At 45.1% G+C, this 144,179-nt stretch overlaps 1 protein-coding gene and 1 pseudogene across 2 annotated transcripts; one reads left to right on the top strand and one right to left on the bottom strand.

Moving 5' to 3' along the window:
* The first annotated feature begins 17,646 nt into the window (after nt 1–17,646).
* On the top strand, nt 17,647–33,966 carry LOC133628516 (ETS translocation variant 4-like). 2 transcript variants are annotated; one of them, XM_062016780.1, is made up of 11 exons: nt 17,647–17,724; nt 17,912–17,959; nt 20,135–20,188; nt 24,583–24,709; nt 25,335–25,475; nt 25,868–26,109; nt 30,145–30,219; nt 30,313–30,381; nt 31,022–31,191; nt 32,176–32,277; nt 32,903–33,966. In XM_062016780.1, exons 1-11 carry the CDS (start codon nt 17,667–17,669, stop codon nt 33,122–33,124), a joined length of 1,308 nt encoding a protein of 435 aa, XP_061872764.1. In that variant the 5' UTR covers nt 17,647–17,666; the 3' UTR covers nt 33,125–33,966. The 2 variants fall into 2 exon arrangements, with proteins under 2 accessions (XP_061872764.1, XP_061872766.1); XM_062016782.1 differs by lacking the exons at nt 17,647–17,724; nt 17,912–17,959; nt 20,135–20,188; nt 24,583–24,709 and having other exon boundaries at nt 25,409–25,475; nt 25,920–26,109.
* Nucleotides 33,967–47,940: 13,974 nt separating this feature from the next.
* Nucleotides 47,941–62,695, bottom strand: LOC133628491 (ATP-dependent RNA helicase DHX8-like; annotated as a pseudogene).
* Nucleotides 62,696–144,179: the final 81,484 nt, after the last annotated feature.

Here is a 144,179-nt window from a genome sequence, read left to right on the forward strand (position 1 = left end):
CTGAACTGCTCCTTCTATCTTCCTGCAACAACACTAGCTCAGATACTCCTTCATGACAAATTTCTCATCAATGTATTCTTTTTTATATGCTTCACATCAGGTTTTAGATATGTTATAGGATCAGTCTGATACATGAGAAGGAAAGAAGGACAAGAGTGATTCTTTGGCTGCTGGCTGCAAAAGTGGAACTTCTCTCCTAACTGAACAATAACTGCTCATCATCTCTGCCAGAAAGAGAAGAGCAGAGCAAAGGCAGATGTGTGCAGCTCTAGGAAATGTCTGGAAGGGTTCAAAAAGGGATAAAAGTGATGTCAGACACCACAGTGGAGGTGAAGGAAAAGAATCTCCACAAAGGGTTTTTGCAAATAGAAAGTAAAAGGAGAAAGAATTCCAAAATATACTCTTAGACATAAGACTGTTTTAGCTTAAACATTTCCAGCATATGTTGGATATATATGTATCCAATACTCTGTCCTATGCACTCTGCCAATAAAATGACACCAAGTGTAAAATAAGGCTTCTCATTTAAAACAACCAGCAGTATGGACTGGTGTCAGGCTACCTGCTGCCTTCAAGTGGCCTTAGCAATAAAGAAGGAACGAAATAACTAGAAATAAATAGAAATAAAGTTCTTTAAAGCATCACCTTAAAAAAGACATCTGTTAAAAAGAGAATGAAATCATGAGATGAGAAGTTGTCTGTCTCAGGGAAACATTTTAGGTACATCTCTCCCTTGTTTATTTGCAGAAGAGAGCACAGGCACAACTGGGGTATTTTTGACCTTACACAATATGAGGGTTTGTGACATTCCTGACTGCACTGAAGACATGTTTATATTGTTAGGTTCCACTATGAAGCTATTTAATATCCTGTGAAGGCTCAGAGTCCTTTGCAAATTCCAGACAGGAAGTCTTTAAGGCACATACTGAGAAGCCATTCCCAACCATTCCAACATTGGATCAGTAAGCATGAAAAAAAAAAGGTCTTTGTACTGTAATAATTAAACTCTTCTTGTGCTTTTGCAAGTTTTCTTAAATAACAAACCTCCTAGCTCTAGCAGAGTTGTTCACAAAGTCCAAGAAGGTCAAAGGGAAGCAAACTCAAGGGAAAGCACTCTGAGTCATTTACCCTTTGCACTCTGTAAGCACCATGAGATATTAAAGATCAGAGCCTCACAGGGTTCAGCTCAGAGCAGGCTTTGTCTCAAAGGCATTTCATCATTGAAAATAGGTAAGTATCAAGAAGAAAGTAAAAATAGTCCTATGTACCCTCCTTCTCTAACTGTAATGTGAGGACTTGGCCAATGCTGGAAGAGCACCAGTAATGGAACTGAGATGTCTGGAGCCCTTGTCTGGTAGCAGGCATTGTGGCTTGGATGAGTGGATGGTGAGGTTGATCGAGATCTGGCTGAATGACAGAGCTCAGAGGGTGGTCATCAGTGGCACAGAATCGAGTTGGAGGCCTGCGGCCAGTGGAGTTCCACAGGGATTGTTTCCAGGGTCAGTCTTGGTCAACATCTTCATCAACCACCTGGGTGAGGGGACAGAGTGACCCTCAGCAAGTTCCCTGATGGCACCAAACGGGGAGGACTGGCTGATTCAGCAGAGGTTGTGCTGCCATTCAGCCGGATCTCGACCGGCTTGAGAGTTGGGCAGAGAGGAACCTCCTGAGGTTCAATAAGGACAAGTACAGAGTCCTGCACCTGGGGAGGAAAAACTCCATGTACCAGGACAGAAGCATCTTCCTTATGAAGAAAGGCTGTGGGACCTGGGGCTGTTTAGTTTAGAAAATAGGAGACTGAGCGGGGATCTTATTAATAGTTACAAATATCTAAATGGTGGGTGTCAGGAGGTTGGGGCAGCACTTTTTTCGATGATATCTAGCAACAGGACAAGGGGTAATGGGATGAAGCTGGAAAACAAAAAGTTCCATTTAAATATAAGGAAAAGCTCTTTCCCTGTTGAGGTGAGGGAGCCCTGGCCCAGGCTGCCCAGGGAGAGTATAGAGGCTCCTTCCTTGGAGTTCTTCAAGACTCGCCTAGACATGTTCCTGAGTGACCTGATCTAGGTGGGACCTGCTTCTGCAGGGAGGTTGGACTGGATGATCTCTAAAGGTCCCTTCCAGCCCCTACCATTCTATGATTATATGGCAGTACTGTTCTTATCCTGATGTTATTATAAGGAATAACTCTGTTCATGTTGAGAGATCAGAGTCTGGCCCATGGCATCTCATTACTGCTTTAAAATAATAATTATTTTTGTATTTCTTTTCTTTTTCCCTTGCAAGAATTTCTCAGCCAATAACAAGGTGAGAGAGCACCTGGAGAGGAAGTTGTGCCTGACAATTTCTAGAGCTGAAGATGAAGCCACGTGTAGGAGGTAAATATTTTGAGGCCAGTCCAAAACTTGTCCTTTGCAGACCAGCCCCTGGATGTTGAGAAACAGTTAAAAGACTTTCAGGGCAATCTAGAGAGACTGGAACACTGGGTAACCATCAGAAACAAGAACAAATGCTGGAGTCTACACCTGAGAGGACAAATTGCACCCTAGATATCATCAATAATCAAACAGTATAATCAGGTGAGTAAAAAAGGTGATTATCCTTCTGTATTTAGTGTTGGCCTGAGGGGCAACTGTTGTGGTTTTGCCTGGGCCAGTTTTTGGTAGTGGGAGAAGCTACAGGAGTGGCTTCTTCAAACAAAGAGTTGCCAGAAGCTTCCCCTGTAGCTGATAGGGCTAATGCCAGTCAGTTCTAAGATGGACCCACAGCTGACCAAAGCCTGGCCAATTAGCGATTGAGGTAATACCTCTTTGATTAATGTATTTTAAGAGAAGTTGCTGGGCAGTTGCTGAACTGCAACAGCAACAGGGAGTGAGAATGTCTGAACAACAATCTCCAAAGACACTAAGGTCAGTGGAGAAGAGGGGGAGGAGAGTGCTTAGGCCCTGAAAGGAATATTCCCCTGTACCCTGTGGTGAGGATCATGGTGAGGCAGCTGTGCCTCTGCAGTCCATGGAGGCCCTGGGGAACAGAGACCCACTCGCAGCCCGTGGAGGAGCCCATGCCGGAGCAGGGTGGATGCCTGAAGGAGTCTGTGACTCCGTGGGAAGCTCACCGTGGAGCAAGTTCCTGGCAGGACCTGGGAGCCTGTGGGGAGATAGAAGCCCACGCCAGAGCAGGTTTGCTGTCAGGGCTTGTGACCCTGTGAGGGACTCAGGCTGGAGCAGTTGGTACCTGAAGGACTGTTCCCCCATGGATGACCCACGTTGGGGCAGGCCCCATGCTGGAGCAGTTCATGAGGAGCTGCAGCCCATGGGACGGACCCACACTGGCGCAGTTGGTGAGGGACTGTCTCCCATGGGAGGGACCCCACAGTGTAGCAGTGGGAAGTGTGAGGAGGCCTCACCCTGAGAAGCAGCAGCGGCAAAGTCCATCTGTAACGAACTGACCCCAACCCCCATCCCCTGCGCTGCTGGGGGGAAGGAAGGAGCATCCTGGGCAGAGGAATTTGCCCGTGATGCCAATTGCTGAGCGATCTCTCCGTCCTTATCTCACAAACTGCTAGTTATATTTCTCTCTCTCTCTCTCCTGTCCAGTTTAGGAGGGGGGAGTGATTTTATGACTTGTTGGGCACCTGGCTAAACCACCACAGCAACCTTGCTGTTCTCTTCAGCTTCCTGAGGAAGGACATAGAGAGGGAGGTTGCTGAGCTCTCCTCCCTGGGATCCAGGGACAGTATGTCTCGGAATGTTTCAACGTTGCATCAGGGAAGGTTCAGACTTTATATCAGGCAGCATTTCTTAAGTGAGTGGACAAACCTTGGAAGAGGTTTCCTAGAGAGGTGGTTGCTAGTCTGTGCTTGTCAGTGTTTAAGAGACATTTGGATAGCACCCTTGATAACGTGCTTTAACTTTTAGTCAGCCCTGAAGTGGTTAGGCAGTTGGAGGAGGTGATGGTTGCAAGTCCCTCTCTACTGAACTCTTCTAGTTTAAATTGCTTCACCATCTCTTACATATGTGAGGCATATAAATCACCATTTGGAAAACAACACAAGGTTGATAATGTTGGATTTGGAATCTGTGTACAACTTCAAATATGAAGCTCGGCTTGAATTTTCACTTTCCTTCATAGTTGCTAGGGCCAACTTTCCTAGCATTATTTTTAGGAGAAAAAAAAATGAGCTTTTTTTTTTTTTTACAGCCTTTCTCTCTGCTGTAATTTCATTGTGTCTCTGCCAGAATCAAGATGAGATGATACCAAGAGAAAGGATGAGCTCATTGCATTTAACCGTTTGAGGTTTCACAAATAAAAACTACTCTATTGAGAAGTAGGCAACAGTATGCCACATGGTTAAAGGCAGGTAAGTTTTCTTGGAAACAAAAGGAAAACCCTTTATTTTTCAGGTGTGAAGCTTGCTGCTAATGTTGAGAGTACATTGCTTGAAATACTAAATCACCCACCCCACCACTTGCCAGACTGGCACTGATGGCTGTATTCGTTTGTCCTACAGCAGCTTTTGAGAGAGTGGCAGTTCAGACACACTGAATGTTGGCAGCTCTGACTTGCTTTCATGACATTTGAACCTGGTTTCTATAATTTGACATCAGGTCATTGCTGAAATCAGTGAAGGTATAGCACGTGAGTAGGCAAATGTGTGTCAGGAGGATGGAGCCAGGCTGTTCTCAGTGATGGCCAATGATAGGACAAGGGGCAATGGGGACAAGCTGGAACAGAAGAGGTTCCAAAGAAATACAAGGAAGAATTTCTTCCCTCTTGAGGTGAGGGAGCACTGGAAGGGGCTGCCCAGATGGTTTGTGGAGTCTCCTTCTCTGGAGACATTCAAACCCACCTGGATGAGTTCCTGTGTGACCTACTCTAGGTGGTCCTGCTCTGGCAGGGGGGTTGCACTGCATGAGCTTTCCAGGTCCTTTCCAATACTTAAGATTCAGTGATTATGTATTTTAAAATGCACCTGCATACTTTATACACAGATTAAGCTTTAGAATTTAAAGTCTGGTGATGAGTGTAAACACTGAAGTGCTTGAGATGCATCCATCTCTGTTGCACACTACTGGCAGCAGTGCAAGCTGCTTTTTTCTTGCTCCAAGGTATCCATTGGGCTTTTAGGTGCAGAACATCAGAATGTAGACCCTGAGTGTGTTCCCTAAAATATTTGAGACTTTACAAGAAGTTATCCAGGTATAATAGGGAAAAAGTGAACTGGGTACCTGCCTTGATTCTTTGCCAGGTACTGGAATGACTTTAATTTTATGCTGCTGCTGAGCTCAACTCCTGCTCTTGTCTCTGAGAATTTCCTGCCTGTAGTCACTTATGTCTTCTCTTACACATGTTAAACATTCTCTTTAAGACTGGTTGTTCCCACACCAGCAGGAGTGAAGACAAATTCAAGTGATTGGTGTTCACAGAGAAGATAAATGTTCAAATTGCTAATTACCAGCTCCCTATGCAGCAGTGAGGAAACAGTAACACAAAACATAGAATCGTAGAATCATAGAATGGTAGGGGTTGAAAGGGACCTTTAGAGATCATCTAGTCCAACCCCCCCTGCAGAAGCAGGTTCACCTAGATCAGGTCGCATAGGAACATGTCCAGGCGGGTCTTGAAGACCTCCAAGGAAGGAGACTCCACAACCCCTCTGGGCAGCCTGTTCCACTGCTCCATCACCCTCACAGTAAAATAGCTTTTTCTTATATTTAAGAACTTTTTGTGTTCCAGCTTCATCCCATTACCCCTTGTCCTGTTGCTAGCTACTATAGAAAAAAGGGATGTCCCAACCTCCTGACATCCACCATTTATATAATTGTAAATGTTAATAAGATCTCCCCTCAGTCTCCTCTTCTCTAGACTAAACAGCCCCAGTTCCTGCAGGAAGATCACTGCTGTGTGTCCAGAACTGTGGCAGAAAACAATTATCTCTTCACACAGCCTGAAATTTCTCTAGTTTTTGAACTTGCCTATAAACAAATCACCAATCCAAAATATGAATTTGATATTTTTACTCAGGTTCCACTTTGCAAAGGCCCATTCTGCAAAGGCTTTATTTTTACCATGCTTTGCAATATCTATGCCATCGCCAATAGTATATCAATCCAGGTCTGCTTAATCTAGGATAAAATCTGTCTGTGAGGCAGCAGCATCAGAAGTGTTGAACTTCAGAGAGTCAAAGGCAGTACAGACATGTCTTTAGCTAGATATTTCCTCAAGAAGGTGAGGGAGCACTGGAAGGGGATGCCTAGATGGGCTGTGGAGTCTCCTTCTCTGGAGACATTCAAACCCACCTGGATGAGTTCCTATGTGACCTACTCTAGGTGGTCCTGCTTTGGCAAGGGCATTGGACTGGATGAGCTTTTGAGGTCCCTTCCAACCCTTAAGATTCTGTGATTCTGTGCAGCTGTGATTCAATTCTGCATCTCTCTTCATCTTATCATATGGGCTTTTTAAAGGAGAAATGATCTAGGATATCTAGGAAATATCTCCTGCTGGCAGACTTCAGAGAACTGATCTGATCGCTCTTTCATAGGGATTATTCACCATTACTGTATTGTTACTGCACTTCTATGACTTCATATTAAATGAATAAGATAAATGTTATTGGTAAACCAGCAGAGTGAAAACATCGAATTATAAGAAACACCATTTAGATTTTCCTGTTCAAATCCAAGCCATAAACCTCAGGCTTTGGAATGATGGATTCAGCACCCTTTCCACACCTTACTGATTTCTGGATCACATTGAGCTCAAAAAGGCCTTATTATAGGAACAATGAACCCTCCTCAATGATGTGTTACTAGTTCAGAAGTTCTCAAGGTGGAGGATCTATCAACCATCACCTCTCCAGCAGTGCACTTTCTAAGAAAGCCAGAGGCACAGTCCCTTTTTCAATATTGAAAGACAGTTCAGTTATCTGTAACATTCATCTGACCTCATGATGTGTTTGACTGGTTGGCTGGATTTTTGCACAAGGATTTGGACAGGTACAACTAAATCATTTGATGCAAGATCAGTAGACATAGGTGTCAAAGATTGCCTCATTCTCCATGTGACCAAAATGTAAAGAAAACTTGAAGGTATATAGTTTTCCTGTATCCTTATGAAAATCCTTTAACTATGCTGCCAAGTACCACATAGGTCCTATTTGGAAAGCAATAGGAAGATATGACCCATTCCATCTCCTTCACTCTTCCTGCAGCGTAACTGGATCACAGAGTCCCCTATGACTTTCCCAGTGGTGTCTGCTCCAATGTCTCACTGACACAGAATGACCTAATTTGTTATGGCTGGTAAGAACTGAGAGGAATGAAATCCAGGGTCTGTAATTAATTTGGGTCAGGTTGAGCTGATTAATGATCTGAGGAATGTACTCAGTCTTGACACTATCATCCTAACAACAGTATCAAGTGGGCTCAGAAACCTTTGGAATCAAAGTAAACTTGGGATTCTCAAGAAAATGAGGAATAACTTAGGTAAGACTTGAAGGAGAAGGCAGAGTAGTGGGCAGATGAGGCTACATTTGATCTACAAAGTCAGGCACTTTCTCTTCCCACACTGTCAATCAGTTAACCTTCAAGCTCTGTTTTATCATTATTCCGAGGAGAGGTGTTGTCAGGAATGGGTCTAGGCCAAGAAAATTTCACCTGTCTGGAATCTGACACAAAAAATAAAGAAGGAAGAAAAAGAAAAGAGGTTTGGAACTTTCAGAGGAAGGTGGGATTTGTCCTAGTCTCTGTGTCTCTGTGTTCACTCAGCCAGCTCATGTTGGCATGTTAGGCTCGCTGAAATAGTGCCAAATGGTTTTCCATCCCTTAAGAACCTTGAGCTTGATCCCAAGTCAGCAGGCTGTGCAGTGTAACCCATGACTCTAAACAGCAGGAGCCCGCAGCAGGTTCCCCCGTGCCTTTTGCAATAGATCTTAAATCAACATCTTTCTTTTCTCTGTGGGCTTTAGGAAAGGATTACAGAAGTAGAGTTACTCTATTTTCAAGTCCAAGGCACTTCAACACACTTGTGTGTACTGTTTTTCCTAAAAGACCAGAAAGGAAGCAGACATCTGATAGAGTGTTTGTTACTGAGACCTAAGCACTGTACATATCCTGAAGACTTAGTTTTGTTCCTTCTTCATTGTTTTGGTTTAGTACTTTGATCTCCTTTTATTGGTGTTCACACAAAAGTCTATGAAACAATCTGTGGAGAGTAAAAAGCACTAACAAAGACTGAAAATCTTACAGAGAATGTTTTCCTACTCCTTCCAGCACTCATATACATCCCAGACAGTAAGAATAAGGTGTCATACTGCAGATCTTATACTACTATCTTCAGCTTTTTTACTTTTTAAACCAACAGAAGTAAAAAAACCACACAATCCTGTTGTAGTGGTTTTGCCTAGGCCAGTTTTTTTTTGGTAGGCGGGGGGGGGGGGGGAGGCTACAGGGGTGGCTTCTTTAAACAAAGAGCTGCCAGAAGCTTCCCCTGTAACTCATAGTGTTAGGGCCAGTCAGTTCTAAGCTGGACCACACAGCTGACTCAGGCCTGGCCAATTAGTGACTGAGGTAACACCTCTGTGATTAATGTATTGGAGAAGGGGAAGAAGTTGCTGAACTGCAGCAGCAACAGGGAGTGAGAATGTGAAAACATCTCCACAGACACCAAGGTCAGTGCAGAAGGAGGGGGAGGAGGGTGCTTAGGCCCTGGAAGAAAGATTCCCCTGTGCCTCAGCCCATGGTGAGGCAGCTGTGCCCCTGCAGTCCATGGACGCCCTGGGGAACAGAGACCCACTCTCAGCCCTTGGAGGAGCCCATGCCGGAGCAGGTGGATACCTGAAAGAGGCTGTGACTCTGTGGGAAGCCCACCCTGGAGCAAGTTCCTGGCAGGACCTGGGAGTCTGTGGGGAGAGAGGTGCCTAGGCCTGAGCAGGTTTGCGGTCAGTTGCTTGTGTGGCAACTCTTTGTTTAAAGAAGCCACCCCTGTAGCCCCCCCGCTACCAAAAAACCTGGCCCAGGCAAAACCACTACATGAGCAAATCCTGAAATGTTCTTACCCCAAAATTATAAGGAAAAAAATAAATGTTTGTTTCAAAAACTTGGATTATCATTTTCAACTTTGGGATACTAAGAAAGAGTAATTTTAATTCAGCTCAGAGCTGAGAATTTGTTGCACTTTGGCTGTCCTTTACACCAAAGAGAAAGTACAATGGATCTGGTCGAGCAAGAAAAAAGAAGACACTATTTAGTCCTTATACTGACTGAAAATGGCTTTTTAATAGAGAATTTAAAATTAATATCACATAAAATACCTACCTTGTGTGTATCTTTTGAGGTTTTCATTACATCATAGAGCAGTTTGTCTGGCAAAGCAGCATGAACCCCACCTCCTCAGGGGCTTCATTCAGAAAAAATGTTGTGCTGGAAATGGATGACTCATTTCTTCCTCTCACTAAACATCAAGTTCTCTCTGGCAAGCCTACTTGGCCCAACCCCAGGACTAAGCAGTTTATAAAGAAAACAAGGGGAAAAAATCTGATTAAAGTAGGATCCTCTTTTTAGACTTGCAAAATCTGGAGTGTTACTGTAGTGGTTACTACAAGAAGAGAAAGAAAACTCTACTCCTGCAGCTCTATGATCTTTCAGTCCCAAAGCAGCTTCTTTAGAAAACAAGTTGTCTCCAATTGTACCTCCATAGATTTTTCTTAGTGCTTTTAAAAAGGTCTGGCCATGTTTTTCACCCCATCTCCTGGTATTTACAAGCTTTTCTCTTCCCATACTTACCCACTTTTTCTGCTTACATGTAATAAAAAAAGTCATAGAGGCAGCAAGTGAAAAGAAAAAGGGGTTTAAGTGTCCCAGGGGACAGATCTGATCTATTACTTCCAATACATTAAAAATTGAACACGTGGAAACAGATTTGACTGATACTTTCTGCTTCCACATGGGTATTCTCAGCTTCTTTACAGTGAAGAATTAAGCCTGTATTGATTGATCAAGATCTAGCTCTTAGATAACTAATTTTCCTAGATAGCTGGCTTAGTTTGTATCATTCATTTTCTCTTTGTTTCCCTATAATGAATGAGGATGGCAGATGGTCTAGCACTTTGTACAAACATTTTACAAGTTGAGCCAAATTAAGCACAACTGGCATTTAACACAGCATAATCTGAATGATTAGATTTTCGGGAGGTATCTGTTAATAGCTTCTTTCAAGATGCTTTCCCCAGTTTTGTTGAGATTTAATTATGTTCCCATGTCTGCTGGATCCCTGTTTAGTTTCTGCCTAGAAGAGCAATTTCCTGACAAGAGGCAGTAGCAAGGCAGAGACTGCTTTTTGTCTTTTAGCCTTAGCAATCCATCAATACTGTCTCAAGCTAGACAACAGAAAGCTGCTTTTGGGATCAAAAGAAGAATCCTATGAGAAATGGGTGGGGTTTTTCTCCCCTACTTCTTTTGTTGGGTGGGTTATTTTGAACTTGGGTGCCAGAAAAACCCTTCAGAGTGCACTCTTGGGTGGTTTAATCCCAGCAGCGCTCAGCAGCTCATTCACTCCTCCTCCAGCTTCTGTAGGATGGGGAGGAGAAAAAGAAAGGAAAACAAACCTTATAAGTTGAGAGAACAATGTAATAAGTAAAAGAAAAGGGGATATTGATAATAAGAACAAAAAGTAATAAAAATAGAAATAAAACCCAAGGAAAGAGAAAATGCTCAATGCAATTGCTTCCCACCCTCTGATCAGTATCCCAGCAGCAATCCCTTTTCCCTCAAGCTCCCTCCAGTTTCTATACTGGTCATGACACCCCATGATATGGAATAACCCTTTGGCTAGTTGTCCTGGCCATGCTCCCTCACAGTTCCTTGTGCCTCCCCAACCCACTTGCTGGTAGGGCAATGAGAAGCAGAAAAAGCTGTGATGCTGTGCAAGGACTTCTCAGTTGATAAGCAAAACATCCCTGAGTTACCAACAGTCAGCATAAATCCAACACACAGCCCTGTAGCAGCCATTAGTTACACTTAAACATAAGGAAAAACTCTTTCAGTGTTGAGGTGATGGAGCCCTGGCCCAGGATGCCCAGGGAGGGTGTGGAGGCTCCTTCCTTGGAGGTCTTCAAGACCCATCTGGACACGTTCCTGTGTGACCTGTTCTAGGTGGGACCTGCTTCTGCAGGGGGATTGGACTAGATAATCTCTAAAGGTCCCTTCCAACTCCTACCATTCTATGATTATATGGTTAGGAAGAAAATTAACTCTATCCCAGCCAAACTCCCCCCAAATCCATCAGATTCCTCCTCGACTGGCCCAGCTCAGGATGCCATGATGGTTACTGCAGCTTCTGATCGACTTCGTTGCCACAAAATCCAACCCTAAATGATCATTCTAGCAGTGCCGTGAATGGGGCTGATTAACAGAAGAAAAAATCGCTTCAAAGTCTCTTTCAGTGGCCCAGTGACTCCCGTTATTCGCCCAATTCCCCCCTCCTCATCCCCATCCCGGCCCACACGCTCCCTCTGCCGGCAAACCCGGGGAGTGACTTTGGAGGAGCGACAGCACGCAAAGGGTTAAAAACCGTCTGCTGGGACTTTTTGTGGCTTCTTTACAAAAAAGGTTTCCGTTAACACCAAAGGTCTCATTCTAGCTCACTCCCTTTAATAGATTTTTCCCATTGACTTCTGGCTTTATAGACTATCAATTCCTTTGCTTCTGGGGAGCGATTTTCTGGGTGACTGATCCAAAGGTCTTAAAAGGGATTTCATTAATTAGCTTTTATTGGTGGTTCCTTCAGTTGTAATGAGAGAAGTTGCTAGGACCTGCTAACAGCTGCTTGTCTTGCTTTGGAACCTTGGCTCTGTACATCTACAAGTGGTAGCTGAGTTCCTCACTCGAGGAATTACCAGCCCAGTCACCTCCTCATCACCACAAATGTTGTTGTCCTTTTTCATTTCAGTGCAGCAAGTGTGGCAGAATGGTGCTGACAAAAATGTTGCTTGTGGCATCTTATTCCAGTAGAGCCTCTGTGTTTCTCTCTGCTGAGCCCTGTGCTCATACAAATATCCCACAGCTGAAGAGCTGCAGAAAGCCAGCATCATGAAAGCAGATAAAGCCAGGCCACTGGTTTCAAAACAAAACATGCTTCTCCTTATGCTGAAGTGTAATGAGTTTATGTTAAAGGATATAATTTCCTTCAAGCTTCTTTCAGAAAACATCTAACAGCCCAGGAGGGTTTGCAGGTTCATAGGTGCTGTCAGAAAGGAACTGGAGGCCTGTGGCAGGGCTAGTACAAAGCTGCATGGTTCTCTTGCCAGTGCTCATAGAGCAACCTCTGTGCTTCTCCCATCTTTGGGATCCAATTCTGAAGCATTTCTGCTTCCTACATCATTATCATGAGGAGAGCTAAACATATTCTTGCAGCATCAGGCCTTGGAAGCTGAAGAGAATAAGGAATTTCTCTGTACTTCATGTCTCTTTGCATGATAGAGGGAAAAGAAATTGAGGGTCACAGACTGCTGCTCACTCATTTCCCTACAAGTCACATCCCTTTCTCTGCACTTCATCTCCATCCGTCCTGAGCAGAGATTTCTCTATTTGCTCTCACAACTGTCATGGTACATTACTGCTATACAACAATCAATTAACTGCTCACTCTGTCACAATAAAGAAGCCACCCAACCTTATATAACCCTTTTTAATTGTTTTCTTACATTATAACATTTTGCTAAACTTCTTCTGCCATAACTTACATCATTTAATTTCTCAAAGTGCTAATAATTTAATTGCTTCCTTCCTGCAGACAAAGTGCCTGAACTACCTTCTCATTCATAATGTTATAAAAAGTAGCTGGCATGAATACCTAAAAGGGGGCATTTTATTCACTTATATAAAACTGCTTTCTCCAGAGGCTCTGTGTTGTGTCTCAGAGAGTGACAAAGGTTCAAGAAACCTTCCCAGTCACTTCCTTGCATACTGGGATTACCTTCTCTATACAAAATCATCCAGAGATGAAAAGCATGGCGAGTTTCCCAGGCAAAGTTCTATAGGTTAGTGGAAATCTCCTGTCATATTTCCTTTATACAGCATCTCCCAATGAAAACATGACATTCAAACTATAAATAACTCCAAAATAACCTTTGCCATCTCCACTTTCAGGCTTGAAAAAGAGAACTTACTAGCAGGAAAACATATTGTGCATTTCAAACTTGGATCAATAACCTGTGGCTGAAATTTAGATTCCTCTAGACTTCTGCCAGTTACATCCACCCTCTTTCTAGGAGCATGGACTGATTGTGCCAGAGCTGATGTGGGGCTTCCTCAGGCACAGTCTCTCTTTGCTTCACTTTTTGTCTCAAAAGCAGTTAGGATGGAGCCACTGCCAAATTGTGGAAAGGAACTTGGGAGTTCTGGCAGACAAACAGCTCAATATGAGTGAGGAGTGAGAGCTGCTGTGGCAAAGAAAACCAACAGGATACTGGATTGCATCAATAAAGGTATCCCCAGCAGAGATAAAGAAGTCATTCTGCCACTCTCCTCAGCACTTGTCAGGGCACAGCTGGAATGTGGTGTTCAATTTTGATCCTCACTATGCAAAAAAGATGTGGACAGGGTCCAGAGAAGGGCCACAACAATGATCCAAGGCTGAGGAAAGGCTGTTAAAAGTGGTTTTGTTCAGCCTTGGTGAAAAAAGGCTTAGGGAAGACCTTATAACCATGCTCCAGTCCTAAAGGATGGCTAAAGAGAAGATGGAGACACTCCTTTTACAAGAGGCTGCTGCAGTGATAGAATGCAACAGAGCTGTGACTGATGTGACCTTCAGACCTTTCAAGTCAAAGTGCAGGCTACTATCATGTGTCCTATAGGAGAAAAGCAACTAGAAATGCAGAGAAGGTGTTTTCCCCTAGTGAAATAACCAACAAGAGAATCTGTATATGTAATACCCATATGTTGGCTTGTTCATTAAAACATGATCAGGGACACTCCCTCTAGGAACATTCTTTAAATGCTGCTTCTTTCAGTTAGCAGTCTCTTGCATTTTGCTTCTCTATAGCATAAGAAACCAGCTTGATGTTTCCTGCAACACGCCAAACAAAGAGACAGAGCAGCAGTGATTGAGAGAAGATTAAGGACAGCTTGGGTATTAGCTTCTTCTCCCTCGTCTCTTCTTGGCATGCTGGCATTAACAAGGTTGAGTTGGAACTGCAGTTGTTTCCTGTGTCAGGATTTCTGTGTTTTCTCAGTATTCTATCACCTGACTAGGCAAAATGTGTCTAATATCAACAGGCAATGAATGACTGGACTCGACACATTCACGATATTCCTGTCCAAAGAACAACAGGGTATTGAAGAGAGGCTGGGCTGATTTCATGGCTGATGTTAAGAAACCTGAGCTCTTCAGCCAGCTGTTTCCTTATTATTTTTATGAAACTGAAAGTCTGTTCATGTTCCATTCTACAGAGAATTTTTTCAACTTTCAGTTTATCACTTTCTAAGACATTTGCCCCTGGTTCCTGTTTGAGTCAGGATCTATCACTAGGAGCTTTATATTGCACTAACCATGGCTGATGGGAACTGGTGTGGACTTCCAGGGATGCATCTGAAACTCAGGACTGGATTTTCTCAAACCAACACAATAGGTGAAAACAGTTACATTGTGGGGGTGGACACAGGAGGAAGATTAGACACAGAACACTACAGACCAAGGGAGGAAACATCTCCAGGCAATATGGATTACAATGCTGGAATAAGTCTATTGCTAAAACTTCATCAGCAAGAACCAGTCCTGCACTGGTTTGTACATAACTTCTGAACTCCCCACACACTCTATGCTTTAAGAAATAGATAGTAGAAGGCAATTAATCACCCTGAATGCTAATTGCTGAGCCTGCAAAGAAAAACTCCAGAATCGTACTCTCATAGTCAACCTTTGAAAACAAATGGGACATGTTTGTACAACAGGCACATAAGGAATGGAGCAGAAGCTACTGAGTAAGCTACGTGATTTGTTACTTTTGCTAACCTGTCACTCATCCTGAATCTTTCCCAATATGAAGTCAGTAGCACTCCCAGGAATCCAAGCCTTCTCTCTTCCCTCATGCCCTGCTTGTAAACTGCATCCTCTCAGCAGTGGTTTTACTGTTTCAACTTGATGAAAACAGATGGAGGCATTCCTGGAGGTCCCTAAGGAAAAACATAGGACACAGAAAGAGGGAGGTGAACAGGCAAAACAGATTTAAAGCATGATTGATTCATCGTCATTGAGGGATAAATCAGCTCATGATCAGCAGCATCACTTTCACCTTGTGATACTCCACCAAGACTACCTGTACCAGGATAACCACTCCACCACTTCCTGAGGCAGCTTGTTCCAGGGCTTGACAACCCTTTTGGGGAAGACATTGTTCCAGATGTCCAAACTAAACCTTCCCTGGTGCATCTTGAGGCTATTTCTATCCTGTTGCTTGTAAACTGGAAGGAGAGACCACCCCTCATCTGGCCACAATGTCCTTTCAGGTAATTACAAAGAGTAAGGTCTCCCCTCATCCTCTTCTCCTCCAGGCTGAACACCCCCAGGTCTCTCAGCTACTCCCCTGTAGGCACAAATGTGGCTTGGACCAGCCAACTTGAATAAAGATGGGAGGGACAAGTTAATGCAGCTAGCAAACTACTTCCAATTATCAGAAACAGGTGCTGCAAGTTAATCAATTGGGCCCTGGGTGATCACATGGGCAGAAGCCCATGAATGAAGTAGCCAGCCATAATGAAGTAGCCAGCAAAGGAAGGGTGGTTTTGAGTGAAGTCTGTTGGTTGTGTTAGGTTGCCTGTGTATGGCTCTGCATGTATATTACCTAGATTCTCTACATCTTTGAATGAGTATAGCTTGTACCACTACAACACTCCTCACAGGACCTGTGCTCTAGAGAGTCTCTAGTGCCTCTTCACAGCATGGGGGAAATGAAAAGACAACTGTGCTGAGACCTAAGGCTCCTCCTACAGCATCAGCCTGAATATCCAGAGATGAACTCATATGCTTCAGTGATCATCTCAAACCAGAGTCAGTTCAAATTGCATTTAACCACATGGCTACAAGGTTTGGGGATGCGGGACCTGTTCCTGGATATAAACTTCTTAGCAGTTGGCACATTTTTGTTCTCCTCCCACAGACAGGACAGAGCTGTGTTTCTGTCAGGTTTCCTGGGGTCCTGGTAACACTGTAGCTGTAGTCTGCCAGCAGAAAGATCAACATTCATATTGATTAGATACTTAAACATGTTCCTCTACATAACAGATACTCTTTTGTAATAAGCATATCAGTACCTCTCACATGGCCCAAATGTACAGTTTCCTTTTAGCCTTAGGGATAATTTCCTCCTTTCCTTTTTTTTTTTCTCAATATCTGTGTCTTTTCCAGGAGATGACATTCTATGAATGTTTATCTCATTCTCTCTGGTTCCAAATGTTTTTGGGAGGATATATTGGATCAATGAATGATATGATATCAATGTGATCATGGATGATATCAATATGACCATGGAACTTCAAAGGAGACAATAGAAAACACAAGAGGATGGATGCACAAAGCACAGAAGATAGCACCTGGTATTCACAAAAACACCCAAAATCACTTTGTGGGGAGGTGTGTGTGCTTATGGGACTAGATTTTTACTTTGTGTTCTTGTCCCTTACCCTTTGCAAGGGTGAAATTGATTTCAGTAGCCGAGGCTTTAATTATTTTCACTCCAAATTTTACGGGTGAGATTTGGGAGATTTTTTTGTTGAAACTACAAGAACTTCCCCAGCACTGAACAGACCTGAAGATGTTTTTAAAAAGCCTGCGGCGGGCGTTAGGAAGCACAAAGCCGATTGTGTGAGAGAGAGCGCCCAAGAGCTCAGGCTGGAGCAGCTCCATAGCCTTTTATGATTGAACTTCGCGAGGAGTGGGAGTGTTTTTTTTATGAATGGGAGCTCCGGACTTGAATGAATCCCGCCGTCCTGCCACTTGATTGGCTAGGAAGGCTTAAGCCCCTCCCAAGCGGAGCTGGGATTGGCGGGCGTGTCCCAACCCGGAGCTTCATTCACAAAGTCCATGAAACAAAGGACTGGGCGAGTTGGGCCCCGAGGTGAGGAGATGTGTCAATGATCACCCTCGGGCCTGACCCGGCCTGATCACCCGCCCGTGGGGCGGGGTCGCCCCGGGCTCCGCGTGGGCCGCAGCTGCTGCGGGTGAAGGCCGGGGACCGACGGGGGTGGGGGCCACTGGCCCGGGGCGGCGAGGGCAGCTCCCGTCTCCTCGTCCGAGTTTCGGCAGCTGCGGTGCGATCGCTGTTTCTCACGGCCGGCGGTTGGTGGGGAGGGGTTTGTCCCGCCGCGGCCGCTGAACTCGGCAGGTGAGGGTCGGTCCGGCTCGCCGCCGTCCTTCCGTTGTGCCCTTCCCCAGGTGCTCGCTGAGCGCCGGCAGCCCCGCGCCCGCGGAGGTAGCGCCGGGCCGCCAGGATGAAGGGGTACTTGGACCAGCGGGTGCCCTTCACTTTCCCGCAGGTGAGTGGAGGCTCCAGCGGGTGAGGGGCGAGGCTTAGAGCCGGGGTCCCGCTCCGGGACACAGCTCCGGACCCCCACGTTGATTCGCTCTTTCCACAGCAGTCCTCGGGCCAGGGGACTCCCGGTGCCGGAGCTCTGATGGGCGTTAGGAAGAGACCTGCGGAGCCAGGCTTGCCGCCGGCGCAGGATTCGGAAGGTGAGGGGGTGTGGGGGTTGGAGGGATGGATGAGGACAGCGAAGGTTTCTGGGCAGGGAGCAGATCCTCCCCCTACGCCTCCGCCCCCACCCCCACCCACTCGTTCCGCCCGGCGTCTCTGGTGCTGGAGCATCTCGCTGTCCTTCCCCAGCGTTCCGCTGAGGGAAACTTCTCACTTTCCTCGCAGACCTCTTCCAAGACTTGAGCCGCTTCCAGGAGACTTGGTTAACAGAAGGTAAGCTCCTTCCCCTCTCTTAGCTCTATCTTATTCGTCTTTCAGTTGTTTATCTTTAGATACTTGTCTTACTCCTTTGCTTTGTTTGCCGAGCTCCAAACATTGAAGGATTTTATTTCGGACTTGCCATCCTCTGGCTTGTGTAAATGAAGACGCATGAATCGCACTATTGTGCTGGGGATTTGCTTATGAATTGAACTTGGCACTTGGCCCGTTTTCCTGGTTACAATTTTCATTTCAGGCTACTTGTAACTGCTTCGATTTTCTTTTCATTCTTCATTTTTTTTCTTTGGTGGTTGCCAGAACATTAATATTTCTTCAATAAACTAGTCTCTTAATTTGGGGGAGGGGAAAGTACCTAACTTCTTTCTTTTTCTTTCTTTGAAAGGACCTTCCTGGATTATACACACTGTTTAGTTTGCTGTCTAAATTGTTTTACCTTTTGACTTCAAGGAAGAGAGAACTTTCAATCCCAGAGTATCAAGATTAACTCCCAGTGAAACTGGTTTTAAACAGCATGGTGAATTTGCTTTAATTCCAGTATTAACAAACTATCTCTCTTCTAGAAAACTCCAAATGTATCCTCAAGTTAGAGGCTCTTGATAAATATGAAAGTACTTACTGTTATATAGGTACTTCACAAGTGTTTAACCTTAATAATATAGAAGTATGTGTGGCATTCTGAGCAGGGTTATTTCCTCTAATTTTACTACAAGTGAAGGACAATCCTGTCCATTCTCTCTTTTTTTTTTTTTTTAAGCCTCAAAAAAAGGTACTTGCTAATTAAGATTATTAGGGGAAGGAATCAAATGGCTTATGTCTATTTGAAACTGAAGTGATATGACATTAATCAGACAGCCTTCAGAAGTGTTGTAGAGGGTTGTAAGGGTGTAAAGGGAAGTACCTGGAGGCTGTTCCAGGTTTGAAGCTTTCATGTAACTTACATCAGAGCAAAAAATAGGGTATGAATTGCTGGTCATGGAGCAGTTGAATACACATATCAGCTTGAGGCTGATTTCTCTATAAACTTCAGAACTGAGCTGCTAATAAGATCAATTTGCCTCCAGATTGAGTTCTGGTAGGCTTTCCATTTTAGACTTTCTAATGTTTGATAGCATTTCTAGGTCCCTAGTCTAAACTACTTGCACAGAGACTCTTACAATACATTTGGCAGTTGCATAATGGCACTATGGACTACTATAACATTTGATTTTTAGATATTGGAATAATCTCTTAAGGACAGACCTGTATACCTTGCTGAGTCAACCTCAGAGCAGTGACAATACAGTAGCCAGTGAAAGGCTCTTTCAATGCCTTCATTTGAGATGCTGTACAAAACTCTTATCCATGTGGGTTTTACAGCTTTTGCAGTCTAAGCTTTCATGGCAATTGGAATAAATGAGAGCCCCACCGAGTTATGAAGAGACATAGACTTGATAAAGTGTGCTGCTGACTTTTTAATACAACACACCTGATCCTCATGAGTGTGTGAAAAGGAGACATTAAACCTGAAGCTTCTTAACATTGAGATGCTAGTGCTGTTAACTGTTTTTTCACTCCTCACTACATCCAGCAATTCTCATTCCAGTGAGCTCATACCAGAGGCTGTTCCAAGGTAAATGAGGCCTCTGCAGATTTCCAGACATCTTTGTTAAGCAATTTTTGTAACATTCAAAGAGCTTAGACCTTGCTATTATTCTTGGAGTTGTACTGATGATGCTGTCCTCAGGGCAGATGCCTAGAAATAAGCTTTACTGTGCTGGTGAAGAGGGGGGGGGGAAGAGCAGCTCTTTGTGGTCAGGCTCTTTATGACTACACCAGCACTTTCTCTTATATTTCCCATGTGGTAGCTTCCACATTTATCAGTTGGTAGTTGTTTTTCTGATGCTAAATGATTAAAAATCCCTCCATGAAACCTGTGAACCCCAAGCAAATAAACTTGCTCTTGTCCTTCTTTCCAAGGGAAGGGAGAAAGAAACTGGCAGGCTGTAAAGGGGTAAATCTGCAGGCAGAAGTTCATCAATCCCAAAGGGAAACTACCTTTAGTACTAAAGTGCATCCCAACAGAAAGCTCAGATCTTTCCTGCATAGATTTATTTCTGCTGTACTGTTTATTATACCATCCAAAGTGCCAAATCTAATTCTCTTCTCTCTCTCCTCTACCTCCCTTGGCAGCTCAGGTTCCAGACAGTGATGAGCAATTTGTGCCTGACTTTCATTCAGAAAACTGTAAGTAGCACTGGGCAATCACATATCTTGGGGGAAGAGGGCTGGAGACACTTAAACCAAAGCAATACCTAGGAAATACAACACACAGAGACATTGAGGCTCAAAAGCATTTGTTTTGCTTCTGCATTGTTGTGATAGTGACAAAAAAAAACCCCAAACCAGGCTAAACTGTCCACATCTGGACAAGGCAAAAGTGGTTTTGTTTGACAGCTATCACTGTCCCTTAGGCCAAGTGGTTTCAACTGCTGTGTACTTTATTTGGTGTATGGATGAATATTGAGGCACACTTGAGGAGCTGAGAAAATGCACTACCGTGCCAATCAAAGGTAAAATTTCTGCTCTTATTACCCTCAAAGCAGAAGAAGTTGGATCCTACATGGAATTATGGGTCTTGCATCTCCTGTAGGTGCTTTTTATTTTTTAAAAGACTCTGCTCACCTGTGTGGCCTCTGAGAGGATGGTCCTGTCTGCTACTGGCTACAGCATCCTCCAAGAGCTCTGCTTGCCAGTCTGCTTCCTCCCTGTTCTTAGGAGCTGTCTCCTAACAGATGGCCTGTGTTTGCACAGGAGTGTACGGACTGTACCACAAATGTTTGCTCTGAGAACTGGTCTAAGCACTTTGCTTTACAAAGGAGCCAAACAGGTACAGGTGCATGCGCAGGAACCTCCTACACAACAGTCATGCAACTCTGCTCTTCCCTTCAGTTGCTTCTCCCAGCAGGCCACCATCTCATTTGGAAGCTGAGTCTGGGCTCAGACCACGTGTCTGAAGTGAATACAGACTGTTCTGAACAGCTCTGCCTTGCAAGCAGCCCCAAGGACCCAGAGTCTGACTCTGACAGGCCTGACAAGGCCTCACCCCTTCCCTAGGCATATACATGACTGGCAGCTAACTGAGAGCATAGATGTCTATTTAAAGCTAGTGCAAGCAACTTTAGGCTGATATCTCTCTCTGCCCAGGGCAGTTTTCCCATGAAAACCAAACTGAAGCCCTCTTCCTGATTGTTTTTTGCCTCTTTCCTTTCCTTGGCCCTGCAGTACAGCTGACTAGGCTCTCTGAGTCATATATCTTACTTCTTCCTCGTTTTGACCTAGAACTGAGGAGGCTGCTCCCATGTTTCACTCTGAGGGAATGAATGTCAGCTGTAATGTGATAGCCTGTTCCCGTTATTAGAGGCCAGAAAGAATTGGCTGCTCCTAGCACATTAAGCTTCTTGAAACTTCAATGGAGTGCAGTGTACTGGACAGAACCATTTGTTGTGGGGTTTCTTTTTTTGTCCCCTCTGAGATTCAGCCAACACATTGGTATTTTTTAATGGATTCTATATATCTTTTTATTCCATACATTGAGAAGAGCTGCTGCAGACAGAAGGGAAATGGATACCTCAGGCATACCTTTTTCAACCTTTCCCTAGGCCTGAGGTGTTAGCACTGATGTGAATGTCTGTGTGTGATATTGGCTCTATCCCAGGTCCGCTGGCTCAGAACTCGCCTGCCATCAGTTCAGACAATGCCTGGAGCTGTTTGTGAGCAGCTTCACCTGCTAGGACTGACAACAGCCTCAGGACTGGCTGTGGGACACCTTTGTTCCTGAGGAGTAGAATGAAGCAGCAATATGAGGCTCTGGTGTGGATTTAATTATTTATATTGATTCTATCAAGTTGTTTGGGTCCCTTTGGGTGCTGACATGTAAAGAGTAAAGGTGAGGTCTTCTGGCATAGGCTGGAACTGAAGATAGGCAAAAGGAGTCAGGTTTGGGGTTTTTCTTCCTCCTTGCTGAGAAAATTAGTTTTTAGGAGGGATGTTTGCAATAGAAAGTGGCATAAGAGTAAAGGCAAAAGATGCTCACCATGTCCTTCAGCCAGGATAAGCTTATCTGAAGAGCTAGTAAAGGATGTTTTACTCTCTCCTGGATTTAATTAAGTTTAAGAAGTAACAATATCAAGAAGTATCCTACATCCTGGTGCTGTAAACCGGAACACACCTTTGTTATTCATGACATTCTAACCAGCCCAGAAAAGATCCCTCCTCATCTGCATCAGGCCATGACCACAGAGCTGTGCCCTGAAAATGAAAAGGAACCTTTCTGCTTGGACTGTCACTGCTGTTTTGGGTTCTGAGAGTCTCCCAATCCCATATGCAGGGATGTGGGACTGTTAGTATAGAAGAGATTCAACAAAGGGAAACTTGCACTGAAGTTGTGCAGGCATCAGCTTTGTGTAACATGGCAACCTCCTGCTCAGGAATCACAGTAGTCTGTAGAAGAGCCTGTCCTTCTTTCTCTGAAGTGCTGAAGTATAAAATTAATGCAATTAATGAAATTAGACACTTCAAATGGAGGCTACTGAACAGGCTACAAGCTGCTCTTTGAACTTGAAGGTGTATTGTAGTGAAAGCAAGGACTTGGAAGTCAGACTTTTCTTCTGTATTGTGTTTTCACATTGATACAGTGCCTTTAGGAAAAGGATTTGAGCCCTCCAAATAGGTTAGGAGCTTCTGGAGAGAGGTCAGCACAGGGCCACCAAGATGATCAGGGGATTGGAGCATCTTTCTTATGAAGAAAGGCCGTGGGAACTGGGGCTGTTTAGTCTGGAGAAGAGGAGACTGAGGGTGGACCTAATTAATACTTACAAATATCTAAATGGTGGGTGTCAGGAGGTTGGGACATCCATCTTTTCTATGGTACCTAGCAACAGGACAAGGGGTAATGGGATGTAGCTGGAACACAAAAAGTTCCATTTAAACATAAGGGAAAACCTCTTTCAGTGCTGAGGTTGTGGAGTCCTGGCCCAGGCTGCCCAGGGAAGGTGTGGAGGCACCTTCCTTGGAGGTCTTCAAGACCTGCCTGGACCCGTTCCTGTGGGACCTGCTTCTGCAGGGGAGTTGGACTGGATGATCTCTAAAGGTCCCTTCCAACCCCCACCATTCTATGATTCTATGATACTTATGTAAGCATGACTGTGAGGAAGTTAGCTTGGTGAAAGCCTGCAATACATATAAAATTATTTTCCCCCCAGAAAGCCTTCAGCATTTGTAGCTGTGCCTATAATGACTTTGCATTTATTGTCCCACAAGAGGAATGATACTCTTAGGGCTTCATCATTTAATGCAATGCTGCTCACAAGACATGCTCTGCAGATGTGGCAATGAAAGAGCATTTTGCATGATGCAATCCAAACCTTTGCTTTCATGTGTTTAAAAAAATAGAGGATGTGTGCTAACCCTTATGACATAACAGAAAAAGTCTGTCCCAGCTTTGAACAGTTTACAAAATACCCACTGCCTAAAACACTCTTTGAAGTTATGTCTTTATTAATTTGTAGCCAGAGACACAGCTCAGACTTTGTTCCAGTCCATTATTTAGTTATAATTAATTCAGTAGTAGATTTCTATTTCAATATATCAAAGAATTCTAGGGTTCTTGGTGCTGGGACTAATGGGATCTGTTCATTTACTCTTAGGGAGTAGTGTAGGGGAAAGGGGCTAGGATGAGCATGAGCCAGCAATGTGCCCTCATGGCCAAGAAGGCCAATGGTATCCTAGGGTGGATTAGAAGGGCTGTGGGCAGTAGGTGGAGAGAGGTTCTCCTCCCTCTCTACTCTGCCTTGATGAGGCTGTATCTGGAATATTGTGTTCAGTTCTGGGCCCCTCAGTTCCAGAAGGACGAGGGAGCTGCTGGACAGAGTTCAGCACAGGACTACAGAGATGATGGAGTGGACCATCTCCTTTGTGATTGTTTAAAAGTGCAATGCAAGAGAATAATGTAGCTTCTCAATAAAACACCTGCAACCTCCACCTGGATGAGTTCCTGTGTGATCTACTCTAGGTGGTCCTGCTCTGGCAGGGGGGTTGCACTGCATGAGCCTTCAAGATCCCTTCCAATCCTTAAGATTCTGTGATTCTTTTCAGAGTGCTTTGGATTATCACAGAGCATGTTAATGCTACCTTAGATTTGCCCTTTTAAAGATGATGTATCACACAAACCTTGCTCAATCAGAGTTCCTATGTGACCTACTCTAGGTGGTCCTGCTCTGGACTGGATGATGTTTAGAGGTCCCTTCCAACCCTTTAAGATTCTGTGAAGGGCAGAGTTCAGGAAGGTCCAGTGAACAGTTGTGCACATTCATAGAATCATTATGAAGTAGTTTTCAGGGTTTCTCTGAAAACAGATGCTGTCAAAATCATAAAATCATTACAGTTGGAAACAGACCTTTAAGATCATCAAGTCCAACCACTAAAGCAAAATAGCAACCACTATGTTGGTATTTTATTTCTCTCTGAGCCAGCAGAACAAGGACAAAGTGGTGGCATCACAACTGGTTTTATTGGCTGATGAAAAAAGAATCTCTCCTTAAACAAAAGTATCAGCCTGACCTTTCATTTCTCTCCCACAGTAGCTTTTCACAGTCCTCCTGCTAAGATTAAAAAGGAGCCCCAGAGTCCTTCCTCGGACCCCACACTGTCCTGCAACCATAAGCAGCCATTCCAGTACCACAATGGCAAGCAGTGCCTTTACACCAGGTAACACCTCACACGGGAGGGCCAGGATCTCTTAAGAAATCAAGGGCTGCTGCATCACCTACTAATAAAGCATTCTGACAACAATCTGGGCTGCCTGCTGGGTAAAGGGGGATGCACACCTACTGACATCTAAATTAACCAATGGGTCAGCTCATGGCAGCCTGCTCAGCCTGCCATTTATTGCACTGGATAGTTCAGACCTGTGCAGAATAGAGCTGGGCTTGCCTCTGTTTTTTCTTCTCCTTAGTGCTCTTCCTCATCTGTCCTGATGCTAAGAGCAGTCTTGACATTTGGCATGTGTCTCCCCACTGCTTTACAAAATCTATTCCACAAAGAGATCCCTGACACCACTGCCCATAGTCCCAGCTACTTGCCTGAGTTATAGTATGGCTTCTTCAGTACAGATGCTTTCTCTAGTTTGCTGCTTGAAGGGTTATTGCTACTGTGTGTGGGGGCAACCAGTAATCAGTAAAGAAAAAGTTGATGCTGAGAGCTTTCTGGCCTGGGTGGCTGCACAGGGGTCAGTGTGACTGCCTGTGATGCAGATGCTGCCACAAGTCCCTCTCTGACAATGGTAACACTCCACTATCTGTTTGACTGTCCTTAGTGCCTATGATCAACCCAGACAAGTTGAAATCAAGTCTTCCAGCCCAGGAATCCAGATACAATCACCTCTCCAACAGTTCTCTAGACAGAGCAGGAGCTTCCTGACCCCTGCAGGGTCACCTCACCCCACATCCAGCTGTGGATACCTCAATGAAAACAGGTGAGTTACTGCCCAGGAAGAGGCAGTTATTGGCAAGAAGGATTGCCCTCCTTGGTGATTCAGGGAGGAGAGGCTGCAGCATCCAGATTCAAGTGCTCACTTGGCAGGAATGACAGGATCCCTCATCAAAGCATCTGGGAGTCACCACTGCTGTCTAGGGTTTGATGTCTATAACCTTAAGCCAGCCTGATTCTGTGAATGATAGGCTGTGGAGCTGCCTTTGGAAACATCTTTCATTGAAGTCCTTTCCTTGGCACAGCTACTTATGCAGCTCCTACAGCCCCAGTAACAGGCTGAGATCAAGGAAGTGTCTGTCCCTCAACCAGCCCTGCACCAGGGCTGAGATCAGAGGACCAAGAAATCAGCCACCTCATGTCCTCCCCTTCTTCTAGCTCTGCGTACCAGCCACCTCTGGAGATGTGCTGTTCCTTCCCCTTCTCCCAGGGCATGGGCCAGGAAGATCCCATCTCCTACCAGCACCAGATGTCTGAACCCTGCCTCCAGTACCCTCATCAGAGATTCAAACAGGAGTACCACAACCCTCAGTACGAGCAAGCGAGCCAGGCGGGCAGCAGTCGGTACCCAAGATCTGTGGTGATAAAGCAGGAGCAAGTGGATTGCATGTATGACTCAGGTAGGCAGAGCTCTGACTGCATAAACCAGACATCAAGGCAGGGAGGTGAGCAGCCTCACTGGTGGTCTTTGGGCTCTGAAAAAGTTCTAGAATCAGAATCATAGGGGGGTAGGGGTTGGAAGGGACCTTTAGAGATCATCTAGTCCAACCCCCCTGCAGAAGCAGGTCAACCTAGATCAGGTCGCATAGGAACATGTCCAGGCAGGTCTTGAAGACCTCCAAGGAAGGAGATTCCACAACCCCTCTGGGCAGCCTGTTCCACTGCTCCCTCACCCTCACAGTAAATTAGTTTTTTCTTATATTTAAATGGAACTTTTTGTTCCATTGGCCTTCTTGGCCACGAGGGCACATTGCTGGCTCATGTTTAGCTTAGTATCAATCAGGACTCCCAGATCTCTCTCTGCAGAGCTGCTCTTCAGCAGTTCGACCCCCAGCCTGTACTGGTGCAGGGGGTTGTTCCTTCCCAGATGCAGGACTCTGCACTTGTCCTTGTTGAACCTCAGGAGGTTCCTCTCTGCCCAACTCTCAAGCCGATCGAGATCCTGCTGAATGGCAGCACAGCCTTCTGGGGAATCAGCCAGTCCTCCCAGTTTGGTGTCATCAGCAAACTTGCTGAGGGTACACTCTGTCCCCTCATCCAGGTTGTTGATGAAGATGTTGAACAAGACTGGCCCCAGAACCGATCCCTGTGGAACTCCACTGGCCACAGGCCTCCGATTCTGTGCCATTCATCACGACGCTCTGGGCTCTGTCATTCAGCCAGCTCTTGATCCACTTCACTGTCCACTCACCCAACCCACACTGCTTGAGCTTTCTGATAAGGATATAATGGGAGACAGTGTCAAAACCTTGATGAAATGAACGTAGATGACATTCACTGCTCTCCCCTCATCTAGCCAGCTGGTTATGCACTCATAGAAGGATATCAGGTTTGTCAAACAGGGTTTCCCCTTGGTGAAGCAATGTTGACTCCCCCTGATAACCATCTTTTCCTTCATATGTTTAGTGACAACTTTCAGGATGAGTTGTTCCATCACCTTTCCAGGGATGGAGGTGAGGCTGACCGTCCTGTAGTTTCCTGGGTCGCCCTTCCTGCCCTTTTTGAAGACTGGAGTGACATTGGCCTTTCTCCAGTCCTCGGGCACCTCACCTGTCCTCCATGATTGTTCAAAAATGATGGAGAGAGGCTTAGCAATCCCATCAGCCAGATCTCTCAGCACTCTAGGATGCATCCCATCAGGACCCATTGACTTATGAGCCTTAAGCTTGGCCAACAAGTCTTTAACCTCTTTCTCTTCCACCCAGGACAAGTCCTCTGCTGTCCTGGTCATCCTATTATCCTTGCTGGACTGGGCTTCTTGAGGGCCGGCCTTGGCTGTAAAGACTGAAGTAAAGAAGACATTCAGTAATTCGGCCTTCTCTGCATTCTTGGTCACCAGGGCGCCCTCTGTGTTTAGTAGTGGGCCCACATTCCCCCTTGCCATCCTTCTGCTGCTGATGTACTTGAAAAATGCCTTATTACTGTCTTTAACATCCCTGGCTAAATTTAATTCTAGAAGGGCTCTAGCCTTCCTAGTTGCACCCCTGCATGCCCTGGCAATGTTCCTATACTCTTCCCAAGAAGCTAGCCCCTTTTTCCACCTCTCATAGATGGCTGATTTCTGTCTCCTACCTCCTTTTCCTCCTTTCTTGAGTGAGGACCAGAGATTGTGATTGTGAGGTAGCTCTCAGCTGTTCGTAGAAGGCCTTATCCACTTCCTCCTCCTGATCAGGTGGCCTGTAGCAAACTCCTATAACAATATCACCTGTCTTGCCCTGCCCATTAGTTTTTACCCATAAGCACTCTACCCGCTCCTCATCCCCACCCAGGCACAGTTCAGTACACATTAATTGCTCCCTCACATAGAGGGCAACTCCACCTCCACGCCTTGTCAGTCTGTCTTTCCTCAACAATACCTTGCCCTCCATGGCTGTGCTCCAGTCATGGCAGCTGTCCCACCACATCTCTGTGACCGCAATGAGGTCATAGCCCCGCATCTGCACCCACATCTCCAGTTCCTCCTGCTTATTCCCCAGGCTGCGTGCATTGGTGTAGAGGCAGCGCAGGAGCTTACTCAAACACACAGGTTTCCCTGGACGGATGCAGGAGGTTCCTCCCTGGTTTGGGTCTTTCTCAGGGTGGTCAGCCTTCGGCATCTCAGCCCAGTGTGCAGATGAAGGGCACTTATCATTGCATTCCCTGTCCTGCCCTGTTTCCCTACTAGAGAGGATAGCTTGTTCTATTTTGCTTCTCCCCTCACCCCCCCAAGTCCCTTAGTTTAAAGACCTCTTTATCATGTTTGCTAGCCTACTCCCAAATATTGCAGTGCCCTTATGGGAGAGATGAATCCCATCCTGTCCTATCAAGCTGTAGTCCCCAAGGAAGGATCCGTTGTCATAGAATCCAAAGCCTTCCCGCCGGCACCAGCCTCTCAGCCAGGAGTTCACTTGGCTGATTTTTCCATTGCATACTCCCCCTTTATCTCTAGTGAACAGGATGGAGGAGAAAATAACCTGAGCCCCCTCTACCTTTTGCTTGCTTCCCCCTAGGTTTTAAAATCCTTCTGGATCCTGGAGATGTCATGCCTCATGACATCATTCATACCTACATGGAACACAAGTAAGGGGTAGTAGCCTGCATCCCTGACAAGGCATGGCACTCTCTTGGCCACATCCCTGACCTTGGCTCCTGGCAGGCAGCACACCTCTTGTGACTCCCTATCAGCTCCACAGGGTCTCTCAGTGCTCCTTAGTAATGAGTCACCCACAACAAGCACCCATCACTTCTTTCTATGATGTCCATTACCTGTTGCAGGTGGAGCAGCTGATGGTGGATTGTTTGATGTGTTTTCCCCTTTTGGAGCTTGCTCGTCAATGTCCCTTGTCACCAGTGCCTCCTATTTATTTGTAGTGGGCTCTCTGGAAGGAGGACTTTGAAGACAAGCCTTTGTCCTTTTTTGTTACCAAGGACCAAGGCTTATTAGATTCACTGGTGGCTTGCACCTGATGAGGTCCCCGCTTTAGTCTTCTCTTTTCTAGGCTGAACAGCCCCAGGTCCCACAGCCCCACTGTTTCTTGTGTCAACCTCCAATTGCTACTTCCCATAGAAACAGGACTCAGAGAGCAGAGGTTTCAGAGGATAAGAAGAGACAAGAGATAAGAAGTTTCTCATTCCGATAATAGCTCTCTAGATACCAACCAGGTAATCCTCTTGCTTTTCCATAAGGGATACATCTTTTTTCAGCAGATCTGTCCAAAGATGTGTTGCCCTGACATCACAAAACTCTCTTCTAGAGGAAATGTTCCTTTCCTGGTATTTTAATGAACCTTTTGAATTGTTTCCTTTAGCAGAAATAAACACACAGCTAAAAAGCTCCCATGAGGGTATAGAATCCACACCACTGTAGCTGTGCTGATATTACACTTTTCACTGGATTCTTCTGTCCAGACAGGGGAAGAAAATGTACAAAGCCAGAAGAATGCTTTTGGTGAGAGTGGTTTACAGTTGGAATAATACATAGACTGTCAGCTCAGAGTACTCTTTGCATCAGCAAAACCTCTGCTGAAAGCAATAGCTATACACAGGAGTATGAGGAAAGGGTAAGGTAAATCTTCCCAAAGCATCCAGTTACAGCTTCCATGTCAGCTATGGATGGAAAACAGGTTGGATTCAGAAAATACAAGCTTTGGAAAGCACAGGAGATATAAATTGAAGTTTCTAGGTGACAAAGTACACTGCACAGAGAGCATGGAAAGACTTTCTGCTCTTTTTAAAGCAGAATGGTTTCTACTTTTCACGTTTTCTCCATTAATATCATCACAGTACCCCCTGGAAAAAATTGTAATGTTGAAAACAGCAGCAGAGCCTGTAGTTATTTTAAACTGAGGGAGAGTTGTCATACAAATTTAGCCTGAGTTGACTTTCCACCTCTAGAGAGCAAGATCATTCTGCCTCCTGTGCTTGTTCATTAAATGAGCCTGTTCATTGTTCTGTAGATGTTCCTGGCTGTCCTTCCATGTACATAAATGCTGAGAGTTACCCAAACCATTCAAATCCAGAGGATACATTAGGTAAGAAACTCAGGGGCTGTCTTCTCTCCCTGCATTGCCCTCTGTACCACCCTGTCCTTGACTACAACTGCCTGTGCTGCTCTCCTCTTTCAGGCTGCAGGTATGACAAGCAGATGAGGCCTTTCACTGATGATGCCTGTGTTGTTCCAGAAAGATTTGAAGGTCAGAGAAAGAATAGCTTGCAGTTTGGGTGTGATACAGGGTTATCCAGCATCTTGACCACTGTCTACATAGTTTCTTACACTGTGTTCTTGTAGGTGTGTTAGCTGTGGCTCATACCGAGCTTTTTGGTATCCTGTTTCTTGAGCTTTTCTAGCATAAAAAGGATAAGTAGCTTAATTGTGAGGTTCATCAGAGCTCCTGTTGGAAGAGCTGCTGGTGAATTGGTTACTTTGGTTTATGTGAACTGAAATATTACAGGTAAACTGATGGCCATAGGCACAAATGTGGCTTGGACAAGCCAGCTTGAATAAAGATGGTAGGGACAAGTTAATGCAGCTGGCAAGTTACTTCCAATTATCAGAAACGGGTGCTGCAAGTTAATCAATCAGGCCCTGGGTGATCACATGGGCAGAAGCAGCATATAAGGAAGTAGCTAGCAAAGGAAGGGTGGCTTTGAGTCAACTCTGTTGGTTGTACTTTGTTTCCTGTGTATGTCTCTGCATGTGTGTTACCTAGATTCTCTATGTCTTTCAATGAATATTGCTTGCACCACTACAACAGATGGGAAAGGTTTGAGGGGTGTTTTTGGCAACTGTTTTTGCACTGTTACCTTGAGAAATAGCTTGTTTGTTCTCAGCAGGAGACATCAAGCAGGAAGCAGGAGGATACAGGGAAGGACCTCCCTATCAGAGAAGGGGATCTCTCCAGCTTTGGCGATTCCTTGTAGCTTTATTGGATGATCCAACCAACTCCCATTTCATTGCCTGGACTGGCAGAGGGATGGAATTCAAGCTCATTGAGCCAGAAGAGGTGAAACCATTTGACTTCCCTAAAGATTAAAGGGGAACAGCCACTGTTTCTGAGACTAAACTTCTTCTGCCCTGTGAAGGCTCCTACCTACCAGTGGTACTCACTAGACTCTGCAGAAAGTCAAGGTTTTTAGAAGAGATCAGAACACATCAGGTTTAAGAAAGGCTGCTTGTAGAGTTTAGAGTCTTAGCAACACAGTGAGTGAAATTGCCCACTTCCTTAGCCACATAATTCTCAAGCTTGTTGTCTCCCTGTGTTGTCTTATGCTTCCCTACTTGTGGTTTGCAGTTTGGAACCCACCTGACCACAGCAGCTTTCCTAAAAATCTGGAAGAAAATATGTCCTAGTCTAAAGATATTTGGATAATGACCTTAACTGAGGTGGAATTTCTAACTCTGCCATGTTCCAAACCCCCTAGTATTAGCTGATATCTGGGAGACCTGTCTGTTGTATCTTTTCATATCTTGCTCCAATTACAGCTACATTTAGCACAGTTCTTGCTGCAAATCAGCCTTTACAGGCAAATGAGTTGTTTTGGTGGGCTGCCACATGCCTACAACAGATTGCTGAGTCTCGTGGACAAAGCTGAAAATCATGTAGCAGTAGGAAGAAAGGCACAGGAGTCTTCCATGGAGGTATCCCTTGTACTTGGACTCCTGGTAAACGTGTGTTACTTGAAGATTAAATGTAGTATAGGATGAAGGCAGTCCTTTAGCATTCTCCAGCTTTCAGAGTGAGAAGTGGTGACAGCAAATGAGCTGTGTGGTGGCAAGGAGAAAGCCTCTCTGATACAGGGTGATTCAGCTTGAGTTCTACTCTTCTTGTTGAAGAGCTGCTAACTTATTATTGAGTCATTAATTGAACTGTTCCAATTTATCTGTTGGGGTACCACCCCTCAAAAAGAGAATCAGCTGGACAACATTCTTTTGGTCTCCTTGGGTTGGCTTACCAGATATTTATGTGCTTGGATGCTTCACTCTACAGGTGGCCAGGTTGTGGGGTATTCAAAAGAACCGTCCAGCCATGAACTATGACAAGCTGAGCCGATCCCTTCGCTACTACTATGAGAAAGGTGTCATGCAGAAGGTCAGTTTTCAAAGCAGAAAGAGTTGTTGCACCTTCTGTGGTTTGAGACAAGAAATCTTACAGGTACAGAATGCATTTGAGCTTGCCAGGCAGCCTGAGCTTGCTTTCCTCATAACTTCTTTTGCAGCAGTTAAATGAGGAAGGTGTAAAGAAGCTGAAGTTAAGCAAAACATGGGAAATAAACCAAAGGGGACTCTTGCTTTCCTCTTTTTTCTGTGTATGCCTGCAGTCAGGAGAGTTAGAATTCTTGCAGCTGCAAGGACATACAAATCAGTTTAGACTGCCAGTGACAGGGGGTTGGTCTTATATGGGAGGGATGGTGTCTTCCAGCTCCAGAGCACTGGAGAGGATAACTGGGAGTGTAATATGTCACAGCAAGGCCTGATCTGGGCTTGGTAATGTTATTGCTACTTGGACAAACAGTCAACTGGCAGCATCCTATTTCCCAGGAACTGTTCCAAGGGAGACCAGGGCAGCAGAAGGAGAACTTTACAACTCTGACACGCAGAAGGAGAAGTTTACAATTCTGATATGTCTCAGGCCAATGGGCTAGAGCAGCCAAATGCTTTTGCAAGCCTAGTGCTGCCTGTGTGCATGAAGCATTCACATCCTGACTTCCTTGCAGGTGGCTGGAGAGCGCTACGTGTACAAGTTTGTGTGTGAGCCTGAAGCCTTGTTCTCTTTGGCCTTCCCTGACAACCAAAGGCCAACCCTGAAGGCAGAGTTAGACTGGCAGATTAGTGAGGAGGATACAGTGCCTCTTTCTCATCTGGATGAGAATGCCACTTACCTGCCTGACCTTGGAAACCTCCCTTCACAACTTTACAACAAAGGCTACACGTATTAGCATTGCTGGCAGCATGCTCTGACACATTTGCTTGTGTATATAAGGAGACATCTGGTTCATATTCAATCAGTATAAGCAGTTTTGCAGACCAGTCTAAGGTGACACTAAACTCTGAATCCCTGCTTTGGTGAGAAAAGGTGGTCAGATACACGTGTGGATAATCACCTGACAGTTGACAGGGCTCTTGTGTGCTTTGTCAGGATGGGACTCAGTAATGCAGATGTCTTTCAAGGAGCAGAGCTACAGCTTCAGTAGCACATCAGGTAATTGCTGCCTCCAGCCAGAACATTAGTATTGAGGATGCTACAGTACTGCTGCTGACTTCAGTCCTTCAGGTGAGGTGACTCCTCACCTCTGCATGGCCAGTCTGGCCTTCACTCTAGGATGGCTGCAACACTGGTCACAGATCATACACCTCCCCTGTGAACTGCTTTGTGGGAACAGGGAATGCCTGTTGTCTTGTATGTGCATGCTCCTGCCTTATCCCCTCCTCACTCATAACACTTCATGCCAGGACTCACTGGTAGCTGGGAACCCCGAGCAGGGGGCTGGAGGCACTGCCAGGATTAGAGCAGTACATGGCACAACACAGTTTAGGGGGAACTACAGAGCTACCTGCTTCCATTGCTGTGGGGCACAGTTCAAAGCCAACATCCCCTTCAGGCAGAGACATTGCAGGAGGCAGCAAGGTCTGAGTCACCAGTTCCTTGTAGTGTTGTGGCTTTTTCAAAATGCACAACTTCTTCAACAAACATCCATTGGGTCTTTGAAGACTTTTCAGGCTCTTGAGTGTGCCCATCCTAGGCTTGGCACCTGAGGCAAGAAAAGAACCTGATGGAGATGCTTTAAGAAAGTTTTTACAAACCAGAGGTAGTTGTATCATAGCTGGATTTAGACTTAACCTCCTTTGCATGTTTGAGGGAAATCCTGATGTGGTGGAAAGGCAGCTACCTCTGCAACCCAACACAGCACATGCAACTTCACTGGACTTTGGTTTTCCACAACAGTGGATGTTTAGGATGGGCATCACATCCTCATTGAGAGGTGCCTCACTTTTGAATTAGCAGCTCTGACCATGTGCCCAGTTAGGCAAGGAGCAGGACAGTGTACTCTAACAGAACAAAACTGGTTTCTACTGCTTCAGACTGATATTTAGAGCACTGCCAATCCTGCTGCTGTGGTTGCCTGTAGTATATTGATTGAAAGCCTGATTTCCCCCTGATTACTCCCCTGCATGGCTAATGCCAACCCTCCCAGCTTTGTCACTGGGCAAGGCTGCTCTCCCTGCCTGAAGAGGGGCCAGATAGCCAGAGTATCCTGCTCTGCTGATGTCTTTGCCTGCCTTGTGAAGTCCAGAGACTTGGTGTTTTTGCAGCTCCTGGCCCTCCTGCTTTGTCCTGCTCTCACTTGGCAAGCACATATCCTCTGGTGTCCCCAAAATGAGGGTGAAGGGGAATCCTTTCATTGGTATAAGCTACCCTGTTTACTATTTATGAGTGTAAAAATACTATAATTAATAAATTGGTCTATGTCTTTGGCCAGTGCACCTTCATTCAGCTCCTGGTTAGTCCTCCCTTACCTTCTGAGCTTGCTTTGCCCATCTCCTTGGCAGCAGCTTGTAGCTGATCCAGAAGGTTCAGGGATGCATGTTTACTTCTGAATCTTGGTGAAGTTCAAGAAATGAACACTTCCCTCTCTTGACATCCTCACAGCCAGTCACAGAACCAGCACTGAAAGATCACAATGAACTATATAACCTCTGGCTACACCTGATGTAAGGGGAACAGCTCTGCAGCTGCAAAGAACATTGCCCACGCTGACCCTGATCCAAACTCCATGGTTTTAATTAGCTTCTCCCTGAACTTCAGCTCTGTCTTGAGCAGTGGCACTTCCAGGTTGCTTTCTACGAAAGCCTCACTGAACTGGGCATGTTAGTGCTGAGCACAGCACCCTGTGAGCTGAGGGAGCCTCAGCAAGGGCTACAACAAGGACAGGAGTCACCCTGAAGCAGTAAAGCTCTTCCACATTGCACCTTAAGAGAATCGGGTACCTCCCAAGGGGAGTATTTGTAGATGCAGGCTGTAGCCCACTGCAAGCCTGCATTTCTCATTAATTAAAACTAGCAGCTTGTTTTTATTTGATCCCTCAGCTCTGCAGGATTCCCAAGGATCTGATATCTATCCAGTATTCTTTAGGCTGCCTTCTGCGTAGCCAATCTTCCTTCCAGAAAGGGAATTCAGGGAGGTAGTTCACGTTTGGATGAAATTTTAGCTTGATGTTTCACTCAGTTTTATCAACTCAGTGTTGTTGATCAATAACTGCAGAGCAGTTCTGGGAACCAGCAAGATCAGGTTCTCATAATTGAGGGGGCAGTGACCTCCAAAGGGCAGAGATTTATAATAGCCTGATCATCAGAGAGCTGGGAGTTAATAAATATATATATAATATATATATTATATTATATATAATAATATTACCCGTGTTTCCAGTTCAGCAAGACAGAGAGGCAGATGATTAGGGAAAGATGTCAGAGGTTACAGACAAGTATCATAAATTTCTTGTGCTGGTCCATGCAAATTCACAGCTGAGCTTTGCTCTACATCAGGCAGCTAAGAAAGGCAAGAAAGACATGGTTCTTCATAGAAAAACCCTCTAAAGACAAGAGTCCTGCTCATGGCAAACACTGTGACATCTGGATGCAAACATACAACATTCTCACACTCTTTGAGTATTGTTTACTTGTTATAGTGAAGATTTATTCTAGCTGCTTATTCCTCAGGCTGTGACAATGCTTTGGGACCAGCCAGAAATAAATTCTCAGCAGTCATTCCTTCCTAATGTTATTTTTGTCTAGAATCATTTCTTCTGTCTGCATGGTTGTTCTTCTTGCTGTATCAACCAAGACAAAACCCAGCAGGAAGCACCATAAATCTCTTCCCCAGAACATGATGCAAAGTTCCTTTCTGGTCCTAGTAAATAATTAATATGTAACATTACAGCATGTCCCAGATGTATCCTTAGATTGCACTGTCTAGGGCAAAGGAATTACCTCTGCTATTCCTAAGCAAAGAGGAATTATCTGATGCCATTTACTGAGGCTAAACCAGGAGACACTTCTATTGCCAGGTTCCATACCTTATCATAAGTATGAATAGTGATAATGAAGAACAAGGAGAGCAGCAAATCTCACTTCATGGGTTGAGCACTAAAAGGGAAGGCAAGAGTGTTACTAGAAAAAGCATTCATCTTTTTTCTGGCTGTATATGACACAGATGGTTGATGTCACCTGGCTAGGCAAAGCCTCAGCAATGTGCTTAAGGTCTCCAGGCAGGGTAGAAGGGATGATACATCATTCCTAGCAATGCCCAGGAACAAATTCTGGCCTATCCACATCGACTCCAAAAGCTCCACAATGCCACCTCAGACAACCTTTTGCTCCTTTGGTACCATTCCACACAGAGCCTGCTGTGAACATGGAGCTCTCTGTACCAGACAGACACTCCTGTGTACGGCATGTTCTCATTCATACCTATTTAAGAGGCTCAGCAGAGCAAAGGAAAACAGAGCTGCCCATGAGCCCTTCTGGTCAGTACTTTTAAGCTGAAGCCAAGAGGGACACATCTCCTAAGCCTGTCAGAGTGCAGGGTGGATGTGTGGGGCTCACCAACTCACTGCTCTGGTGAGCCAGGAACCTTTGGCTTTGCCACAATTGAGCTTCCTGGAAGGAGATAAGCAGCTCCTACATAAGAAGAACATGGGTTTGCTCTGCTCAGAATTCAAGCTTGGGGATGAGGTGACCTCAAGGGAAACTGTGCCATTTGCACCAGTAAAGCAGCCACAGGGGACCAGAGGGAACTCCATGGGCAATAACACCATGACATTTGACTCCTTGTAATGTTTCATGGAGGTAGAACACTCCCAAGGACATTAACACGAATTTTGTTGATATGCTCAGGAGATTCACTCCAATAAATGAATCAGCCCTACTGACCCCCTATACACACCTTCCCCCCATCCCTCTCTGCATTTGAATCAGAACAACGTTGTCATCTATCACATTAGAAACCATTTTGCACAAGGAATATTGATCTCTCTATGCCTCAATGGCTGTGATGGCAGCATGCTGAACACAGAGGGAGAGAAAAGCAAAGCTCAATTCAATACAATCTTCAACAGACTGCCATTTAGTCAACCCTGAGGACAGGATTTACTGCCCCAGAGTAGCATCCATCCCTCAGGTTGGCAAAGAGAACAAGATCCCCTTGCTGAATCCACAGCCAGGCACAGCCTCTCTTTACAGCCCACTCCTCTTCCTGAGGAACATACCAGCAGATACCAGCCTAAATAGTTGTAAGCTGAAGATTTTCCTGTGAAAGTGTAAGAAAGAGGAGCCGAATATTCCTTTGCATCACAGGGAGTCACTCCTTAGTCAGGATCTCTGCTTAGGAGATTAATAACCATTCTCTTGGCCATTATGGAACTATGGCCAGGTATCAGGCAAGAAAGCAAAGCAGTAAAAAGGAAGGTATCTCAGTGGAGCTCATTAGTTGAAACAGGTGCATCTGATGTTCTCATCATCTGTTTCCATTTCCCCGAATTAGCTTTAAAGATGTTTTAGAGGCACTACCATTACTGTCCTTTTTGCTTCTGAGAGGCAGAAACATAGTTCCCCTCCCTCAGCCAGGGTTACCTGAGCATGTCTCACTGCCTGACACTGCATCTACCAAACTGATTTCTACCTATATAATAAAAGAATCCCAGTACAAATGAACTAAACCCCATGAAGACCTGATCTAGGTAAACCTGCTTCTGCAGGGGGGTTGGACTAGATGATCTCTAAAGGTCGCTTCCAACACCTACCATTCTATGATTCTAAGAGGAAGAGTTATTGAAGGTAAAAATGCTTTGAAACAGTCCAAATGGTACGTATAGTATTTGAAAGCCACTTACAAGAACATGTAACAGAGGAATTAGGAAATCTGCCTATTTGTGTAAAAAGAAACTGCAAGAGCAGAGCATGGCAAAGTGCACTAACATCTCAGAAGAGGCTGAGGAGTGTCTGTTTTGTTTATGTCTGTAGGGGCCAAGAGACCCCAGCAGTCTGAAGAGTCACTGGGAGGCCTTCCCAGGCTCTGATTCTGGAGAGGTTTCCTCAGGGGTTGGACCTAGAGAAAAAGGGCTCCAGGTCTATGCCAGTTGGAGACTGCCTCATCCTAGTTTGCCCAGAAAACCACCCACCACCTCATCCAGGCCTTGTGATACATGGAACAGTGGTAGGGGCCTTTGGCACATTTAGATGAATGTGCCTCCCATGACTCAATATACAACAAATAAAGTCCTGAGTGCCTAAAAAGTGGATGTCAAGAGGATGGGACAAAACTTTAATGTCCAGTGACAGGACAAGGGGTAATGGACAGAAGCTGGAACACAAATAGTCCCACTTAAACATGTTAAAACTCCTTTGGTGCTGAGGTGAGGGAGCCCTGGCCCAGGCTGCCCAGGGAGGGTGTGGAGGCTCCTTCTTGGGAGGTTTCCAAACCCATCTGGACATGTTCCTATGCCTCCTGATCAAGGGGAACCTGCTTTAGCAGGCAGTTGAGCTGGATGAGCTCTGGAGGGCCCTTCCAACCCCTTCTTCTCCCCTCATTGTGCGATTCTGGAAGCACCTCATACTCTGTCATCCACTCTCTGTTCTTTCATAGACCACCCACTTGTGTTTGGGGGTAGGAAGCTCAGGAGCTGGTGGGGCCTGGGGAAGCCCTCAGCTTGGAGGCTTTAAAGATACCCTGAGGTAGGGCATATTCTGCCCTGACTGACTCCCAAATCCTAATTAAACACAGAAAAGACACTTGAGATCCAATAGCCCCTCCAAGATGAAATGCATAGAGGACAGCCTCCAGCTTCTCAAGCAGAGGGTAAGGCCTAAGAGCTCACCTTTCTACACTGGCAGCAGCCACCTGTGTCACCCAGCATCTCCTCATCCCCTCCCTGGCTCTGTTCAATTTCCCTGTACAAGGGAATCTCTTTTGCCACACAGCACATGTTCTCAGCACACAGCTTTCTGGGCTGCCTGCAGTCCTGGAGTTGGTGACAGCTACTGTTTTTTTGAACACCCTAAATCTCAGATGCCAAAGCAACCAGGGAATTCCCACTAATCCTGCTTCAGAGTAAAGCCAAGAGCTTTGGGTCTGTAGAGAAGAGCTTGATCATGAATACAGCAAACACAATATTCAGCATCAGTAAAAACCAAATCTACTTAAGGGCCATGAGGCCACCTCAACTCCCCAGGCAGCCAGGCAGGAGGACAGGGCAAAGCAGAAGCTTTTACAGCATGCTTGTTTAAGTCCTAAATGGTCATGGTGGAGAATTAACCAAAGGCAAGAGAGGCACAAGAACTGCTAAGGCTTCTCTCCCCACCTCTGATAGGAAACAAAGTTTAAACTTTAAGAAAATCTAACACTGAATTTCCATCAACAGCCTGACAGGCTGTGGCAGAAATAAATCCACATTCCAAAAGAGCCAGGGTTTGTCACTATGATCCAGTTCACTTCCACTTTTTTGTGTTTTCTAATAAAAGCGAATCAATGTTGAACTCGGAGAATTTTCTAGACTCGAGAGAAAAGCCCTGCTTTCAGCACAGAGCTGTGTTTAGATTGAGCCAAAGGCCTACCAGCTACAAGAACTACAAGATCATTTTTATTCCAAATAAACCAGCATATCCAGATCAGTTCAGCCCCCCTGCTCCAACTTCAGTGGATGGCCAGACCAGACAGAGGATTTCATAGAATTATCGAATCATAGAATTATGGGGTTGGAAGGGACCTTTAGAGATCATCTAGTCCAACCCTCCTGGGTTGGTTCACCTAGATCAGGTCGCATAGGAACGTGTCCAGGCAGGTCTTGAAGACCTCCGAGGAAGGAGACTCCACAATCCCTCTGGGCAGCCTGTTCCACTGCTCCGTCACCCTCACAGTGAAATAGTTTTTTCTTATGTTTAAGTGGAACTTTTTGTGTTCCAGCTTCATCCCATTACCCCTTGTCCTGTTACTAGCTACTATAGAAAAAAGGGATGTCCCAACCTCCTGACATCTACCCTTTAGATAATTATAAATGTTAATAAGATCTCCCCTCAGTCTCCTCTTCTCCAGACTAAACAGCCCCAGTTCCCGCAGCATTTCCTCATATGAAAGATGTTCCATTCCCCTGATCATCTTGGTGGCCCTGCACTGGACTCTCTCCAGCACTTCCCTGTCCCTCTTGAGCTGAGGAGCCCAGAACTGGACACAGTACTCCAGATGAGGCCTCACCAGGGCAGAGTAGAGGGGGAGAAGAACCTCCCTTGACCTGCTGACCACACTCTTCTTGATGCATCCCAGAATGCCATTGGCCTTCTTGGCCATGAGGGCACATTGCTGACTCATATTTAGCTTATTGTCAATCAGGACTCCCAGGTCTCTCTGCAAAGCTGTTCTTCAGCAGTTCGATCCCCATCCTGTACTGGTGCAGGGGGTTATTCCTTCCAAGATGCAGGACTCTGCACTTGTCCTTGTTGAACCTCATGAGGTTCCTCTCTGCCCAACTCTCAAGCCGATGGCAGCACAGCCTTCTGGGGAATCAGCCAGTCCTCCCAGTTTGGTGTCATCAGCAAACTTGCTGAGGGTACACTCTGTCCCCTCATCCAGGTCGTTGATGAAGAAGTTTGAACAAGACTGGCCTCAGAACTGATCCCTGTGGAACTCCACTGGCCACAGGCCTCCAACTTGATTCCGTGCCATTGATCACCACCCTCTGGGCTCTGTCATTGAGCCAGCTCTCAATCCACCTCACTGTCCACTCATCCAAGCCACACTGCTTGAGCTTTCTGATGATAATGTTATGGGAGACAGTGTCAAAAGCCTTGCTGAAGTTAAGGTAGATAACATCCGCTGCTCTCCCCTCATCTAGCCAGCCGGTTATGCACTCCTAGAAGGCTATCAGGTTGGTCAAACAGGATTTCCCCTTGGTGAAGCAATGTTGACTCCCCCTGATAACCATCTTTTCCTTCATATGTTTAGTGACAACATTCAGGATGAGTTGTTCCATCACCTTTCCAGGGATGGAGGTGAGGCTGACTGGCTTGTAGTTTCCTGGGTTGTCCTTCTTGCCCTTTTTGAGGACTGGAGTGCCATTGGCCTTTCTCTAGTCCTCAGGCACCTCACCTGTCCTCCATGATTGTTCAAAAATGATGGAGAGAGGCTTAGCAATCCCATCAGCCAAATCTCTCAGCACTCTAGGATGCATCCCATCAGGACCCATTGACTTATGAGCCTTAAGCTTGGCCAACAAGTCTTTAACCTCTTCCTCTTCCACCCAGGGCAAGTCCTCTGCTGTCCTGGCCATCCTGTTATCCTTGCCGGACTGGGCTTCCCGAGTGTTGGCCTTGGCCGTACAGACTGAAATAAAGAAGACATTCAGTAATTCGGCCTTCTCTGCATCCTCGGTCACCAGGGTACCCTCTGTGTTTAGTAGTGGGCCCACATTCCCCCTGGCTATCCTTCTGCTGCTGATGTACTTGAAAAATGCCTTATTACTGTCTTTAACATCCCTGGCTAAATTTAATTCTAGAAGTGCTCTAGCCTTCCTAGTTGTACCCCTGCATGCCCTGGCAATGTTCCTATACTCTTCCCAAGAAGCTAGCCTGTTTCCACCTCTCCTAGATGGCAGCTTTCTGCCTGAGTTGTCCCAGCAGATCCTTGCTCATCCATGGAGGCCTCCTACCTCCTTTTCCTCCTTTCTTGCGCATTGGGACACACTGATCCCGGGCTTGGAGGAAGTGGCGCTTGAAGATTGACCGGTTATCATGGGCACTTCTGTCTTCTAGAATCATATCCCATGAGATCCGTCCAAGTAGATCTTTGAAGAGGCCAATGTCGACTCGCCTGAAATCCAGGCTCACGGTCCTGCTTTGTGTTCTGCCCCTTCCACACAGGATCTTGAACTCTACCATCCCATGGTCACTGCAGTCGAGGTTGCCTCCAACCTTCACACCCCCAACCAGGTCCTCATTCCTCAATACCAGGTCCAGCAGCACACTCCTCCTTGTTGGGTCCTCGATCATCTGCGACAGGAAGTTGTCGTCAACAATCTGTAGGAACCTCCTGGACGGCGTGTGCTTGGCTGTGTGGCTATCCCAGCAAATATCAGGGTGGTTGAAGTCCTCCATGAGGACCAGGGACTGTGATCATGAGGCAGCTCTCAGCTGTTCGTAGAAGGCCTCATCCACTTCCTCCTCCTGATCAGGTGGCCTGTAGTAAACTCCTATAACAATATCACCTGTCTTGCCCTGCCCATTAATTTTTACCCATAAGCACTCTACTCTCTCCTCATCCCCACCCAGGCACAGTTCGGTACACATTAATTGCTCCCTCACATAGAGAGCAACTCCACCTCCACACCTTGTCAGTCTGTCTTTCCTCAACAATACATAACCCTCGATGGCTGTGCTCCAGTCATGGCAGCTGTCCCCCCCGTCTGTGTTACCGCAATGAGGTTGTAGCCCTGCACCCACATCTCCAGTTCCTCCTGCTTATTCCCCAGGCTGTGTGCATTGGTGTAGAGGTAGCGCAGGGGCTTACTCAAACACACAGGCTTCCCTGGATGGGTGCAGGAGGTTCCTCCCTGGTTTGGCTCTGTCTCAGGGTGGTCAGCCCAGTGTGCAGATGAAGGGCACTTATCATTGCATTCCCTGTCCTGCCCTGTTTCCCAGCTAGAGGGGACAGCTTGTTCTATTTTGCTTCTCCCCCACCCCCCAATTCCCTTAGTTTAAAGGCTTCTTTATTAAATTTGCTAGCCTACTCCCAAATATTGCAGTGCCCTTATGGGAGAGATGAATCCCATCCTGTCCTATCAAGCTGTAGTCCCCAAGGAAGGATCCATCGTCATAGAATCCAAAGCCTTCCTGCCGGCACCAGCCTCTCAGCCAGGAGTTCACTTGGCTGATTTTTCCATTGCAAACTCCTCCTTTATCTCTAGTGAACAGGATGGAGGAGAAAATAACCTGAGCCCCTCTACCTTTTACTTGCTTCCCCCAAGGTTTTAAAATCCATCCGGATCCTGGAGATGTCATGCCTCATGACATTATTCATACCTACATGGAACACAAGTAAGGGGTAGTAGCCTACATCCCTGACGAGCCATGGCACTCTCTCAGCCACATCCCTGACCTTGGCTCCTGGCAGGCAGCACACCTCTCTTGACTCCCTACCTGCTGCACAGATGGGTCTCTCAGTGCCCCGTAGTAATGAGTCACCCACAACAAGCACCCATCGCCTCTTCCTGCGATGTCCATTACCTACTGCAGGTGGAGCAGCTGATGGGTTGTCTAGTGGGTTTTCCCCTTTTGGAACTTGCTCATCGAAGTCCCTCATTGCCAGTGCCTTGTACTTATTTGTAGTGGGCACTCTAGAAGGAGGGCTTTGAAGACAAGCCTTTGTCTTTCTTTTGTTTTGTTACCGGGGTCCATGGCTTGTTGGATTCACTGGAGGCTTGCACCTGATTGTGGAAGCCTCCATCTTTCTTCACTTCTTCCCCTCTAATACTACAGAGCCTACTCACAGTTTCCTGCAGCTCTTTCACCAGGCGCTGCAGTTCCTGAACTTGAGGGCACCTATGACACAGTGTTGCCACAGAAGCATAAGACCGTCCCCCTCAGGAGAGCTGCCTAGTCCTGGAGGCTCTCCTCGCTTTTCCTCCACTCCCCGTGCTCCAGGAACCCCTGAATTACCTCAATCGGCCGCACAGCCGTGAATAAACGAGCCTTGCTTCCGCTTTGTGTACTGCCGAGGATTTATATAGGTTAAAGAACATCTACAACGTAAAACATGTTTTGTTAAAATCAGATCCTCAACTCACTGTATTCCCAGGTGGTTTGAAAGAACAATACATTCAGAAATGAGAAATTCCACCAAGCTGTTAATGGGCGAGTAGCACAGCCTTCTGCAATTGTCACAGAAAGCTCATGGAAAGTGAATTACTAAAAAAACAAAACCCCCATTGTGTAAGTAGCACATTTCTGTCACACTGGCTCTGGTAACAAGCCCATTAATGAGGTTAAGGTAGTTATTTTTCTTGTATTAAGGGCAAAAGGTTGGGTTTGGACCTGTAAGTGTGTGTATCCATGAATGTGTGAGTTAATTCTTCTGCTGTGAATCCTGTGCTAACACATAGAAATTGATCTATAGCACATGCTGCTGGAGTCCCAAGACAGAGGGTTGTTTGCTCCATTCATTCAGATTCACACCTCCACAAGCAGGATGAGGTCCCCAGCCAGGTAAGGGATACCACAGCAAACTCTGAGGAACCAGAGAGGGGAGAGGAACCAGCAATTCTTAGTCCATGCTACTTGTATTAAATATTCCACAAGCCCCAATGGTGTTGGGGAGCAGAAAGATTCCCAGATGGTTTGGATTTCCTCAGAGGAACCATTTAACATTTCACATTGCTCCTTGGTCTCCCAGGAGAAGGAAAAAAAAACCAACCCAAACCCCAGTAAATACAGCTTGTGCCTTCATCTACAGCCTCTTCACTTCCCCCAAAGGCTGGTGCCATTTGGCCAAACCCTTATAGAAATGGCACTCCTTGTGATCCTTCAATTTACTCTTGCTTAGCTACTCTCACCCTTGCTGTACCTCTACTTTTCCCCTCTGTTCACAGTTAGTTTTTGCTCTGACAGTGGGTATAAGAACTACTCCAGTGCTTCAGCAACCTAAGCTTTCTCCTTGAATTAAAGCTGAAGCCTCTTTTCAACACCTTAACAAATGCTGCTAGAAGGAAGGAGCCACCCAAGCACAAGGGAGGGCTGTACTTGCTGCTGGCAGGAATGAGACTGGAGCTAGGGCAAGCACATCTATCTCAATCATTATGGTTGGAAAAGCCCTTTAAGATCGTTGAGTCCAAACCCTACCCTCACCCTGCCCAGCCCCCCACTAACCCATGTCCCTCAGCACCTCAGTTCCATGGCTTTGGGACCCCTCCAGGGCTCCCTCCACTTCCCTGGGCAGCCTGGCATAGGGGCTGACAACCCTCTCAGAAAAAAAGTTCTGCCTCAGCTCCAATCTCAACTTCCCCTGGGGCAACTGGAGCCCATTGCCTCTTGTCCTATCATTCATTACTGGAGAGACAGACCCATACCTCCCTGCAGCCTTCTGTCAGGGAATTGCAGAGAGCGCTCCTGTCTCCCCTCAGCCTCCTCTTCTCCAGGCTGAACATCCCCATTCCCTCAGCCCCTCCCCAGCACCCTTGTGCTCCAGCCCCTTCCCAACACTGAACATAGCACTCGAGCTGCAGCCTCCCCAGGGCCCAGCATAAGGGACAATCCCTGCTCTGGTCCTGCTGCCACACCAGTGCTGATCCAAGCCAGGATGCCACTGGCCTTGGACACCTGGGCACACTACTGGCTCATGTTCAGCTACTGTCAATTAATATCACCAGGTCCTTTCCCTCCAGCAGCTTTCCAGCCCCTCTGCCCCAGCCTGGAGCAGTGCCTGTGGTTGATGTGGCTGGCCCAAGGGCAGGACTCAGCATTTGGTTGTGTTGTACCGTGTAGCACTGGCCTCAGCCCATTGATCTATCACAATTCCTCCTGGCATGTCTATAGAAACTTCCACCCCACACCAGCAGAGTCTGCAGCACAAGACCTGCTAAGACATGCAAAGGTTGCATTTTTAGCACTTATGCTAAATGTAATACCCCCAAAAACATTCCAGCCTGGACACACGGTCTCTGCTAGCAGAACTTTTGCCTTTAGGTAAGAAACTTTTGTTACCAGTTCTAGTACATTAACTCGGCACAGTCAAAAAGAACCAGAAGAGCTACAATTGATACTATTTAGAATCAGGCAGTTCATTTAGACAGAGGCAGGTTCCAAGTGTTACACAAGCACTTAGAGTGCAAGGAACATCCTCCCCAGCCAAGGGGTCAAAACATCCCTTCAGTGATCTAAGTACTGCCAGAATAAAATGTTAAGTCTGTGGTTTTATTCAAGGATCAGGTAAAATCCTGATTTACAGGTTTTTACACAAGATATACCAACTAAAACCCACATAATCAGCAGAAGACAATAGGATGTTATAAACCTCAGGGAAGTAACAGGTTGAAGAAACCTTGCTTTAAAAACCATAAAAGTGTAAGTGGTTGAAGTTTGTAAGCCAGCATTCTTGCATCATGGTTTTGGATGCGGAGTATTCCCAAAACAAGCAGCTGAGATCACCATGACAAAGTTTCTACAACTGAATTTTAGAATTTTACTGAAAAAGTTACACCAAGGAAAGAAATAACACAAACCAGATGACAACTGTTCACTCAGTTGTTCCCCAAGAGTGTATCAGAAAGAGAAGCAAATACAAAATGAATTTGGGACAGCAACATCTCCAAATATGCTGTACAACATTTATTTTTACATCTTTCAGCTGACTTTTGAAAAGTCCAGTACAAGCTTTCATAGAAAACTGTAACAGGTGCAGCTAAGAGCTCATGGAAGGAAAACATGCTTAGAAGACTATTCAAAAGCACAATTGTCTTAAAAAAAAAAGCCTCAAAACTCAGGAACTTTCTAATTCTATTTAACCTTACGAAGATATAAGAAGCTCAGAGCATTTATACAACATAATAAAACAGTATATACAACATCCCTGCTCACCTTTGTAGACTTGATACAGATTTTCATTACAGCTACCTCTCAGTGTGAAACAGTCTTCAAGTTCATAGAGTGTAAAACAACCAGTCTCATATTCATTTCAACAGTAATTTTAGCCAATGTCTCAGCTTTGGGAAAGAAAAAAGTGAAGCAATAAAAATAGGGTAGCTGCAGCTATGGAGTCAAATAAGTTTCTTGTGTTTGTAATAGGAAAAAAAACCATTTCTAGATAGCTTCAGCATGACACAGGACACACTAGATAGTCTGTTTCTTTTTCAACAAGGAACTTGTTTTACAGACATTTTAGCTGTGAGAGCATATTCCCTTAAAAACAAGAAGTCATGAGTTGTGATGTCACCAACCATTGTAAAGTGGAAATAAAACACATGACACTGTATAGAAAATCTAAACATCTGTAACCACTTATGGCCACAGAGTCATGCTATAGAGTGGATGTGGTTAATTAGTGTGCAATAGACAAGTCTTCAGCACACGGGAGATGGTGATGAAAGATAATACTTGCGGTCTGACCTGTGTCATTGTCCAAGTGTAACTGACATTCTAGATGGGTTTCAAGGGATTTTTCCTGCCTTATCCCAAAGCCACAGATGCCAAATATCTCACCACAGATGGCTTGAATAAAAGACTGGATAGGAAACGATGGGAAAAATGAAGAACAAGCAGCTCCTAAAAAACAGCCACTGTCCAAGAGTGGAAGTAGAAATAAATCCCCTTCTAGCAGGGTAATGAAACTAACTGCTCCAGTCTCTACTTGTCTGGTCATTCAGAATAGTATGGTCGGTGAACAACTATTTTTTTAATAATTATCTTTTTGATGCTGTTCAACTCAGTGCCCAGATTTCTGAGTCTTAGGTTTTGTCTCCTAGAAGAGGAACACCTAAAGAAGTGATTCAAGAACCATTTCTGAAACGATGCAACAGACAGAGGAGATCCAGGACATCTGTCAGGCAGCTGTTGAATCTGAAGGGCAGCTGATATGAGCCCACATTGCCACCTTGTGCTTCAGCTCTGAAAGTACTCATTTTCTGGTAAACTTCAAAGGAAACGTCCTTGCTTTCAGGACAGTTGCAACATCCCAGTCTGACAGATATAAAAGCATTAAGAGTCCAGGAGGGAATGAGGCTCATTGTCGTCTGAAGGCACGAGATATCCTCCAAGCGTTGGGTTCCTTATAGCGATTGTACAAGGGTTCCAGACGCTGCTGTTTCTTCTGTTTGCTCAGCTTGGTTGGATCAGAAACCTTGAAGAAAGCTGGTGCAAATTCCACCAGACAGCGAGGATCGATGGTTGTCACCTCATGCATGTATTCCTTGGTGGTCAGCACCAGTTCATGATACACCACCCTGCAAAAAAGGGACAGCAACTTTGGAAATCAGGGTTTTTTCTGAACAAGAAGAGATTCTTGATCATAGAATGGTAGGGGCTGGAAGGGACCTTTAGAGATCAACCAGTGCAACCCCCCTGCAGAAGCAGGTCCCACCTAGATCAGGTCACACAGGAATGTGTCCAAGTGGGTCTTGAAGACCTCCAAGGAAGGTGCCTCCACACCCTCCCTGGGCATCCTGGGCCAGGGCTCCCTCACCTCAGCACTGAAATAATTTTTCCTTATGTTTAGGTGGAACTTTTTGTGTTCCAGCTTCATCCCATTACCCCTTGTCCTGTTGCTCGATACCATAGAAGAAAGGGATGCCCTAACCTCCTGACACCCACCATTTAGATATTTGTAACTATTAATGAGGTCCACCCTCAGTCTCCTCCAGACTAAACAGCCCCAGGGCCCACAGCCTTTCTTCATAAGGAAGATGCTCCAGTCCCCTAATCATCTTGGTAGCCCCGTGCTGGCCTCTCTCCAGCAGTTCCCTGTCCCTCTTGAGCTGGGGAGCCCAGATCTGGACACAGTACTCCAGATGAGGCCTCACCAGGGCAGAGCAGCGGGGGAACAGAACCTCCCTCACCCTGCTGCCCACATTCTTCTTGATGCCCCCAGGATGCCATTGGCCTTCTTGCCCACGAGGGCACGTTACTGGCTCATGGTTAGTTTATTATCAACCAGCACTCCCAGATCTCTCTCCTGGAGCTGCTCTCTAGCAAGTCACTCCCAGCCTGTCCTAGTGCAAGAGGTTGTTCCTCCCCAGATGCAGGACTCTGCACTTGCCCTTGGTGAACCTCAGGAGGTTCCTCTCTGCCAAACTCTCAAGCTGGTCAAGATCCCGCTGATAAGACATGGGCTTGAGTATTTACATTTTCCCCTTTATCTCCATTTCACAGAATGGTAGGGTTTGGAAGGGACCTTTAGAGATTATCTAGTCCAACCCCCCTGCCAAAGCAGGTCTCACTGGAACATGTCCAGGCAAGTCTCGAAGATCTCCAAGGAAGGAGCCTCCACAACCTCCCTGGGCAGCCTGTTTCATTTGACCCTCCTTCAGCATAAGGCTCCTTATAAGCTCCAATGCAGGCTCCAAAAGAATCATCCTGAGAGCTATCTTTTTTTTTCCTCTCCTACCCTTCAGCACAGAACTACATAACAATTCTCTCTTCCCGCTCCTTGTCTCTCCCTCCCTCCCTCCTCTCAGCCCTCAGTGTTTTAAACTCACATCACAATACAGAAACACAGAACTTCAGGCTTGGCCTTGGCTGAAAAAGTCAGTCTCATCTCTGCTGGGTCACTAACTTTAGAAGCAGAAAGAGCCAAAAGTAGAGTTGAAACTTCTCTCATTCTGTTCATTGGTGAGAAATCAGCAGCCTGTGCTTTGATCTGTGCACAAAGAGTGCACGTCACAACCTTTTCAGTTATAAGGTCTGAGCTGAAACAGAAAAAGCAGATGATACTGCTTTACTTACCACTCTGGCTGCCTGTTGAAGAGAGCACTGGATGGGTGTATATAAACCATTTGTTGATCAATGAGTGTCCGATAATCCTCCTTAGGATCCTTCTTTGCTGTGTTTCAAAAGAAACTGCTACAAATGGCCTTCTGGACACGAACCGTTGCCTTCCCACAGGATACCACAACCAGCTTGTGTCTACCAGACAAGAGTTTTCTCTAGATTTAGGTGCAGCTACCAATATCAGATTAGCACATTTTGGTGAAAGAACACCCAAGAAAAAGTCACTACTTGTCCTTCTAGATGTGTTCATCTGTCCATAATGCCCAACATCTGCTTGCAGATGTCCTGTGCCCTGCGTAAGGATCGGGCCTGAATGAAATTTTCATAGCACCGGGGATTTGAAAACTTATTATTCTTCCAGGAATTGTAGACAGCCAGCAGAGTGAAGTGGTCACCTTCTGTCTGATGGAACTTGGCTTTCTTCTCATCAGCAAGTACATGTTTATGTTAACACATAAAGGAGGTATCAATCAGGGATCCACATCATCAAGACAAGCCTTGTGCCAACATGTTCCCTGGAGACTTTTGAAGTCTACCAAGAAACAGATGATGTAAGATTGAGAAGACAACACAAAATTTGGAGTGGTGAGTGACTAAGGACCAAGTGATGTGAATCTAAAGGTCCCTGGCATTACTCTCACTAAGCCCAAACCATGCTTTTATGAAAGGAAAGCCTGGAACTCACCAAAGAGAGACCTCATGTAGACTCTCCTAAAGGTGACAAGGATCTGACTAGAAAAGATTAAGAACTTTTTAATTTTAACTGATACTTTTTATTCCATTTCAGTCCCCATGTTTGAAAGGACACTTCAAAGCAAATGGCTCATTTATACTGTAGGAAGCACTGTATGTATGCACTGAACTAACTAGTTGTTCATTGCTCTAGAAGCAACCTCAATTACTCATCAATAAAGCAGTAGCTTTGACCTCACTGACCTCCCCACATCTTCCCACTTCTCCAATCTGCAGATAAAACATTAATCAAATGCTGTGGCTACATAGATGGAAAGTGAAGTTCAGAAACTAAATGGCAGCATGCCATCATAATGAAGAAATAATGGATTCAAGAGGAGTCTGCTCTTGAGGAATCCTACCAAGGCAGAGTCTGCTCCTTGCTGACTTAAATCAGCATAGGATAGGACTGTCATGAAGAAATACATTCAGAGCTGGGACTGATTTGGTTTAGGGGCTGTATGTGTTTACTTAGGAAGTACCACAAAGCACGTGAGACTTGTAACTTCCATCTTCCCATCTGCAGAGACCACCAACATCCACAGCTACAGGGTGTTTAACTAAAAGCTATATCAGAAATGTAACACACACGCAAACAGTCTAACCAAGCTACAGGTTTGTTTTGGCAAATATGCTCAGTCCTTTCTTAACACCGAAAGCAGGTAAACAAAAACCACCCAAACTGCAACAACTGCTGCTTCTTGGCTGCACTCTTTACCTTTGGCCTGTAGAATACATTCCAGACAGAGAGCATGGAGACTATTTTCAGCATTTGCTCACTGCATCCCAGATGCACAGACATGATCAACATCTTACACAACATAGACTCCAAGGGGAATTCTGCCATCTGCAAGAAACCTGTTTCAGGATGGCCTGCAATATCTCAGTGCAAAAGATAGCAATGTCTTTTCTCCCATGCTTCCTTCCCAAAGCAGTGTGCTTTACCCAGAAGAACTTAACATAAAGTAAATTATTTGTCTATATTCACTATTAGAAGAGTATTTCAATACTTATAGGAAATGTTTAGACATTACTTAAAGAGTAAGGCAAAATAATAGCTGCTCCTTAAAAAGCAGAAGTTATACAACTAAGGTAAGTGAAAAGCTAACAACAGAACACAAGAGAATAATAGGAAAGGCAAATCAAGTCTTTATACAACTACTCTCATGTCACCCCCTAAATATTTGCAACTCATTCAGTGCTAACAAGTGTTTTGTTTTGCCTACCCTACACCCAAGTCAGTGAAAAGTCCCTCATCATCCAGAGCCCCCAGGGTGTACAGCTGCTCCATGGCAGTGATGAGAGTTTCCATTGGGGGAGCATCCATAAAGTCAAAGGAGAGCAAATCATTGATGCCCATAGCCTGGACAGAGAGAGTGGAGAAAACCCAAGTTAAAACACTGAGAAGGAAAACACCAAACTCCAGATGTACATAATCAAACAGTGAGGCACTACAGAACTTTAGGTAACAACAGCCTCATGGCCTTATCCTGTCTGTAACCACCATCAGGGCTACATGGCTGTACTTCTACACTGAGATAACCCATGCTGGCCCATGGGTTTCAATCTTCCAGTTTGTTTCTTTGGTCCAGTCCCATAAATCTCTCAAGCAAGAAGATTCAATTGAGGACAGACAGACTGAATGCTGGTTTTGAGGACTTCCTGCCTTGTAAACCAGTGTGGGTTGACACCTTGAATGGACACTAAATATGTCTCCATCCTTCCCCTTGTTCCCAGAAAAAGGGAAAGGCAGCAGCTCCCTCAGCTGCTATGTATTGGGTTAGATCCAGTTTGCAGGCTCCTAGAGGGATGGTGCACACTTAGAAGATGCATATGTTTAGAGATCATAAACCACTCTAAACCACTGTCTTATCTGTTAAACAACATAAATGGAACATACATAGGAAATGTGTACTGCCCATAACATTCCCGTTTCTCAAACCTCCTGCAACTGACTGTTCTGTGCAGCTGAGATATACAATTTAGGTGGATATTCAACATTATAACCCTCAAAAGAGAAATGCAGGAGGAAGCTCAGTTCCTGAGAATTGCATTTGATGTAATGCCTCTGTTCAACTAGAAGGATGTGAAATTACAGAAGTACTTCATAAGGCTCAAAGACAGAAGTTCATTCATTGAAACACTTATGATCATGTTGGTTTGCTACAAGTTGGTGAAATACCCACCTTCAGGGAAAGCACTGTACTAGCCAAATTTGTTCTCTGGATTTCAGGCACATTGGTGGTCAGCATTTCATCTCGATAAGCACGCTGTGTATAACCTATAGCATTTTCCTGGTCCTGTTCTCCCAGCCCTTCCTGCTGGTTGCTTTGCTTGAGCCTAAAGGTAAGAAGGCATCTCAGTGAGCAGGTGCAAACAAGCACAAGTGAAAAGGAGTAAAAGTGAGTCATTATTTTACTTGTAAAGAAAGATATTTCCAATACAGCCCAGGGAAGGATGTATTCCTTAGGCACAACCTCAAGGATTCTCTGTCTCACTTTACTTCCACGTGCTTGGACAACACATCATCAAGATAAACATTATCAGGGGAAATGAAAAAGGAGAAAAAAAGAAAGTCAGAATGCCTATCTGTGAAATGGGTGTAACAACCAGCTGGTCAATTCCAGTCTTGGAATTGTAAACTTTCTGCTTTACAAAGCCAGGATCCACTACATAATCTATCCCATCAATAGTCAGAGATGTCTCAGCGATGTTGGTGGCAATGACAACCTGCAAACAACAGGTTCATTCAGTACCAGATCTGTGCCTGGCTGCCAAAGCTCAAACAATCCATTCTACCTGATAAAAAGCAGTTTGTTACAAATGCAACTACTGTCATTTAACATTGAAAGGGGAAATGCGTTCACAGAGGAACAGGAAGTACAGTCAAAGATGGTTTTAAGTATCTATATTTAGTGTAGATTTGGGCAATATGGAGAAGAACATGATAAAAACAACAATTAAAAGGAGCAAGTGAAAGATTATTCTAAGTTTCTAAGCAGGCTGCACTGACTGCAGGAAGAATCTTTTTTCCTTATCTCTCAAACACAGTCTATATTTAGAGAATAATCTTCCAGAGGCTATGTCTCTAGATATTCACTAGCTGTTTGGCAGGAAATTTCCATCCATCCAAAAAGAACTGCATTTACATTTTGCTAAAGTTAATATTCTTTAAAGGCAGCATTAAAAAACACATCAAGAAGATCCCACTCAGGAGTGTGCTACACCAAATGTTTTTATATACATTTACAAATTTTTAGATAACATCTATGGGCACATACATAATGAAAACCATGCTCTAAGCTTCATATAAGCAGTGTAATACACTCTACTATTAAAATACATCAGCAGAAGATGAAGCTACACTCAGCTGAAATTACCTTTCTGCTTCCTGGTGGGGCTGGGTCAAAGAACCTGGTTTGCATTTCACTGGGTAAAGCTGAATATACTAGTAGGATAATGAACTCTGGAACATTAGGTCCTAGAGATTTCATAGGCAGCGTCAATCTCTTCCAGTCAGAAAAACCAGAATGTCACCTACACAGGAAGTAAATTAAAACATCCACAGAATCAGTTCTGTTCAGTACAACTCCTGCATTATCACATTCCCATTCCTCATCTTTTCCATTTAAAGCAAGAAGATCCCCAACTTTTGCTAGCCACTGGGCAACAACTCTTTGCCAGAATCAACATACTTCAGTCTTTCACCCAACTTCCTCAGCATTTTATCTATTGCATTTGCAAATAGAAGACAGTGCTGGGAGCATTTGGCTCATGTTACTAATACACAATCCCTGACTTATAGAAAGATCCTTGAACCACTGATAACCTTCAACCACTCACCTGGTAGCTCTGTTAAGTGGATTTGCATTACTGTAATCAGACTTGCATCCAAATAATCTGTTTCTGGCTCTTTTGTGTACAGAATTTCTACTGGGTATGTTCTGCCAGGAATTGTAAAGATTGGGGCTTCATAAAAGTATTGAGAGAATTTCACAGCATCCAACGTTGCTGATGTCACTATCAGCTTCATATTCTGTCACTTCTGCACTGTCTACAGCAGGACAGAAAGTTCTCAAGTCATTTATTGCCTTCGGGAATATTAACATAGAGCATTTGACTCAAGTCAGAGAAATAAGACCAATAGTATCAAGTGGTTTCATGTCTAGAGTAGAGAGGTAGTTCATCCAGTATCCAAAAATGCTAAACAATTGACCACTAAGGTCACATTTCAAACCTTTCTTAGCAGCATCTATCAGAAAGCCTTTGTCAAAGAAATAACAAAGCAAGAACACTCCTCTGCTCATCCATCATTATAAGCAGTTTGAACTGCCAGTTCTTATGGTTTCTGATGAATTTTGCTTGCTTTGTCTTCACACAGAGGCTCATCTTATGAAAATCTGGACTCCAAACCCTTAGGAGCTTTGCTTCAGAACTGACTCTTAGAGCACAGGAATGAACTTGACTTGTGTCACCTTGACTTTCCCTGTGTGCTCTTACCCATACATAGCAGACCAAGGACACAGAAGCAATCAAAATTAAATGCTACATTACCTTCTTGAGGAGTCCAAAGAGCACATCTGTATGTATGGTCCTCTCGTGGGCTTCATCCAGCATGATAATGGCATACTGGGTGAGATCAGGGTCTATCAAGCACTCCCTCAGTAACATACCATGTCATGTATTTGATAACAGTTTCAGGGCTAGTGCAATCTTCAAATCAAATGGTGTAGCCAACCTAGAGGGGGAAAAAAAAAAAAAAAAGAATTGCACAGAAACTAAAGCTACAGAATTAAGTTATTGGCACCATTAATTCCCAGTCTGGTTACTCTGCAAGCTCATTTTACAGCCTACAAAGGAACAAATACATGGACATCCAAGCAAACCAGCTCCACTACTGATCTTTCTTAATTTTTCCTCAAGCTTATTCTGGCATGTTCTTCAACATGGAAATTCACCTCTTGTCCCAAGCAGCAACCAAATTCCTCCGACACCCTCTTTGCAACAGACATTGCAGCCACTCTGCGAGGCTGAGTGCATCCAATCTTTCCTCTTGACGTGTAGCCTGCTTCAGCCAGGTATTGGGTAATCTGTGTTGTCTTCCCAGATCCTGTCTCTCCAATAACAATCAGAATCTGGTTGTCATGTACAGCCTAGAAAAGGTTGGAACAGATACATTTGTCAAAATGTAAAGAAACAAACAAACTCAATATAGTCTCTCTAGGACTAGATTGAGCATCTACTGCTCTTGCTCCAGGTGACCCAGACAAAAAATCATGTAAGTGCCCTTACTGAAGTCAGAAAACTGCTTAACTCCTTGCCAACATGATCTCAGTTTCAATTTTTACTTAAGTCAATAAATTCCTGGAGCTTTATTAAAATACAGACTTAATCCTTTAAAATAATTAGTCCCAACTACAGTTCTTAATTTAAAAGTATCAACTATTCACCTGTCAGCAAGTTAAACCAAGAAATATTTATTTGCAAATATTGCTTGCTCAAACCAGAATGCCATTTCAAAAGTCTTACTTGTATCAGCTGCTCCTTCAGTCTGAAGATTGGGAGACTCTCTGCCCAATGATGGAAAGTTGAGTCTTCTTACCATAAGAAGCTTTGTTGCCGCCAAAGGCATGTTTCTTCCACTCTGGGATATCATTGGGCATCATCCCAATACCTCTCATGTTTACAGCTATTTGCCTTCCATCCACTAGAAAAGAAACAATTCTACCATTACATCTATGTTCACACAGCACAGACCCTGATGATCCTGTTCCTACTGTTCAATTATCCATCCCTGCCTTCTATAGTTGTGGATTTAAGTATTTCTTTACATCCTATATGTATACTCCTGCTATTACATTAATCTCCATGTAAAAAATTGCTTCACCATCCATCACAGCTTTTAGTAATGCATCCTTGATGGATAGCAAGCTATCCTGTACATTTCCCTTGACACTCCTATTTCCACTTCAGTGGAAAAGCATTTCTTTTATGCCTTACTTTTAAAGACAGACAGTAACAAGTGCTCAATTATCACCCAAAAAAGAACACTTCACACTTAAAAGGTGTTCAGACATACCATCAGGGAGAGGATCCACCCAGTGTATGTTGAGTCCCACGGGGATAGAATCCATTTCTGCTTCTCTCTGAGCCTAAGTTCTCGTCTTTCTTTAGCTAAAGCACTCTGCATCATTGCAGCCTGGGACAAGGAACCATCCGGATTCTGCAAAGCAAGAAAAAGAAGATGTCAAGCACTCCCAATCATTCAATTATCATCACTGTCCTTCAGAAGAGTTGTCTGAAGATGCTTTAAAAGATGTTAACTTTTTATCTGTTTGACTTCCAGGCTATTTCCGTTACCCAGGTCAAACTTCTATGGTCATGATTCATATGGAGCGTCCCTACAGCATTCAGTCAGATTATGAACACAATCAATGAAAATTAACTACTTCTCTACCACCTTCTACTTTCCAAAGATAAGAAAAACACAACAGAGAAAGCATGTTCTAACACATTATGTGAAATGCTTGCTGGTGCTCACTTTGATTCTATTATTCCACTTCACTGTCACCAGTTTAAAATTCAGTTTTATAAGTAAAGGAAAGATCTTCAGTTCAGTGGTAATGTTCTTCAGGGGCTCTAAGTAATGTCCAAGCAGAAAACTGGCTGTTAAATTTCCAAATATTTTTAAATTAAATTGAATATTTTGGTTTTAGTCTTGGAACTCTCTTACCTTTACTATTTCAATGGCACTCATATCCATGCTCTGTTTAGTATGTGTTGTAGTAGTGTAGGCAATATTCACTCAAAGACGTAGAGGGTCTAAGTAATGCACATGCAGAGACATACACAGACAACATAGTAAAACCACCAGAATTGACTCAAAGCCACCCTTCCTTTGCTAGCTACCTCCTTATATGCTGTTTCTGCCCATGAGATCACCCAGGGCCCAATTGATTAACTTGCAGCACCTGTTTCTGAAGTAGCATGCCAGCTGCATTAACTTATCCCTACCATCTTTATTCAAGCTGGCTGGTCCAAGCTATATCTGTGCCTACAAGTATGACCTCGAAGGAACGGTGGCTCTTCTTCCGCTAACTCAATCTCAAGGTCCTCATCTAAAAAACACAAGTGACAATTTTTATAAAGAAGTTAAATTTGTCATCTTTCAGGTACATAGAAGTACCTCTTCAAACAGTGCTTCCTGTGTATTCTTCACTATGATGCACTTAGATGAAAACATCATAAATTAAAAGACTGTATAGGCAGGACACAACCAAATATGTCACTAATAAAAGGGCTGGAGCAACTCTTCTTCCATTTGTTTAAGATGATAGCAAATTGTAGCATGCTTCACATCCATTTATATCATCATCATCATCTCTTTGTTGAATCAAAACACATCCAAAACCACACAACAAGACTACTTGGAAATACTACCTTCTTCATCATCAACTTTAGGAAGAATCCCAGTCTCCTTATCAAAGTCAGGAAACTCTTCCTTGGAAAGCACATTAGCTGCAATCATCTGATAATAGAACAAATAACAGCATGAATTCGTCCCAATGAACAAATGCAATTCATACCTACAAGATCTGTTCCAATGCTGCTGCCAGACTTGTAAAACAGAAACAAAGGAATGTTGTGATTTCAGGACCAAGGAATGGTCCTACATTCTGGCACATCTCTACCCAAGTCATCCAGTATCTGAGTAAATAGTCCTTTTGTTGTTTTAAACACAACCAGTGTAAAGACAGCACTGCACTGGTCATCAAATACCACCTATTGCATGGTGATCCCTCCAGGTCAGAGTGAGATCTGGAGGTTACCTAGTACAACCTCCTCCTCAAAGCAGGGCTAAAGTTCATAATTAGAAATTAAAGTCAGAAGGTCCAAATTGCAAGAAGGCAGCAATTTAGAGGTAAAGAGTAAATTACACAAACAATCAAGGAGCTGTATTCTACTTCATGAAACTCCTTAGTAATTTTACTGACTCATCCTGAATAAAAATAACACACACCTGCTTTATTTCCCATTTCTCTGGGTCTGAGATTCTGGTGAGGTGTTTCCTTTCCAGGCTGTCATCCTCTACCTCTGGGGCATTCACCAGGGACATGTGACTGGGTCTATCTGGGTTTCTCATGGAGATTTCTTCATTGGTTTCTCCAACCAGGTTTCTCCTCCGGTTTGGGTTCAAGTCTTCCCCAGTGTCTTGATCAACATCCTGCATTAGATTGATTAATCAATTAGCTCTATATATACTTGACTTCTCCTTATCTATTAACACCGATCCTTGTCTCCTTCTCTGGGGACATTCCAAACCCACCTGGACAAGTTCCTATGTGACCTAGTCTAGGTGGTCTTGCTCTGGCAGAGGGATTGGACTGGATGATCTCTCAAGGTCCCTTCCAACCCTTAAGATTCTGTGATTCTGTGATGCTTCTCAGAGTATATCTCTCAAGCAGATTACTGCCAACAACAACCCATACACAAAACAAGCTATTTTGCAGCCCCCTTTTTTTTTCAGCTGGTATTATGAGGCAAGTACACTCCCCCAAATCCTGGAACACTCTACCCTGTCCTGGTAATGGCAGTGATTTCCTTTAAAATGAAATGTTTCTGTCATACTGACAAAGGAAGACAAACACAGCAACAGTTTGCCTTGTCACTTAGCTAACAGATCAAGCTAAAAAACTGTTAAAAATGTTACATCAAAAAGAACCTACAGAAATGGAGTGAAAAGATGCCACTTAAATACTGAACAGTAACTCAATTTTTTTAAGTTAAATAAATTGCCATTAGTGTTATGTATTAGTTTTAATCAAAAAGAGCAGAAAATGGCAAAAAAGAGACATTAATATTTAAAAAACACCACAAACCCTATTTATTATAAGCACTATAGAATGCCCTGTTCCTATCCTGAGCCTTCATGCTCAGGCTGGTTTTGGATCCAGCCTAGGACAACATTTTGACTTTTACTCTTAGGCCTTTGCTCACAATGTCGGCGACATTGGCAACACGTCCCTCTCACGTGGACCAAGCCCTCCCAACGCTTCCTGGAGGTGCAACGGACAGAGGGGCATGAGATGTTAGACACTGTTAATCTGACAATCTTTCAGCTCATTCAGAGTCTGGATTAAAGGATTTTGTTGTCCACTGACAGCTCATGTAAACTGCTGTCAAATTTCTTCTTCTGAACTAGCCTTCATTTTGGCATCAAAACACAACATCCCTTTTTGTAACTTCATAACCTCAAGTTACTAGCAGAAAAGAGAAGTCAGGTGGAATAGTAACAGATTTATTGTGAACATCAGAAGGTACCTTAGTCCTTCCAGCTGCACGAAGCATCCGAACTGCATTATACTTGTGACTTTGCCATTGCAAATGTCTCCAATGGAAGGCTCCTCGGGTGATGGGCGGTCTATGTGCTTGTCTCTCCATCTCTCACTGCTCTTCTCAGAGTATTTATCTCTCTCCTTATGGTCCCTACTGGGACTTCGACTTCTACTCCTTGATCTGTACCTGGATTTTCCCCTGTTCCTATCCCGAGTCCTAGAACAAGACCTTGAGTGAGATCTACGTCTTCTCTTCCTGTCCCTGCTACAACTTCGGCTCCTCTTCCTTTTCTTTGCCCTAAACAAACATTACAGATTTGAAGTGAGAAATTCCAGAGACAATAGAGTGAGCAGGCATTATCCATCCCTCAAAGAGACACTAGAAACCTACTGGTGGTCACTGCTCCTTTGCTTGTTGTGCCTGTCTGCACTAGGCATCAGAGCTTCAAGCTCTTTTAGTGCATCAGCTGCCACTTTCACATCATCTTCATCCAGCATATTCTCTAAGAACAGGGAATCCTTCTGTAAGAAGGCTGATTAAAAAGTCTGTCACAGAGAACTAATCTACAGAAGCTGGACTAGATGATCTCTCTAGAGGTCTCTTCCAACCCCTACCATTCTCTGTGATTCTATGTATATCTATTTAGAAAGAATGTCAGATAAGAAAAGATCAGACAATACGTGATATAAAAAAAAAAGAGTAACATATCCCCCTATTTTCCCACAATATTGAGACAGTTCTGCTTTCATCTCCCACCTCAAATTATTACAGATATATAAAATACATAATATTTTAGCATTAAATAGCACCTAAACATCCAGAATTTTTATCTAGTTTGTAAATCCATCATTTCTCTGAACATCATGTAAGAAAGGCCAGGTTACAAATTTCCTGTCACCAAGAAGATGAGCCTCATCTTGCAAGTATTCAGAGAACCTTAAGGGTTGGAAGGGACCTCGAAAAATCATCCAGTGCAACCCCCCTGCCAGAGCAGGACCACCTAGAGTAGGTCACACAGGTACTCATCCAGGTGGGTTTGGAATGTCTCCAGAGAAGGAGCCATCTGAGCAGCCCCTTCCAGTGCTCCCTCACCTCAACAGGGAAGAAGTTTTTCCTTGTGTTTCTTTGGAACCTCTTGTGTTCCAGCTTGTACCCGTTGCCCCTTGTCCTATAATTGGACATCACTGAGAACAGCCTGGCCCCATCCTCCTGACACTCACCCTTTATGGATTTGTAAACATGAATGAGGTCACCCCTCAGTCTCCTCTTCTCCAAGCTAAAGAGCCTCAACTCCCTCAGCCTTTCATCACCAGGGAGATGCTCCACTCCCTTCATCTGTGGCCCTGCACTGAACTCTCTCCAGCAGCTCCCTGTCCTTCTGGAACAGGGGTCCAGAACTGGACACAATATTCCAGATGCAGCCTCATGAGGGCAGAGTAGAGAGGGAAGAGAACCTCTCTCCACCTACTGCTCACAGACCTTCTAATCCACTCCAGGATCAATTGCTGGAACAGCTCTCTCTTGCTAATGATCTGCAATAATACCAGTCTTCTGCCTCTTTTGTATTTTCTCATAGTCTACTTTTATCCAAACATTAGCAGCAGACACTCAGATTAACAAGGAAAAGAGGCAGGGGACAGTTTTCATATAGTCATAAAAGAAAGCTGAATTTATGACCTTACCCTGATGTTGGGATTGTCTGGCCTGCAAAGGGCTGGAAACAATTCCTTCAGTTTTTCCTTCTCAGATTTGGGTTTGACAGCTGTCTCTGATTGTGAGATTTAAAACAAACCAAAAACATCCCAAAGTTAGAAGAGTTAGAATGCCTCACTCTTAAGTGTTCTATAATTCACTATAAAGTTTCACTTTCACTTGAATGCAAACACTGATACAGATTTGACAGAGATTCAATTAACAGATTACAATGTTACCTTCCTACAAACAAAATCCTGATATTAATGAATCTGTGAAATGAAGAAATTAACTCTAAGTAGTGTACTTGGTATGTTTCTAGTGCCTACTCAGTTTTGTTACTCTACCACTAACAACCAAGAGACTCTCACTGCAACAATACAAGACAAAGTCTTGCCTTGTAAAACTACAATAACTACATCAATCTCACCAAACGTGGCCAAAAACTATAAAAGCCCAAGAGTTCTGTTTCTCTTTTTTACACTGAACCAATAAAAACAACGAGATGATGTGTACCTTTGCTCGCAGATGGTTTTGGTGGAGGCCGCATCATCTGTATGAGATGCAGCAAATTACTAATAAGGGAATCCTGGAAAAGCAAAGAAAATACTTTAAGGAATGACTTTGCTTTATTAGAAGGCACAAGTGAGAGTTTATCAGCAGGACAAAATAGACCAATTCTGAAGACACAGGTTCATTTTCAGAAGGTCTCACTGGACTACATCCTAGAAAGATGTATATATTGAATCCAAAATCGATGATGATAATTCCATTCTACTTGTCGTTTTTAATCACTCACATTTAAACCAACTACACTTATTCCTGAGGAACTCGTGAACCCAGCATGGAAGCACCACTTAGGACAGCATTTCTTTTTGGGAAAAGTTGTTTCTTCTACATTTCATATGTTCAAAAAGTCAATAAACACTTCTAAGTCCTCAGAAGGACTCTTTGGAAAGACTACAAAGGTTCTCAGAAAAGGAGGAGGGAGGGACAGGTATGGCTTGATGAGGCTGGGATATTCAAAAGCTAATTAGCACATCATCTTCCAGCTGAGGAAAACCATTAATCATTCCTCACATCTCTCTCTTTAAAACAAAAAGCTCCATAAAATACCCCAACTCAAGAAGAACACATAAACAATATTCTGGCTTACAGTGAAGTCGGTGCCATTCTTCAGAAGAACTGCTTTAAATGTATCAAACCGTATTTTTCTCAGCAAGACTTATCACAAACTCGGCTGCGAAGAAACAAAGCAGAAAGTAAATTAGAACAAGCAATGAAAAGGCAACATAATCGCTTCATATTTGGATAAAAGCTCTTTCCCCCAGCAACACAGATACGTCCATCTGCCTAGGGAAAGACAGCACGCCGCTTGTCACATTCAAAGTCCTTTCGCAGGAGCCCGGACGGAAGCATTTTTTTTCACTCTGGTGACATTTTTTTTTGAAGAAAAAACAAGATTAATTGTGTTTTTTTTAAATCCCCTGAAGTTGAAACCTGTGTCCTTGAACGACAGAAACAGCTACAAGAGCCCTCCCCACAACCGCCGTCAGGCCCCGTAACATGACAGACGCCACAGCCCCAGCACGCGCCCGCCTCAGTTACCCAGGTGATGCTCGGCGCAGACCTTGGAAACCAGTGACAAGTACTTGAGCTTAACGAGTTCCTCCACGGCCGCCGGGTCCGCCATGGCCGTGGCCTCACCCGAGCACAACCCAGAGGAGTGTGGCAGAAGTGACGGGACAGCTCATGTCATGCAGAGGCTGTGGAGAGGTCGGCGGGAGTGGCTTGCCCCAGGGGCCTGGGCAGGACGGTGGCTCTGCAGCCTGCGGCGGACGGGTGAGGCGGCGGGAGTGGGGCCAGGGCTGTTCCCCTGCGGGACTCTGCACAGAGAAAGTCATAGGAAAAGAAAAAAATAGAATCATTTTGGTTGGAAAAGCCCTTGAAGCTGCTGGAGTCCAAGTCCTCACAGTGCCCAGCCCACCACTAACCCATGGCCCTCAGCACCTCAACTCTACGACTTTGGGATCCCTCCAGGCCTGGGGACACCCCCACCTCCCTGGGCAGCCTGGGACAGGGACTGACAACCCTCTCAGGGAAAAAGTTCAGCTTCAGCTCCAATCTCAACCTCCCCTGGGGCAGCTTGAGGCTGTTTCCTCTTGTCCTATCATTCATTATTGGAGAGCAGAGACTGATCCCCAGCTCACCCCAACCTCCTGTCAGGGAGTTGTAGAGAGTGCTCCTGTCTCCCCTCAGCCTCCTCTTCTCCAGGCTGAACATCCCCATTCCCTCAGCACCCTTGTGCTCTAGCCCCTTCCCCAGCTCCGCTGCCTGGCTCTGACCATGCTCCAGCCCCTCAGTGTCCCTCTGCCAGCGAGGGGCCCAACACTGAACACAGCACTCGAGCTGTGGCCTCGCCAGGGTCCAGCACAGTGGGACAATCACAGCCCTGGTCATACTGGCCACACTTTCTGATACAAGCCAGGATGCCCTTGGCCTTCTTGGTCACCTGGGCACACTGCTGGCTCATGTTCAACCAGCTGTCAGTTAACGCCCTCAGCTCTTTTCCCTCTGTGCAGCTTTCCAGCCCCTCTGCCCCAGACTGTAGGGCAGTTGTTGTGGCCCAAGTGCAGAACTCAGCCTTGTTCCTCACATAACTGGCCTCAGCCCATTGGGTTGGGTGAGTTTGGGTTGCACCTTGTCCACCCTCAGCAAAGAGCCCAGAAAAGGGGCAGGGCAGGGGAGGGTCAAGGAGAATGGGATGCAGCTATGGAGGCTTCCCAGCTCGTACCTAGAGCAAGCTGCTCTCATTTTTTGTCCACTGTGATGTTTGCATCCACATCTAGACGGTACACAGCTGGCTACAGCTGTCTGATCCAGCCTCAGGTACTTTCTTGGGAATGCCTATTCCCTAGACTCTGCTCTGCCTTCTTAAAGCTGTCTCATCAGCCTCCCCTCTCCCTTCATGCCTGTGGCCCTGCTGATGAAGCTGTCATTGGAGCTGGGCTACAGCAAGGGTGAAGACCTGCTGCACAAAGATGAGTCATCCATGGTTGCACAAGGCCCCTTATTTGTGAACAGATGATAATGGTACAGTGGATAAGAGCAGGATAAACACACAGCTGGAAACTCAACAGGAGGGGAGGAAGGTGCACAGCAGAATCAACAATTTGGCAAATACAAAAAGCACTGAAGAGATGTGATGAGCAGGGAGGATTTCAGCACAGGACATGGAGCTGCTTCATCCCTGCTTCAGGGAGGAAGCTGACTAGTTACCATTTCAGTGTGATTTCAGTGAATGATACGGTGAGGAGCAATACCGCAACAGCTCTGTGAGAGGTGCCGGTTTAGGAAACGTATTTTGCAGACAGGATCAAAGACTTTCTTCAATAGTCTTCAACCATTTCTGATGCTTTTGATTCCATGCTTTAGTGGGACAGATGCAGAAAAATACTGAACTGATGAATAAAGATTTTAGTCCAGCAACCAACAGGTTCTTATTTTACCATCTAAAATGAATTAGGCAGCATCTAAACTAGAAACTTTTATTCTTCAAGTTTAACCCTTCTATCACTGGGGGGAATACAACTGTCAGCCCTGGAAAGAGAGAAGGCTGTGAGAGTTGCTCCTCCTGTAAAGTCTGTTGGCAGCTTTAGACAAACAAAAAAACAACAAAAAAACTCACAACAAATAAAAACCACATCCCCCAAAACATCTGTTTCCTGATATTTGTGCAAACTAAACTTTTCCAGTCTCTCATGCTTGTTCAGGTTGAAAGCATTAAATGCCAAAGAATGCAAGAAAACAATACAACAAACAGCATGTGCTGGCCACCAAATACCACTGGCAGGAGAGCAGCCACCTTTTTGGTTCATTACACAAAAAACACACTTTTTTCTTGCTGAGACAGATGCTGTTAAGGAAAAGGTAGTGGATGAGCTTGTTTTAAAATTACATCTAAACAAAAATGCATATTCTCACCTGCTATACTGGACACTTTAAAACAGTAGTCACCCAAGAGTCACTCTCACAAGGTGTTTTGGCACAACATGCACCAGTTTTACTTAAGACTCAGAGACATCAGTCCTGCTTCTTACTCTGGTTGTACAAGTGTCATTAGATTCTGGTGATGCAGATGCAATCCAGCCCAAAAGGTCTCATCATAGTCCTGCTTCTTTAAGTTATGAAATACTTAAATTCAGGACAGAAGAGCAAAATTAGGCAAGGAAGAATCAACTACAATTAGTTTGATTTAACAGGGCACTACCTCCAAAGCAACAGGAGTGTGGCCCACTGCCATCAGCTACACAGAGACACCTCATACATTGGTCACTCTGCTGAAGTGCCAGCTGTGATAAAGCACTGAAGAAGTTGCAGTCTGAGGGCAGCAGAGTCCATATTCATAAGGCCAAGTATATTACCATCTTTGCATGAGAGATATAAGTCTTATTCAGGAAACACTGAGCCTTTGATCTAAGGCATAGATTGAAAAGAAGATCCAGAAGCTTGTCTCCCTATGACCTGCATTGGTGGTGAAACATGCTGCACCCAAAAGCTCTGCCAGCCTGGCCCTGTCATGGCAAGAAGTGGTGTAATAGGTGAGGCAGTGTGGCATTCCCCCAGTCCATGTACTGGTAGTCTTCAAAAGCCAGCTGCTCTGAATGAGACAGGTATGTGCAGGTCAGGGTACTCCTGAAAGGCAAAAGCACATCAGAACTACACTTGTGATTGTACCAGATGAGACTTCCATAATATAAAGATCCCATGGTGAACTTCCAGAGCCATCCTGTTTTGTCCATATTACACAGATCCAGAACACAATAGTCAAGACACCCTCAGCTCAATTTCATATGCTGGAGAGAGAAAGTGTCTTTCAGACTGCATTAAAGCAGCCCATTCTAAAATCACTACCATTAAAACAGGTGCTTTGGCTATTCTAGAAGCCCATTAACAGAATCACAGAATCTTAAGGGTTGGAAGGGACCTCAAAAGCTCATCCAGTGCAACCCCTCTGCCAGAGCAGGATCACCTAGAGTAGGTCACAGAGGAACTCATCCAGGTGGGTTTGGAATGTCTCCAGAGAAGGAGACTCCACAACCCATCTGGGCAGCCCCTTCCAGTGCTCCCTCACCTCAACAGTGAAGTTTTTCCTTGTGTTTGGCCTGTGGCCTGTGGAGTTCCACTGTTCTGGGGCCAGTCTTGTTCAATATATTCAGCAACGACCTGGATGAGGGGACAGAGCAAGTTTGCTGATGACACCAAACTGTGAGGACTGGCTGATTCCCCAGAAGGCTGTGCTGCCATTCAGCCAGATCTCAATTGGCTTGAGAGTTGGGCAGAGAGGAACCTCATGAGGTTCAACAAGGACAAGTGCAGAGTCCTGCATCTGGGAAGGAACAACCCCCTGCACCAGTACAGGCTGGGGGTCAAACTGCTGAAGAGCAGCTCTGCAGAGAGAGACCTGGGAGTCCTGATTGATAACAAGTTAAATATGAGTCAGCAATGTGCCCTTGTGGCCAAGAAGGCCAATGGCATCCTGGGATGCATCAAGAAGAGTGTGGCCAACAGGTCAAGGGAGGTTCTTCTCCCTCTCTACTCTGCCCTGGTGATGCCTCATCTGGAGTCCTGTGTCCAGTTCTGGGCTCCTCAGCTCAAGAGGGACAGGGAAGTGCTGGAGAGAGTCCAGCGCAGGGCCACCAAGATGATCAGGGGAATGGAACATCTTTCATACGAGGAAATGCTGCGGGAACTGGGGCTGTTTAGTCTGGAGAAGAGGAGACTGAGGGGAGATCTTATTAACATTTATAATTATCTAAAGGGTAGATGTCAGGAGGTTGGGACATCCCTTTTTTCTATAGTAGCTAGTAACAGGACAAGGGGTAATGGGATGAAGCTGGAACACAAAAAGTTCCACTTAAACATAAGAAAAAACTATTTCACTGTGAGGGTGACGGAGCAGTGGAACAGGCTGCCCAGAGGGGTTGTGGAGTCTCCTTCCTTGGAGGTCTTCAAGACCCACTTATACATGTTCCTATGCGACTTGATCTAGGTGACCCTGCTTCTGCAGGGTGGTTGGACTAGATGATCTCTAAAGGTCCCTTCCAACCCCTACCATTCTATGATTCTATAATTCTATGTTTCTTTGGAACCTCTTGTGTTCCAGCTTGTACCCGTTGCCCCTTTTCCTAATCATTGGACATCACTGAGAACAGCCTGGCCCTATCCTCCTGACACTCACCCTTTATGGATTTGTAAACATGAATGAAGTCACCCCTCAGTCTCCTCTCCTCCAAGCTAAAGAGCTCCAGCTCCCTCAGCCTTTCATCACAATGGAGATGCTCCACTCCATCATCTTTGTGGCCCTGTTGTAGGCACAGACGTAGCTTGGACCAGCCAGCTTGAATAAAGATGGTAGGGATAAGTTAATGCAGCTGGCATGCTACTTCAGAAACAGGTGCTGCCAGTTAATCAATTGGGCCCTGGGTGATCTCATGGGCAGAAGCAGCATATAAGGAGGTAGCTAGCAAAGGAAGGGTGGCTTTGAGTCAGCTCTGGTGGTTGTACTACGTTGCCCCTGTACGTCTCTGCACGTGCATTACTTAGACCCTCTACGTCTTTGAGTGATTATTGCCTTCACAACAACAACATTTGGTGACCCCGACGTGATTCGCTGAATTGGTTGGATCAAGAACCCTCGGCAGAAAAGCACTTGGATTTCTGCTTGAAAAGGCAAGTGATCTGAGCAAACTGATATAATGGGAAAAATGCTAAGCAAAGAGGAAAATCCTATTGACACCCTCCAGCATATCCTTGTGGAAAAAGGATTCAATTATGAAAGAGAGCCTTTGCTAAGACTTGTAAGATGGGGACAGGAAGTAGGTCTCTTTGCTTCCCCCCAAGAAGTATATGAAAAAGGACACTGGGAAAGCCTAGGAGACATGTTGAATAATGCTATTGGCTTGTGTAAATTGGTATCATCCATTATATACCAGCTAGAAGCTGAGCGTGCTGCCGCTGCTGCCATGAAAGCAGAAGCTGCTGCACCATCTGCGTTCCCGGTAGATGCTAAAAGATTCTTTGGAGGTGGTGACTTTATAGTACCATCGGCTCCACCTCTAGAAGAAAATACTCAGAGACTCTTCGGAGGGGATAATGTCGTAATACCCTTGGCTCCACCTCTGGAAGAGGAGAGCATGGATGTGAGCCCACCTCCCCCAGAACCCCCTAGAGCACCGTTCCAGGAGCCGAATACACGCATTGCTTCTCCTCCCCTCCCACCCACCCTTCACCATCCTGCCCCATCCCATCCTTCTGCTATACCTGAAGGAGTACCTGACAGAGAACGAAAGGTACGTTTTACAAATGATACTGTGGATATGCCGTTGCCCCTGAGCTCATCAATCCCTGAGTGTATTCCTCTGCCATCATCACCCCCAACATCTAGTGAAGATCAACAAAGACAATTATTAAAGGAAGAGTTAATACAACACGGAGAAGATATGAAACACACTTTGGCCCAGTTGGAGGAACTGATAGAAAAACCAAAAGCAACAGCTAATCAACTGTTGGAACGAATTAATGAATTAACCAAAACAAAGATTAAAGTTTCATCCCCACAGGTACTCAGAGATCCTCGGCCAGATGACTATGATCCGGCTAAGAAATGGAGAGGCCTCATACGTGATGCGGTAATCGAAGGCGAATTTATTCCACAAGCCTTTCCAGTAATAACAGCACAAAGAAAACGACAATGGGCACCTTTAGATTGGAAATTGGTAAGAGAAGGCCAGAAAGCGGTAATGCAATATGGCTTGTCCAACCCATACGTTCAAACGTTACTGGATCATATTTTCGCCAGTGGGTTAATGACTCCATTTGACTGCCGGAAGCTTGCAGAAACTTTCCTGAAGCCCACTCAGGTATTACTATGGGAGTCTGAATGGGAAAAAAGAGTTGATCTGACAGTGGTGGAAAACATGGACTTACAACAGGGAGATCCGCGGCGAGTCGTCACAGCAGACATGATGCTGGGTAAAGGACCATTTGCTGATCCTCAGGTACAAGCCCGACTGCATGAAGCTATCTTGCAGCAAGCACAGACACTGGCACGTCAAGCATTTAAGATTGTTCCTGATATGGGGGTGCCAGTTCCCTCATATACAACTATTATTCAAAAACCTAATGAGCCTTTCATGACCTTCTTAGACCGTCTAAGAGCAGCTCTGGATCGTATACCAAACATGTCGGCTGAAGTAAAGGCAGAAATAGGATTACACTTAACAGTTGCTAACGCTAATCATGACTGCAAAAAGATCCTGCAGGCTCTCCCGCGGACAGCAACTTTGGTCGACATGATAGAAGCCTGCTCTAGGGTAGGATCGTCAGCACATTTAGCTGAGGCAATGGCAACAGCATTGAAACCTTTAGTTCAAGCCCACAAAGGAGATCGGAGGCCAAAGTGCTTTAACTGTGGAAAAATAGGACACGTGAAAAATCAATGTCGGTCCAGACCATTGGTATGGACAAACAGCTCCGCCAGGCCATCTGGGTCCAACGGCAGATTTCATGGTAATTGTTACAGATGTGGCAAGTTTGGCCATAGAGCCACTGAGTGCCGCTCTCAAGTGGCCAGACATACAATGCATAAGGGAAACGGGTTAACGAGCGCAAAAAGGGTGAGCGCGATGACACAAAAACGCCCTTCAACACCAAGAGCTGCCTGGATGGCCTCAGATCAGCCACTGCAGGAAGCGCAGGAGTGGATGTGAAAACAGCAGTAGATGTAACCATCCACAACACAGAGGTAACAATTATCTCCTCTAACGTTAATGGACCCCTTGGCTATGGATTAAGCGCTTTGCTTTTAGGACGGTCATCGGCCTCTCGACAGGGTATTTTTGTGCTCCCCGGTGTAATTGATGCAGACTATTAAGGAAATATTGGAATAATGGTTAAAGTTTGGCAGCCACCAGTTCATATACCTAAAGGAACTAAAATAGCGCAATTAGTTCCTTTCAGGGCTAAAGTTCCTTTCGCAGGAAGTCGTAAGCGTCGAGGCGGTGGTTTTGGATCCACTGGAGTACCTGAGGTAAGACTGGCGGTGCCGCTTTCACAGGGAAAGCCCACTCAGACGGTTGTATTCCAACATCCAAATGGTGAACACATGGTTGGGTACAACACATTACTAGATACGGGAGCAGATGTTACTATTGTTCCATTATCCTATTGGCCAAAAAGCTGGCCTTTAGAGAATTTAGACACCCCTGTTGTTGGAGTAGGAGGAATACAGATGACAAAAATTAGCACAGACCTGATTTCGGTATGTATACAGGGCGAAGAGAATAGATGTGTGCAAATTGGGCCCTATGTAATGAATACTTCAGTTTGGCTTTTGGGTAGAGATGCCTTAAGCCAAATGGGCTTTCGTTTGTCAAATGAAAATTTTTAATGGCGGCCATTGATGGGCGACCAATCCTGAAGTTAACCTGGCTCACAGATAAACCAGTTTGGATTGATCAATGGCCGCTAAGCAAAGAAAAGCTCGCCCACATTCATGAATTAGTAAATGAACAACTAGAGAAGGGTCATATTAAGCCATCCACCAGTCCATGGAATACACCAATTTTTACTATCCCTAAAAAATCAGGGAAGTGGAGGCTGTTACATGATTTAAGAGCTGTTAATGCAGTGATGCAGGACATAGGTGCTTTACAGCCAGGATTACCCTCTCCTGCAATGCTTCCAAAAGAGTGGCCCCTGTTGGTGATTGACTTAAAGGACTGTTTTTTCACAATTCCCCTACATGAGGATGACAGTGAGAAGTTTGCCTTTACAGTTCCATCGATTAACAAACAAGAGCCAGCAAAACGATATCAATGGACTGTTTTACCTCAGGGAATGAAGAACTCACCAACTATTTGTCAAACTTATGTTGCCTGGGCGCTGGCACCTCTGTGCAAAAAATACCCTCGTGTCTTATTTTACCATTATATGGATGATATCTTGATTGCAGGAAAAGACCTGGACCAGCATCGCATTCTACAAGAAGTGAACCAGCAGTTAAGCAACTCCGGGTTGGTGATCGCGCCAGAGAAGGTACAAATGCACGCCTCTTGGAAATATTTAGGTAATATTATCACTGATGCGCGCATTTATCCTCAGAAGGTGGCAATTAAAACAGATATTGCTAACTTAACAGACGTTCAAAAGCTGATAGGTGATATCCAATGGGTACGAACCATATGTGGTATCACAAATGAGGATCTTGCGCCACTAATGCCTTTGTTAAAGGGCTCAGTAGAGGCTGATAGTGCGTGAAAACTATCCCGGCAGCAAATCCAAGCAATAGAAAAAATAGGAAGCAAGATAGTCAATAACTACAGTCACCGATATGATCCTGACTTGTCAATTAACATTGCTGTGATAAGTCAAAACCAGCATGTAATGGCAATCTTGATGCAATGGGATTCAGTAGCGAAAGACCCATTGAGGATCTTGGAGTGGATATTTTTGCCATATAATTTACAAAAAACAATTACCACGAGGCTTGAGGCAATTGCAAAAATAATAGTTAAGGCCAGGAAACGTCTGCTGGAAATAGCAGGGATTAAGGCAGACATCATTTTCGTTCCTCTCACAGATGAGATCTTGAACTGGGCACTGCAACAATCTGATGAATTACAGTGGGCCTTATTGTCATATCCAGGAACTATAAATAATCATTATCCGGCCCATAAATTGTTTTCTGTTAAATTTCAAATGGAAGACCGGCCGTTGAGATCAGCAGTACCCGTTAAAGGCCTGACTGTTTTTACCGACGCCGGTAAGATCCAAGCCAAAGCAGGAGTGGTTTGGTGGGAAAATGGAAAATGGCAAAATCTAACTGTCCACTCCCCAGGCAGTTCAGTTCAACTGCTGGAACTGATGGCTGTAGTTAAAACTTTTGAGAAATGGTCAGATGTCCCATTAAACATCATCTCTGATTCCTTCTATGTGGTCGATGCTGTCACTCGATTAGAGAGAGCGCTGTTGAAAGAAATCTCTAATCAGAATTTGTATAACTTATTTCTGCGACTCTGGCATCAGATAAATGAACGGCAAACTGCTTATTATATTGGACATATTCAAAGCCATTCGGGCTTAAAAGATGGCCTATCAGTTGGCAATGAAATTGTTGACAAGATAGTAGCAGCTCCTTTATTGATACCTATGGGGCCAATAATTGACAAATTTTCTCAAGCCCGAAGATCGCACGATTTTTTTCATCAAAGTGCGAAAATGTTGGCGAAGCAGTTTGACCTGACCATATCAGATGCTCAGGGTATTGTTTCCACGTGCCCTGCATGCCAGAATCAAATCGGCCTAGGAGCAGGAGTCAATCCCAGGGGTCTGGCACCATTAGGTATATGGCAATCAGATATCACTGTCTATGCTCCTTTTGGGCGATTTAAACGTATACATGTTACTATTGATACTTATTCAGCCATGGTTTGGGCCACAGCCTTAAGCAGTGACAGTTCTCGAGACGTCATAAGACATTGGAGGAGTTGCTTTGCTGTCCTTGGTATTCCAAGAGAGATAAAAACCGATAATGGCTCCGGATACATAGCCAGTAAAACACATAAGTTTCTAAACTTATGGGGTGTTAAACATAATACTGGAATCCCAGGAAATTCCACCAGTCAAGCCATTATTGAACGGACACATCAAACCTTAAAAGGCCTTCTAGAAAAACAAAAAACGGGGGAAGAGGGGGTGAGTCCTCAAGACAGACTAATGAAAGCCCTTTATACAATGAATCATCTCAGAATTGTGGCAAACCGGAATGAACCACCGGCATTAACACACTTTGCCCAAATGAGTCGGGATTTGGATTTTACTGACAAACCTAAAGTTTGGTATAAGAATCCCACTACTGGAGAGTGGCAAGGACCTGCAGATCTGTTAACGTGGGGAAGAGGCTATGCTTGTGTCATTACAGATCAAGGTCCCCGATGGATTCCGGCAAAATGGATCAAGCCACATCAACAGAAAGGACTTAACTGTAAGACCAATGGAAAAAACAATCTTGAGGAAAGAACCAAGTGATCCACCCTCAATCCATCACTCTATTAAAATGTAAACACTTGCAACTGTGGCACCACTTAGGCTGCTGTAAATTCCTTCAGCTATAAAGGAATTAAAGAACTTAAGATGACCAACAGATGAAGAGATATTTCCATCTTATTGATAATGCTCACAGATCAGCATGCTAAAGGATCTGAAGAAAAGTCCAGAACTACATCAGGAAAAAGAAATATCAGTGGAGCTACCAAGACCTCATCCCTTCCTGCCAGTGTGCGTCCCTCCTACCAACACATATCAGATTATGTTTATTTTGACTTTATGGATTTCTGTATTGTATTGTTCAGCGATGTAGCTGTTATTGACCTTTTGTTGTAAACTCATGGCCATGGGTAAAAATATTTATGTTTTCTTCATGTACCTTTAATTTTGAAATGTGTTGCTAAAGGCTGGCTGGTTCAAAAAAGAAAAAGGGGGGAAGCGTAGGCACAGACGTAGCTTGGACCAGCCAGCTTGAATAAAGATGGTAGGGATAAGTTAATGCAGCTGGCATGCTACTTCAGAAACAGGTGCTGCAAGTTAATCAATTGGGCCCTGGGTGATCTCATGGGCAGAAGCAGCATATAAGGAGGTAGCTAGCAAAGGAAGGGTGGCTTTGAGTCAGCTCTGGTGGTTGTACTATGTTGCCCCTGTATGTCTCTGCATGTGCATTACTTAGACCCTCTACGTCTTTGAGTGATTATTGCTTGCTCAACAACAACACCCTGTGTTGAACTCTCCAGCAGCTCCCTGTCCTTCTGCAACTGATGGACCCAGAACTTGACACAATATTCCAGATGCAGCCTCATGAGGGCAGAGCAGAGAGGGAGAACCTCTCTCCACCTACTACCCACAGCCCTTCTAATACACCCCAGGATGCCATTGACCTTCTTGGCCATGAGGGCACATTGCTGGCTCGTGCTTATCCTGATGCCCACAAGCACCCCCAGGTCCTTTTTCCCAACCTGTACTGCTACATGGGGTTGTTCTTTCCCAGATGTAAGACTCTACGCTTGCCCTGGTTGAATGGCAGCACAGCCTTCTGGGGTGTCAGTCACTGCCCCCAGTTCAGTATCCTCAGCAAACTTGCTGACAGTGCCTCTGTTCCCTCAGCAAGGTCATTAATGAATAGATTGAACAGTCCCAGTCCCAGCACTGACCCCTGAGGGACTCCACTAGATACAGGCCTCCAACTAGATCCTGCCCCATTGTTCATAACTCTCTGCTTTCTTCCCTTCAACCAGTTAACAATCCACATCACTACCTGACCATCTAGACCATACTTCCTCAGTTTTGCAGTGAGGATGACGTGGAAGAGGGTGTCAAATGCTTTACTGAAATCAAGATAAACCACATCCACTGCACTACTACCATCTATCCAGGTGGTTACATCTTCAGAAAAGGCTGTCAGGTTGGTCAAACATGACTTCCCTTTGGTAAAGCCATACTGACTGCTCCTAATGACCCTCTTGTCCATTATATGCCTGGAGACAGCACCTAAGATAAGTTGTTCCATCACCTTTCCAGGGATGGAGGTGAGGCTGACCAGTCTGTAATTAAACCCCATATCCCAGCATAACACTCCTGTGCCATTTCACTGCTTACCTGCTCCTATGGAGTTATCTATAGACAAAAGCATTTCGCTTTCAATCGCTACCTTTCTGTGCTACCTCAGGAGCTGTTTGCACCAAGTAGGTTCTCCCAACACTGTGCAACTCATCAGTGGCAAGAGGAGATGTGGTGCAGAGGAATGTAAAGATGACTGGCATCATCTTCAGTTTCTGGCTAATGGAGAGCTTGCCAGGAGAGAGTAAAGGTCCTGTCAGCCCACAGCATCAGCTAAGGACAAAGTGGCCTTAAGAGCCAGAGCCATTCTCCATGCTGTCCAAAATGCACCAGTTTCACTGTGCTTTGAGTAGCATGGTGGTTCTTTATATGCTTTATCTGTTTGAACTCTGCATCACTCATCACTGATTACAGTTAAAACCTGCATTAAGACCCACAAAACAAACCAACCAAAAAAACCCTTGACAATGCAGCCCTTCAAATTGCAACAGAAGATGAAGAATTAAACGTCTATATTTCAGGAGATCATCAATGACATTTCTTTAGTGACTTGGTAGAATTCCAGTCTGGCCTGCCTCCAAGAGATTCACATACTTTCTCCAATCAAACACTTTTCCTACTTTCCACAGTCCATTTCTAGATACAACAAATGAATCCCTGGCTTTAGATGAGTGCAAAAGCAGTTCTTCCTTAAGAAATCATGGGCTCAGTGAACAATAGTCTGTAGATGGTAAACCTAGAGGTCAACCTTTCAGGAGTAGGCTCACAACCTGGAGCGTGTCACACCAATATGAAGGGAGATCCTGTGGTGGACAGAGGCTACACAAGAAGATAATTTCTGCTGCAGTGTTTTCTAAAGTGGCTTAACCTCAGATAATGAAGTCCACTCTTCTTTCATGGCTGCATGGAGCATCCTAGCACTGCTGTACTGCCTCAGACAACAGAATCTGCAGAAGAGCCTCTCAGCAGCTACTGTCAGAACACTCAGAGGTAATCAGCCACATATCCACACACGTGGAGGAATTTCTAACTGATAAAGGACATGACCTGGTAACAATGAACAACCCATGCTTTAACACCTGTGAACAGTGAACAACCCATGCTTTGAAATTAATGAGTGGATTGTCCTTGAGCCGCTCTGGACTGTGATAAAAGAAGAAGAAAGAACGCCTACATGATAACAAGCTCGAGTAAGGAGGAGGCTGAAGCAGTATGTGAAACCGCAAGGCTTATTGCAGAAAAGTGCAGCTGGCTTTTAGAGAAAGGACCAATTAGAAGTAATGTAAACATGCTAGCTTTGCTGCTGATTATAAAAGTCTGATGCTTGTTAGTAAAATTTGAGTTATGACCTAACCATATTGGTGTCTGTCATTTCTCCGGTGGTGCTCTCTCCGACACACACAGAGTCCAGGCTGAATGAATTTGCCCCCAACATCACAAAGCAGGCAGGCATCAAACCAGTCAGTACTTCTAGCTCTAGATCAAAGAATTACTTTCCAACAGCTACAATCAGTATTCCTGAAGGAAGTTTGCCAGGCCAGCTTGTCTTAAGCAACAATGACAATCTGAGCTGTCAGTAAGCCTGAATCCAGGGGACTTCTCAGAGCAGAGACAGCTTTGAAGATTTATCTTCTCCTCACGCCTCAAGCACACCTATCTGTGTAACAGCACATTCAAACTGTAGGCAGTCCTGGTTCTGAAGAACAGTGACTGCAGACCCTCTTGAAGGGAGCTGAGAAACAATGTAGGTGATGTGGATGTTAGTTATAGCTCTGAACCAGGCATCACTTACTGTATATGCAGGAGAACATTATTAACTTTCAATTTTGTCCAGGTGCAAATGTTACTGCAAGAGAAAAGAGAGAGTTAACTTCACATGAGCTGCCTGCACCTTGTGTCTCTTCAGTTATTCCACTGCTTCTCTGCTTCCCCTAAAAGATCTGTCTTGGCAACATTCTGACAACAGCTGTGCAGGCACAGTTGTCCAAGCACAGCAGTATCTGCACCAGTAAAACATAGTTTTGCTGGTGTTAGCTCTCTAACTGTGGATCTAGTAAGACATGGGCCTCAAATAGTCAATGCACCACTGGCACAGAAGCTTTGGTTGCTGTGAACCTCACACAGTTTGCCGGTCATTTGCAGAGAAATGCAGTTTGTACAAGGTACCTTTAGCTGCTCACAAAGGGAGCATGTAAGTTGACAATCTAGCCATCAAATTGATATAATTATAATGCATGGAAAACAACACTGTTGAGCCAACACTAAGAAGTGAATACCAACCAACAGAAAAATAAATGAGTTTAAAATCAATGCGACAGATGACTTCCACCTAAATGTAGATGAGCTCCACATTTTAAACTGGAAAAGCTCAGCTTCACTCTGCAGACAGGACCAGCCCAAGAAACCGAGTCATGAAAAGCCTACAAGAATTAATGCTACTTACTAATCAAGGGAAGGAATGTTCAAGAATTACTCACTAGATGTTGTCATCCAATATCCTTCTGGCCACTGTATAATAGGTCTGCAAATGGGAACATAAGAGAAAGCAAGAGGCACACTAGAACTGCAGTTACATCTGTGCACAACTCAGCTAAGTAGGGAGAACTGGACTCTCATTAGATATCTGAATTTCAAGATCTCACCTAACAATTATTTCTAAGTGAATCAGAAATTAGATCTAAAAGAAAAAAGCTCTAAAATGGTCACCTAGGCCACCCACCTGACATTTACACCAAGAATGGATCACCTCTGCTCAAACTGTTCCCACCAGGGTTTTGTCTAACCTGTTTTCAAGCTGGCCACTATTTCAAGGCAAGCACACAACTCAGCCCACTACCCAAAAAGCAGACAGATGTTCCTTGCCCAGGAATGTATCAGCCTCAAACCCAGAGACTTGTAAATTCTTACAACATCCCTTACCAGAGTGTGATGTGAGAAACTGCATATGGAAAAGCTTTAAATATTTGGCAGGCAGATGACAAAGAAGTGGATTGAGCTCCCCCTCCCCCCATCCAGGACATGGAAAATATGGGCGGGGAAAACACAGACTGAGTAGAGCCCTAACCTCTGCTTTCCACCCTGGAATAGTGAAACCTTTGCCTGCAGCCACCTAAGAAAGGAGAGAATGGGAGAAATGGTCCACAAATCCCCACTGGCAATCGCTGATGTCCCATGCAGCAGTGACATTCCCAGAATGACCCCCTTTCAATGAGGGTATGCAAAGCCTTTTGGTTCATTCTAGGCCCAAAAACAGTGGCTGAAGCCCACTGGGAGAAGGCAGTGGGGAAATGCATGCAGGGGGAGCAAAACCATTGCCTCACCATTCCTAGGGACCTGGGAGGTGATTGGGACAGCTGGGGACACTCAGCTATCCTGCTCTGCTGTAGTAGGTTTGTGTGGCCAGGTTTTGGTAGCAAGGGACAACAGGGGTGGCTTCTTTAAAAAAAAAAAAAAAGAGCTGCTAGAAGCTTCCCCTGTATCTAACAGGGCCAGTGCCAGTTAGCTCTAAGATAGATCCACCACTGACCAAGGCCAAGCCAATTAGTAATGGAGATAACACCTCTGTGATTAACAGATTGGAGAAGGGGAAGAAGTTGCTGCACAGATGCTAAACTGCAGCAGCAGAAGGGAGTGAGAATGCGAGAAAAACATTTCCACAGACACCAAGGTCAGTGGAGAAGGAGAGGGAGGAGATGCTCAGGCACTGGAAGAGAAATTCCCCTGTGCCCTGTGGTGCAGCCCATGGTGAGGCAGCTGTGCCTCTGCAGCCCATGGAGACCATGAGGGAGCAGAGACCCACTCTCAGCCCATGGAGGAGCCCATGCTGGAGCAGGTGGATGCCTGAAGGAGGCTGTGACTCCGTGGGAAGCTCATCCTGGAGCAAGTTCCTGGCAGGACCTGGGAACCCATGGAGAGTGGAGCCCACACCAGAGCAGGTTTGCTGTCAGGACTTATGACACCCTTGGGGGATCCACATTGGAGCAGTCTGTTCCTGAAGGATTGTTTCCCCTGTGTATGACAGCCATATTGGGACAGTGTGTGAAGAACTGTAGCCCATGGGAAGGACTCACATTGGAGAAGTCCATGAGGAACTATCTCCCATGGGAGGGACCCCACACTGTAGCAGCGGAAAGTGTGAGGAGGCATCTCCCTGAGAAGAAGCAGTGGCAAAGTCCATCTATAATGACTGACTGAAACCCCCATTCCCTGCCCCCCTGAGCTGTTCAGCGAGGGAGGAGATAAAGACACCGGTGTTGCAAACCTGCTGGGGAAGAAAAACTTATCTACACAAAGTTAGATTAACAGAGACGTCCTTTATTTGACAATGCACTGGTGACACGGGATCATTCCCAAAGAATGTCCAATGAAGCATTAAAATTAACAGATATTTATACTCAACATTCTTTTGTTCTTTTCCACTATACATAAAAGCCCGCTTAGAATTGTTCATTAAATTTACCCTTTACCTTGATTGGTTATTTGTTACTTTTACACATAACATCACTTTTATCAATTGGTCCCTTATCACACAAGTTATACATATTCATATATATTTCAAAATCACTTGGCCAACTAGCTGATTTAAGCTATGGATTATTTCGTGCTCTTGGCCAGAATGGTACTAATTATCTGGTGCCCTGGACCAAAAAGTTACGGGGGTTCAGGACAATAAACAGCCTAATGGTTAATATAACAAACTCTTTTCTTCCTCTTAAGCAATCACTCCCAACATTGTTCTTAGATGTTTTATGGCTTGCAGGTGCGTGGATTTAAACAACCCCCCTCATTATCATTCTTATTTTCGTTGTGCCTGATTTCTCATGCATGATCTTCTCTTTGGGAGCGGCTTCACCAAAGAGGCCTAGTTTTGCTTAGTTATGCTAACTTACTTATGAATTTTACTTAAAAATAAGTATTTGATAAAATTACTTGAATTTTTATACCTTCTGTGACATTTCTCCCCTTTGAAAGTATTGATAATCATTACTAAATACCTTCACATATTTACAATGGAACGTCATTATATGCTGAATTGACATGTGATGGTGGATTCTCAGTTTATTTTGATTTCTTGTTACTGCTTGAATAATCATTTGATTAAAATTTGTTTTGTGGGTTAATTGCCATTTTAGACAGCCATAAGCCAGGCAAATTATTAGAAATATCTATGCCAAAACAAGCAATGTTTTGATTAATGTTACATTTACTCATCAACCATTTGGATTACAGGTTTGAATTTGTTACCCACACTAGGCTGATGACGATCTTTATCTATGTTTCCACCACCACAGACTGTAAAAATAATAGAAAAACAAAATATAGTTAATCATGTTTCAGAGTCCATTTTAAAGTTTTTGAGTTTCCATCTGCTTTTCAGTTTGGAGATGGTGCTTTCTTCACTCTGGTGTAGTGGATCTAGGTCTCTGATTCTGATTTTTCTCTCTCACTTTATCTGGATCCTCCTTATAGGAGTCAGTTGATTTTTCTCAGAGAATTCAATTGGAAAGTGAGAAAAGCACTTTTATATTTACTGGTTCATTCTGCCCAACCCCTTGGGGCAATTACATGCTGTTTGACTTTAGATTTTAAGGGGATCCTTAAGGGGATTATTAAATGAGTACTGTGTCAAGTTCTGGACACCAATGAGGAGGATTCTGTGTCAGATCCCTCATTTTCCACATTACTACTATCTAGACGAGACTGGTAGCAAGTTCCTGGAAGGACCTGGGAGGCCGTGGGGGAGGTGCCCACATCAGAGCAGGTTTTCTGTCAGGACTTGTGATCCCATGAGGGACCCAGGCTGGAGCAGTCAGTACCTGAAGGACTGTTCTACCGGTGGACTCTTCTCTCATGTTGGGGAGCTGCCCCCATGGGAGGCTCCATGCTGGAGCAGTTCGTGAGGAGCTGCAGCCCATGCGAAGGACCCACACTGGAGAAGTTCATGAGGGACTGTCTCCTATGGGAGGGACCCCGCAGTGTAGCAGTGGGAAGTGTGATGAGGCCTCCCCCTGAGAGGAAGCAGTGGCAAAGTTCATCTGTAAAGAACTGACCGCAACCCCCATCCCACATCCCTGTGTTGCTGGGGGGGAAGGAAGGAAGGAGAGTCCTGTGAAGAGAAGGGATGGGGGGAGATGTTTTTAAGATAATTTTATTTCTCATCTCCCTACTCTTATTGTTTCTTTAATAAATCAAACCTTTTTCTCCCCAAGTTGAATCCGTTTTGTCTGTGACGCTAATTGCCGAGTGATCTCTCTGTCCTTATCTCAACTCACAAGCTGTTTCTTATATTTCTCTCTCTCTCTCCTATCCAGTTTAGGAGGGGGAGTGATTTTATGACTTGTTGGACACCGGGCTAAACCACTACACCTGACCAGTCAGAGAGTGAGGAATACCAGTAATGTGACTGATACCCCATTGTTGAAAAAATGTCTGAAGAGAGGCAGAGACATAGACTGGTCCATTGTCTTTTTATTGTGACACCCTCAAGGCAGCAAAGGCAGATAAAAAAATGTTTGTGAACATCTTTAATCTTTTCCCGTGTATGACAAGAGATATGAATTGCCCCAGAAAAGGTGTCCACTGAAACGTGCACAAATTTCAGGTTGCCAAATTCGGGAATATGAGTGACATCTGTCTATCAAAGCAGTGAGTCCACGAGGACTGACCCCACCTGCTGTAGATATGAACCCTTTCTGACAGTTCGGACATGTTGCAATAATATCTTTGGCCTGTCACGTTAAAGAGAATTGTTTTTGTAACATCCAATAATTTTGATGAAAAAAAGCGTGAGAGTTGCACTTGTTCAAAAGCATTAGGGACTACCTGTATTGCCAGTGTTAAGGCATCAGCTCGTCAGTTGCCTTTTACCAATGGCCCTGGCAAAGTTGTATGAGCGCCAATGTGTACAATAAAATAGGCATGTTTTCGCCTGTTTAGCAAGTGTAAAAGGGTTTGCATCAAAGCATACAGTTGTGAGTTGGCTACTTCTTTTAGATATGAACCTTCCAATCATTGAACAAAACCTGCAACATAAGCAGAATCAGTCACAATGTTAACTGGTTCACTCCATTTTTTAAACACCCAAACTACAGCATTCAGTTCTATAGTCTGCGGGGATCCTGTAGAATGAGTTATATCAGAGTTCCAGAGACTGGATGGAGGATTTTTCCAAACAATGACTGATCATCCAGTTTTTCCTGAGCCATCAGTAAATGCAGTCAATGCTTCCAAGGGCACATGACTCCATTTAGGACGAGAATATAGAATAAAATTTTGTTGTAAGAGCTTATGTGGCAGATGGTGAACAGAAATTACCGCTGGATAGGCACATAATGCTATTTGAAAATCTAGACATGCCCGCATCATCCATGTCCAGTAAGCAGACATTTCACTAGAGGTCGCCCTTGCATAACTGTTTGTGCCCAGAATATCTGTGGGATGCCGGTAGACCCAAATACAGAAGCACCCCGATCCTTGGAAGCACATTGAGGACGTGTGGCATCAAAATATATCAACTGAGCAATTTTTGACCCTTTAACAACTGTGCATGGGGAGGATGGGGTCCATGCCATGAGCTTAATTTCACCTCTTGTGGTGGTTTAGCCCGGTGTCCACCAAGTCATAAAATCACTCCCCCTCCCAAACTAGACAGGAGAGAGAGAGAGAAATATAACAAACAGCTTGTGAGATGAGATAAGGACGGAGAGATCACTCAGCAATTAGCGTCACAGGCAAAACAGACTCAACTTGGGGAGAAAAACATTTGATTTATTAAAAGAACAATAAGAGCAGGGAGATGAGAAATAAAAACTGTCTTAAAAACACCTCCCCCCACCCCTCCTCTTCACAGGACTCCCCTTCCTTTCCCCTCAGTGGCGCAGGGGATGGGGGTTGTGGTCAGTTAATTACAGATAGACTTTGCCACTGCTTCTTCTCAGGGAGAGGCCTCATCACACTTCCCACTGCTACACTGTGGGGTCCCTCCCATGGGAGACAGTCCCTCATGAACTTCTCCAGCATGGGTCCTTCACGTGGGCTGCAGCTCCTCAAGAACTGCTCCAGCATGGAGCCTCCCATGGGGGCAGCTCCTCACACCCTGCCCCAACATGAGAGAAGAGTCCACCGGTAGAACAGTCCTTCAGGTACTGACTGCTCCAGCCTGAGTCCCTCATGGGATCACAAGTCCTGACAGAAAACCTGCTCTGATGTGGGCACCTCCCCCACAGACTCTCAGGTCCTGCCAGGAACTTGCTCCAAGATGAATTTCTTTCAGAGTCACATCCTCCTTCAGGCATCCACTTGCTCTGGTGTGGGCTCCTCCACAGGCTGCGAGTGGGTCTCTGCTTCTCAGTGGACTGCAAAGGGACAACCTGCTTCACCATGGTCCTCACCACATATCACAGGGGTGTCTTTCTTTCAGTGCCTAAGCACCCTCCTCCCCCTCCTTCTCCACTGACCTTGGTGTCTTTGGAGATATTTTCACATTCTCACTCCCTGTTGCTGCTGCAGTTTAGCAACTGCGCAACAACTTCTTCTCAAATACGTTGATCACAGAGGTGTTACCTCCATCACTAATTGGCCAGGCCTGGGTCAGGTGCAGGGTCCAGCTTAGAATTGACTGGCCCCAACCCTGTGAGCTACATGGGAAGCTTCTGGCTACTCTTTGTTTAAAGAAGCTATCCCTGTAGTCCCCTCGCTACGAAAAAACCTGGCCCAGGCAAAACCACTACACCTCTATAATCAGCATCAATAATTCCTGGTAAAACAAAAAGACCTCGTATATGTTGTAGATGACCGACCCAATAATAAGGCACTCTGCCCTTCTCAGTGGGCCATATACCTCTGTTGGAATTAGGGCAACTGTATCATCTAACAATGCTACAGAGTCGGCAGCTGCTAAGTCCATGCCTGCGCTGCTGCAGGTGGCTGCACACAGCTCGGACAAACCCACTGGGCTGCTGGAGGGATTTGTGTCATTGCACAATGCTCGCTCGCACTCCTTGGTCAGTTTCCCTGAATGGGCTTGCCGTTTTTGTCATATTTAGAGTGGCATGGGGTAACATAATGCCTTCCTTTCTTACATCTGGGACATAGATCCAGCAATTTCACCTTCATATTAGGGCAGTGTCTCTTTAGGTGCCCCATTTGACCACATTCAAAACAGGCTTGCTTTTTGAAATTTACAGTGATGAATGCCACGACCAGTGCCTCATATTTGTGGTCAGCTGTGCCAATTCTATTACAAGTTTCGATCACCTGTATAAGTATGTTTTTTTCTAATGGGAGAAGCACCTTTTTACAATCTGCATTAGCATTGGTAATTGCCATTTTTAACAAAATGATGTTTTGAGCTTCTTCATTTGGGATCAGTTTGTCCAAGCTATCCTGTAGTTGATGGATAAACTGCATATATGGCTCTTTCAGACCCTGCTTAATGTCAGTAAACAACTTCATAGGTTTGCCCACCTCTGGAACCTGTTGTATCGCCTGAAAAGTGCAAACCTTTATATCATCTAGTACACAGCATAGTATTTCTCTAGCTTGTTGCACAGGATCATTCCATTCCACCTGTCCTGCTAAGGCATCAAACGGCATCTTTTGAGCAGGATTGCCTGCTGGGAGATTTAGATACTCTAACTGCTTTTGCTCCAGTAAACGATGCCAAACCAACTCCCACAGAGTATATTGTGTTCCCGACAATAGTAGTTGACTCAGGGCTCTTGGAGTCGAGATATAATTATTCATGATTGACCCTAACATATTGGTTATGAGATGTCAATCCAAAATCCATTGCAGTTTGTCTTAGTTCCTTAATCACTGAAAAACTGATCCCTTCCCATCATGGGAGTTGGTTTGCTTCATAAATAACCGGAACAACAACCTTTCCTGCTATTTTCAAAGTCCCCTGCCAGCATAGCTTCCTGTTTTACTTTCACCCATGGGTCCTGCTCCAATGGATATGTCTGGCTCCTTTCTAGGGTTCAACGGGTCTGGGCAAGATGGGTTATTTTATCATCATTAATCTGAGTGAGCAGGACTCGAGGAGCTGACCCTGATGTTGATTGGGTTTGGGTACTGACACAATTCAACAGGTCTGACAAAAGAATCATAGAATCATAGAATGGTAGGGTTGGGAGGGACCTTTAGAGATCATCTAGTCCAACCCCCAGAAGAGGAGGCTCTACAGATTGTTCTGTCCCAGACTCCTATGCCTTATCCTATGATCTTCTGATCTCCTCCTGCTTTTTTATTACCTCTAACATCTGCCTCCAAGGAGTTAAGAGCTCAGCGGTTACTTTATCATTCTGTGTCGCGCGGTCCCATAGTTTATCCCATATTCGAGCCATAAAGATAGAAACGGCATCAACCCCAGGGACCTCAACAGAGACCCATTTCAAATGTTTTTCTAGGGTATTTGGGGTTATGTGCACCTTATGCTTAGATAATAGTCCTTCCATCAGTCTCAGGAATGATTTTTCTTCAGATGGTATGCTAGAACTCATTGTCCCCCACAGCTCACCTTGCTCTTCCTGCAATGGTGAATTGTGCCGGTGCCAGGCTCCTGATTCCTTTCAGTAGCTTCAGTTCTGTGGGGCTTGCCACCGGCTCAGTCTTTGACTGCAGACATTGCCTCCTCACACAGAGACACCATTTGTGGCAACATGGGCACAGACTCTGTTAAGGTGCAGGAATAGAATCAGCATAATTTACTGTACAAACATATTTATACCCTCAGGCTTACAAGCTGTAATTTTCCAGGCTTCTAAGTTCTGTTTTTGCAGCAGCTTAGTAGTGTTACAAATGACCCAAATATAGCCTAAATATCTACATTTCTAAGCAAATATCTACATTTCTAAGGAACTCAGTCTCTTCTTCACATACTGTGGTTATCACAGTACCAGGTGGCCTTCCAGTCTGTTCCAATATTCTCGAGGTCCACATTTACCTGCCTTTTGCAGGAGCATACCACACCTATATCTGCAGGTTTGGATTTTATGCTTGAAGGCCAGCTTTCCAGGGTTTATTGTCAGGGTGTCTCAGAAAAGCTCATGAGCTATGTTGTTGCAGCCAAACAATTGCAGAACATACTGTAGCTGCATTGTTGGCATCTGTGTATATTTATGTTCTTCCATGATGTTTGATTTCTGTTCTGTGACAGGGATTCAAATTACAGTTAATTGATATCAAGACCTTTTATTCTGCTGAAGACCTCTACTGTGCCAAGACAGTTAAATTGATATTTATATTGTGGTAATGCTTCATATTCTCACTCAAGGGTCAGTATTTCATCTTCCAGCACAGAACAGATGATGCCTTAGTTGATAAACCCTGACCTTGGCGATGTCCATTCTGCCACGTAGAGTGGCATCAGTATGTCTTTATCTTCACTGGAAATATGTAACCTGTTGTTGTGGTTTGGTCCAGCTAGCACAGAAGCACCATGACACTCTCTCGCTCGGTGCCGCCCATCCACCCCCACCCTCATTAGGATGGCAGAGGCCCCAGTGAAATGGGAGGAAAAAGATAAGCAAGGTTATTGTGGATTAAGACAAGGGCAGGGAGGGCTCACTGTCAATTACAGTTCCAGGCAAAACAGTACTTGAGTTAGAGAGGAAAGTAGGAAAGTTTATTCTTGTAGGTAGCTACAAGAAACAGAACAGAACAAAAGCAAAAAGGGAGTAGGATGACTGAGAAAATTACAACCAGCACTTAAAGATCTCCCTCTCCCATCCTTCCCCTCCTCCCAGGCCCAGCTCACGGCTCCGGACATGTCCACCTCCTCCCCCCTCAACGGCTCAGTGGGGCAGGGAATGGGGGATGTGGTCAGTCTCTCGCAGATGGGCTCTGCCGCTTCTCTCTTCTCAGAGGATGACCCTCCGCATTCCTCCCCTGCTCCGATACGGGTTCTCTCCCAAGGGACACAGTCCCCCACAAACTTCTCTGGTGTGGGTTCTTCCCAGCAGCCATGGCCTCCGCCGACACAGGGTCCCCTACACGGAACGCAGCCCCCAATGAACATCTCTGGCACAGGTTCTTCCCAACAGCTGCAGCCTCTCCAGATACAGGGTCCCTCCCCCGGGACATAGCCTCCTCTGGGCATAATTTCAATGAGCTTCGCTGGCATGGGTTCCTCCCCACAACCACAGCCTCTGTGAACATGAGGTCCCCCACAGGTGACATGGCCTCCTCTGGCCATAGTCACCACCCCTGGCACAGGGTCATTAGCAAAATGAGTCACTGCCCTTGATGCAGGGTCTTTAACAAAATGCAAACAAATCTCAGCTTCATTAGTGCTCTCTGTAGAGTGTAGGGGAGTGTCATGGTTTGACATGACAGCCTTTTCTGGTAAGGGGGAAGGGGCTGCAAAGATGGCTCCTGCAAGAAGTTGCTCACAACTCTCCCCAGCTCTGAGCCAGACTCACTTCTGGGGCTGAGCCAATTAGACGCCTCCACGATCACTTTTTAAGAAGAAGCCGGAAGGGGAGGTGTTTTCCTCCATCTTCTTTTTTTCTTCTTCCCCTTCTTCTCTTTTTCTGGCTGGTGGTGGTGCAAGGAGTAGGAACAGTGAGAGAAACAACCATGCGGACTCCAAGGTCAGTGATGAAAGGGAGGAGGTGTACTGTAGCAGAGACTCCCCTGCATTCTATGGAGAGAACTGGTGAAGCTGAGATTTATTTTCATTTCTTTAAAGACCCTGCATCAGCGGTACAGACTCATTTTGATAATGAGCCCGCATCAGGGGCAGAGACTCATTTTGCTAAAGCTGACCCCGGACCAGGGGCAGCGATTCACTTCATTAAAGGCCCTGAGCCAGGGACAGTGATTTTGGCCGGAGGAGGCCTTGTCCCGAGGAAGGGACCCAATATCCACAGCTGCAACTGCGGGGAGGAACCCACGACAAAGCAGCTCATTAAACTTAGGCCCAGAAGAGGCCTTGTCCCGAGAGAGGGACCCTGCAACCGCGGTGAAGAATCCACGTCAGAGATATTCACCAAGGACTGTGTCCCGAGGAAGGGACCCTGTATCGGCAGAAGCCACAGCTGCTGGGAACAACCCACACCAGAGAAGTTTGTTAAGGACTGTGTTCCGGGGGAGGAACCCCGTGTTGGAGCAGGGGAAGAATGCCAGGAGTCGTCCTCCTCTGAGAAGACAGAAGCGGCAGAGCCCATCTGTGAGAGACTGACCACATCCCCCACTCCCTGCCCCCCTGAGCCGTTGTGGGGGGAGGAGGTAGAGATATCGGGAGCAGTGAGCTGGGCCCAGGAAGAAAGGAGGGATGGGGGAGGGAGATCTTAAAGTGCTGGTTGTAATTTTCTCATCATCCTACTCCCTTTTTGCTTTTATTCCGTTCTGTTTCTTGTAGAATAAACTTTCCTACTTTCCTCTCTAAGTCGAGTACTGGAGTCTGTTTTGCCCAGAACCATAATTGGCAGTGAGCCCTCCCTGCCCTTGTCTCAATCCACAACAATCTTGCTTATCTTTTTACTCCCATTTCACTGGGTCCTCCGCCATCTTAACGAGGGTGGGGGTGAATGGGGGCATCGAGCAAGAAACTGTCGTGGTGCTGTTGTGCTAGCTGGGCCAAACCACGACATTATTGGCGCCCAACGTGGGGCCCCGAGTCTGTGGGACTTGGAGCATTACAGATTAAATTTGAGACAAGGATACTAATTGGGAGTGGTAACGGGCAAAACATGAACTGTACTGCTGACTATTGAGGTTTTAAGTGGTTCTACCTTTGGTGAAGGGACGAGGGGTGGATTTTTAACACCTCCTTAAAAAGCAATTCGTGAAGGCGAGGGGTGGAATGTCATGGTTTGACATGACAGCCTTTTCTGGTAAGGGGGAAGGGGCTGCAAAGATGGCTCCTGCAAGAAGTTGCTCACAACTCTCCCCAGCTCTGAGCCAGACTCACTTCTGGGGCTGAGCCAATTAGACGCCTCCACGATCACTTTTTAAGAAGAAGCCGGAAGGGGAGGTGTTTTCCTCCATCTTCTTTTTTTCTTCTTCCCCTTCTTCTCTTTTTCTGGCTGGTGGTGGTGCAAGGAGTAGGAACAGTGAGAGAAACAACCATGCGGACTCCAAGGTCAGTGATGAAAGGGAGGAGGTGTACTGTAGCAGAGACTCCCCTGCATTCTATGGAGAGAACTGGTGAAGCTGAGATTTATTTTCATTTCTTTAAAGACCCTGCATCAGCGGTACAGACTCATTTTGATAATGAGCCCGCATCAGGGGCAGAGACTCATTTTGCTAAAGCTGACCCCGGACCAGGGGCAGCGATTCACTTCATTAAAGGCCCTGAGCCAGGGACAGTGATTTTGGCCGGAGGAGGCCTTGTCCCGAGGAAGGGACCCAATATCCACAGCTGCAACTGCGGGGAGGAACCCACGACAAAGCAGCTCATTAAACTTAGGCCCAGAAGAGGCCTTGTCCCGAGAGAGGGACCCTGCAACCGCGGTGAAGAATCCACGTCAGAGATATTCACCAAGGACTGTGTCCCGAGGAAGGGACCCTGTATCGGCAGAAGCCACAGCTGCTGGGAACAACCCACACCAGAGAAGTTTGTTAAGGACTGTGTTCCGGGGGAGGAACCCCGTGTTGGAGCAGGGGAAGAATGCCAGGAGTCGTCCTCCTCTGAGAAGACAGAAGCGGCAGAGCCCATCTGTGAGAGACTGACCACATCCCCCACTCCCTGCCCCCCTGAGCCGTTGTGGGGGGAGGAGGTAGAGATATCGGGAGCAGTGAGCTGGGCCCAGGAAGAAAGGAGGGATGGGGGAGGGAGATCTTAAAGTGCTGGTTGTAATTTTCTCATCATCCTACTCCCTTTTTGCTTTTATTCCGTTCTGTTTCTTGTAGAATAAACTTTCCTACTTTCCTCTCTAAGTCGAGTACTGGAGTCTGTTTTGCCCAGAACCATAATTGGCAGTGAGCCCTCCCTGCCCTTGTCTCAATCCACAACAATCTTGCTTATCTTTTTACTCCCATTTCACTGGGTCCTCCGCCATCTTAACGAGGGTGGGGGTGAATGGGGGCATCGAGCAAGAAACTGTCGTGGTGCTGTTGTGCTAGCTGGGCCAAACCACGACAGGGAGTCTCTCCTCCAGCACACCTCCTCCTCGCTTCCCCCACTGACCTTGGAGTCCGCATAGTTGTTTCTCTCACTCTTCCCACTCCTTGCACCACCATCAGTCAGAAAAGAAGAAGGGCCAGAAGAAGGAAGAAACAGGGAGAAGTCTCCTCTTCCGCTTCTTAAAAAGTGATCGTGGAGACGTCTAATTGGCTCAGCCCCAGAAGTGGGTCTGGCTCAGAACTGGGTAGAGTTTTGAGCAACTTCTTACAGAAGCCATCTTTACAGCCTCTTCCCCCTCACCAGAAACAGCTTCACATCAAACCATAACACCTGTAACATTATTTTGCTCCTGTACTGACAATGCCTCCCGAATTTTTAGCTTTAGCACATATCATTAGGACATTGCATTAAACACTTATGCATCCACACTTATTTTTTACATATATCTATGCCAGAGCATACGTATGTAGGTGCCAGGAAGATCTTGGGTTGTAACGTGAGAGGTGGAATGTTGAGAGTTTTGTGGAGACTTGGCTAGAGGAAAGAGGACATGATAGAATACAGCTGGTTAGGCAGTAAGCATTAAGCGATAAGATATTGGACTCCTGTTCAAGGACGTGAGAGCAAGAGAGTTGTATGATAACAGGATGAGAAAACAGGAGCTTAGTTTGGGTTCAGCAGCCACAAGCATCCGAAGTATGTTGAAATGGGAGGGGAGTTGCATCTAACTGGGAACCCATGATGAGCTTAGCTTTTGCAATATGTATGAACCTGATTATTGTATCTATAAAAGAGTTGTATCTTTGCAAATAAAGTTGAGACTTGTTGCACTACAGGGTGGGCTTGTCTCCCGTCGTCTTCAGCAGTGGAGGGTATAGACAAGGCGGGCACGGGGTTCAGTGAAAGGAGGTGCTTGTGTTAGCAGATAAAAGCGCATGGCACAAGCAATAAAGCTGGAACAAAGTATCATCCATACTGAGTATGCAGTGATCTTGTCCCCTCAGCAGTTGGTGAGCTGAGGGATCCGTGCGGGCGGCCTGGTGATGTTGCCAGTAGCAGCAACTTATAGTGACCCTGACGATCGGTGGAAAGCAGGACGTCTGCGACCATGGCACAGTTGGAACAAGTGATTAAGGTACTCAAGGCAGTTGTGCTCAAGATGGGCGAGCGGGTTCACAGTGCGCCCACGGCCGCTTGCATCCTATGGATGCGGAGGTGGGGTGTGTTAAAAGCACCCACAGAGTTATTGTCCAGAATTGGACGGTGGAAGAGGAGGAGACAGAATCATAGAATGGTAGGGGTTGGAAGGGACCTTTAGAGATCATCTAGTCCAATCCCCCTGCAGAAGCAGGGTCACCTAGATCAGGTTGCATAGGAACATATCCAAGTGGGTCTTGAAGACCTCCAAGGAAGGAGACTCCACAATCCCTCTGGGCAGCCTGTTCCACTGCTCCGTCATCCTCACAGTGAAATAGTTTTTCTCTTATATTTAAGTGCAACATTTTGTGTTCCAGCTTCGTCCCATTACCCCTTGTCCTGTTACTAGCTACTACAGAAAAAAGAGATGTCCCAACCTCCTGACATCTACCCTTTAGATAATTATAAATGTTAATAAGATCTCCCCTCAGTCTCCTCTTCTCCAGACTAACAGCCACAGTTCTCGCAGCCTTTCCTCATATTAAAGATGTTCCATTCCCCTGATCATCTTGGTGGCCCTGCGCTGGACTCTTTCCAGCACTTCCCTGTCCCTCTTCAGCTGAGGAGCCCAGAACTGGACACAGTACTCCAGATGAGGCCTCACCAGGGCAGAGTAGAGAGGGAGAAGAACCTCCCTTGACCTGCTGACCACACTCTTCTTGATGCATCCCAGAATGCCATTGGCCTTCTTGGCCACAAGGGCACATTGCTGACTCATATTTAGCTTATTGTCAATCAGGACTCCCAGGTCTCTCTCTGCAAAGCTGCTCTTCAGCAGTTTGAGCCCCCATCCTGTACTGGTGCAGGGGGTTGTTCCTTCCCAGATGCAGGACTCTGCACTTGTCCTTGTTGAACCTCAGGAGGTTCCTCTCTGCCCAACTCTCAAGCCAGTTGAGATCTGGCTGAATTGCAGCACAGCCTTCTGGGGAATCAGCCAGTCCTCCCAGTTTGGTGTCATCAGCAAACTTGCTGAGGGTATAATCTGTCCCCTCATCCAGGTCGTTGATGAAGATATTGAACAAGACTGGCCCCAGAACCAATCCCTGTGGAACTCCACTGGCCACAGACCTCCAACTCGATTCTGTGCCATTGATCACCACCCTCTGGGCTCTGTCATTCAGCCAGCTCTCGATCCACCTCACTGTCCACTCATCCAAGCCACACTGCTTGAGCTTTCTGATGATAATGTTATGGGAGACAGTGTCAAAAGCCTTGCTGAAGTCAAGGTAGATAACATCCGCTGCTCTCCCCTCATCTAGCCAGCCGGTTATGCACTCCTAGAAGGCTATCAGGTTGGTCAAACAGGATTTCCCCTTGGTGAAGCAATGTTGACTCCCCTTGATAACCATCTTATCCTTCATATGTTCAGTGACAACATTCAGGATGAGTTGTTCCATCACTTTTCCAAGGATGGAGGTGAGGCTGACTGGCCTGTAGTTTCCTGGGTCATCCTTCTTGCACTTTTTGAGGACTGGCGTGACATTGGCCTTTCTCCGGTCCTCAGGCACCTCGCCTGTCCTCCATGACTGTTCAAAAATGATGGAGACAGGCTTAGCAATCCCATCAGCGAGCTTCCTCCACACTCTAGGATGCATCCCATCAGGACCCATTGACTTATTAGCCTTAAGCTTGGCCAACAATATTTAACCTCTTCCTCTTCAACCCAGGGCAAGTCCTCTGCTGTCCTGGCCATCCTGTTATCCTTGCTGGACTGGGCTTCCCGAGGGTCAGTCTTGGCTGTAAAGACTGAAGCAAAGAAGGCATTCAGTACTTCGGCCTTCTCTGCATCCTCAGACACCAGAGCACCCTCAGCATTTAGCAGCAGGCCCACATTCCCCCTGGCCATCCTTCTGCTGCTGATGTACTTGAAAAATGCCTTATTACTGTCTTTATCATCCCTGGCTAAATTTAATTCTAGAAGGGCTCTAGCCTTCCTAGTTGCACCCCTGCATGCCCTGGCAATGTTCCTATACTCTTCCCAAGAAGCTAGCCTGTTTCCACCTCTCATAGATGGCGGCTTTCTGCCTGAGTTGTCCCAGCAGATCCTTGCTCATCCATGGAGGCCTCCTACCTCCTTTTCCTCCTTTCTTGCGCATTGGGACGCACTGATCCTGGACTTGGAGGAAGTGGTGCTTGAAGATTGACCAGCTCTTATTGGCACTTCTATCTTCTAGAATCATATCCCATGAGATCCATCCAAGTAGATCTTTGAAGAGGCCAAAGTCGGCTCGCCTGAAATCCAGGGTCATGGTCCTGCTTTGTGTTCTGCCCCTTCCACACAGGATCTTGAACTCTACCATCTCATGGTCACTACAGCCGAGGTTGTCTCCAGTCTTCATATCCCTAACCAGACCCTCCTTATTTGTCAGTACCATGTCCAGCAGCACACCCCTCCTTGTTGGTTCCTTGATCATCTGCGACAGGAAGCTGTCGTCAACAATCTGTGGGAACCTCCTGGACTGCGTGCACTTGGCTATGTGGCTATCCCAGCAAATATCAGTGTGGTTGAAGTCCCCCATAAGGACCAGGGACTGTGATCATGAGGCAGCTCTCAGCTGTTCGTAGAAGGCCTCGTCCACAATCTCCTCCTGATCAGGTGGCCTGTAGCAAACTCCTACAACAATATCACGTGCCTTGCCCTGCCCATTAATTTTTACCCATAAGCACTCTACCCGCTCTTCATCCCCACCCAGGCACAGTTCAGTACACATTAATTGCTCCCTCGCATAGAGAGCAACCTCACCTCTTCGCCTTGTCAGTCTGTCTTTCCTCAACAATACATAACCCTTGATGGCTGTGCTCCAGTCATGGCAGCTGTCCCACCACATCTCTGTGACTGCAATGAGGTCGTAGCCCCGCACCCACATCTCCAATTCCTCCTGCGTATTCCCCAGGCTGCGTGCATTAGTGTAGAGGCAGTGCAGGGGCTTACTCAAACACACAGGTTTCCCTGGATGGGTGCAGGAGGTTCCTCCCTGGTTTGACTCTTTCTCAGGGTGGTCTGTCTTCCGTATCTCAGCCCAGTGTTATAAGTTGAACCATGACTCATAGCAGGCTTGTTGCTGTTCCCTTTCTCGTTTTCATTTCTCCAAGCCCTCCCATAATTTTGTCATCGTGTCTCACTATACCGGTATGATCTGCATAAAAACAGCATTCTTCCCCTAGGGCTGCACACAGTCCCCCTTGTTGTAAAAACAGCAGATCCAAACCCTGGTAATTTTGTAAAGCTACTTCTGAAAGCTTGGAATTTCTGGTTCTCCTGCACTAGAGATGTAATCCCCCGTAATCTCCCACTGCCCCAATTGCCATTAAGATAGCTATAGTTAGGGTTGTGAAAGGCTCCGGCTTATGCCGGAGTAGCCTGGTACCTGAATACAATATTCACTGCTGGCATTAAATACCTTTACAGAGAGGCATGGGGTTACACTAATTTTCGAACAAACCCACTTGTAGCCGTTCACAGGTCTGATTAATTCAGTCTGATTGCCTCATAAAATGGGGGGTTCATGCTATAACATAGGCAGCAGCGCTCTGTAACATTTGGACTAGGATAGTTAACCACTCCATCAGCCAGATAACAACATACCATCCCTGGATAATGGGAGGGGTCTTTATCAAATAAAATAGTACTTTCCTTTTCAGTTTTTCGCCCCACATTCTTTTAGGTGCAACGCTTTTGCCCTTCTTAGAGGTAGGCTTGGGATCTTAGGATTCCAAATTTGAGGCTTTGAGAGACTCTATACCCCACTCCCAGTACGCCTCTGCCTCCTTCACCTACTCTGTTGCTTAGAGCAGTGAGGTTTATGATCTTCTCAGCAGCAGTCGTAATCTTCAGGGATATTCTCTGTCTCCTTATAGGCCTCTTTCCTTTTGCCTTTTCCTCCAGCACCCACGGGGTGCCTGAAACATTGACTTTCACATCCAGGTCTCGGTTCTACGGGCCTTCTGCATATAAAGCACCCTTTTATAAACTTAAATTACAACCCCCACTCGACTCAGATTGTTTTATACTTCTAAGGTATTTCTATTCCACGATCTGTTACTTTAAAATAGATATTACAGTCCCACCGATTATTTTACACCTTTCTGATGATCACAATTTAAACATTAAACTCTAATATTTTACAAAAAGGAAATCACTCCACTCTGCTCCTCAGTTAACATGTCACTTTTTATGCAGCTTAAGTTTCAGTTTTCCTGGGACCTCTGCAGCTTCCCACTGATCCTGGGAAATTGGTCCTTAAATAAGACAAGAAAAGGACCCTCCCATCAGGAGGGTTAAAGATTCTTTCCAGGTTTTTATCAAGACTTTTTCCCCAGGATTAATCATGTGGATAGCAATATCTAAGGGTGGTCTCTGTACCACCATTCCCTTTTCCTTAATTCATTCTGTATTTTCAACATTTCAATAATATATTTCTGAACATTTCAAACGGAGAACCCCCATGTCTGTCCTTGGTTGTGTCTTTATGTTTCACAAAGCTGAGGGTAAACATTTAATCCAGGACATTTTTGTTTCTAACATTAATTTCGTTAGCTGTTTCTTAATTTCTCCATTCATTGTCTCCACTCTTCCGGAACTTTGGGGATGCCATGGGGTATTGGCTCCCAATACTGGTGGTTTCTATTTCTAATTTCAGAGAGTGGATTAATATACCTTCATATTTTAAGAGCCTAGCATCAGTTATCCATTTTTCTGCCTTTTGTTGTAATACCCCCCCCCCCCGAATGTTATGGAGAGAAAACACCTTTAACTCCCCTCCAAAGGTAACAAATAAAAGGTTTTCTAATATCAGGCAGGCTAAGCACAGGAGCATTAATCAAATCCACTTTTAAATTCTCGAAGTCTCTTTCATAAACTAAGGTCCATTTAACTAATCCATCTCGAGTTAATTTCTGGTACAAAAATCTTACCTTCTTCTTTAATAATGCTTACTTCCCTTTATAAACCAGTGTCCCAAATATTTTACCTTTTCTTCAGTAAACAATAATTTATATTTAGACACTTTCAACCCTTGTAAACTCAGGAAATTAAGCAATTTCTTACTTTCCTGTCTAACTGCTTCTTCGTTTCTCCCTGCTAATAATAAATCATCCACATATTGAACTAAAATAACTTCTTTGCCTAACTCATAATTTCTCAAGATCTGTTCTAGTGCTCGTCCAAAAAGACTGGGGGACTGTGTAAATCCCTGTGGTAATACAGTCCATCTCAACTGTTGTTTTCTATGTGTGTCAGGATCTTCCCATTCAAAAGCAAAATATTTCCTGCACTCCTCTTTCAGGGAACATGCCCAAAAGGCATCCTTAAGGTCTATCACACTATACCACTGGTACTCTGGACTCAATTGACTCAATAAGGTGTGCGGGTTAGCTACCACAGAGAACCTAGTAATAGTTCTCTTGTTTATCTCCTGGAGGTCATGTACTAATCTTTAAGTCCCATCAGATTTCTTTACTGGCAATATGGGAGTATTGTAAAGGGACATACAGGGCTCAAGTAGTCCCTTAGATATTAGTCTTTCTATTTCTGGTTTTAATCCTTGTCTACCTTCTTGTGACAAGGGGTCCTGCTTTACCCTTACCGGCAGCCCAGGGTTTTTCCTAAGTCTATAATTAAGTCTCTCCCTAATAAATTACAATCAGCCTCCGGAACTAACAAAAAGGATCCTACAGCATATTTTTGCTGCTTCAGATTCTATCAGTACCTCCTTCATAAGAGGTACTTTAAATGTTTCCCCTTTTGCCCCTACTACTTGTATTTTCTCTGAAGATATCTTACACCCCTGGGGCAATCACTGGATTGTAGATCTCTCAGCCCCAGAGTCCACTAAAAATTCTACTTCCTGATGCTGAGGACCTAACTTCAGTTTTATCAAGGTCTCGGTTCCTCTTGTGGTCCTCAGCAAATAGAGCCCCTGACTCCCCCTATTCTTCCTTAAACATCTGTTCATCCTGGAATCTCCTACAATTCCTTTTTAGGTGTCCCTTCTGTTTACAATAAAAACATTCCATCGTCCTTTGATTCCTTTTTTTTTCCTGATGAATGCACCTGTCTCCCAGGCTTTTGTTTCCCTTTCTAGCCCTTTCTCTTGGCAATCTTCTACTTTTTCTAGTTTCTTTTGGATATCTACCCATGATTTTGCGACAAACTGGGTCTTTAATAATGCCTGTCCCACTGGAACTGCTGGATCTACTCCAGAGTACAATTGGAGGCTTTTACATAATCTCTCATGCCAATCAGTCGGGGTTTCGTCTTTTCTCTGTCTCTCATTGAATGCTTTGTTAATATTCTGTCCTCGGGGAACAGACTCTCTGATTCCCTGGACAATGATGGCTCGGAGGTCAGCCAATATGGGCTCTGTGCTCCGCCATCTGAATATTCCAATTGGGCCTTTGCAAGGGCCATTTCACATCTGCGCCTGGTCCTGCCTGGTGCTGTTGATCCCAGATTCTCATTCCTGCTCTTCGAATCATTTCCCTTTTCTCCACTGTGAATAATATAGTTCATCCAGGTATAGAGATTGGGCCCTAAGAACTGATCTAATCTCTCAGACACACCCAGAGGATCCTCTACCAAATCTCCTCTTCAGGTGAGCTCTTAGCTTTCTTTTCCTTAAGAGCGAACAAGGATACCTTATCAGAAGTTTGGGGTATCCAGACACTCGCATATTCAATTTCCTCTTGGGTAACGGTCTTCTTATCATTTACCCACAAATTGAGGTCTGCTCATAACCAGTCCTCAAAAGACCCAAATATGGGCCAAATAATATGGGGATTTCCTAATGACTCTTTCCCTCCAAACTTCCATACAGTAATGTACCATCTTTTGTCTTCTACGGGGAGAACCATTCCAAAATTTTATCATCATCCCCAGAGGACTTTCTGGGGGAATATATGGCAGCCTATCCTTATGCCACCCATGGGATCAGAGGGCTTGCTCTTCCTCTGTCCCATCTTCTAGAGTGCCCTTGACGCGTTCTCACAATCGTTCCCCTCGGTCATGACCCACGCCCTCACGGGCAATGGGAACTGCATTACTGGAGGGTCCGCACTCACTTGGTCTCCTTGAGACCTCTCAGTCACTCGCACTCTAGGATACCCACCGAACGGAACCACGCAAATACTTACCCAATCCAGAGTCTTCGTTCGGATCTTCGTGCACAAAAATTATGGGGTACTGCAGGTTTATTTGCTTATTTGCCAATTTTGGAAGGGGTTCGGAATACAGAGTTTGGCAAGGGAATGTCCCACACCAGGGCCATCCACAGATGGGGCGTCCCCCTAGTCAGGGAATCCAATACCAAATCTACCTGTATCCGAGTCACGGCACCAAATTGTTATAAGTTGCTGTGAAAAAGTTCACAAGCCAATTTAAGTGACTCAGAGATCAAGTTTATTAAGCAAGCGCCAAAAAAGCAAAACAGCACTGGGCGGCCGGGAGGCTCTGCTCCACCAACGGCTTGCGACCCCCCCTCTGTATCACAGTCCTTTTATACAGTCCTTATCGGTCTGGTGCATCGCTCCCTGGTGTACTCTGCACATGTGCCCGTCTTGTTACTAGGGGGTCTTCTTCTGCCTCCTCTTGGACGTAGGGTGGTCGCTGGGATGAAGTCAGTAGTCTTCCTCTAGTGGCCCATTCATGAACTCTTCTCTTGGCTCTTATCAGCTCATGCGCAACCTATTGTACCTGCTATAAGCATCTCAGCCAACTGCACCTGTTCACATTGTAGAAACTTTACAGTTAAAGTTTTACAAGACTTTTACAATGACTTTAAACGGTTCCTTACACAAGTATTCTTTCATGATTTGATTAACGAACATGACCTTTTCCATTACAAAGGGCACTTATCGTTGCATTCTCTGTCCTGCCCTGTTTCCCAGCTAGAGGGGACAGCTTGTTCTGTTTTGCTTCTCCCCCTACCCCCCAAGTCCCTTAGTTTAAAGACCTGATGCTACAGGCTGCTTTGATGTGGGCCAAGGGGATGGAACAGCATCTTAAAACGTGGGGGGAAGATTAAGAGGACTCTGTCTAAGGCAGCACAGGAGAAACAAATCTGGCTGCCGGTGCAGGGAACTATCCATGGGGAGGGGAGGAAAGCGTGGACAGAAGATAGAACTTGTAGCGATCAGGAGGCTCCAACGAGTGTGGAAGTGCAGAGTCTGGGGGTGCAGACGGGTCTGTCGCTATGTGGGGATGCGTAATGTCATAAACTTGACAGCGATGAGGAGAGTGAGGAGTGCAGTCCCAGAGCAGAGCCTCACCGGGAGAGCTGCTTCCCAGCTGAGCCCATCCCGCTGGGTTACGCCTGGGACGAGTTGGAGGGGATGCGGATGGGGAATGCCGAGCAGGTGGAGTCGCGCGGAGGTATGGCTCAGGATGATCAGGGGAGAATGGGGGGGCGCAACCCCATGTTAGATTAGGTACCGTCGGGCACGCAAGGGTGACCAAGAAAAAGAAAACACGGGAGAGAGGAATGCGCTCTGCTGGCGCCGGGGATGGAGATCATCAGGACCCACCTGGGCATGTTCCTATGTGACCTGGTCTGGGTGAACCTGCTTATGCAGGGAGGCGGGGGGGGGGGGGGAGGGGGTTGGACTGGGTAGTCTCTGGGGTCCCTTCCAACCCCTAACATTCTATGATTCTATGATTCAATGACCGATGGGGGCAGATATGAATGGGCTCCCCTAGAAACAAAGGTTGTAAAGGAGCTGCATGGGACTGTAAAGACACACAGACTTAGCAGTCCAGAGTCCCTGGTGCTACTGGAATGCACACAGTTAGTGAAGGCTATTCTATTGGGGCCCTTATTTTTGTTGTGGACGGAAGAGTGGCGCACCATAAATCAGACCATATGTACGGAAGTGCAAGGCAATCCCCAGCATCATCTGCACGGGGTAATCATCAAACAGTTAATGGGGGAGGGCTGGTGGACGACGCCACAACAACCTGCGGCCCTGAGGGGGCGAGATTTTAAGAGCCGACACATAGATATCAGTGGACTGTGCTACCCCAAGGCATGAAAAACTCACCAACATTGTGCCAATTGGCAGTCAGTGTTGCCCTACAATCCATTCGTCATAAATGGTTACAAGTGAAAATAGTCCACTATATGGATGATATCTTGTTGAGCTTGCCTAGCGGCAGCAACCTCTGCCAAATCCACCGGGAGGTTGTGGAGGAGTTAGCTAAACATGGACTAATTATCGAACCTAGTAAGACCCCAGTGGGGTAGCAGGATAAAATATTTAGGGACGCTTATCACAAAAAGTCAAGTGAGAGCACAGAAATTGTTGGTATTTGACCAGATAACCATGCTACAACAGGTGCAACAGTTAGTGGGGACCCTACAGTGGCTGCAATAATTCGTACCAATCACACAGGATGAGATGCAGATATTTTACCCACTCCTCAAAGGTGAGACAGTAGTGCAAGCCCCAAGGATGCTGTCTGACCGCCAGAAAGCATTACTGGCGAACATTATCAACTGTGTGCAGTCATGCCTTGACCAGATGGCAACCAGGCCAGCCGTTGGTCGCCGCTATCCATTTGATTCCACAAGGAGCACACGGTTTCCTGGGGCAACTTGATGGTAGTCGTTGTCTCACCGTCCTGCAGTGGATCTATGAGAGCCACAAAAAGTTGGTCATGCCATTTTGGACTCGAGTATGCATGGCCATAATTAGACGGGTAAGACAGCTTGCATGGCAACTGTCGGGAATGGACCCAACCGTCCTTATGTTGCCTATTTCAGTTGCACAATGGAAAAAAATGTTTCAGATGGAGTGGGAGCTCCAAAATGCCTTAGTGGATTTCACCGGTCAACTCTCTGGCCCGATAGAACACCCGCTGTTGCACTTGCTGTGGAATGTGCAGTGTACACCTGATGTGCAGTTTTCCATGGTGCTGATGGAAGGCCTCACTGTCTTTACAGATGCCTCATCAAAGACCAATACAGTGGCAGTGGTGTGGAAACAGGGAGACAGATGGGAGAAAATCTTGCATACTGATGCCACAAAATTGGTGCAATATCTGGAGGCCAAGGCTGTCGCCCTTGCCCTGGAGGCATGGCATTCAATGACAATATTGTCACCGACTCAAGATTCGTCGCTGAACTAGTTTGACAATGTGCACGAGCCATTTGTGCCTCCACCAGTATAGCAGACCTCATATTGAGTGCTTTACAAACTCATTCTGCCCCCTGCTCTATTGTACATATCAACAACCACACCAATATTCTGGGGGCTTTCACCGAAGGTAACCAAAAAGCGGATGAAGCAACGACGCATGTATGGCCTATCTCCGCCCAAGAGGATTTCCCAGTGGCCAGACAGCTACACGCCTTTTTGCATTGTGCAGCATGGGCTCTGCATCATCAGACCAAGATCCCTCTCCAAGTGGCAAAGCAGATAGTTGCTGCTTGCCCTCAGTGTGCTCCAGCGCCACCATGGGAAGCCGGAGTTAACCCCCAAGGGTTGCTCCCGAATCAGATCTGGCAAACAGATGTCACAATTTATGAGTCCTTTCGCCCCAACCATCACCTCCATGTCACCATTGACATCTGCAGTGGTTACATACTAGCTACCCTCATGCGTCGAGCCACAACGCGCCACGTGATTAGGCACTGGCTACAATGTATAGCTGTCCTAGGATGTCCTGAACAAAACAAAACTTACAATGGGCCTTGTTACACCTCCCGTGTGACACAGGAATTCCGTCGAACCTGGCAGATTAAATTGGTGCATGGCATCCCTCACAATAGCCAAGGACAGGCAATCGTTGAACGCGCTCACGTTACTCTTAAAGTACAGCTCAGCTGTTTTAGGGAGGGGGAGAGCATGGGACATAGAACTCCCTCTGATAGGCAACACGATATTTTAATGTGCTGTCTGTATGTCCTTAACCACTTTGTTCGAGGGTCAGGACCCATACTGGCATAAGCACACTTTAGGGAGCAAGAACCGGTAGCAGTAGATAAATTACCAGCAGTCAAATTGTGGCAAATCGACATTGGGGAGTGGGAGTCAGGATGGAGGCTTAGATGCCTGGGCCAAGGGTATGCTTGTGTAGAAAAGGAGGGAACCCAGCAGTGGGTCCCAGCAAAATGAATATGACCAGAAATATGAGTCTGTCTACTGAGTTTCTTTTGCAGGTTGACATGTTCTTTGGAGTGCTTGCCATAATGCAGATCCAGCTGGGGTCACTCAACTATTGGTGAGATTGGGCAGTGAAGTGGAACACAACCAGCACCTGTTTATATCTTCCCTCAATTGGCTCAGCTAGCACGTGTGCTGGGCAGACACATTATGTATCAGCCCGTGCCACTGGATACTGGAGTCATCGAGCTTAGGGAGGGGAAGATGTTGTAGGTGCCTGGAAGATCTCAGGTTGTAACGCGAGAGGTGGAGGGCACGGGATGGAGTGAAAGGAGGTGCTTGTGTTAGCAGATAAAAGCGCATGGTGCAAGCAATAAGCTGGAATAAAACATCATCCATACTGAGTATGCAGTGATCTTGTCCCCTCAGCGGTCGGTGAGCTGAGTGATCCATGCGGACGGCCTGGGGATGTTGCCGGTAGCGGCAACATGTAGGAATATATGGTAAATTGAAAAAAATAATAAAGCACTGATGGTGTCACAAGTGGCAGTTTAATCACAAATTGATTCCTGACGAACTGTCTCAGTGCCTATCTTCCACATGGGTAGTCATCTTCTCATATCTTGTATTTAGCTAGATCTTTAATCACGGTTTCATCTGTATTCATTCCCAGCTTTTAGAGCTCAATTTATTTTCATTTATGCCTTACTTCTGGAATACTTCCAGAAACTCTAATAGATTGCCTTTGTTTAAAGAATCAGTTCTCTTAGCAGAGATGTACTTGACCTCACTGACTTCTGGCAAATATCTGAGTGGTGTATTTCCAATTCAGAATAATAAAAAAAAACAACAAACAAAAAACCCCCAAAACCTAAAGTTAAAGCTAGCTCAACAAAATAAATAAGTTAGGACAAGAGAACATGAAGAAAGACTGTATGATCTTGAAGAGCTAAAAGCAGGTACTCCCTTTCCCTTTGCTCTACCTTTGCTCACCATACTAGTTTTTGACACATTTGATTTCTTTTAACTTAATACTTTAGACTGTGTGGTGGTTTAGCCCTGGCTGAGTGCCAGATGCCCACCAAGTCGTTCTATCACTCCTCCTCTTAAACTGGACAGGGGAGAGAGAAATATAACGAGAGGTTCATGAGTCAAGGACAGGGAGATCCCTCAGCAATTAGTGTCATGGGAAAAACAGATTCAACTTGGGGAAAAAAGGTTTGATTTATTAATAAACAATCAAAACAGAGTAGGGAAAATGAGAAATAAACCCAAATCTTAAAACATCCCTCCCCTCCCCCCTTCCCAGGACTCTCCTTCCTTCTCATCCAGCAGCACAGGGAATGGGGGTTGTGGTCAGTTCATTACAGATGGACTTTGCTGCTGTTTCTTCTCAGGGGGAGGCCTCCTCACACTTCCCACTGCTACACTGTGGGGTCCCTCCCCATGGGAGACAGTCCCTCAGGAACTTGTCCAATGTGGGGCCTTCCCATAGGCTACAGTTCTTCATGAACTGCTCCAGCCTGGGGTCTGCCACGGGGCAGCTCCTCACAAACTGCCCCAATGTGCGTCATCCACGGGGAGAACAGTCCTTCAGGCACTGACTGCTCCAGCCTGAGTCCTTCACAGGGTCACAAGTCCTGACAGAAAATCTGCTCTCCCCACAGACTCCCAGGTCCTGCTAGGAATTTGCTCCAGGATGAGCTTCCCATGGAGTCACAGCCTCCTTCAGGCATCCACTTGCTCCAGTGTGGGGTCCTCCATTGGCTGCGAGTGGGTCTCTGCTTCCCGGTGGCTCTCCATGGACTGCAGGGGGACAACCTGCTTCACCATGGTCCTCACCACAGGTCACAGGGGAGTCTTTCTTTCAGGGCCTAAGCACTCTCCTCCCCCTCCTTCTGCACTGACCTTGGTGTCTGTGGAGATGTTTTCACATTCTCACTCCCTGTTGCTGCTGCAGTTTAGCAACTGCCCAGCAACTTCTTCCCCTTCTCCAATATGTTAATCACAGAGGCATTACCTCAGTCACTAATTGGCCAGATCTGAGTCAGCTGTGGGTCCATCTTAGAATTTACTGGCCCTAACCCTATCAGCTACAGGGGACTCTTCTGTCAGCTCTTTGTTTAAAGAAGCCACCCCTGTATCTCTCCCCCACAACCAAAACCTCACCCAGAAAAAAACACTACAGTGTGTCAGTTGAGTTGAGAAGCTGGGGTGTAGAATATGCAATGCCTCTCTGCCTTCTGGGGAAACCAGGATCAACAGGTTGTGATGACATACTGCAAAGGGTAATTGTTTTGTTGCTAAGAAAGGCTATGCTTGAAACACTACCAATGGTTTCTGATCGGTCACAAAGAAAGATCCGAGAAGGCAGGAAACTGCTGGAAACTGCTCATTTCTTTGCATGCACATGTACCCAACCCAAAAGTCCCATCACAAGTTTTGTGTCCTCCTCAACTGGTTTGGAAATGGAGGAAATGTCAGATGGAGGTTGCATGGCCATGTATCTGCAGCTTCTGCTGCTTTTATCAGCTTCCTGGATATCTGCTTGCTTTTAAAGGGAATTAAAAGTGGAAAGCTGGAACTATTTAATTTGTAACAAGCTCTTATCATCTATCTGAAAAGGTGCTATAAGTGCCAAAGGTGGTAGGTAGCATTGCACCTCATTTAACTTAGATCAGCTATTCTGCTCAGGATTCTGAGATGCTGGGATGGTGGGTGGTGAAAGGAAGGAAGCTGTTTTGGTTTTGATTTTTTTTTTTTAAATTATAAGATTAATGCCATTAAAGAAGAACAAAAGCCATGGCATCTGTTCAGTTAGAAAAACAGCATTTTAATGATATGTCTCAAAGTTGTTCAGTGAGACTATATGGTGTAGATGAACCATTTCAGTCCATCATCCTCATGATTTGCAATGTACAGATTTACCATAACCATTGGTGCTTGGAAACAAACCCTAGACAGACTGGCTGACTTTCTTGCTGCTGTGTAAAGGCTGTTTATGAGTTTCCCATTTTCTGCAAAGGAATGCTTTTAATTGAAGTCACATCATTAGTAAATGAAAGCTACTGTGAGTTAGCCTGGTCTGGATCAGCAGCTGAGGTGGTACAAGAACTGGTGACATCTTTGCCTGCAGAGACTGTGGTGGTTGAGCCCTGGCTGAACAATAACCAAACCACACAGTTACTCACTTCTCCCCAATTTAGCAGGATGGGTAGGAGAATCAAGAGAGTTCTAGAACCATGTGGGTTGAGATAAGGACAATTCAATAGAACACCACAAAGAGTAGGCAGTTACAATAATGGCCCAGGGATATAGAAAAACTAGCAGTGCCCGGTGTAACTGCTCACCGCCTACAGCCCAATGGCAGAACCACAGTTCCCACACTGGCCGCAGCACTGCCCGGGCCTGGCGGCTGCCCTGATATCCTGAGCGAGATTGAATAGCCTGGCCACGCCCTCTGGCGGCGGCTGAGGAGAGTCAACCATATCCCCACCAAATCCAGGATATTATCCACCGCTTATTCTATACCATGTACATCATGCCCAGATAAGGCACATTTTTAAACATTTGTCATTGATACAGATATTATTCCCTTAGTCCATGGGCCGTTAATTTAGTCCATGACTTCAGGGCTCTATCTCTCATAGCAGTCTTCCAGGTTCCTGCTCAGATGATATCAACCCGCTGCTTCAGCTTCTCTGGTCTCAGCTCGGGGTGCATGTTCTGGTATGAGATCACCTCTTCCTGAAGAGCATGCTTAAGGCAGGAGGTTGCCAGAAAACACACGAAGCAGAGCAGTAGATTTACAGTAATATGAATCAGATCCACAAATCCACAGGCTGTTACTTGAAGTGCCTGTGTTGAAACTGGATTTTTCATATGCACTGCAGGGACTTTATCCCCTTCCACAGTGTGTAGGAGTTCTGATTCAGCAGGGCCAGCTCGATTGACAGAGCCCCTTGTATTGACTATCCAGGTGACCTTTACTAGATGCGTGTCCCAGTGTTTGAAGGTCCCATCCCCTGTTGCTCTCAAAGTGGTCTTTAATAGTCCATTGTATCATTCAATTTTCCCAGAGGCTGGTGCATGATAGGGGATGTGGTAGACCCACTCGATGTCATGCTCTTTGGCCCAGGTATCTATAAGGTTGTTTTTGAAATGCATCCCATTGTCTGACTCGATTCTTTCTGGGGTGCCGTGTCACCATAGGACTTGCCTTTCAAGGACCAGGATTGTGTTCTGGGCAGTGGCATGAGGAACAGGATATGTTTTCAGCCATCCAGTGGTTGCCTCCACCATGGTGAGGACATAGAGCTTGCCTTGGCGAGTCAGTGGCAGTGTAATGTAATGAATCTGCCAGGCCTCTCCATATTTATACTTGAGCCATCGTCCTTCATACCACAGAGGCTTCATCCGTTCAGCCTGTTTGATAGTAGCACATATATCACATTCATGAATGACGTGTGTCACAGCATGCAAGGTCAAGTCCACCCCTCGATCTCGAGCCCATCTATAGGTGGCATCTCTTCCTTGATGTCCTGAGGCATCATGAGCTCACTGAGCTACAAACAATTCACCTTTATGCTGCCAGTCTAAATCCACCTCAGCCACTTCAATTCTGGCAGCTTGATCCACCTCCTGGTTGTGCTGATGTTCTCCATTGGCCCGGTTCTTGGGTATGTGGGCATCTACTTGTTGCACCTTCACAACCAGGTTCTCCAGGTGGGCAGTGATGTCTTGCCACAATGAAGCAGCCCAGATGGGTTTGCCCCAGCATTGTCAGTTATTCTGTTTCCATTGTTGTAGCCACACCCACAAAGCATTTGCCTCCATCCATGAGTTGTACCATAGAGGTACAGTATTGGCCATTTTCCTCATTCAGTGATGTCTAAAGCCAGCTGGATGACTTTCACCTCTGCAAACTGACTTGATTCTCCTTCTCCTTCTGCAGCTTCAGCAACTTGTCGTAGGGGACTCCACAAAGCCGCTTTCCACCTTCGATGTTTTCCCACAATGCGACAGGACCCATCGGTGAACAAAGCATATTGCTTGTCATTTTCTGACAGCTTATTGTATGGTGGGGCCTCTTCAGCATGTGTCACCTTTTCAGGCAATATTCCAAAGTCTTTGCCCTCTGGCCAGTTGGTGATCACTTCCAGGATGCCTGGGCGACCGGGATTTCCTATTGTGTGATCAAGGCAACCCACTTATTCCACGTGGCGTCAGTTGCATGATGTGTGGAGAAGACCCTCCCTTTGAACATCCAGCCCAGCACTGGCAGTCAGGGTGCTAAGAGGAGTTACGCTTCTGTCCCAATCACTTCTGAGGCAGCTCGGACTCCTTCAATATGCTGCCAAGATCTCCTTCTCATTTGGAGTGTATCAAGACTCAGATCCTTTGTATCCCCAACTCCAGAACCCGAGGGGTTGGCCTCAAGTTTCACCAGGTCCTTTTTGCCAGAGGCTCCAGGTAGGGCCATTCTCTCCTGCTACAGTGTAAAGCACATTTTTCATATCTGGTCCTGTTTGAACTGGCCCAAGGGCTACTGCCTGAGCAATTTCTTCTTTTATCTGTTGAAAGCCTTGATATTGTTCAGGTCCCCATTTGAAAGAATTTTTCTTCCGAGTGACTTGACAGAGAGGATTCACAATCATACTGTAGTTGAGAATATGCATCCTCCAAAAAACCACAGTGCCTAAGAAAGTCTGAGTTTCTTCCTTACTGATTGGTGGAGACATTGCAGTAATCTTGTTAACGATATCCATTGGGATATGCCGACAACCATCTTGCCATTTTATTCCTAAGAATTGGATCTCTTGTGCAGGCCCTTTGACTTTGCTTCATTTATGGCAAAGCCAGCATTCAGTAGGATTTTAATTATTTTCTTTCCTTTTTCAAAAACTTCTTTTGCTGAATTGCCCCACACAATAATGTCATCAATATATTGTAGGTGCTCTGGGGCCTCACCCTTTTCCAGTGTAGCCTGGATCAGTCCATGGCAAATGGTAGGGCTGTGCTTCCACCCCTGGGCCAGTTGATTCCAAATGTACTGAATGCCTTTCCAGGTGAAGGCAAACTGGGGCTTGCACTCGGCTGCCAATGGAATTGAAAAGAATGCATTAGCAATATCGATGGTAGCATACCATCTGGCTGCCTTGGACTCCAGTTCATATTGGAGTTCCAGCATGTCCGACACAGCAGCACTCAGTGGCGGCATGACTTCGTTCAGACCACTTCGTTCCATCCCACCTCCTCATGTCCTCTCCCTTGCTCCATAGATAGAACCACAGATTGCCCTGGTGTGTGTATCCTCTGTATCTCCTCTCTTGATCAGAAGAACACTTGCTCCTAATAGTGGAGACATGGGCCCATACAGGTAGAGAATAGGAGATATCTTTCTTAAACTGTTGGAACTCACAGGATAGTTTCTCCACAGCAGAGACACAGGACAGTAAAGAAGAAGAAAGACTTCCTTCATACTGCCAAAGATGGCTGATCACTTCATCTACCGTTTTCCCCTCGCCTTCCTTCCATGACATGACAGCCAATGAGGTGGGATACGATGGTGGTGCACTCCGGAGGAACTTCCGCCACATGGGGGGGTGTGCACTGGACCTCATCTGAATCAATGGATAACTGCACATTGTCTGGATCATGATAAATGACTTCTAGCACAGCCAGTTCTTTCAGGTACTAGATACCTTTCTCCATGGTAGTCCACTTGCCTGGGTGACATGTGATGTCTTCCTGGAATGGATACCTTTCCTTTACACCTGAGAGAAGTCGCCTCCAAAGGCTGCGTATTTGTGTCCTTTTTCCAATTGCCTTGTTAATCCCTCCTTCCCTAGACAGAGAGCCCAGTTGTTTGGCTTCCCTGCCCTCCAGTTCCAGGCTATTGGCCCCATTATCCCAGCATCGGAGCAGTCAGGTGACAATGTGCTCCCCTGGGTGACGGCTGAAGTCCTTTCATATGTCTCACAACTCAGCGATAGTGATCAGGTGGTAATTATCTCATTCATATCTTCCACCTCTTCCTCCTCCTCCTCTTCTTGTGATGGTCCTGCTTCGATTTCTTCCTCCCTCCCCTTTGTAATTGGAGTCTCTTCCCTTTCTAAGCGAGTCGACTTCTGCATCCAACATTTCTTCTCTACAGGGGCAACTGATACTGGCAGAGGTTTTTTTCCTGATTTGACTGCAGTGCCTGCTACCAGAGTTTGAGTAGCCACGCTGCCTGTTGCTGAGGTCTGAGTAGCCACAGTGCATGTAATTGGGGCTGGGGTAGCTGCAGTGCCTGTTGGCCTATTTTTCTCCCCTTCCCCCTGAGGGTGCTGCCTAATGTTGAGTAGCATTTGATAGATACTAGCCAGGGGCCCAGCACAGTGCAGTCAGTTGGGCCTCTCTGGAATAGCCATAGCATTTTCTTTTCAAGTACTCTATCACTGTATCAGGGTCATGTAGCTGTTCCAGGGTGAAGTTCCAGACCACTGGAGGTGAGAAGTTCTCTAGATACCTGCCCATATTCTCCCACACATCATTCCACCCATTACTATGCAGCTTTGGGGCAGATCTTTGGGTGGGACTTTTAACAAATTTTACAATCTTAAGCAAGATATGAAACATATTCAGGAGACATAAAAGTAAAAGCAGAATAACTGGAATGTCCCAAGAATACCCAAATTTCTCAAATGTTGTTTTAGTTAGCCAGAAAGAGGAGGTAAAAGGGTGGGAGAAAGTATCACCCCCTGTCTTCTAGGTTGGATTAGATTACTAATGAATTCTGAAAGGAAAAGCCCGAGGTATGGGAGTGACCACAATGCTGTGTACAAATACCAGCTAAGCCCCATAACCAATGATATAATCATATCATAAGCCAAAAGAACCCAGTATAGCAAAATTGTGATCTTTATTACTTTCCTTAAGGTGATAAACAGCACCGCAGGGAACACGTAGAGAAGGTAAGAGTTCACATAAACCCACCATGTAAACAGCTGAGCAAGCATTGTGACCAGTTCTATGGTCAATATAAGAAAACTATATAACAAATCTCAACACACTCTTTGTCAGATCTGTCCTTATCTCAACCCTTCGTGCCCCACATTGGGCACCACAAAGAATGCTGTGGTTGAGCCCTGACTGAACAATAACCAAACCACACAGTTACTCACTTCTCCCCAACTCAGCAGGATGAAGAGGAGACTCAAGAGAGAGTTCTAGAACCTTGTGGGGTGAGATAAGGGCAATTTAATAGAACATCACCGAGAGTAAGCAGTTACAATGATGGCCAAAGGACATAGAAAAATGAGCAATGCCCAGTGTAACTGCTCACTGTCTGCAGCCCAACGGCAGAACCGCAGTTCCCGCACTTGCCACAGCGCTGCCCCGGCCTGGCCGCTGCCCTGATATCCTGAGGAGATGTCGCATGCGATTGAATAGCCTGGCCACGCCCCCTGGCGGCGGCTGTGGAGAGTTAACCCTATCCCCGCTAAACCCAGGACAGTATGGACTAAAGAGGCTCAAAATACTTTTGATGTTCTAAAAAAGGTACCTCAGCCTTGGGATTGCCAGATATTACAAAACCCTTCTGGCTCTTTTCTCATGAAAAACAAGGCATTGCCTTGGGAGTTTTGGACCAACGTCTAGGGTCTCATAAAAGAGCTGTGGCCTACATCTCCAAACATCTGGATGAAGTAAGCAAAGGCTGGCCAGGATGTTTACGAGCTGTGGCTACTGTAATATGGAATATTGAGGAAGCTTGAACATTTACTCTAGGCCAAAAGATGATGACAGTGATGATCTCTCACACTGTATCAGCTGTTCTGGAGCAAAAAGGAAATCACTGGCTTTCCCCATCCAGATTTTTGAAATATCAAGCTATCCTGGTAGAATCTGATGACTTTGCAATAGAAGTCACTAACATTATGAACCTAGCTTCTTTCCTTAGTGAAAAAACTACTGAGTCATTGACTCAGGATTGCCTAGAAATGATGCAGGTTGTATATTCCAGCAGACCAGACCTAAAGGAGGAGCCTTTGGATGATGCTCACAATTCCTGGTTCACAGATGGGAGCAGTTTTGTCCGCCAACGTACTTGTAAAGCTGGATATGCAATAACCACCACTGACAAGGTAATCAAATCTGCACATTTACCTGTTGGAATGTCTGCTCAGAAAGCAGAAATCATTGCTATAACCAGAGCATTAGAACTGGCAAAAGGGAAAGAGATGAATATATGGACAGATTCTAAGTATGCTTTTGGAATTGTACATGCCCATGGAACAATCTGGAAGGAATGTGGACTTCTCACCAGTCAAGGAAAACAAATTAAACATGCAGAAGAAATACTTTTTCTTCTGGAAACTGTGCAATTACCAGCTAGAGTTGCCATTATGCATTGCCATGGACATATGAGAGGTAACACTGATCCAGAAAAAGGTAGCAGATTGGTTGATATTGAGGCTAAGAGGGCAGCAGAAAGAGAATGTGAAGTCCAAATTCCAACTTTAATCCCAACTAGTAAAAACAGTGAACTGGATGATCAAGATGTTAAATATTCCAAATCACGAACTAATGGCAGGCCTAGGGATAAAAGTCTCTCCTAAAGGATTAGGTTAGAAGATAGAAGGGCACGATTAGAAGATAGAAGGACAATAATACCCTCCATCTTAATTTGGGATCTGGTTAGAGCAGAACACAAAAAAAACCCATAGGGGAGCGATTGCCCTGTACAAATACTTTAATAAAAATTGGATAGGGAGAAATTCATATACAGCAGTTAAACAAAGGACACAACAAGGTGAAATATGTTTGAGAAATAATCCTAATCCTGTGAATCAGGTACAATTGTGTACAGTTCAGAGGGGAAATGCTTCAGGAGAAAATTGGCAAATTGGTTTTTCAGAACTCCCTAGGAAAGGGGTTTTTGATACCTGTTGGTGCTGACAGATGCCTTTTCTGGATGGTCAGAAGCTTTCCCTTGTAGGACCAACAAAGCCAGAGAAGTAACTCAGGTATTGTTAAATGAAATAATACCTTGGTTTGGAGGACCTATTTCATCACACAGATAACCCCATTTTTGTGCACAAATAGTGCAGCAGGTGAGCAAACTATTGGAAATTAATTGACAATTACACACTCCCTATAGGCCTCAGGTGAGTGGACAAGTGTGTTGCAGATACAAGATTATTTTAATTGATAAGCTAACACCACAATAACTTGTTAATGGTTTATGTTAAGCACTTGTTGAGAACTTACTAACAGTCTAATCAATCAACTAAACACTTGCAAATAGTTTAATCATCTAACAGTTAAATGAGAAATTGTTTAAATTGCAAAAGGCCCAAACTGCAAAGTTGTGAAAAGTTCTGTGCTTGCCCCAGGAGGGAGAGCACATACCATGCAAGGGGGAATATCTGTACCTGGATGTAGTAGGAGAAGGGGCTAGGAGAGACACATATATCTGCCAAGAAAGTTGAGCAAAGTCCTCACTGATTATGTATGTGTCAAGTAAATAGATTACTATCTCTTTGTTAGCCTAATGAAGACATTTAACCAATCCTTATGATATTGAGAAACTTTTACAATAATAAGAACCAATCAAGGTAAAGGGCAAATTAAAAGATGGATGTTCTATGCATGCTTTTGTTGGCAAATGTAGCTCTTTGTTTGAAATGTATAAAAACTGTGGGGATAAAAAATGAGGGAACATGGACATGGATCCCGGGGTATAATGCTAGGCCCGTTGGGGCAAGGCAGCCTGGGCTCTAGTTATATGGATTTGATGCACAATCAAGACCAGAGTCAGAGACATAGTTAAAGCAGTTGCTGTCACATAGACAGCAGGCCGCTTTCTATTCCCTCAAGGTTGGACTGTTCTTGGCTAAAAGTGGTAAACAACTTCGAGGAAAAACAAGATGTGAAAAACAAGGGAGCTTGCTTATCGCAGAAACCGCAAATAGGATGAACGTGAAAATGTAACCTATCAGTTGCTGTTGCTGAGCTAGCTTGAAGCCTGCAGTGTATATAAGTTAGAGCCTGCTTTCAATAAAGTGAAGATTTCTACTATCACTCACATTGAGTAGGACTGGATTTCTTCCCTATCCAGTTGAGGATCGGACCCTAGGCTGAGAGCCGCAAAACTTCCCAACAAAAAACCTTGAGAATTGTAACTGAAGATGGAGCACAATTGGAGGAGCTATCCTCTGCGTTCTCCAGTGCTGCTTAATAAAGAAGTGCCTGCTTATCTGCATCCCTGTGTAGATAAGTTCTTTCGCGATTGCGGATCCGTCAACAGTTTTGGTGACCCAGATGGGACCTTGCGAGTGAGACTGGGCCGGATCGGACGCTGATCAGACTCCAGCTGGCACGGAGGGATTCTCGGGGAGGACCATCGCCTGCGACCCTTACAGCTCCTTGCAACATTCCCTGGAGTGGTAAGACACTTCTAATTGGGGTGGCCAAACCTGCTGAACTAGCCTGTAAGTTGTGATGTTGGAGACCCCACTTGGTTGGGCCTGGGGAAAGCCCAAGGAGCCTACCAGTAAGACGGAGTGAAAATTCCGCTTGGTTGGGCTGAAGGATCCTCGGGTATTGGGAGCCTAGGCACCGCCTGAAAGGTGAACGCGAAAGTGATCGCAGGGTTGGTATTGGCATTGATATTCATATAAGTGGGCCCACATACACATATACGGAAAGCTATCTATTGATTTGTGTATTTGTGTATACATACATATTATTGTATATTGTGTTGTGATCTGTCTGTGAGATGTGCAATTGCGCACAAAGCGAGTGCGGAGCTTTGATCTGCGGTTCTCTGATTCTGCGAGGGGTGCAGCCGGGAAAAAGTGAAGCAAAAGGACGAAATGACTGTTGAGAAAATATTTGTGGTTTAAAGGATATTGAAATGACAAACAAGGTACCTGGGAACTCACCCCTTGGGTGTCTGCTGGCACACTGGAAAGAATTTAAGGGTGGTCAACTTATAGAGTACTGTAATCATGTGTGGTTGTTATATGACTTGGATAGTGGGGAAAAGTGACCCTTAAATGGGACTTTGAATTATGATACAATCTTGCAATTAATCTTATTCTGTAAGAGTATCATGGTTTGACATGACAGCCTTTTCTAGTAAGGGGGAAGGGGCTGTAAAGATGGCTCCTGTAAGAAGTTGCTCGCAACTCTCCCCAACTCTGAGCCAGACACACTTCTGGGGCTGAGCCAATTAGATGCCTCCACGATCACTTTTTAAGAAGAAGCCGGAAGAGGAGGTTTCTTCCTCCATCTTCCTCCATCTTTTTCCTTCTTCCGCCCCTTCTTCTTCTTCTTCTGGCTGGTGGTGGTACAAGGAGTAGGAACAGTGAGAGAAACAACCATGCGGACCCCAAGGTCAGTGATGTTGGAGCAGGGGAAGAATGCCAGGAGTCATCCTCATCTGAGAAGACAGAAATGGCAGAGCCCATCTGTGAGAGACTGACCACATCCCCTATTCCCTGCCCCCTTGAGCCGTTGAGGGGGGAGGAGGTAGAGATATCGGGAGCAGTGAGCTGGGCCCAGGAAGAAAGGAGGGATGGGGGAGGGAGATCTTAAAGTGCTGGTTGTAATTTTCTCATCATCCTACTCCCTTTTTGCTTTTATTCCGTTCTGTTTCTTGTAGAATAAACTTTCCTACTTTCCTCTCTAAGTTGAGTACTGGAGTCTGTTTTGCCCAGAACCGTAATTGGCAGCGAGCCCTCCCTGCCCTTGTCTTAATCCACAACAACCTTGCTTATCTTTTTACTCCCATTTCGCTGGGTCCTCCACCATCCTAACGAGGGTGGGAGTGAATGGGGGTACCGAGCAAGAGTCTGTTGTGGTGCTGCTGTGCTAGCTGGGCCAAACCACGACAAAGAGTGAAAGAAAATGGGATGAGGTTCCATATGTAGACCTTTTCTTTTATCTCTGAGAAAATCCAGATTGGCAAAAGGAATGTGGATTGTTTAAACAGGAATGTAATCAAATGCCGTTAACAGTAAAAAGAACGGAGGCTCAAAAGAATTGCTCTGCCTGTACCTCTAATAAAACCTGCTGTGTACGTTTGGCCATAGAACAAAGGAAAAAGTAATGTGATAATATGGGACCAGAATTGGACATAGTTCCATCTGCTACCATAGCTCCTATTCCAGCGTATCATCCTCTTCCATCATCATCTGGTATTAGACCCGACTCAGAGGCTGTTCACCTGACAGGGCAACGGGCTCTAGGACCTGATAATTTGGGTCCTTACGCAGATAGTAGCAGATTAGAATGAGATGAGGAATCAGATTCGGAGTCATCTACACCCATATCTAGGAGAACGAGGCAGCGTATTCATTTGATAACTCCTCTAAAAACACGGCAGGGGAGACGATTAATAGCCCCCTTGAGACAGGGAGTTGGGCAACATGGACCAGTGTATGTAAAAGTGCCCTTCACTGCCTCAGATTTAGTCTCTATAGAGAAGATCCTGGTAAAGTGGCGAGAATAATGGGGATGATAATGAAAACTCAAAACCCTGATTGGAATGATATACAGGTGATTTTAGATAATTTTATGAACTGCTTGAGTACGGGCAGAAGATGATGTCCGTACTCGGACAGTAGATGACACCATAGAACAGAATTTCCCTATGGGGGACCCACAATGGGATCGGAATAGGGATGATCATATGCAGAGATTGAAAAGGTACCAACAGTGGATTTTATATGGGGTCCAAAATGCCATGCCTAAAACTATAAATTGGTCTAAATTATATTAGACAAGAGAAGAAAGAATCCCCAGCAGCATTCTTGGAAAGGCTGAAGGAAGCAGTCCGTAAATACACTGACTTGCAGCCTGAAGCTGAAGAAACCAAGGTGCAGTTAGCCTTAATATTTTTGGGACCATCAAAGGAAAATATTAGAAAGAAACTCCAAAAATTGGAAGGAGCAAATATGCAAGATCTGGACAAATTATTGGAAGTAGCCTGGAAAGTTTATAACAACTGAGATAAAGAAAATGAAGTAAGAAAACAAAGACAATTACTTGCAATAGTGAACAGGACACCAGGTTTTTTAAACCAAGGATGAGGATGGGGATAGAGCCCTATGAGAGGAGGGATGAGAGAAAGGGGAAGAGGGAAACTGGCAGAACCCCCCTTGGAATCAATCAATGTGCTTTTTTCAGGGAAGAAGGACATTGGAAAAAGGAATGCCTTAAATTAGCTGATCAACAAACTACAGATAAAATGATGGTTTTGGGAAAGTATATGGATTGATGGGGACTGGAGGCGAACCCAGGTGAGCCTCTGGTTACTATTAAGCTGGGAGTAAAAGAGGTCACAGGTGCAACATTTTCTGTATTAAATAGTCAAAAGGGAAAACTTGGAACAAAAAATTCAAATATTGTGGGAGCCACAGGGAAAGAGGAAAATCGACCATTCTTGCAACCCTTACATTTACAATTTGGCAACAAAGTTATAACACATTAATTTTTATATGTCCCTGAATGTCCGATACCCCTGATGGGGAGGGACTTGTTGTCTAAATTAAATGCACAAATTGTCTTTGAAAATGGAGACTTGTTACTGAAAATACCGGGATCAAAAACAGGACAGATACTGATGATAAAAGAAAAACTGGAGGTGTTAGAATTGCCTCCAGAAGTGGATAATGCAGTGATCCCAATAGTGTGGGAAACTGAAATTCCAGGAAAATCAAAATTGACACAACCAGTAAAGACTGAAATAAAAGAAGGAGCAAAACTGGTCAGGGTTAGACAATACCCAATAAAGGCTGAGGCAAAAAAAGGAATAAAAGTGGTAATTGACAAATTTCTGAAATATCAAATTCTAGAGGAATGTGAGCCAGAGTATAATACGCCTATTTTAGCAGTACGGAAACCGAATGGATAATATAGGTTAGTTCAGGATTTAAGACCTGTAAATCAGATCGTGAAAGACATACATCCAGTTGTAGCAAATCCATATACCTTACTCACAGCTCTGAGAGAACATTATCAGTGATTTACAGTGCTTGATTTAAAAGATGCTTTCTTTTGTATCCCTTTGGAAAAGGAAAGTCATAAACTATTTGCTTTTGAGTGGGAAAGCCCCCAAACAGGACACAAGGTACAGTTAACATGGACTCCAAGGATTCAAGAACAGCCCGACTATCTTTGGGAGACAACTGGCAAAAGAACTAGAAATTTGGAATAATGAAAAGACAGTGACACTGAGACCAGAGCATTTGCTTCTCCAGTATGTAGATGATATCCTGATTGCCACAATGGAAAGGTCAGCCTGCATACAGGTAACCATTGAACTTTTGAACTTTTTGGGACTGAATGGGTACAAGGTATCGAAGAAGAAAGCTCAGAATGCATGCCAAATGGTGGTATATTTGGGCTTTGAGATTTCAAAAGGAACCCGGAGGCTGGGAGTAAATTGAAAGGAAGTGATTTGTGCTATTCCAGAACCACACACTGTGCATGAGTTGAGAGCATTTTTGGGAATGACAGGATGATGTAGGCTCTGGATCATGGTTTATGGTCTTATAGCCAAATCATTATATGAAGCCCAAAAATCTATCCCATTTACATGGGGCAAAGAACAACAGGAAGCTTTCTAGAAACTTAAGGTGGCTCTGATGACAGCCCCAGCCTTTGACCTGCCAGATTTGACTAAAGACTTTCAGTTATTTGTTCATGAGCAACAGCATTTGGCTTTGGGAGTTCTGACACAGAGACTGGGAAGCTGGAAGAGACCGGTGGGATACTTTTCCAAACAGCTGGACTCAGTAAGCAAGGGATGGCCTTCTTGCCTACGAGCAGTAGCTGCAACTGTCACACTGATCCAAGAAGCAAGAAAGCTGACCTTGGGAAGGACTATTACAGTCTATGATCCACATATGGTAACCACAGTCTTGGAGCAAAAGGGGGAACATGGGTTATCCCTGAGTCGAATGATGAAATACCAGGTAATTGTCACTGAACAAGATTATGTAGTTTTGAAAACAACTAACCTTCTAAATCCTGCAGTATTTCTGAGCACTTCACAGGAAGAACAACAACCAGAACACGAATGCATTGTGACCATAGAAAATACATATTCCAGCAGGAAGGACCTGAAGGATGAACCCCTTGAGAACCCTGAACGGGAACTGTTCACAGATGGCAGCAGCTTTGTTTTGAATGGAACTCGCCACGCAGGATATGCGGTAACAATCGAAAACACGGTAATAGAAGGTAGAGCAATAGCATTGCCAAGTACAACTTCTGCACAGAAGGCAGAACTGATTGCATTGACACGTGCTTTGGAATTAAGTGAAGGAAAATAAATTAATATATGGACTGACTCAAAGTATGCTTTTGGAGTATGTCTATGGCGCCTTGTGGAAAGAAAGAGGACTATTGTCCTCCCAGGGAACAAACATTAAGCATCAAAAGGAAATTCTGCAAATATTATCAGCAGTGCAGAAACCAGTTCAAGTGGCAATCATGCACTGTAAAGCACATCAGACAGGGAACTCAAAGATAGTTGAGGGAAATAAATTATCAGATCAAACTGCTAGGAAAATAGCACAACACACAGTATCACAAATGGCAATTATTCCCACCAGAACAGTAACACTTCCTAAAGGATCCACCGAAATATTCGGGGAGGATGAGAAATTGGCAAAGTTACTAAATGCAAAGAAAAAATCAAAAGGATGGTGGACTACAAATACAGATCAAGTAGTGTTGCCTCCCTTAATTATGAGAGAGATTGTGCAAACAAAGCATCGGGAATGCCACTGGGCTGCAGAAGCCATGATAAAACTTCAAAAGAAAAGTGTAGTATCAGTAGGAATGTTAGAAATGGTCAAATCAGTGACAGCAAAATGTGAAATTTTTTTAAAGAACAATCCAATAGTACAAAAGAGGATACAGATGGACAAATATAACTGGAGTGGAACCAGGAGATTATTGGCAAATCGGTTTTACCAAATTACCTAAATATAATGGATATAAATATGTGTTGATTGGGGTTGCCACCTTTTCAGGATGGCCAGAAGCCTTTCCCTGTTGCACCAATCAGGCTAAGGAAACAGTTAAATGGCCCCTACAAGAAATTATTCCAAGGTTTGGAGTACCATTTGGAATATCTTCAGACAGAGGACCACATTTTGTGGCCAATGTGGTACAAGAGGTAATCAAAGTCCTAGGAATTTCCTGGGATTTACATGCCCCTTGGAGACCACAATCAAGTAGAAAAGTAGAAAGAATGAATCAGACCCTAAAAAGACAAATTAGCAAAATTTGTCAGGAGGCTAAATTAAAATGGTCTCAGGCACTTCCACTCGCATTGCTACAAGTAAGAGTGAAACCTCGAAGTGGAATGTCAGTGAGTCCTTATGAAATAATGTATGGAAAACCCTATGAGACTCCTGAACCTAATCCAAACATGCATGTAACAGGGAAACAAGATGTGTATAACTATTTGCTTTCTCTTGGAAAAACTCTAGACAGGCTCCGAGGTGCAGTAGTGTGGAATCGACCTCTGACTTTGGAAAATCCAGTACACAACATCCTGCCTGGAGATTATGTCTACATAAAGACCTGGAACATGGAACCTCTGCAAGGAAGGTGGAAAGGACCATAGCAGGTGTTACTGACCACTTTCACTGCAATCAAGATTGCTGATTCAGATGCCTGGATCCACTACACTCAAGTGAAGAAGGCACCGTCAAGCCCATGGAAGTAGAGAGTTACAGGAGATCCTGAGAAATTGAATCTGACTCTGAAACATGACTAAATTTGTGTGCTCTTGTTGATTTTTTTCAGTCTATGGCGGTGGAAACATGGATCAAAATTTGATGGCTGAACGGAACCATAGTGATATCTCATGTTTGGGCCCAAATTCCAGACTCAGAACAGGTAATTCAGATACCAAGAGAAACTCAGGAGGAAAATTTGATGATAGGATTCATTAAGAAATTTGCATGTTTGCAAAACGTTTCCCAAATTACTGCTTGCCTACCTATACCTCGAGCAGTGGGAGACCCTATTCATTGGGATATTCAAACAATGAATCTGACTACAGTCAAGAAAAATAAGACTGCACACTGCAAACATAAAACAGTAGTAAACTGGCAAAAGAGAGTAGATCATATTCAAAAGAAATGGAAATACCCAGGAAATAAAGCAGACTGTCACAAGTTATCAAACTATGCTTTTGAATCAATAGTAGAAGGGCCAGAAGTTATGATGTGTTTTTTTTGCAGTGGTCCAACTTGTGGTGAAAGGGACAGAGGTTATTGTTCCTATGATGAACTAAAAACAAGAAATGTGTCTCGAATGATCATGGAATGGGAATGTGGACAAGATAATAAAACAGCCAATGAGGAAAAAGAATGGGACTCGGTTTGGGGTGTTAGTGTAAATTTACAGTTTAGATACATGGCTAAAACATCCTGGTGTTTTGAATGGGACGGATTGGAATTTTCAGTAGACAGGCTGATATTGGACAGAACTACTTCAAAAAGAAAAAAAGTGAAAAGGATCCCTTGGTGGAAATGTGAACCAAGTATACAATTGCAGTACGGTGAGCCAAGTAATTCAGCGTGTACCTGAATTGGCAGCAGCTTTGAAAATTGGTTGTTTGTGCAGAGGATTGAAAAACAGCTTGAATATGCACATCCGCTGGGTAATTAGTTGCCAAAGATATGTGATTCCAAGTCCAGGACATCTGGTCTGGGCCATGGACATCTCACCTACCAGTGGATGGGGAAGTCAAACAAATAACTCTGGGATTGCCTACACTATGCCCAATTTGGAAAAAAATCTCCCTTCAAGGACAGGTTGGAAAATTTGCATTTGGCACAAGTGAAAAGATAAAAATTAGATGATGATTGGAATGGCCCAGATACAGGAGTAAAAATTGGCTGGACATTAGAATCTCTCTTAAATCCTATAGCATCCTACCGAAAAAGAGAGTGTATTGCTTAACTGGACAAGTCGAGCCTTTGGCAAATGTAACAAAGAAGGGATTTAAACAAATGGATGTACAATTACAGGCTACCTCCAGAATGGCATTGCAAAATAGAATGGCTCTGGACATGCTGCTGCTAAAAAAACATGGGGTGTGTGGCTTCCTAAAAGACAGAATAGATCATTGTTGTTGTGGTTTTGCCCAGACGGAGCAAAGGGGAAAAAAAAATGTGACTCCCCCCCCTCTCCCTCCCGACAGAATGTGGAGGGGATCGGAGAGGGAGAAAAAAAAAGTAAAAGAGCCCACGTAAGTTGAAAGAACAATTTACTGGGGAAAATTGAAGAGGAACAACTATAACAAAGACAAGGGGATAGTACAAAGAAAACTGGTGAGTGATGCAGTTGCTCACTACCCGGGACCCGACCTAAGCGACCGCTCCGGACCAGCGACTGAGAGCCTGCGCCCCTGGAAGAGAGCTTCTTCCGGCTAGCCTCCACCTAAATACTGGGCATAGCATTAGGATGGTATCGAATACCTGCTGGCCAGCCTGGGTCAGCTGTTCAGACTGTGCACTTTCCTGGTTCCTCACAGGAATTAACTCTATCCTGTCTCAAACCAGGACATTCCACCCCTTATTCTATACCATCTACACGTCGTGTCTAGGTTTACACATAATAATCATAATATAGAAAACATAGAGCAAGTATAGGAATAATGACATTCAACAGCTATCATGATACAATTTAATTCACAGGTTATTCTCACCCAGAATAAAATTCCCTTGAGGCACACATTGGGTCTTCCCATCCTTGCACATCACCCACATAGTACACCCAGGTCCCTGAGCAAAAATAATCCCACAGATGGGTTTGCCTTTACCTGAGGCAGGACACACCCAGACTGCCTTCCCTAACATGTCTTTTACATGTACCACGGGGACTTTGTCCCCTTCTACAGTATGTAAGGGTTCTGATTGGGCAGAGCCAGCTCGATTGACAGATCCTCTGGAGTTGACTAACCAGGTGGCCTTTTCCAAGTGTGTATCCCAGTGCTTGAAAGTTCCACCTCCCATTGCTTTCAGTGTGGTTTTCAATAACCCATTGTATCGCTCAACTTTTCCTGAGGCAGGTGCATGATAGGGAATATGATAAACCCTTTCAATGCCATGCTCTTTGGCCCAGGCATCTATGAGGTTGTTTCTGAAGTGTGTCCCATTGTCTGACTCAATTCTTTCTGGGGTGCCATGTCGCCAGAGGACTTTCCTTTCAAGGCCCTGAATACTGTTCTGGCTGGTGGCATGAGCCACAGGATATGTTTCCAACCATCCTGTGGTTGCCTCCACCATTGTGAGCACATAGCGTTTGCCTTGGCAAGTCTGTGGCAGTGTGATGTAATCAATCTGCCAGGCCTCTCCGTATTTATATTTCTGCCATCATCCTCCATACCATATGGGCTTCAACCATTTTGCTTGTTTAATTGTAGCACGTCTCACACTCATGGATAATCTGTGCAATAGTGTCCAAGATTAAGTCCACCCCTCGATCACGAGCCCATTTATAGGTAGCATCTCTGCATTGATGACCTGAGGTATCATGGGCCCATCGAGCTAAAAATAACTCCCCTTTATGTTGCCAATCCAGATCTATCTGAGAAATCTTAGCAGCCTTGTCAAGTTGCTGGTTATGCAGATGTTTTTCTGTGGCCCGCTTTTTGGATACGTGAGCATCTACATGGCGCACCTTCACAACTAGTTTCTCCATTCGAGCAGCAATGTCCTGCCATAGTGGAGTAGCCCAGTTGTTCCGTCTCCGTTGCTGTAGCCATCCCCATAGAGCGTTTGCCAGGTGCTCTCTGCCAAAGACTCCAAGTAGGGCCATTCTCCCCAGCTGCGGTGTAGAGCACATTTTTAACATCTGATCCTGTCCGGACTGGCCCAAGCACCATTGCATGAACAATCTCCTGTTTAATTTGTTCAAAACTTTGTTGCTGCTCAGGACCCCATTCAAAATCATTCTTCTTTCATGTCACACGGTAGAGGGGGCTAACAATCATACTATAATTTGGAATATGCATTCTCCAAAAACCCACGACACCTAAGAAAGCTTGTGTTTCCTTTCTGTTAGTTGGTGGAGACATGGCTGCAATCTTTTTTATCACCTCTATTGGAATATGACGATGTCCATCCTGCCATTTTACTCCTAAAAACTGTATCTCCTATGCAGGTCCTTTGACTTTACTGCGTTTAATGGCAAAGCCAGCCTTTAGAAGAATTTGAATTATTTTCTTTCTTTTATCAAGGACTTCCACGGCTGAGTCACCCCACACCACAATATCATCAATGTATTGCAGATGTTTTGGGGCCTTACCCTCCTTCAGTGTGGCCTGGATCAGTCTATGGCAAATGGTGGGGCTGTGTTTCCACCCCTGGGGCAGTCGATTCCAAGTATACTGCACCCCTCTCCAAGTGAAAGCAAACTGAGATCTGCACTCTTTTGCTAAAGGGATTGAGAAGAATGCATTGGCAATATCAATGGTGGCATATCATTTGGCTTCCTTGGACTCCAATTTGTATTGGAGTTCCAACATGTCTGGCACAGCTGCGCTCAGCGGTGGCGTGACTTCATTCAGGCCACGATAGTCTACTGTCAGTCTCCACTCTCCAGTAGACACAAATTGGTCAATCTTCTGTGACATTTTCTCTACAGCTGAAACAACAGCCTGTAGGGGACACGACACATTTTCTTCATATTGCCGATGTTGAGCAGCTAGTTGTTCCACCGTTTGCCTCTCATCTTCTTTCCAGGAGACAACTGCCAACGAACTGGCATAGTTTGGTGGTGCACTTCGTAGGAACTTTCTCCACATAACTCGTGTGCATTGAACTTCATCTGGGTCTGTGGGCACATAGTCATTATAAATAATCTCCAGCACAGCTAACTCCCTCAAATATTGAATGCCTTTCTCCATGGTGGTCCACTTGCTTGGGGGGCTTGTAATATCTTCCTTGAAGGGATATCTTTCCTTCACGCCCAACAAAAGTCACCTCCAGAGGCTGAGGGTTTGTGACGGTCTTCCCATAGCCTTATCAATGCCCCCGTCCCGGGACAAGGAGCCCAATTGCCTGGCTTCCTTGCCCTCTAAGTCCAAACTGTGGGCTCCATTTTCCCAGCATCAGAGCATCCAGGTGATAATGTGCTCACCTGGGTGACGGCTGTAATCTTTCTGCATATCTCGCAGTTCACTCAGGGACAAGGACCGGCTGATTATATCTGGCTCCAACTCTTCTTCCCTCTGTGATATCCCTTGTTCATCTTCATCCTTAGTGCTGCAAACTGGTTTTTTTGTGTATTTCTTTTTCTGTACAGGAGCAACTGATACTGGCACAAATTGATACTCTGATTCAACAGCAATTGTATCAGTCGTCTCAGTTTGAGTGGCCGCAGTTGTAACAGCAACAGTCTGGGTTTGAGCATCCACAGTTGTAGCAGCAGCAGTCTGAGTTTGAGTGGACACAACAACAATATTCACAGTCTGGGTCTGAGTGTCCACAGTGGTAACAGCAACGGTGTCAGCAGTCTGGGTATGAGTGTTCACAGCTGCAACAGGGACATCCACTGCTGGAGTTGGAACAGCAACTGGTTCTGGCACAGCTGAGTTAAGAATGGGTTCATGTGTTCTCCAAATCTTTACAGGTAAAAAGCTCCCTGGACACCTGTCCATATTATTTATACCTCTCCTCACAGCTCTCAAAAAAAATTTTACAATACAAGCTGAGGTGAAAACAAGGGAAAATAATACAAACATGGTAATTCGAACATTCCAAGTATTATTGTTAGAATCCATTAGAAGCACCTTGAAGAAATGAGGGTAAGTGACATAATGGGAGGAATTAAACACGTCAGTTTTTCCCATAAATTGAGTGCCATTATTAAGTTCTAGGAGAAAATGTGGAAGAGACAAAAAAAAGAGTATATACTTTTTGGAGAATGCATATTCCAAATTACAGTATGATTGTTAGCCTCCTCTACCGTGTGACACGGAAGAAGAATGAGGTCCTGAGCAGCAACAAAGTTTTGAACAAATTAAACAGGAGATTGTTCATACGATGGTGCTTGGGCCAGTCCGGACAGGACCAGATGTTAAAAATGTGCTCTACACTGCAGCTGGGGAGGATCGAGGCCGACCCCTCGGGTTCTGGAGTCGGGGATACAGAGGATCCGAGGCCTGATGCACTCCAACCGAGAAGGAGATACTGACAGCATATGAAGGAGTTCAAGCTGCGTCAGAAGTGATTGGCACAGAAACACAACTCTTCCTAGCACCTCGACTGCCAGTGCTGGGCTGGATGTTCAAGGGGAAGGCATTCCCTACGCATCATGCAACTGATGCTACATGGAGTAAATGGATCGCACTGATCACACAACGAGCTCGCATAGGGAAGCCTAGTCGCCCTGGGATTCTGGAGGTGATCACAAACTGACCAGAGTGCGAAGATGGTGAAATATCACCAGAGAAGGTGACACGTGTTGATGAGACCCCATCGTATGATGAATTGCTAGAAGATGAGAAGCGGTATGTCCTGTTTACCTATGGGTCCTGCTGCCTTGTGGGAAGGCATCAGAGATGGAAGGCAGCTGTATGGAGTCTGGTAGGCAAAATTTCAGAAGCTGTAGAAGGAGAGGGTGAATCCAGTCAGTTTGCAGAGGTAAAAGCCATCCAGTTGGCTTTAGACATTGCTGAACGGGAAAAATGGTCAAGGATCTACCTCTACACTGATTCATGGATGGTGGCAAATGCTCTGTGGGGATGGCTACAGCAATGCAGACAGAACAACTGGCAACAATGGGACAAACCCGTCTGGACTGCTCCACTATGGCAGGACATTGCTGCTCGAATGGAGAAACTAGTTGTGAAGGTGCGCCATGTAGATGCTCACGTATCCAAAAAGCGGGCCACGGAAAATCATCTGCATAACCAGCAACTTGACAAGGCTGCTAAGATTTCTCAGATAGATCTGGATTGGCAACATAAAGGGGAGTTATTTTTAGCTCGATGGGCCCATGATACCTCAGGTCATCAATGCAGAGATGCTACCTATAAATGGGCTCGTGATCGAGGGGTGGACTTAATCTTGGACACTATTGCACAGGTTATCCATGAGTGTGAGACATGTGCTACAATTAAACAAGCAAAATGGTTGAAGCCCATATGGTATGGAGGATGATGGCAGAAATATAAATACGGAGAGGCCTGGCAGATTGATTACATCACACTGCCACAGACTTGCCAAGGCAAACGCTATGTGCTCACAATGGTGGAGGCAACCACAGGATGGTTGGAAACATATCCTGTGGCTCATGCCACCGGCCAGAACACTATTCAGGGCCTTGAAAGGAAAGTCCTCTGGCGACATGGCACCCCAGAAAGAATTGAGTCAGACAATGGGACACACTTCAGAAACAACCTCATAGATGCCTGGGCCAAAGAGCATGGCATTGAAAGGGTTTATCATATTCCCTATCATGCACCTGCCTCAGGAAAAGTTGAGCGATACAATGGGTTATTGAAAACCACACTGAAAGCAATGGGAGGTGGAACTTTCAAGCACTGGGATACACACTTGGAAAAGGCCACCTGGTTAGTCAACTCCAGAGGATCTGTCAATCGAGCTGGCTCTGCCCAATCAGAACCCTTACATACTGTAGAAGGGGACAAAGTCCCCGTGGTACATGTAAAAGACATGTTAGGGAAGGCAGTCTGGGTGTGTCCTGCCTCAGGTAAAGGCAAACCCATCTGTGGGATTATTTTTGCTCAGTGACCTGGATGTACTATGTGGGTGATCAAGGTTGGTGTGGTAGTTTGACCCAAGCTGGATGCCAGGTGCCCACCACACCGCTCTATCCCCCACCTCCTCAGCAAGCCAGGGAAGGGGAGAAAATAAGATGGGAGTCTCATAGGTTGATATAAAAGCAGATTAATAAAGAAACAGCAAAGCCGCGCTCTCGGAAAGCAAAGCAAAAGCAGATAAAGCTGTTACTCTCTTCTTCCCATCAGCAGCGATGTCCGGCCACCTCCCGAGAAGCAGGGCTTCGGTACGCGTAGCGGTTGCTTTTGGAAGGCCACAAATGAATCTTGCCTCCTCTTCCTGCTCCTCTCCCCCAGTTTATATTACTGAGCTGACGTCATATGGTATGGAATATCTCCTTGGTCAGCCTGGGTCAGCTGTTCTGGCCGTGGTCCCTCCCAAGATTGTGCTCACCCACAGCTATTGGTGAAGGTGGGGGAAGGAATGCTGGAGGGACAGCCCTGATGCTGTGCGAGCAGTAGTCATAATAGTGATATCAACAGTAAGCATAGCACTGCAAGAGCTGCTGTGGAAAATCACTACCATCCCAGACCCACTACAGATGGGAAGACCCAATGTGTGCCTCAAGGGAATTTGATTCTGGATGAGAATAACCCATGAATTAAATTGTATAATGATAGCTGTTGAATGTCATTATTCCTATAGTTGCTCTATGTTATTTATGTGTAGATGATTATGGTATGTAAACCTAGACATGACATGTAGATGGTATAGAATAAGGGGTGGAATATCCTGGTTTGAGCCAGGATAGAGTTGATTCCTGTGAGGAACCAGGAAAGAGTACAGCTTGAACAGCTTACCCAGGCTGGCCACCAGGTATCCGATACCATCCTAACGTTATGCCCAGTATATAGGTGGAGGCTAGCCGGAAGAAGCTCTCTTCCGGGGTCGCGGGCTCTAGGTCGCTGGTCTGGAGTGGTCGCTTAGGTCGGGTCCTGGGTGGTGAGCAACTGCATCACTCACCAGTTTTCTTTGTACTATCCCCTTGTCTTTGTTATAGTTGTTCCTCTTCAATTTTCCTCAGTAAATTGTTTTTCTTTCAACTTACGCGGGCTCTTTTACTTTTTTTTTCTCCCTCTCCGATCCCCTCCGCATTCCGCCGGGAGGGGGAGGGGGAGTAGTCGCGGTTTGTTGTTTTTTTTTTTTTTTTCCCCTTTGCTCCGGCTGGGCAAAGCCACGACAATGTAGTAGGAGAAGGGACCAGGAGAGACACATATATCTGCCAAGAAAGTTGAGCAAGGTCCTCTCCGTTTTCTATCTCTTCATTAGCCTAATGAAGACATTTAACCAATCCTTATGATATTGAGAAACTTTTACAATAATAAGAACCAATCAAGGTAAAGGGCAAATTAAAAGATGGACATTTCATGCATGCTTTTGTTGGCAAATGTAGCTCTTTGTTTGAAATGTATAAAAACCTTGAGAATTGTAACTGAAGATGGAGCACAATTGGAGGAGCTATCCTCTGCGTTCTCTAGCGCTGCTTAATAAAGAAGTGCCTGCTTATCTGCATCCCTGTGTAGATAAGTTCTTTCATGATTGCAGATCTGTCAACAAGTGGAAAAAATGAACCATTTAATAAAACAACAACTAGCCAAAATATGCCAAGAGGCAAATCTGCATTGGTATCAAGCATTGCCAATATCTTTGCTCAGGATACATGTAAAACCAACAACTAAAGGAAATCTCAGTCCTTTTGAAATACTGTATGAGAGGCCATACCACACTGAGTATAAGGGGGAGAGGATCTGAGTCAACTGGGAGATTCTTACCTTCAGAATTATATAATCTCTCTGGGAAAGCAATTAATAAAAATGTACTGGGAACTAGAAGCAGGGGCTTTGATTACCTTATACATTCTTTTAACCCAGGAGATTGGGTTTATGTTAAAAATTTTTCAGATGATCCTCTTTGGGAGAAATGGGATGGACCACATCAAGTGCTTCTAACAACCTTTACAACTATTAATTTATGGGAGCGACCTACCTGGATTCATTACTACCAAGTGAAAAGGGCCCCAGAAGGACACCGAAATTCTGAACTTCAAGGACCTTTAAAGCTGAAACTACAGAAGCGATAAAATAGAATCATGGATGCTGTCAATCATTTTGTTGATACCAGGTTCTTGGACCTTGAGGACTGGGATCATTTGGACCTGGTCTCGAGCAAAAATTACTGATTGGACCCTATGCAGTTAAGCTAACTCCTTAATCCTTCTTGGTCACTAAAGAAGGTGGACATGTCTGTGCAAAATAATATGAGCACTATCAACTCAAAATGTTCACATTTTCTCAGTACCTCCAATACTGGATGGTACTCTTGGTTGCATTATAGAAAATTGTCCCGCTCTAGGCAAGATGTAACTGGCATGTTGGGAACTGGACTTGGAGTTTTAAATAAAATAGACTCTGAGATCCTTGCTAATAAACTAAGCACAACTATTAATGAATTGCAAAAATTGGAACAACCCCTAAATCCTTCCTTGTGGGGCTGAGGAAATAACCAATGGATGCTTTCAACCCTCTTTAAAGAATCTGAAAAAAACCCTCCATATACGGGTGACCACCAGCCCATGCTATAGGAGCTGTCCAAGATACTGTGTCCCTGGCACTGAGCTGTATTCAGGCTCAGCTGTGGATACAATCCACAGTGGCTACAATAATTTGAGAAGGAGAAAATGGACTCTTACCCATAGAATTTAAGAAAGTCATCTGGGATAATGCCCCTATTTTTGAAAGAAAATTCCAATCTTGGTGCCACATTGCCAATTTTACATATAACCAGGATACTAACCAAATTGTTGTTTTCGTATTAACCATATGCAATGCAACACTCTATACCATTTATCCTATTGTGACTTTAGGAATTTTAAATAAAATGTGATATTATAGCCAGTAGAGCACCAGGAATGGGTTTATAAAAACAAATACACCCATGAATGGCAAACTATTGATGTTGAGGGTTGTACCACAAAGGGAACACAAGGATATATATGTGAAAGTAATACCTTGAGAGCCCAAGACATTTGTTTAGACACTGAGCAAAGTGTTTGTCATTTTGAAATATACTCTGATAATGATCCAAGGACTGTTCTAGAAAACATTCTATGATTATATATGTTTAAGAACCCCTTGTGATAGTCTGTTAATGGATTGACGTGCGGAACAAACTCTATAACACGGTTAAGGGTTATATATAAAGCAGGTATGTATTGCACCGACGGGTGCGAGGGAGATAATTCTGCCCAGCTCACACACACTATTGTCTAACAAAGAGCTACTTATAGGGTACAGGTAGGGATATGCATAAGTGCCTATTACATATTCATGACTTATCCCTGCTCCGTATTGTAATAAGTCCTCTTTGAGCTTACACTTGTTCAGTGTCTCTGATAGATTTCCATGCCATGGAGCAGGATGCAAACAATTCTGTTTTCCACATTCCAAGTCCTTCTTATCTGCAGCTGTCTGCACACCAGCTTCTTAGTTATCAGCTTTCAGGGTCTTCAAGGCCTTTGCTAAGGAGCGGTTCGAATTCCAGTGAGCTGAGTTTTTTTATCATGGTGTTAGTTTACAGTGAATCGCGTCTTTCTAACTTTCTCAGGCCTTTCCCTTCTGTATGTCTGCTTTTGCTCATCAATTCCCCCTATCTTTTAATATCAGCAAATTCATTTGCCAAATGCATTTCTACCTCTCAAAGGGGAATTGAAAAGCAATTCACTTGTAGCTCACCTTTTAATGCATTTTCATGGACACTAGACATGGAAGACAAAATTGTTAGTTGTCGTTGCATTCTCCAATTCCAAATAAACGGTACAGCAGAGAAAACAAAGCTAATTGATACTTGTATCAAAAGGACTATAATGGGGTGACACACCTTATTTAGGATGCCAGTTGCGGTAGGGGACCATCCAAAAAGCACATCCCATGCTTGTTTGTGTCTTCTCTTAGTCGTTTCAATACCCTGGTTATTCCCCTGGCATCATAGTGAACTGTTATCAAGGTTTTTTCCCATTTTCTTGGACCTCGTTTAAAATTTTGATCAAATTCCGATGTTTCTTTAATTGTGTCACCAATGTAAGATTCATTCCAATAGGTACAGGTGATAATTTGGGAAGCGTTGTATAATATGATTTTATCAGCTGGACAGATACGACTGGTGCCAAATAAGAAAAGTCACATCCAACAATCTTAACAAAGTTACAAATGCAAAAATTATAATGATTCTTATCTTATCTATTACTATAGAGGTGCAAGCAGTCCTTAAACACACACAACCTTGGCCAATATATACAATTACAGTCTTCTGATTAGCGTCCAGATGTATCTCAAAGGTCTTTAGTTCTAACCTCAGGTCAATTTCAACTTTAGAGTGCAGTACCTGACCTTCCAATCCTTGTCATAGGCAGATGACCAGGGCTGGTTTGGTTAGGTAAAAATTAAACCAGCATTCACGTCTCTCTAGGCACACTTCTCCAAGTTCATTTGAGGATGTCATCATCCTTATAATAATCATAGTTTCCCCCAAAATCATGGTCTCATCATCCTCATTATATTCTTGACACCCCACTGTTATCTCATTCCCCATTTTTGCCCATAACTGGGTAATCTCATCCCCATTACCTCTATCCCATTGATTTTCCTGGTATACCTCATTCCCGTAAGAAACCACCGTAGCCAGCCTTGTTCTTGGATCCACCTTTCCCTTCATCACAATATGGCTCTTCTGAGCATGATTCCAAGGCCAGCCCTTAGGCTTTTGGTTGCAGGCGAGGGAGAAGATACTAAAACATAATAACAGCTTAAACTCTCCATTAATCATTTTAAAGGTCTGTTCTTAAGATTGTGAAGACCTTTGCCGGAGTCGGAGTCTTAAGTGCCCAGTCTCTGTTACCTCCCAATGCTGCTTATGAGCTTTCTTTACTCTGGTATGATGAATCCATGATGTCTGTTCCCATATCTTAACAGCTGTATGTGTCGTCAACAGAACCTGGAATGGTCCTTCCCATTTTGGCTCCAGGGATGAATCTGAAAGAGATCTGACATATACATAATCACCTGTTTCTATGTTATGTACCGGCCCATCCAGGCCACGAGCACGGGTCCCCAAAACCAGTTTTTCTATTTTTCTGAGTTGTTTTTGTAAGCTTATTACATAGTCAGTTAACACCTCGGCACCAACTTCTGTTGATGTTCCTGCTTGAACCGAATAGGGTCTCCCATACAGTATTTTGAAGGGACTCAATCCCTCCTTAGCTCTTGGTTTGGTTCTTATTCGCAGCAAGGCTAGAGGTAGTGACTGAGGCCAGGCTAGTCCAGCTTCTTGGCCCAATTTTACAATCTGTAAATTAAGAAGGCGTTTCATCTTCTCCACCTGGCCACTTGCTTGGGGTCTATAGGGAGTATGCAACTGCCAATCTATTCCCAGAACCCAACTAATTTGTTGGGTAATTTTGACCACAAAATGAGGGCCTCTGTCTGAGGATATTACTACTGGGACCCAAAATTTTGGTATTACTTCATGTAGTAAAGCCTTAGTTACCTCTCTAACCTTGTTTGTTTGGCAAGGGAATGCTTCTGGCCATCCTGAAAAGGTATCAGTTAGTACAAGTGGATATTGGAACCCCTCTTTTCTTGGAAGTTCTGAAAATTCAATTTGCCACCACTGTCCAGGGAAATTACCCTTCCCTATCTGCCCTAGCTCCATTTCCTGGCTTACCTGTGGATTATCCTGTAAACAAATCTCACATTGTTGTGTTACTTGTTTGATGGTTGTGCTCAGATACTTATATAGGACTTCGACTCCCCAATGAGACTTTCTATGTTCAGCCATGATTATAGCCCAAAGTAATGTGCTAGGCACCGCTACTTTCCCTTGTGGTGTTGTAGCCCAACCATTTTCCTCTGTTTTTCCCCCCTAAATCCTTAATCAATTTCTGGTCTTCTTTTGAATAGTTAGGAATTTGGTTGATTGGAATTTTTCCATCTGGAATCAGAGACTGTATCTCTGCTGTACCTTTCTCAGCTACTCTCTTTGCTTCCCAGTCCGCCATGGAATTTCCTACCTCTTGTGCAGTTGTTCCCTTTTGGTGAGCTTTGCAATGCATAATTGCCACTTCCTTTGGTAACTGTACAGCTTCTAACAGTTGGAGAATTTCCTCTGCATGTTTTATGTGCTTCCCTTGGGTGGATAAGAGTCCTCTTTCTCTCCAGATTGCTCCATGGGCATGAACCACTCCAAAGGCATATTTGGAATCTTGTCTGTAGTGATCACTGCGTACCCTGCTTTGCGCTGTCCATTTTTGACGAAGCTGCAGCTGTCTGTATACCATGTGTCCTCAGCATCCTCCAGCGGTTGTTCCTTCAGGTCTGGTCAGATGGAGTAGACTGCCTCAATGGTTTCCAGGCAATCGTGAGTCACTGTTTCCCCTGTAACTCCACTAAGGAAAGATGCCGGGTTGACAATGTTAGTTACTGTTATCTGGACATCATCCTATTCTACCATAATGGCCTGATATTTGAGGAATCTTTGTGGGGATAACCAGTGCCCCCCCTTTTGCCTCCAGTATGGTGGACACTGTATGAGACACCAACACTGTGATCTGCTGACCCATCGTGAATTTACGAGTTTCCTGGATGTTAATTACTACTGCTGTCACCGCTCTTAGGCAGCTAGGCCATCCTCTGCTTACTTCATCAAATTGTTTGGAGAAGTATGCCACTGCCCTTTGGTCAGGGCCAATCTCCTGAGCCAGTATTCCCAGCGCAATTCCTTGCTTTTCATGAGAGAATAACCAAAAGGGTTTTGTAGGGTCTGGCAGGCCTAAGGCCGGTGCCTGCATTAGCTCTCGCTTTAATTTGTGAAAAGCCTGAGCAGTTTCCCCAGTCCAGGCGAGATTCTTTGTGTTACTCTTTAAAAGTTCAAAGAGTGGCTTCACCAACAATCCATAATTATAAATCCATAACCGACACCAACTTGTCATTCCCAAGAAAGTACAAAGCTCCTTAACTGTCTGTGGTCTGGGAGTCTGGCAGATGGCCTCCTTCCGTGCTGCTCCCAAGGTCCGTTCACCAGCTGTGACTTCATATCCTAGATATGTCACCTTTTGCGGGGCTATTTGAGCTTTCTGTGGAGAAACTCGATAACCACTTAGTCCGAGAAAATTCAATAAACTTACTGTCCATGCTATATTTTGCTCCTCTGTTACTGTGGCTACCAGGATGTCATCCACATACTGCAACACTGTTCCAATCCCAGGAGGTCGCTCCCACTGCTCTAAGTCTTTAGCCAGCTGGTTGCCAAAGAGAATTGAACTGTTTTTAAAGCCTTGTGGGAGCACAGTCCATGTAAGTTGTGTCCTTCTCCCTGTCTCTGGATTCTCCCACTCAGAGGCAAACAGCAGTTGACTCAAGGCTCAAAGTTAGGCAGAAGAGAGTATCCTTTAAATCCAGTACAGAAAACCAAGCCAATTCAGGTTTCAGTTTTGTCAGCAAAGTATATGGGTTGGCCACCACAGGGTATAAATTCTCAGTTATTTTGTTCATGACCCTATGGTCCTGAACTATTCTGTAATTCCCATTGGCTTCTTTGCTGGTAATATGGGAGTGTTCTATTCAAATTCACATTCTACTAGCAATCCATATTCTACATTCCATTTTCCATGATCTGGCAGATCCTTTTTCTATCTTGTAACCTCAAAGGATATTGCCTCACTCTTACCGGTTTGGTTCCTGGTTTTATTTTAACTGTTATAGGTAAAGCTGTTTTGCCTTGCCAGGCATTTCAGTGGCCTGTACCCCAGGGAATGCCTGGTTCACCATCCCTTTGACACTCTTATCTCTTCAGAGGGACTTATCAGGGCTAAACTTAAAAGTTCAATTAACTAGTCACCTCCCAGTTTCATTTCTATTCCGTCTTTTCCCATTTTTACTTCTGCTTCCAATTTTCCTAATAAATCCCAACCCAATAGTGGTTTGGGGAGTTTGGCATATAAAGAAACTTATGGATCCCCAATTGTTTGACAATTCAAACTTTAAAGGTTGGAGAAAATATGCCTTTTCACTTTGGCCAGTATCTCTCTTTACCATTACAAAATCATCATCTACAGGCATCAAAGCTTGATTCAATACCGAAAACGTAGCACCAGTATCCACTAGAAATTCAACCCCTTGTTGTTGTTCCCCTGGACCCCCAGCCAATTCCTTCCAGTGTCTCAATATGCTTCCTAAGGTGCTTGCTTGGGGAAATTCCTTGCTCGGTTTTACTCCCATTGCACTTTCGATTTTACCTTTCTCTAACTTCCACAGAAACCATTTTTACCAACCTACAACTAGTTACAACAACAGCTCCTGTCCAGGGATTTTAAGCACTCAGGGAAATAAAGTGTTTTACCTTAACCGAATAACACAACAAAGCCTTATAGTAAAATCCAAACACCGAAACCTGATCCGTTCCTGCAATCCGCAGACTCCTGACCCCCCTGTCTGCAGAGGAACACGGCGCCCCTCTCTTTTCAGAGTGATCAGGCTGTCCTGCCTAGTTCTATTTGAATAGTGCTTGAAAGCGCCTAGTGGTGCGACGGGTCCACGCACCCAGCCAGCAACCCAAGGATCAGTGGCTCGAGTCTTCCCTCCCACCACAATCCAAAGTTTTAGATTTCTACCAAACTCCACCACTCTGCCATACACCAAACTACTCACAAAACACAGAACAAATGTCCTACATACAACAACGACCTCTTGGCTCTGCTCGTCTCCGGTTGCCTCCCTCCCAGGAAAACAGAGACGCAGATCAGAACTCCACAGTCACGCTGCAAGTCCCACGCTACCACACACTCACACACAAACACTCTGCAACACAAGTTACGCTTAAATTGAGCTCATAACAATGTCAAAATATGCACGGTACCGGTATGGAAATTTTTCAGCAGATACATATGATGATAGTTACCACACACAGTGCTCCCACTATCCCAGCGAGGAGTGCACAAGTTACCATACTAGCGAATTCACTAATTCCCCAGGGGCAAGCAGTATCACCAGGTGCAAGTACCCCTTGCGCCTTGCTCAGCAGGTGCAAAGGGTACTTCTACTCCCCCCTACGACTTACAGGGTCTTGGTGAGCTCCCCTATTCCTCGTCACAGTGTGAGGTGTCCCATACACAGCCTACGGACTCTTCCCCTATACCCCTGCAGGCTTTCCCAATTTACATACCTGGTCCGCTGGCCAGTCCGTCTCTTCCCCTGTAGCGATCGGATGGGGATGGGAGACTCTCTGGAGAAACAATCCGGTGGTGCGCCTAGAATGTCCCACACCCCACCCGGTCCAGCAGCCGGGCAGAGATGGACTCCTGCCTGGCTCGCCAATTGACGTGCGGAACAAACTCTATAACACGGTTAAGGGTTATATATAAAGCAGGTATGTATTGCGCTGGCGGGTGTGAGGGAGATAATTCTGCCCAGCTCGCATATGCTATTGTCTAACAAAGGGCTACTTATAGGGTACAGGTAAGGGTATGCATAAGTGCCTATTACATATTCATGACCTATCCCTGCTCGGTATTGTAATAAGTCCTCTTCGAGCTTACACTTGTTCAGTGTCTCTGATAGATTTCCATGCCATGGAGCAGGATGCAAACAATTCTGTTTTCCACATTCCAAGTTCTTCTTATCTGCAGCTGTCTGCACACCAGTTTCTTAGTTATCAGCTTTCAGGGTCTTCAAGGCCTTTGCTAAGGAGCAGTTCAAATTCCAGTAAGCTGAGGTTTTTTATCATGGTGTTAGTTTACAGTGAATCGTGTCTTTCTAACTTTCTCAGACCTTTCCTTCTGTATGTCTGCTTTTGCTCATCAGGATGACCTGAAAGTACCACTTCAAATCTATGTACTTTTAACTTTACATACATTTGCAGACTGACGAGGCGTGGAGGTGGAGTTGCTCTCTATGTGAGAGAGCAATTAATGTGTACTGAACTGTGCCTGGGTAGTGATGAGGAGCGGGTAGAGTGCTTATGGGTAAGAATTAATGGCCAGGGCAAGGCAGGTGATATTGTTGTAGGAGTTTGCTACAGGCCACCTGATCAGGAGGAGGAAGTAGATGAGGCCTTCTACGAACAGCTGAGAGCTGCCTCATGATCACAGTCCCTGGTCCTCATGGGGGACTTCAACCACACTGATATTTGCTGAGATAGCCACACAGCCAAGCACACGCAGTCCAGGAGGTTCCTACAGATTGTTGATGACAACTTCCTGTCGCAGATGATCGAGGAATCAACAAGGAGGAGTGTACTGCTGGACGTGGTACTGACAAATAGAGAGGGCCTGGTTGGGGATGTGAAGATTAGAGGCAACCTCGGCTGCAGTGACCATGAGATGGTAGAGTTCAAGATCCTGTGTGGAAGAGGACACAAAGCAGGACCATGACCCTGGATTTCAGGCGAGCCAACTTTGGCCTCTTCAAAGATCTACTTGGACAGATCTCATGGGATATGATTCTATAAGACAGAAGTGCCAATGAGAGCTGATCGATCTTCAAGCACCACTTCCTCCGAGTCCAGGATCAGTGTGTCCCAATGTGCAAGAAAGGAGGAAAAGGAGGTAGGAGGCCTCCATGGATGAGCAAGGATCTGCTGGGACAACTCAGGCAGAAAGCAGCCATCTATGAGAGGTGGAAACAGGGGCTGGCTTCTTGGGAAGAGTATAGGAACATTGCCAGGACATGCAGGGGTGCAACTAGGAAGGCTAGAGCCCTTCTAGAATTAAATTTAGCCAGGGGAGTTAAAGACAGTAATAAGGCATTTTTCAAGTACATCAGCAGCAGAAGGATGGCGAGGGGTAATGTGGGCCCGCTGCTAAACGCTGAGGGTGCCCTGGTGTCTTAGGATGCAGAGAAGGCCGAAGTACTTCTTTGCTTCAGTCTTTACAGCCAAGGCTGACCCTCGGGAAGCCCAGTCCGGCAAGGATAACATGATGGCCTGGACAGCAGAGGACTTGCCCTGGGTGGAAGAGGAAGAGGTTAAAGACTTATTGGCCAAGCTTAAGGCTCATAAGTCAATGAGTCCTGATGGGATGCATCCTAGAGTGCTGAGAGAGCTGGCTGATGTGATTGCTAAGCCTCTCTCTATAATTTTTTGAACAGTCATGGAGAACAGGTGAGGTGCCTGATGACTGGAGAAAGGACAATGTCACGCCAGTCTTCAAAAAGGGCAGGAAGGACGACCCAGGAAACTACAGGTCGGTCAGCCTCACCTCCATCCCTGGCAAGTGATGGAATGCTGAAGACGATGGGAGACAAGCCCACCCTGTAGTGCAACAAGTCTCAACTTTATTTGCAAAGATACAGCTCTTTTATAGATACAATAATCAGGCTCATACATATTGTAAAAGCTAAGCTCGTCATTGGTTCCCAGTTAGATGCAAACCTCGCCCTTGTTTCAACATACTCCAGATACTTGTGGCTGCTTAACCCAAACTAAGCTCCTGCTTTCTCATCCTGTTATCATACAACTCTCTTGCTCTCAGGTCCTTGAGCAAGGGTCCAATATCTTATCGCTTAATGCTTACTGCCTAACCAGCTGTATTCTATCATGTCCTCTTTCCTCTAGCCAAGTCTCCACAAAACTCCCCACAATGGAACAACTCATCCTGAATGTTATCACTGAACATATGAAGGATAAGATGGTTATCAGGGTAAGTCAACATGGCTTCACCAAGGGGAAATCCTATTTGACTAACCTGATAGCCTTCTAGGAGTGCATAACTGGCTGGCTAGATGAGGGGAGAGCAGTGGATGTCATCTACCTTGACTTCAGCAAGGCTTTTGACACTGTCTCCCACAACATTATCATCAGAAAGCTCAGGCATTATGGCTTGGATTAGTGGACAGTGAGGTGGATCGAGATCTGGCTGAATGACAGAGCCCAGAGGGTGTCGATCAATGGCACAGAGTCGAGTTGGAGGCCTGTGGCCAGTGGAGTTACAGAGGGATCGATTCTGGGGCCAGTCTTGTTCAACATCTTCATCGATAACCTGGATGAGGGGACAGAGTGTACCCTCAGCAAGTTCGCTGATGACACCAAACTGGGAGGACTGGCTGATTCCCCAGAAGGCTGTGCTGCCATTCAGTGGGATCTCGACCGGCTTGAGAGTTGGGCAGAGAGGAACCTCATGAGGTTCAACAAGGACAAGTGCAGAGTCCTGCATCTGGGAAGGAACAACCCCCGGCACCAGTACAGTCTCGGGGTTGAACTGCTGAAGAGTAGCTCTGCAGAGAGAGACCTGTGAGTCCTTGATTGATAATAAACTAAATATGAGCCAGCATTGTGCCCTCGTGGCTAAGAAGGCCAATGGCAATCTGGGATGCATCAAGAAGAGTTTGTCCAGCAGGTTAAGGGAGGTTCTTCTCCCCCTCTACTCTGCCCTGGTGAGGCCTCATCTGGAGTACTGTGTCCAGTTCTGGGCTCCTCAGCTCAAGAGGGACAGGGAACTGCTGGAGAGAGTCCAGCGCAGGGCCACCAAGATGATCAAGGGTATAGAACATCTTACATACAAGGAAAGACTGCGGGAACTGGGGCTGTTTAGTCTGGAGAAGAGGAGATTGAGGGGTGATCTTATTAAAATTTATAAATATCTAAAGAGTGAGTGTCAGGAGGTTGGGACATCCATCTTTTCTATAGTAGATAGTAACAGGACAAAGGGTAATGGGATGAAGCTGGAACACAAAAAATTCCACTTAAACATGAGAAAAAACTATTTCACCGTGAGAGTGATGGAGCAGTGGAACAGGCTGCCCAGGGGTGTTGTGGAGTCTCCTTCCTTGGAGGTCTTCAAGACCCACCTGGACATGTTCCTATGCAACCTGATCTAGGTGAACCTGCTTCTGCAGGGGGGTTGGACTAGATGATCGCAAAAGGTCCCTTCCAACCCCTACCATTCTATGATTCTATGATTTCAGGATGTGACTTTAACTACTCTATACCAAGAACTGTGTACCAAACTGTACATGGCAGTTACATGTTATGATACTTTGTCATCAACTGCAATTGGAATGAACACCACATTGGTCAGAAAGTTATTAGAACACCTTGATCTGCATAACTTTGTAGAAAAAGTAAAAGGAGGTACTCATAAGCTCTTAATTACAATTCACCATGATGTAGGCAGAAATGTGACTTGGACCAGCCAGCTTGAATAAAGATGGTAGGGACAAGTTAATGAAGCTGGCAAGCTACTTCCAATTATCAGAAATAGGAGCTGCAAGTTAATCAATTGGGCCCTGGGTGATCACATGGGTAGAAACAGCATAGAAGGAGGTAGCTAGCAAAGGAAGGGTGGCTTTGAGTCAACTCTGTTGATTGTACTACGTTGCCCGTGTACGTCTCTGCACGTGCATTACCTAGATTCTCTACATCTTTGAATGAATATTGCTTGCACCACTACAACACCATGACACCCAAAACATACATCAAGTAATAAAAAGAGTACAAGAAGAAGGGGATTATCACTACCATTCTATGATTCTATGATCACTGGTGGGAAGCTCTATTTGGATGATCTCCAACCACTCATGGAATTTTTAATCGACTACTCCATCCTGTAGTAGTGGTACTTATACTGAATATATTACGCTTAATCTTGATAGTCATTATATGCATAAAATTACGGCACATGATTTGCAACTTAGCACAAGCTAGCTTTAACAGAAGGCTTGTGCAAAAGGATATAATTTGAATTATTATGCTTTGCAAAAGAATTTGCAAAGATCAAGGGAAAGGGGAAATTGATTCATAGGTAGAGAAGTTTAGGTTATGGAAGCTTACTTATTAAACTTACAATATTGGTCAGAAAATCACACATATAGTTTATGAAATTGCTAGCCTTGTAAGCCCACAAACAGAGCTATTAGAATGACACAGCTGTTTCTTGTAACACAACTATTGCTTAGCACTGATAGTTTCAGGGCTGATGTGTTCCTAAACATAGTTACTATTGCTTAGCGCTGATAACCACAAGGACAATTTTGTCCTTTAGTTATAAACAGCACTACTATCTAGAGATGACAGAGCTAGTGCTTAGGATGACAGATCATTAGGTCAGTTCTACGGTTTGGACATTGTTTAACACTAATAACTACAAGGCCAACTAAGCCCTAAACGGAATTACTATCTGAGGATGACAGTGCTTTTACCTAGGATAACAAATCGTTAGGCTGTTTCATCCTGTTCTGCAGTTTGGATAAACGTCAAAGACCCAGAGGTGAAAATGTAGGCACAAATGTGGCTTGGATCAGCCAGGTTGAATAAAGATGCTTGCACCACTACAACATTTGGTGACCCTGATGTGATCAGCTGAATTTGTTGGATTAAGAACCCTCAGCAGAAAATCACCTGGATTCCTGTTTGAAAAGGCAAGTGAACCGATTAAACTGGTATAATGGGAAAGATGATGAGCAAAGAGGAAAACCCTATTGACACCCTCCAGCATATCCTTGCTGAGAAAGGATTCAATTTTGAAAGAGAGGATTTGTTAAGACTTGTAAGATGGCGACAGGAAGTAGGTTTCTTCGTCTCCCCACAGGAAGTATATGAAATGGGACATTGGCGAAATCTAGGAGACACGTTGAATAATGCTATTGGCCTGTGTAAACTAGTATCATCAATTCTACAACAGCTAGAAGCTGAGCGTGCTACAGCTGCTGCCATGAAAGCAGAAAATGCTATACCATCTGCGTTCCCAGTAGATGCTAAAAGGTTCTTTGGAGGTGATGACTTTATAGTGCCATCGGCTCCACCTCTAGAAGAAAATACTAAGAGACTCTTTGGAGGTGATAATGTCATAATACCCTTGGCTCCACCTCTAGAGGAGGAGAGCATGGATGTGAGCCCTTCCCCCTAGAACCTCCTATAGCACCATTCCAGGAGTTGAATGCACGCATTGTTTCTTCTCCCCTCCTACCCACCCTTCACCGTCCTGCCCTGTCCCATCCTGCTGCTATGCCTTGTAATGGAAAAGGTCATGTTCATTAATCAAATCATGAAAGAATAGTTGTGCAAGGAACTGTTTAAAGTCATTGTAAAAGTCTTGTAAAACTTTAACTGTAAAGTTTCTACAATGTGAACAGGTGCAGTTGGCTAAGGTGCTTATAAGAGGTACAATAGGTTGCGCATGAGCTGATAAGAGCCAAGAGAAGAGTTCATGAGCGGGTCACTAGAGGAAGACTACTGACTTCATCCCAGCGACCACCCTACGACCACCAGGAGGCAGAAGAAGACCCCCTAGTAACAAGACGGGCACATGTGCAGAGTACACCAGGGAGCGATGCACCCGACCAATAAGGACTGTATAAAAGGACTCTGATACGGAGGGGGCGATCGCACACCGTTGGTGGAGCAGAGTCTCCCAGCTGCTCAGTGCTGTTTTGCTTATTTGCCACTTGCTTAATAAATTTGATCTCTGAGTCACTTAAATTGGCTTGTGAACTTTTTCACAGCAACTTATAACAATTTGGTGCCGTAACTCGATACAGGTAGATTTGGTATTGGATTCCCGGACTAGGGGGGCGCCCCATCTGTGGATGGCCCTGGTGTGGGAAATTCCCTTGCCAAACTCTGTATTCCGAACCCCCTTAAAATTTGGCAAATAAGCAAATAAACCTGCAGTACCCCATAATTTTTGTGCACGAAGATCCGAACGAAGACTCTGGATTGAGTATTTGCGTGGTTCCATTCGGTCGGGGTGGGTATCCTAGAGTGCGAGTGACTGAGAAGTCTCAAGGAGACCAAGCGAGTGCAGATCCTCCAGTAGTGCACTTCCCATTGCCTGTGAGGGCGTGGGTCACAACTGAGGGGAACGATTGTGAGAATGAGTCAAGAGCCCTCTGGAAGATGGGACAGAAGAAGAGCAAGCCCTCTGATCCCATGGGTGGCATAAGGATAGGCTGTCAGATATTCCCCCAGAAAGTCCTCTGGGGATGATGATAAAATTTTGGAATTATTCTCCCCGTAGAAGACAAAAGAGTAAGGAAAAGATGGTACATTATTGTATGGAAGTTTGGGGGGGGGGAAGTCATTAGGAAATCCCCATATTATTTGGCCCATATTTGGGTCTTTTGAGGACTGGTTATGAGCAGACCTCAATTTGTGGGTAAATGATAAAAAGACCGTTACCCAAGAGGAAATTGAATATGCGAGTCTCTGGATATCCCAACCTTCTGATAAGGTATCCTTGTTCGCTCTTAAGGAAAAGAAAGCTAAGAGCCCACTTCAAGAGGAGATTTGGCCGCCCCCATATGTTCCACCAACTATTGAGTCTGGTCCTCCGATTTTACCTCTTCCACCTCCCCCCCTGCCTGAGGCAGGGGTGAGCCTCATTCCTCCAGAAGTAGAGCATCAGGACCAAAACTCTGTTAGAGTTAGAGCTGACACCTCCGGGTCCCTTGACAAGGAATAGGACTCAGGAGGGAAGGGCTGAGGAGGGGTTATTCCCCTTGAGGGAAGTCCCCGTTGTGAATGCAGGAGCAGGAGCTCAGATAGGAGGACCAGGGGTTGGTTATACAGCTGTGCCCCTGAATACCGGGGATGTGAGAAAATTAAGAAAAGGTGATGGGGAGTTTGTTAGAAGATCCTCTGGGTGTGTCTGAGAGATTAGATACTTTTAGTGGAGGAGGTTCAGGAGGGACAGAAAGGGGCTCTGGCAGTAGTCTAAAGCAATGAGAAAGGGAAATAAAAGCCTGGGAGACAGGTGCATTAACAGATGTTTAAGGAAGAATAGGGGGTCAGGGGCTCTATTTGCTGAGCACCACAGGAGGAACCGAGCCCTTGATAAAACTGAAGTTAGGTCCTCAGCATCAGGAAGTAGAA

The sequence above is a fragment of the Colius striatus genome, chromosome W (genome assembly GCF_028858725.1).
Source record: "Colius striatus isolate bColStr4 chromosome W, bColStr4.1.hap1, whole genome shotgun sequence".
Classification (NCBI taxonomy): Eukaryota; Metazoa; Chordata; class Aves; order Coliiformes; family Coliidae; genus Colius; species Colius striatus.

Coding starts and splice junctions, on each gene's coding strand:
- LOC133628516 (XM_062016780.1), top strand. CDS start 17,667: ATGGGCGTTAGGAAGAGACCTGCGGAGCCAGGCTTGCCGCCGGCGCAG. Junction 30,382..31,021: donor TGTTCCAGAAAGATTTGAAG/GTCAGAGAAAGA, acceptor TGTTCTCAGCAG/GAGACATCAAGCAGGAAGCA. Junction 31,192..32,175: donor AGCTCATTGAGCCAGAAGAG/GTGAAACCATTT, acceptor TTCACTCTACAG/GTGGCCAGGTTGTGGGGTAT.